This window comes from Oncorhynchus tshawytscha, linkage group LG18, assembly GCF_018296145.1.
Source record: "Oncorhynchus tshawytscha isolate Ot180627B linkage group LG18, Otsh_v2.0, whole genome shotgun sequence".
Lineage (NCBI taxonomy): Eukaryota > Metazoa > Chordata > Actinopteri > Salmoniformes > Salmonidae > Oncorhynchus > Oncorhynchus tshawytscha.
In genome coordinates, this window is record NC_056446.1 from 25,951,598 (window position 1) to 26,095,776 (window position 144,179).

General features: G+C 43.1%; 4 protein-coding genes across 6 annotated transcripts; 2 read left to right on the top strand and 2 right to left on the bottom strand.

Annotated features, from left to right (window-relative positions):
- Window positions 1-5,830: 5,830 nt before the first annotated feature.
- Window positions 5,831-43,771, bottom strand: LOC112217799 (lactation elevated protein 1 homolog B). Its single transcript, XM_024378333.2, has 13 exons — window positions 42,894-43,771; window positions 42,193-42,521; window positions 39,295-39,352; window positions 38,579-38,680; window positions 38,184-38,311; window positions 35,188-35,287; window positions 29,950-30,008; window positions 24,262-24,344; window positions 21,227-21,297; window positions 20,854-20,954; window positions 8,999-9,139; window positions 8,466-8,573; window positions 5,831-7,325 (listed from the first exon to the last, which is right to left on the bottom strand). The coding sequence occupies exons 1-13, from the start codon at window positions 42,994-42,996 to the stop codon at window positions 7,173-7,175; spliced, it is 1,536 nt and encodes a 511-aa protein (XP_024234101.1). The 5' UTR covers window positions 42,997-43,771; the 3' UTR covers window positions 5,831-7,172.
- A 366-nt stretch (window positions 43,772-44,137) lies between these two features.
- Window positions 44,138-66,815, top strand: snx3 (sorting nexin 3). Its single transcript, XM_024378334.2, has 4 exons — window positions 44,138-44,364; window positions 63,607-63,702; window positions 63,850-63,974; window positions 65,783-66,815. Exons 1-4 carry the CDS (start codon window positions 44,203-44,205, stop codon window positions 65,886-65,888), a joined length of 489 nt encoding a protein of 162 aa, XP_024234102.1. The 5' UTR covers window positions 44,138-44,202; the 3' UTR covers window positions 65,889-66,815.
- Window positions 66,816-69,027: 2,212 nt separating this feature from the next.
- Window positions 69,028-80,958, bottom strand: LOC112217798 (nuclear receptor subfamily 2, group E, member 1). The gene is made up of 9 exons (XM_024378332.2): window positions 80,288-80,958; window positions 77,385-77,530; window positions 75,291-75,378; window positions 74,788-75,023; window positions 74,251-74,397; window positions 73,923-74,019; window positions 73,600-73,749; window positions 73,083-73,191; window positions 69,028-70,003 (listed from the first exon to the last, which is right to left on the bottom strand). Exons 1-9 carry the CDS (start codon window positions 80,343-80,345, stop codon window positions 69,841-69,843), a joined length of 1,194 nt encoding a protein of 397 aa, XP_024234100.1. The 5' UTR covers window positions 80,346-80,958; the 3' UTR covers window positions 69,028-69,840.
- A 23,482-nt stretch (window positions 80,959-104,440) lies between these two features.
- On the top strand, window positions 104,441-110,379 carry LOC112217797 (osteopetrosis-associated transmembrane protein 1). Of its 3 annotated transcripts, none has more exons than XM_024378329.2 (6): window positions 104,441-104,921; window positions 105,395-105,509; window positions 105,764-105,861; window positions 106,011-106,121; window positions 107,386-107,551; window positions 107,999-110,379. In XM_024378329.2, the coding sequence occupies exons 1-6, from the start codon at window positions 104,538-104,540 to the stop codon at window positions 108,052-108,054; spliced, it is 930 nt and encodes a 309-aa protein (XP_024234097.1). In that variant the 5' UTR covers window positions 104,441-104,537; the 3' UTR covers window positions 108,055-110,379. The 3 variants fall into 3 exon arrangements, with proteins under 3 accessions (XP_024234097.1, XP_024234096.1, XP_024234099.1); XM_024378328.2 differs by having other exon boundaries at window positions 104,442-104,921; window positions 106,008-106,121; XM_024378331.2 differs by having other exon boundaries at window positions 104,447-104,552; window positions 106,008-106,121.
- Window positions 110,380-144,179: the final 33,800 nt, after the last annotated feature.

Here is a 144,179-nt window from a genome sequence, read left to right on the forward strand (position 1 = left end):
AGTGCTCCTGTCACTTTAATCTATCCCCACCTGCTGTGAACTCTGATGTCACTCACCACATCACAGGAACCAGCTCAACAAAGACTTCCATTCAGTGTCCCTAAAAGAGCGAACACATCAACAGGATAGTTGTCTGCACAGTAGGGAGCCGTTCGTTCGCTTGCTCTCGGTGCAGTGTGTTATAGGGGTCACAGGTCTACTGCAGAGGCCTACCATGGAGAATGATAGAGATAACGTCATTGTATCGTCGCATTATTTTGGGCTCCCGAGTGGTACAGCGGTCTAAGGCACTGCATTTCAGTGCTTGAGGCGTCACTACAGACACTGGTTCAAATTCAGGCTGTATCACAACCAGTCGTGATTGGGAGTCCCATAGGGCGGCGCACAATTGGGCCAGTGTCGTCCGGGTTTGGCCGGTGTAGGCCGTCATTGTAAGAATTTGTTCTTAACTGACTTGCCTAGTTAAATAAAGGTAAAAATAAAATGGCATCTGTGTGTGTAATCTCCATTCTGGAGTAGTCAAATTCATTTTACTACTTCTATGAGTTGGCAAACAAACTGAAAGGGTGCATACTGCCACCTAGTGTTTTCTCACGGGTATAATTCATTGGCTGATCCTTCCTGGTGACCTGGATGGAATCATGTGATCCTTCCTTAACCCATAGGATGTCCCACCCAGTTGACTATTTTAAAATGGTGGGAACCCTCAATGGCAATGTCCATGCCAAAACAGGTTTTATCCATCTAGAACCCTCTAACTCTATGGGTCCTACGTACTTCAATCAGATATATTAGTGACTCTCTCTCCTCCACCCCCACCCAGAACACACTGTTCCTAACACTTCATTACCCCTCAAAGGCCGATGATGACCTGAAATATCGTTTGTGTCATTACCTTCCTTGCGTCACTAATTCTATTATTGAACCAATAGGCTCCCATTAGAGGGGCCGGGCCACAAACCCATCTAGTTGTAACTACCAATAATCTGACCCTCAAAGCTTCCAAACTGTCCCCTTCCTCACATATTGATCACTTCACTCTCCAACCCCCCGAACCCCTCTCTCAAACCCTACCTCCACCCCTATTTGCCATCCACCTCTTTATCATGTCCCCTACCACAACCAGTCAGTGGCTAGTGTAATGTTGTGTACTGGCCAGGATCCCTGCTCACAGGACCAGAGGACTGTAGCCACCCCTCTGTGCCAGCGTGAATCATCCAATTAAGATGTACACAAAGGAGGGTGGCCATCTCTGTTTGTGTCTGATGTTTTCCCAAACAGCGTAATGCTCTGATTGGATTAGAGCCCTCGGAATAGACCGTGATTGATTTTCCCTTAATGGAGAGTTATGGTGGAATCATAGACTTCGATAGACATCACGTCATTGTGTCTGCCCCATTATGTTGTCTGTGACAGCATGGACAGCGCCATTGACGCCATCTCCATTTTGAAGTAACCAAATGCTCTTCTTCTACTTCTTCTGAGTCGTAAACAAACTGAAAGGGTGCACACTGCCACCTAGAGTGTGTTGTTTGAACAGGTATAAATACAAGGTTGGCGATTTACTGCCACCTGCAGTTATGAAATGTTTCCTCACAAGTATAATTAATTGGCTGATCCCTCCTGGTGACCAGGATGGAATTTTGTGATCCTTCCCTAACCCATAGGAAATCCCACACAGGTGACTACTTCAAAATGGTGAATGTGTTCAATGGCACTGTGTCCATGCTAAAACAGGCTTTTAGACACTAGAGCTCTATATCTATCTCTATGGGTGGAATAGACTGGAACTTACAGCTAACAAACTGACACACACACGTCCAGTGGCATTTTGATACTTACCAGAGAGCTGATAAGAGATAGTATATCTAATCTATGTGATGTGTCCTGTTACTTCAGCTCAGCAAAGACTTCCATTCAGTGTCCCTAAAAGAGCGAACACATCAACAGGATAGTTGTCTGCACAGTAGGGAGCCGTTCATTCGCTTGCTCTCGGTGCAGTGTGTTATAGGGGTCACAGGTCTACTGCAGAGGCCTACCATGGAGAATGATAGAGTAACGTCATTGTATCGGTAGCATTATTTTGGGCTCCCGAATGTCGCAGCAGTCTAAGGCACTGCATCTCAGTGCTAGAGGTGTCACTACAGACCCTGGTTTGATTCCAGGCTGTATTACAACTGGCCATGATTGGGAGTCCCATAGGGCTGTGCAGAATTGGCCCAGTGTCGTCTGGGTTAGGGTTTGGCTGGGTTAATCCGTCATTGTAAATAAGAATTTGTTCTTAACTGACTTGCCTAGTTAAATAAAAAAAAATAAAAGTGGATGACGTCATTAGAAGCAATAATAACAAACCTCTTGGTCATCACTTACCCTCTGTTGCCATCTTGTGGTAAAACGTTAAACATCAGCTCAGTGTTTCAGTGGGTTTTTTGCTTCAGCTCTGTGTTCAAGCCATACCGGCAGTAACCTGTTTGACCATTTGAATAGACTGTGGCATCTAACACAATCAATATATATCCAACACACAATGGTGAATAAAATATTGCATCTGAGCTCAGTGTTGTAGTCAGTGGTGCCACTTAGACCAGCAGCATATCCCACTGCTGGCTTGCTTCTGAAGCTAAGCAGGGTTGGTCCTGGTCAATCCCTAGATGGGAGACCAGATGCTGCTGGAAGTGGTGTTGGAAGGCCAGTAGGAGGCACCCTTTCCTCTAGTCAAAAAAAATATCCCAATGCCCCAGGGCAGTGATTGGGGAGATTGCCCTGTGTGGGGTGCTGTCTTTTGGATGGGACATTAAATGGGTGTCCTGACTCTCTGTGGTCACTAAAAGATCTCATGGCACTTATTGTAAGAGTAGGGGTGTTAACCCTGGTGTTCTGGCTAAATTCCCAATCTGTCCCTTATGCCATCACAGTTACCTAATCATCCCCAGTTTACAATTGACTCATTATCCCCCTCCTCTCCCCTGTAACTTTTCCCCAGGTTGTTAATGTAAATAAAAACGTGTTCTCAGTCAACTTACTTTGTAAAATAAGGGTTAAATTAAAAATCACACCCCACTCAGTTTTAGGATCTTAGTGAAACATTAATTATCGTGTTCAGCCAAGGCCAGAGTGACAACCAACAGGATGGCAGACCACCAGGGCCAGGACTGAGCAGCCCAGCAGCTAGGGATTGCCTAAATAGTTATCTCCCCTGATGGGAGCATGTTTTCAATACAGACTCCTTTTGTCGTACTGTATTCCATATAACACACACGGACCTTATGAAAGTTGCAGAGTATACCCTTAACCTTGTAATAAATCAAATCTAGTGATACATAACTTGACATTGTGGGAGGATAACCAACCTTCCAATTAATGGCTATGCATTTCTTAGCTGCTATAAATGCTTGGTCAGTGTTTTCAGTCTCCAGTATCAACATTTCCAAGCAGACAAAAACAGGGAGAAGGGAGAATCTGTAGACATGCTGAGATAAAATAACATACTCTTATCCAGAATTCAGCCAGCCTTCACAAGACCATACCGTATGCTATTATGTTCCCTTTTGTGTTTTACACATCCATCAGAATAATTACATTTCTGTGTGCATGATATTCAGTTTCACCGGCATATAGTACATTCTATGGATGGTCTTAAATGGCAGTAATTTATGTCTGAGATATGAGTATGACTGGGCATTCAACCTATAGGCATTCAGTGTGACAGGTTAGTACAGTGGTGAACCTATTGGACCTAAGCCTTCAGTGGTGAACCCATTGGACCCTAGGCCTTCAGTGGTGAACCTATTGGACCTAGGCCTTCAGTGGTGAACCTATTGGACCTAGGCCTTCAGTGGTGAACCTATTGGACCTAGGCCTTCAGTGGTGAACCTATTGGACCTAGGCCTTCAGTGGTGAACCTATTGGACCTAGGCCTTCAGTGGTGAACCTATTGGACCTAGGCCTTCAGTGTGTGACAGTTTAGTACAGTGGTGAACCTATAGACCTTCAGTGTGTGACAGGTTAGTATAGTGGTGAACCTATAGGTCTTCAGTGTGTGACAGGTTAGTACAGTGGTGAACCTATAGGCCTTCAGTGTGTGACAGGTTAGTACCGTGGTGAACCTATTGGACCCAGGCCTTCAGTGGTGAACCTATTGGACCTAGGCCTTCAGTGGTGAACCTATTGGACCTAGGCCCTCAGTGTGTGACAGGTTAGTACAGTGGTGAACCTATTGGACCCAGGCCTTCAGTGGTGAACCTATTGGACCTAGGCCTTCAGTGGTGAACCTATTGGACCTAGGCCCTCAGTATGTGAACCTGTTGGACCTAGGTCCTCAGTGGTGAAGCTATTGGACCTAGGCCCTCAGTGGTGAACCTATTGGACCTAGGCCCTCAGTGTGTGACAGGTTAGTACAGTGGTGAACCTATTGGACCCAGGCCTTCAGTGGTGAACCTATTGGACCTAGGCCTTCAGTGGTGAACCTATTGGACCTAGGCCCTCAGTGTGTGAACCTATTGGACCTAGGTCCTCAGTGGTGAAGCTATTGGACCTAGGCCCTCAGTGGTGAACCTATTGGACCTAGGTCTTCAGTGGTGAACGTATTGGACCTAGGCCCTCAGTGTGTGACAGGTTAGTACAGTGGTGAACCTATTGGACCTAGGCCTTCAGTGGTGAACGTATTGGACCTAGGCCTTCAGTGTGTGACAGGTTAGTACAGTGGTGAAGCTATTGGACCTAGGCCTTCAGTGGCAAACCTAATAGGCCTTCAGTGTATGATGGGTTGGTGATTCTGAAAGGACAGCAACCATAATACCAGCGCACTCATGTAGGACAGTGCACTTTTTGTAAAACACAAAGGGCCAGTGGTATAGTGGAGGCTATACACAGGTATACGCCATATACCCACTTTGTTGTCTGTGGGCAATATTCAGTGGGAATTGCCTATATCCGCTTCTTAATCCCTTCCCTTTAGTCCGAAGTGTTGGTTAGTAGGCTATTTGTGATGCGCATTTGTCATCATGTGCTGTTTGCATCAGGGGCATAGACATCCTCTTCGACAACACCTGCTGCAAACTAGACAACAACAAAAGCTAGCTAGTTAGACCATGGGAAAACTACTGCTCGCTATTGCACAGTAACCTTTTGGCCTTCAAGAAGGCAGAAGTTTCCATATGTTTTTGTAAATACAGTTCCACTCATTAAGTTAAAATGCAATTGGTTGATTCCACTGTCACTCCAACCCTTTCCAACAAAAATTGAAGAGATTAAATTAGAACATCATTGAAAATAATAATATAATTATTATTGTTATACTATTATAATCATTATTTTATAAATCCTTAGCCCTTCTCTGAAGGCATATAAAGCCCATTGTTCCCCACTGTTTTGGGTTAGTAACAAATTTGTAGAGTGGCTTTATTTTCTCCTTTAGCATGCATTTTTTCACTATTCTGAATGTCTAAAGAATTAATTTCTTGTTCTGAAATATGAACCCAGAAATACTGGACATTTTGGTGGTGATTTGACAAAATTACAATCATGGTCTTGAATTGGACTTTCCTGGTCTCTGGCTTTTTGCCTCATACCTCTTGTCCCCCTCCCGGTCTTGCCCCCCTCCCGGTCTTGCCCCCTCCCGGCCTTGTCCCCCTCCAGGCCTTGTCCCTCTCCCGGTCTTGCACCCCTCCCGGCCTTGTCCCCCTCCCGGTCTTGTCCCCCTCCCGGTCTTGAATCGGGCTTTAGGTGGTCTCGAACACAACACTGTTAGAGCTACTAGTGTGCAGCTTTTGCTTTCTGAAATCATCCAACACATCTAACATTTCCTAAGACAAATAGTTAAGTAATAATGTATGTTTTTCTTTGCAGTTTCATCCTTGAAAAGGCTCAAGACACCTTTCTCTTCACCTTTAGATTCTACTGCATGGTTTATTACACAGTAGGCACAAATACATTACATTTAGCATTTTTACAGGGCAGATGGCTGACTACATACCTCATGTATACTCACTGCTATTTCTTCCTTGATCTATGTATTTTGTAATTACATGTACAGCACTTCATTTTATATTTTTTAGTGGCACAGTTCAAACCCAACCATAGGGGGGCGGTAGTTATCCACCAAGAAGGACATTTGTTCAGTTCATATTTCCATCCCTTCAGCGCATACTGATGATGTGTCGTCCCTTATTGCTTAATTAGCTAATTAAGCAATAATGCCAGAGGGGGTGTGGTATATGGCCAATATACCACGGCTAAGGACTGTTCTTACGTACGATGCAACACGGAGTGCCTGAACACCGGCCTCAGCTGTGGTATATTGGCAATATAGCACAAACCCCCGAGGTGCCTCATTGCTATTATAAACTGGTTACCAATGTAATTAGAGCAGTAAAAAGACATGTTTTGTCATACCCATGGTATATGATCTGATATACCATGCCTGTCAGCTAAATCAGCATTCAGTGCTCGAACCACCCAGTTTATAAGTAGCTATGCCTCCCTCTGTTCTCCATGTATGTTTTAGGAAGACTAATATGGGACATGAATGAGTTTCTCTTGTTCCCGTCAGTTCCCTTTAAAGTACGTGAGGGAGATAGGTCAGTAAATTTGGAGTGTTTATTGGTTAGTTCCATAGACTTTGCATCGTTGTATGTCCCATTATGGCATCTGTGACAGCATGGGGAGTGCCATTGAGGGCATCTCCATTTTTAAGTAGTCAATCTTCTTCTATTACTTTTATGAGTTGGCAAAAAAAACTGAAAGGGTGCACACTGCCACCTAGAGTGTGTTGTTTGAACAGGTATAAATCCAAGGTTGGCGATTTACTGCCACCTGCAGTTATGAAATGTTTCCTCACAAGTATAATTAATTGGCTGATCCCTCCTGGTGACCTGGATGGAATCATGTGATCCTTCCCTAACCCATAAGAAGTCCCACCCAGTTGACTACTTGCTAAAACGGGCTTTTGGGCACAAAAGTCCTCTATCTCTCTGACTGACTGTCTGTTGCGAGGTGTTTTAGCTTGTCACGTTATACTCCAGTCTAAAGGGATATAATTGATTGAGCCCTACTGTACCAATTGTTTGTGTTTTATGAGGTGTTTTTCCTGGTTATATTATACTTCAGTCTAAAAGAGAAGTTGCTGTTGGTTACCCATCCACTTCATTTGTTGTGAGGTCTTTGGGGGTACTTTACTGTGATCCTCTCTGTGTGTATGTAGTGTTACTGCGGTCCCCTTGAGTCCAGTACATCTCTGTCTGCATCTCGGTCAGTCTGGAGATGGTCCTCTGGAACGCAAAGATCTCCTCCTCCGCTGTGAACAGAGACAGATGGTCCCCCACATCCTACAAATAGGACCGCAGACAGTGGGTTTAACTCAACCTCAACCATGACCAAAAACAATGGGGTCGACACAAACATGACCAAAAAGATAATTTAACACGAACACAGTTGTTAATAAACCACAAACACAAATGTTTATATCAAGCAGGGGTTGGAACCGGTTCAGGAGAAATCCGTAAAAAAAAATGTTTTACGAAGAACAGAATCAGAATAAGGAATGAAAGTGATCTATACTCAATCGAAACATTCTTTTAAAAGCATGGAAACAGGTTAATAACATTATTTTACGTCCCGGGAATTTTTTTCCAGTCCCACAAAAAAAGCAACAAAATGCCTATGCAAAGCTCTCACTATCACTCAAAAATGTATATTCCAGCCTGACTGCTGAAATTCTTTGCCAGTGTGTGTGTGTAGGGTACCTCCCCCACTGAAGCATAGGCTATTGTAGCCTAGTGATGTTACAAGCATGATTCAGAGATTAGGGAGAGAGATTTCTAATTAGAGAATAATGGATTAACTTTTTCAATGCTAGTTAAGGATACTATAGTACGTTTCACATTGGATTTATTCCTTCATAGGAGCCGCTCCTCCTAGGTATAATTCTGTGGACCTAATTCAGATAATGCATGTCATAACAAGATGCCCAGCGCTTCAAGCCTCCTCCTCCACCCTTTCTCATGCTCTCCTCACCTGCAAAATGTCATTAGCATCTCACGCCCTACTCTTGTCTGTCCACTGCATGGAAACAACTAGGCCTATATCTTGCCCGTTCCATAGTAAATTGCTCTATCCCCACTGATTGATGAAGTCATTTAATATTAAGCTACAAAACAAAAATAAAAATTAAGATTTCAGAGCTTTAAAAAGGAACAGGTGGGCCTCCGTACAGGGTGTTGCAGCGATGGGACAAATGGATATCACGAAATTGGGGAGAAAAAAAAGTGGAAAAATAAAAAAGGAACAATATAAACCATTACTTTTTTGGGGTTCGAACCGGTTCCGAACATTATTTTGCTGGTTGGAAAATGATGGTTCTGTTCAAAAAGGAATAATTGGAAAATAATTTTTGGTTCCAACCCGACATTAAGAATGTGTTTTTGGTTATGTTCTGGTCTTGTTGTGGTTGGACCGCGTGGTCTCACCCCGCTCAGGCCCAGGTCGTCCAGTAGCATGCGGTCGCGGTTGTCCTCCCCTCCAGAGTGGACAAACAGCCTGTCCAGAGGGGCATCAGCTAACAGCACCACCCTCACCTGTGACAGATGGACAATGGAATGGTAACAACTCTGTAACAACTAAAGTGAAACAGTGACACCTGCTGTAAGATAGAGTGTGAATTGATGGTTACAGGTGATGCTATTGCACATAATAACGCCTACAACAAACTACAGTATAGATCCTGCAGCTACGGACCATGGCAGTATGTCAAATACTTGAGTTACAGGTACAGATTGGGAAGCACCTAGGCAGTAGTACCTAACACAGGTAACCACAGGTAAACACACCTAGTGGTTAAGAGCGTTGGGCCAGTAACCAAAAGGTCGCTGGTTTGAATCCCCGAGCAAGGCACTTAAACCTAAATGCTCCTGTAAGTCGCTCCTCATAAGAGTCTGCTAAATGACTAAAAATGTTAATGTAAAACATCAAGTTTTCCCCATGCAGTGTGACTGACACTGACCTTGTTGTCATAGAAATTGTCTATCAGTGTGATGAAGCGCCGTGCCTGATCCTTCAGAGTGAGGGTAAGCATGGGGACATGACGGATAAACACTGTGTCAAACGCCTGGGCCATCTCCAGGTAGTCACTAGCACCCACTGGCTGGAACATACAGAGACAGGGATAATAAGCAAAAACACACACACACGCACACACACGGAGGAGTTTAAACGCAATCACACAAGTACAGATGTAGGATCTTAATTTGACCTATATTGTCCAGGCAAAATAATCCTGCAGCAAAAGGACTTGAATGTTTAGTCCACAATGTTGCTTGATCGGTGGTTAGGCTATTAGCTGGCCAAAAGTAGGCTACTTGAAAAGTGGAATACTGTTAATTTAACAGTGGGCTTTCAGTGAATTTATGTCAATCACAACGCTCAACTGCCGAAGACGTGGATGTCGATTATGGCATCCCCCCGCACCTCTGATTCAGAGGGGTTGGGTTAAATGCGGAAGACACATTTCAGTTGTACAACTGACTAGGTATCCCCTTTCCTGCGGTGCAGGAAAATTCTCAGCAACAAAAGATTGATACAATTGAGATCCTATATCTGCATAGTATAATGTAGGGATTAATATGGCAAACCAGAATCCTGGGGCTGTCCCTGGAACATTTTCAGATTTTTTAAAATGACAAAACCCAGGTAATTACAACATTTTCCCCCAAAGTATCACTAATGCTATTCCACAAAATACACAACACTCGCAGCCAAAAGATAGCTAAACATTCAATAGCACATTATCCAAACAGGTTGTCACATGTAAGCCTTTAGCCTAGTGTATTTACTTCACAAAAAGTCACCATAAATTCAATGCACACGTATAATTGAAACCGACAGACTGCACATGCGAACTGAACGCTACAGTATAGCCTATAAAATAACCTCTTTGAGCAGTCATTGAGACTCTTCAGACAGTCCCGAATTTATTAGGCCTATGCACAATTCACTACATAGGCATCTCTGTCACAGAGATGAAATCTGTTAACAATTCAGAGATGCATGAGGAAAAATCTTCTCCTGTCCTAGAGCCTAGGCTATTTTCCTATCCAGTCTGAATCCCACTCGCAACCCAAAATCCTGACTCCTGTCTCGCATTAAAATTCCTAAATTCATTCTGTAATCCATAGGCTGCAATGCATTATCAAAGCACTTCTCTCACCTATACATGTCAAAATGATGCTAGAACATTTCCCCCACTTCTCTGCACTGTCTCGTAGGCCTGTGGTAGAGAATAAGTGATCAATTGGTATGAGAGTAGATATGCATTTTATTTTATTTTTTAAACAGAGTTGGAGTTAACATGTACTATTTCCACTCGTCATCTCCCTGTTATTCATGAGCTGATCTGCTATCTTCTCTATAATCATCAACTTGATCCCGTTATTCATGAGCTGATCTGCTATCTTCTCTATAATCATCAACTTGATCCCGTTATTCATGAGCTGATCTGCTATCTTCTCTATAATCATCAACTTGATCCCGTTATTCATGAGCTGATCTGCTATCTTCTCTATAATCATCAACTTGATCCTGTTATTCATGAGCTGATCTGCTATTTTTAAATTTTTAATTTATTTTACCTTTATTTAACTAGGCAAGTCAGTTAAGAACAAATTCTTATTTTCAATGACGGCCTAGGAATAGTGGGTTAAACTGCCTGTTCAGGGGCAGAACGACAGATTTGTACCTCGTCAGCTCGGGGTCTTCCGGTTACTAGTCCAACGCTCTAACCACTAGGCTACCCTGCCGCCCATCTTCTCTACGATCATCAACTTGATTTTGCCAAACATATGAGATATTCTGTCATTAGCTAAGGGTGCTAGTTTAGCAACTTTGGTCATTTGACTTCCGTTACAAAGTTTGTATGATTCGACAACACTATACTACTGCACTCTGTGTCAAGATAGCCTACTGCTGAAATGCACTAAATTAATTGAGGAATTTACGCTCTGAATTTATAAATAGCCTGTTTCACAAAGTGACAAAGCCATTGGGGTTCAAAGATTTAGTAATGATAGTTACTCTATATCAGTTTCATTTGGTCTGAAATCTTTACATAGTGGCGCTGACAAGATGGAGCAGAACCCCACTTATTTGTGAGAATCCTGGCATAGTCCATTCTTAAAGTATTCAGACCCCTTCACTTTTTCCACATTGTTATATTACAATCTTATTTAAAAATAGATTAAATAAAAAATGTTGCTCATCAATCTACACACACACAATATCCCATAATGACAAAGCGAAAACAGGTTTTTAGATTTTTTTGCAAATTTATAAAAAATACAGTATTCAAACCCTTCTGACATTTAATTCTCTGTTTTAAGGACTCAGAAAATTGAGTTTTGGAGGCCTTCTGTATTTGTGATTGAAAGTTGGAAACCCCGAGCACCCAGAGCGGGTGTAACTGAGGCAGGTTTTGGACATGCGTGGCACAAGTAGCCGTCACTTCCACTTAAGCACCACACTCCCCGAGATGGTCCACATATGGCCTCCAAACTCTGTCATATAAGTCTGGTTTTTGTTAGACTTCATAGTATATAGAAACCTAGTGGGATGTAACTAGATAGTTCAGTCCTCCAGTTTGTTATTGAGTGTGAATATGAGGCGTTTCCAATTGATGGCTATACAATTTTTTGCAGGAATTAGACCTAGATTAGAACACTTTCTCTAATATTGATCACCAATATTAACATTTCCCAACAGACAAAATCATAGAGATGGATGGATATAAATTCCTCGCCACAATGAAATAATAGCACATACAGTACCAGTCAAAAGTTAGGACACACGGGTTTTCAGACCAGACAAGAGTTTCTTTATTTACACTATTTTCTACATTGAATAATAATAGTGAAGAAATCAAAACAATGATATAACACATATGGAATCATGTAGTAACCATTTTATTTGAGATCCTTCAAAGTAGCCACCCTTTGCCTTGATGACAGCTTTGCACACCCTTGGCATTCTCTCAACCAGCTTCACCTGGAATGCTTTAACAACATTCTTGAAGGAGTTCTCACATATGCTGAGCATTTGTTGGCTGCTTTTCCTTCACTCCGCAGTCCAACTCATCCCAAACCATCTCAATTGGGTTGATGTCAGGTGATTGTGGAGGCCAGGTCATCTGATGCAGCACTCCATCACTCTCCTTCTTGGTAAAATAGCCCTTACACAGCCTGGAGGTGGGTTGGGTCATTGTCCTGTTGAAAAACAAATGATAATCCCACTAAGAGCAAACCAGATGGGATGGCGTATCGCTGCAGAATGCTGTGGTAGCCATGCTGGTTAAGTGTGCCTTGAATTCTAAATAAATCACTGAGTGTCACCAGCAAAGCACCCCCACACCATTACACCACCTCCTACATGCTTCACGGTTGGAACTACACATGTAGACATCATCCATCCACCTGCTCTGCGTCCCACAAAGGCACAGCGGTTGGAACCAAAAATCTAAGAGACCAAAGGACAGATTTCCACCGGCCTAATGTCCATTGCTTGTGTTTTCTTGACCCAAGCCAGTCTCTTTTTATTATTGGTGTCCTTTAGTAGTGGTTTCTTTGCAGAAATATGACCATGAAGGCCTGATTCACATCTTCTTTGAACAGTTGCTGTTGAGATGTGTCTGTTACTTGAACTGTGAAGCATTTATTGGGGTTGCAATTTCTGAGGCTGGCAAATCTAATGAACTTATCCTCTGCAGCAGATGTAACTATGGGTCTCACTTTACTGTGGAGATCCTCATGAGAGTCAGTTTCATCATAGTGCTTGATGGTTTTTGCAACTGCACTTGAAGAAACGTTCAAGGTTCTTGAAGTTCTCCGCATTGACTGACCTTCATGTCTTACAGTAATGATGAACTGTCGTTTCTCTTTGCTTATTTGAGCTGTTCTTGCCAGAATATGGACTTGGACTTTTACCAAATAGGACTATCTGTGCACCACCGCTACCTTGTCACAACACAACTGATTGGCTCAAACGCATTAAGAAGGAAAGGAATTCCACAAATGTAATTTTAACAAGGCACAACTGAATCTGCAATAGGTAAGCAGCTTGGTTTGAAGAAATCAACTGTGGGAGCAATTATTAGGAAATGGAAGACATACAAGACCACTGATAATCTCCCTCGATCTGGGGCTCCACGCAAGATCTCACCCCGTGGGGTCAAAATGATCACAAGAACGGTGAGCAAAAATCCCAGAACCACACGGGGGGACCTAGTGAATGACCTGCAGAGAGCTGGGAACAAAGTAACAAAGCCTACCATCAGTAACACACTGCGCCGCCAGGGACTCAAATCCTGCAGTGCCAGACGTGTCCCCCGCTTATGCTAGTACATGTCCAGGCCCGTCTGAAGTTTGTTAGAGAGCATTTGGATGATCCAGAAGAAGATTGGGAGAATGTCATATGGTCAGATGACACCAAAATATAACTTTTTGGTAAAAACTCAACTCGTCGTGTTTGCAGGACAAAGAATGCTGAGTTGCATCCAAAGAACACCATACCTACTGTAAAGCATGGAGGTGGAAACATCATGCTTTGGGGCTGTTTTTCTGCAAAGGGACCAGGACGACTGATCCGTGTAAAGGAAAGAATGAATGGGGCCATGTATCGTGAGATTTTGAGTGAAAACCTCCTTCCATCAACAAGGGCATTGAAGATGAAACGTGGCTGGTCTTTCAGCATGACAATGATCCCAAACACACCACCCGGACAACGAAGGAGTGGCTTCGTAAAAAGCATTTCAAGGTCCTGGAGTGGCCTAGCCAGTCTCCAGATCTCAACCCCATAGAAAATCTTTGGAGGGAGTTGAAAGTCCGTGTTGCCCAGCAACAGCCCCAAAACATCACTGCTCTAGAGGAGATCTGCATGGAGGAATGGGCCAAAATACCAGCAACAGAGTGTGAAAACCTTGTGAAGACTTACAGAAAACGCTCGACCTCTGTTATTGGCAACAAAGGGTATATAACAAAGTATTGAGATAAACTTTTGTTGTTGACCAAATACTTATTTTCCACCATAATTTGCAAATAAATGCATTAAAAATTCTACAATGTGATTTTCTGGATTTTTTTTCTCATTTTGTCTGTCATAGTTGAAGTGTACCTATGATGAAAATTACAGGCCTCTCATCTTTTTAAGTGGGAGAACTTGCACAATTGGTGGCTGACTAAATACTTTTTTGCCCCACTGTATCAGGGTTACCAATTAAGGTGGTGCTCTTCAGAATATAATGTTTTACTTGTAGGAAGCTGAAAAAGTCCTGCTTTGGGAGTCGATATTTCTCGACCATCTGCTCAAATGACAATAAAATCTTATCAGCAAATAAGTAATTTAGTCTGCGTATGCCCTTATTAAGCCAAAAGTTAAAGCCAGCATCCAGCAATCCTGGACTAAAATCTGGGTTGTTAAGAATTGGGGTAGGAGCAGAGGTTAGTTTGGACCTTCCCAGGAAGCATTGAACTGACCTCCATACTTTGTGTTTTAAGTGTAATGGGATTATTGCAGTGATCTTCTACAGACTTGAAACTTCTGAAAAATAAAAGATCCTGTAAGGGGTATTTTGAAAGAGAAGTCTCAATGTCTAACCAAATAGAGGAGTCATCATTTGTGATCCAGTCAGAAATATAACATAGGTGGGCACACCACTGATAGAAGCTGATATTGGGCAGGTCCAAGCTGCCCATAGAACTTGGCAGCTGCAATATTGCCATCTTAAGTCTTGGCTTGCGTTTACTCCATATAAAGGAACTTAGCCATCCATTTACATCCTTTATTACCTTATTGGAGAGTAATACTGGGATCATTTGGATTGGGTAAAGTAGTGTAGGTAAAATGTTCATTTTCAAGAGGGATATTCTACCCAACCACGAAATCGGGAGAGTTCCAGCGCTCCAGATCCTGTCTTATTGTATCAAACAAGGGAACAATATTGGATTTGAACATTTGCTGGAATTTAGGAGTTACAAATATACCCAGATACATGAAACCTGAGGGAGACCATTTAAAAGGGAAGGGGGGAGAAGTATTAGGTACAGAGTCTAGGTTACCAAGTGGCACAGCCTCTGATTTAGTGAAGTTAATCTTGTAGCCTGAGAATTTGCTGAATAATTCAATAATATTAATAAGAGATGTAATTGAAGTCTCGGAACTAGAGATGAATATCAGGACATCATCAGCATACAAGCTTATTTTATGGTGAACATCACCAATGAGCAGCCCCTGTATAGCAGGCGTTACCCTGATGGCCTCGGCCAGTTGTTCCATAACGAGTGCAAATAGGAGAGGGGACAAAGTACAGCCCTGTCTGGTACCTCTGTGTATAGAGAAGCTATTTGTCCTTAGCCCATTAGTAAGGACAGCAGCCCGAGGATCATCATATAAAACTTTCACCCATTTTATAAAGTTGTCCCCTAGACGAAATGTATTTAGAGCAAAGAATAGGTAAGACTACTCCACACGATCAAATGCTTTCTCAGCATCTAGGGAGAGCACAAGACCATCCAAAGCACTTTGTTGGTAGGCTTGAATTACATTAAGAAGCCGCCTGACATTGTTGCATGACTTTACGGCCCTTAATGAAACCAGTTTGGTCTCCTTTCACAATTAGTGGCAGTGAGTCCTCTTATCTTGCGGCTAGAATTTTAGAAAGCAATTTTCTATCCACATTCAGAAGGGAAATTGGTCTGTACGAGGAACAAGACTCTGGACATTTTCCCTTTTTGAGAATAAGTGATATGTTGGCTTCTCTCAGCGTTTGAGGGAGCTGGTCATTTGAAAATGAGTGGTTAAACATATCACGCAATGGCTCAAGGATCAGGCCATGGAACTCTTTATAGAACTCACTACCAAACCCGTCTGGTCCTGGGGCCTTACCATTTTGCAGATTCTTAATTGCGAACATTATCTCTTCCTCGGTAATAGGGGCATTAAGGAGAGACCTCTGTTCTTCGGAGATAGTAGGAAGCTCAATCTTAGAAAATAAGTTCTCCATTAATTTGGGTGCATCCTTTGGCAGTTCTGAGGCATAAAGGTTTGAATAAAATGTCTTAAATGAGTCATTTATCAATTTATTTTCATATAAATGCTTGCCATCAGAATCAGTAATAGTAGCAATTGACTGAGAGTCAGCTCTCTTTTTAGCTAGGTATGCCAAGTACTTCCCTGGCTTATCGCCATGTTCATATAGCTTTTGCCTGACAAATCTCATTTTCTTTTCTGCGTCCTGTGTTAGGAGAGAGTCCAACGTTGATCTAAGGACTGATATTTCCTTTAATAGGGCAGGAGTGGGAGTTTTAATGTAGTCCTTCTCTTTAGTTCTTAATTCACCTTCTAACGTTTTTTGCTTTTCACGCTTTTTTCGTCTCTTATTGGCTGTGTATGACATAATCAGATCCCTGGCGTACGCTTTACAGGTCTCTTAGTGGCTGTGTATGACATAATCAGACCCCTGGCGTACGCTTTACAGGTCTCTTAGTGGCTGTGTATGACATAATCAGACCCCTGGCATACGCTTTACAGGTCTCTTAGTGGCTGTGGTATGATTGGCTGTGTAGGACATAATCAGATCCCTGGCATACGCTTTACAGGTCTCTTAGTGGCTGTGTATGACATAATCAGACCCCTGGCATACGCTTTACAGGTCTCTTAGTGGCTGTGTATGACATAATCAGACCCCTGGCGGCGTACGCTTTACAGGTCTGTTAGTGGCTGTGTATGACATAATCACACCCCTGGCGTACGCTTTACAGGTCTGTTAGTGGCTATTAACAGGTCTGTTAGTGGCTGTGTATGACATAATCAGACCCCTGGCGTACGCTTTACAGGTCTCTTAGTGGCTGTGTATGACATAATCAGACCCCTGGCGTACGCTTTACAGGTCTCTTAGTGGCTGTGTATGACATAATCAGACCCCTGGCGTACGCTTTACAGGTCTCTTAGTGGCTGTGTATGACATAATCAGACTCCTGGCGTACGCTTTACAGGTCTCTTAGTGGCTGTGTATGACATAATCAGACCCCTGGCGTACGCTTTACAGGTTTCCCAAAGGAGCGAGGGGTTGTCTGTTGATTGAGAGTTAATAGAGAAAAATGCTTTAAACTCTGTAATAAAATATGATGTGAATGTATGGTCTTTAAGAATGGTTGTATTCAACCTCCAATGTCTTAACCGATTGAATGCCCCGTTGAGTTTTATGTTCAGGATCACCTCAGCATGATCAGATATGACTATGCTTCCTATCCTAGCGGAAAAAACAGACTGCAAAGACGTCCTGGGCATAAAAAAGTAATCTATTCTAGTTTGACATCCATGAGATGCAGAGAAAAAAGTGAACTCTCTGTTGGAGGGATGACAAGTTCTCCAGACATCCGCATACCCCAGATTATCACAAATAACTTTAAGTGACTTAGCTTGAGGAGAGAGTGAAGCTATACCGCTGGGAAACTTATCAATAAGGGGGTTCAACAAGCAGTTAAAATCTCCTCCAACCACTGCAGTGTCCGAGTTTAATTCTGAAAAGTCTAGAAATGCCTTAGTGAGGAAATCAGGGGGGTGAGCAGGGGGAAGTAAATATTCATTATGGAAATGTTCTGCCCTTGTAAAGTACCATTAATTATAACAAAGCGACCAAATTGATCTTTCACACAATTCATGACCTTAAGCGGTAAGTTATTTTTCACAAGAATTGCTACACCTCTACTTCCGGATGTAAATGATGAGAAAAACACTTAACCAAACCCCCCTTATTGTAATTTCAGATGCTCCTTATCATCCAAATAAGTTTTTTGCAACAGGGCAATATCAATATTTTATTTTTCCAAAAAAGACAGTGCCTTCTTCCTTTTAATGGGGTTATGTACATACACGCAGTCTGTTACCTGCCATTGCGCCTTGACCATTCAATATCCAGACTGAATCCTACTGTAAAGATGGGGTGGTACCTTTTTCCATGTGTTGAACTCTCCTCTATCTCACAAGCATAAACAAACGATATGAACCCTGAACTCGAACTAAACTCAACCCAAAAATGAAACATGGAAAGATCCAAAAGGGGGTTTTCCCACTAGCTAACAAGCAGGGGATTTCAACTTTCCAATGTAGACTCTTAAGTCCGCATTGCCACTCAATAGCCTCATCCTTTATATATATGGAAATGAAAATCAATAGAAGAAGATTGAGGCTCTTCCACCTAAAACCAAGCCTGGGCACCAATATGGATTCACACATATCTCAGCCTGGGCTATAGTGGCAGTTACTTTAGCAAGAAAAATAATAAAGATACGAATATTACTGAACCGGAGTACGTGAGAACTCACACCACTGTTTCATGATCAGATTCAACTAACAATAAAAAAAGTTATCCAATGCTGCATAGGTGCAGCTTAAAGTTATTTACCCGAGAGAGTCAATAAACGCAGCAGCCTCTTCAGGTGTGTAGTTTTTTTAGGCGATCCGTTGACCATAATCTTCAATGTGGCCGGGTACAGCAGTGCGTAGTCCATCTTCATTCTCTTGAGTCGAGCCTTGGCCTCATCAAACGCTTTGCGTCTTCGTACAACCGCTGTGGAATAATCATTGAAGAATGAGACCTTTGGACCTTTATGTTGACTATCATCAGAGCCGATGGTTTCTAGCCGCATCCATGACGCGCTGCTTGTCGGTGAAGTTGTGGAACTTTATAACCACCAGCCGTGGGCGCTGGTTGGGACCTGGTATCGGTGCTTGAGAGTGATGGGCTCTGTCCAGCTTCACACGACCAGCCTTAGTGTCCATTTGTAGGTAGCCAGGGATCCATTCCTCAAAGAATTTTACTGAACGTGTCCCATCAGAATTTTCTGGGAGTCCCACAACCCGAATATTGCATCTGCGTCCTCGATTATCCAAGTCGTCAATGTGCTCCGCCATTTTGCGCACCTGTTGCTCAAGTGCTTTTATCTTAGTGTCCATAGATGTAGTTGAAGTTTCCACTGTAGCAATTCTTCCTTCCGCCTCATCAACACGTTTCACAACCCTCTGTATTTCAGCTGAATGGCCTGCTATTGCTTCTAAGACCGTTCTTATCTTAACATCGATCACTTTAGTAATGTTATCAGTCATCTTTTGAATCACCAGGTCCATTGTGCCTGGGTCCGCAATGGTGTTAGCTTCGCTAACGTTAGCTAGCTCCTCCTGCACATCTACAGGGATGGTGGTTTTGGTCGAGTTCTTAGTAGTTCTGTTGGGCATGTTGTCGGAGATTTTTGAGAAATAGCCATCAAGACTCATTGCAGGATAACTTATTTAGCCAATTCTACCACTTTTTCAAGCTAGGAGATTAATGTAAAAATATAAATTTACGAATGCCACGGGAGCTCGCTGAAACACAGTGTTCTCTCTACGGCGTCATTTTGTCCTCCCCCCAGGCCTCCATCATTCTTAAATGGAAGAAGTTTGGAACCACCAAGACTCTTCCTAGAGCTAGACACCCAGCCAAACTGAGCAATCAGGGGAGAAGGGCCTTGGTCAGGGAGATGATCAAGAACCCGATGGTTCCTCTGTGGAGATGGGAGAACCTTCCAGAAGGACAACCATCTCTGCAGCACTCCACCAATCAGGCCTTTATGGTAGAGTCGCCAGACGGAAGCCACTCCTCAGTAAAAGGCAACCTGACAACCAGTTTGGAGTTTGCCAAAAGGCACCTAAAGGTCTCTCAGACCATGAGAAACAAGATTATCTGGTCTGATGAAACCAAGATTGAACTATTTTGCCTGAATGCCAAGCGCCACGTGTGGAGGAAACCTGGCACCATCCCTACGGTGAAGCACAGTGGTGGCAGCATCATGCTGTGGGGATGTTTTTCAGCAGCAGGGAGCAGAGAGACTAGTCAGGATTGAGGGAAAGATGAACAGAGCAAAGTACAGAGAGATCCTTGATGAAAACCTGCTCCAGAGCGCTCAGGACCTCAGACTGGGGCAAGGTTCACCTTCCAACAAGACAACAAGATCACCTTCCAACAAGATCCTAAGCACACAGCCAAGACAACGCAGGTGTGGCTTCGTGGCGGCTTCGGGACAAGTTCTGAATGTCCTTGAGTGGCCCAGCCAGAGCCCGGACTTGAACCCGATCGAACATCTCTGGAAAGGCCTGAAAACAGCTGTGCAGCGACGCTCCACATCCAACCTGACAGAGCTTGAGAGGATTTGCAAAGAAGAATGGAAGAAACTCCCCAAATACAGGTTTGCTAAGCTTGTACCATACCCTGTAATTGCTGCCAAAGGTGCTTCAACAAAGTATTGCGGAAAGGGTCTGAATACTTTACATATTGCGTTTATATTTTTGTTCAGTTTAGAAATACTAAAAAGGCCAATGCTATTCCCTGCTGAACAAAAACTGTTAAAAATAGCCTGTAGTCTTTGACCTTGAACAGCGCACAGATGAATGAATATAGAATTGGAGGGGACAGGAGGGAGAAAGGACGAGAGCAGAAGGAATGAGAAAAAAAATATAAAAGAAGAAGAGGCAGAAACAAAGGGGAAGGACACAATGAAGGAGGTAGAAAAAAACAGCAGGAAAAGGTACAATGAGTGGATAAATGAAGAAAACAGGAACGATAGAGCGAAGGGGGGAGTGAGGGTAAAAAGAGAGCGAAAGAATAAGGAAGAATAGAGGGATCTGGTTGGAAGAGAAAAAGTAGCAGAGCATAGTCAACACAGAGAAGAGAGAGATACAATAACAAGCAGGAGAGAGACTGAGTTGGGAGAAAGAGAGAGGGAGATAAATACAAATAAAGAGAGAGTGATAGAGAAGATAGTTGTGGAAGTAACTCACTCTATCACACAGTTCTTTAAAGGTACAGTCAGCGATGTTTCCACAGGTCTTCTCCAGTCTCAACTCTCTGCCCTGCACCGTCAGGACCCTGGGACCCGTTACTATGGAAACGCACACACGATTAATTGACCCAACATAGAGCTGATCATACACAGAAAACAACTCAATACTGAAACTATGGCCACTACTTTAGCCTCAATATCACTGGCCCTACCAGTTTACTATAGTAATGTAAGTTCCAATAGTGTAAGTGAACATATTCTGTTTGCCTCCATTTTTCCCCATCTCTCTTGTTCTCCCATCCTTGCCTCTCAATCTCCCCAGTCCACTCTCTCACCTTTCTCTTACTACAAGAGGTACATTAACTTCCTACCATTATTTTGTCTCACAGCCAGCTCGTGAAACAGCGTATCCATGAAGGCCTCCGCATCAGGCTCTCTGGTGCTGCACACAAACACACACACACACACACACACAATGGGGAAGAGAGAAAGAGGGGGATAATAGAATATGAAATTAATAAGGCTGAAGAGGCCACATCAAACAGCGGGTTTGGGGAGGGGGAAGGAAGGGGGGTACTTAGCTTTTCACTCCATCTCCAAAAAACGAGATGTTAGACTGTAAACACAAACATTACCCTGTGAATGCGTGGCAGATTGAATCGGTCTGTCTGTGCATGTGTTTTAACTCTCGCTCAGGTAAAGAGGAGCGCAATGTGTTTTATTTGCATACACTGAAAGAGAAAAGCACTTGAAATCTCTGGCTACGCAATGAGCAACGACAACGTTATTCATACTCTGTGTGTGTGTGTGTGTGTGTGTGTGTGTGTGTGTGTGTGTGTGCGCAGGTAATTGGAAGAAAAGTACTCTGCCTTTTCAAACTCAATCATTTTGTATATCTCTACTCCTCCATCTGTCCCTTTATCTCTCACTGTAGATTAGGGATCTTACTGTCACTGTAGGTTAGGCATCTCACTGTAGGTTAGAGATCTCACTGTAGGTTAGGCATCTCACTATAGGTTAGGCATCTCACTATAGGTTAGGGACCTCACTGTAGGTTAGGGACCTCACTGTAGGTTAGGGACCTCACTGTAGGTTAGGGACCTCACTGTAGGTTAGGGACCTCACTGTAGGTTAGGGACCTCACTGTAGGTTAGGGACCTCACTGTAGGTTAGGGACCTCACTGTAGGTTATGTCCATCTCTTGCTCTCTCTCTGATACTAACCTGCAGTGACATTAACTTCTTATGGCTGGGGGCGGTATTGAGTAGCTTGGGTGAATAAGGTGCCCAGAGTAAACTGCCTGCTACTCAGGCCCAGAAGCTAAAATATGCATATTATTAGTAGATTTGGATAGAAAACACTCTGAAGTTTCTAAAACTGAATAATGTCTGTGAGTATAACAGAACTCATATGGCAGGCAAAAACCAACCAGGAAGTGGAAAATCTGAGGTTTGAAGTTTTTTTTTAACTCTTTGCCTATCCAAGATACAGTGTAAATTTGGTCCGATTGCACTTCCTAAGGCTTCCACTAGATGTCAACAGTCTTTAGAACCTTGTTTGAGGCTTCTACTGTGAAGGGGTAGTGAATGAGAGCTGTTTTAACAAGGTGTCTGGCAGAAGGCCATGAGCTGGTCACACGCGCGGCCGTGAGAGCGACCTGAGTTCCATTGCATTTCTAAAGACACAGGAATTGTTCAGTTGGAACAGTATTGAAGATTTTTGTTAAAAACATCCTAAAGATTGATTCTATACATCGTTTGCAACATGTTTCTACGAACTGTAGCGGAAATTTTTTACATTTCGTCTGGACCTAGTGCTCGCGCCTCATGAAATTGGATTTGTGAACTAAACGCTCAAACAAAAAGGAGGTATTTGGACATAAATTATGGACTTTATCGAACAAAACAAACATTTATTGTGGAACTGGGATTCTGATGAAGATCAAAGGTAAGTGAATATTTATAATACTATTTTTGACTTCTGTTGACTCTACAACATGGCGGGTATCTGTATGACTTGTTTTTGTGTCTGAGCGCTGTACTCAGATTATTGCATGGTGTGCCTTTTCCGTAAAGCTTTTTTGAAATCTGACACAGCGCTTGCATTATGGAGAAGTATATCTATAATTCCACAACACTTGTATCTTTTATCAATGTTTATTATGAGTATTTCTGTAAATTGATGTGGCTCTCTGCAAAATCACTGGATGTTTTGGAAGCAAAACATTACTGAACATAACACGCCAATGTAAACTGAGATTTTTGGATATAAATATGAATTTTATCGAACAAAACATACATGTATTGTGTAACATTAAGTCCTATGAGTGTCATCTGATGAAGATCATCAAAGGTTAGTGATTCATTTTTATCTCTATTTCTGCTTTTTGTGACTCCTCTCTTTGGCTGGAAAAATGGCTGTGTTTTTCTGTGACTAGGTGCTGACCTAACATAATCGCATGGTATGCATTCGTCGTAAAGCCTTTATGAAATCAGACACTGTGGTGGGATTAACAACAAGTTTATCTTTAAAATGGTGTATAATACTTGTATGTTTGAGGAATTTTAATTATGAGATTTCTGTTGTTTGAATTTGGCACCCTGCACTTTCACTGGCTGTTGTCATATCGATCCCGTTAACGGGATTTCAGCCGTAAGACGTTTTAAGGACACTGACCTACAGTGACAGTAACGCAAACTGGCAGAACAGTTAGTTTGTGTGTTTTGTTAGGTTCCCACATGAAAATAAATACTATAGTATACTATGGTATAAGTACTACAGTATTCACTTTAGTGTTTTTGCAGACTTCACTGTAGTATTCACTGTAGTGTTTTTGCAGACCAAAGTTAGCAAAAACTGTATTTACTGTAGTATACTGTAGTATTTACAGTCAACTATAGTATAAATACTGTAGTAACAAAAAATGGTAGTATATATACTATAGTAATTACTGTAGTGTTTTTGGAAACTGGTGAATACTGTAGTATTTACCGCAGTGTTTTTGTGGACTGCAGTGTTTTGGGATATTACTGTAGTATTTACTAAAGTGTTTTTGTTGTATTATTTTTGACATAGAAATGGGGCCTTTCTCCTTGAGGAAACCTACTGGAGAAATACTAAAAAACCTGCTCTTTTCTATAACCTTATGTGTGTGTGTTGTCCTCCATACTGCCCCACACAGAGAGATGGATGTGCAGAGTGAGGGGGGGGGGGCAGGGGACACAGGGGCAAAGACATGGAACAAACACAAAGATGAGCTAAACTCAAGACACTGACTCCTATTTAGGACTGTGGCTATAAATCCTATTTCACATTGTGAGAGAATACACACATGCATGTATACATGGGTACACACACGTACAGTACAGGCATTCATGCATGCAGACCCAAACACACACACACTTACAGGTAGTAGAGTTTCCTTGCTGAAGGCAGGTCCAGTCTTCTGTAGTCAACTCCAGAGTCTACGCCCATGGGCTGGCAGTATTCCTACACACACACATACAAAGAAAAACAATGTGCAATGTGGCCAAAACAACCTCAGCACCAAAACCAATGTGGGTTTGTGTGTAAGAGAGAATTAGTGAAAGGTGCATAATAGCATTTCCACAGGAGGGTGACAATGGACACAAGTATAGCAGTAAGTGTCCTGTAATATTTTAAGGCTTGACTAACTTCATGTTTTTGTCATGTTTTCATTGTTGTATTTATCTAGGTGATCTGCAGTCCTTTCTTAAGTCAAGTGGAACAGCAAAGTTCAAACTTCTGCTGCAGAGTTCAAACTTTCCCAGTAAGTATAAAACGGCAACGCGATACATGTCAGCGAGCGGGGCACACTATAATCATTATCTCCTCTATTCTCAGAAAAAAAGAAAAGAAGAGTGGAAAAAAAACGTATATCATCAAACGATCGCCGTGCCAGGCGAATCAGTATTCAGTGACAGCTCGGAGGAAATTATGAAATCAGTGAATTTGTGCCACCGGCCTCCTTGAGCAGTGGGATAATTAGCAATCACCACAAAGCAAGGAGACGGAAATACTCCATTCTTCTACCTCCGCTGTCAACTTCTTATCTCTGCGCCCGCTCACACGAACGGGGTTCCCACTCCGAGCCAATTGGTTGAATCAGGCTTAATAACAACCTGACAAACCCTCCATCCCCTCGCACAAAAGGGACATGTCATTTCATCAACCCAGCCGCGACCTCGCTAAGCAGCGCCGCGGCCGACAGGTAAATAGTCCCTCCGCAATAACACCTCGGCGACGCCATCAACCGCCACGTCGCATTACAAAACTAACGCTAATCTTGTCTTCTCCCGTCTTTTTTTCCCCTCTTCGATTTGTCTACCTATAGAAGCCTGATGGGTCACTCACAGCATCTCTTGAAGGAAAATAAGAGAGAGAGAGAGAGAGAGAGAGAAAGAGAGAGATAGCGAGATAGACAGAGACGTGAAGGCAACACAATCAGTGATGATGGCATCATTGGTTATTTCTAATCAGATGAGCAGGAGGCCTTGTGGGTTATTACATGATTACTATCTTGAGGGGTTTGGAAAGTTCTCACTCTTTCCTCGCAGATTTCACTCACCTATGACTCTACTCTTCTCTCCATCTCGCCACCAGTCAAAGAGCACCCTTGCTTGCTTTATCTTGTTTTCTCACACAGCCATGACAGTCTCTTTAGAAAAAGTCATCCTAAAACATGTAGCTCCAATCATGTCATTGTCCAAGCTGTCCACCACTCTCTCTTTGACAGCCGTTTAGCATAAAAACAGTGGCTCCCCCCCTCCCTTTTCTCTGTCCCTCACTCCTCAAAAAGTTGCTTTTGAGTTTTTCAAAGAGCGCGGTGCCATTGAGCGGCAACAAAAGCCAAGGATAGCTGACTACTGCGGCCTGATGAGGTCCACTCCCTCATTACCAACTGCAGAAAACATTTGATGCTTTTTTTTTTTTTTTTTGGGCCCAAAGAATTGACCAGGCCTCAAAGAACATGGGGTGGGAAGGCTGAAAAAGAGTTGGGGGAGGGCAGGGAGAGAGTGTGTCTGTGTGTGTGTGTGTGTGTGTGTGTGTGTGTGTGTGGACAGGAGTTGGAGGGGAAAGGTTGTCATCCATTCATCCGTGTGTGTCTTACAGCCTGTGTGAAGGGGGAGAAGAAAGGGGAGGGAGGGATAGAGGGGTTGGGAGAAAGAGAAAGCCTAAAACAGTGCCTTTATGCTGGCCCGTCCTGGACGACTCTTCTGACATCAAAGTGTTTTCACTAACTGGGGAGGGAAGCGGGTGTGTGGTGAATTTATTCACTCCAAGTGACGCTACAGGGGGGACATAACAATGTGACCACCCTAATTACACCTAATGAGCTATTCCCTTAAAGTGTGACTGCCTTGGGTCCTGGATGGTTTGTTCCACGGGGTCGTTCTCACAACCTCCCCCTGCCTCGGCTGCTCCTCTTGAGGAAACATCTTTTGAGCACAGGGCCCGCCTTTAGGTGATCCAGGACCCCACTGAACCCCCCAGCTCCACTCCTCCAGACCCACCCATCCCACCCCCAGCTGGAGCCTCCCTCCCATACCCCCCCACGACATGCAGCAGCATGGGTAGGAGGGTGTCCCATCTGCACCTGGCCACTAGCGCTCCAGAGAGAAGCAGACAATCACAATAGTACTCCTATAGGAGGGAGGCAGTCAGAGAGCGAGCGAGAGCAGGAGACTGGAATGAAGAAACACAGGGAATGGAAGGAGAGAAATACAAATAAATGTAGGTGCACATGTGAGAAAAAGGAAAAAGAGATAGAGAGTGAGTGATGGAGAGATGTGGAGTGTGTAAAACACCAGTCTCTCCTGCTCTCTTTCATGATCTAATTGAGACATTATTAGATTAAAGCTCCTGTCAAAGGAGCTCCGACGAGGCCTGTCACACCCACACGCACGCACTCACTCACAGAAAAACTTAGAACAAATATTCTAGGGGCAAGACAGAATGCCAGTCCTGAAAGGAAAAGGCATTAAAAATAAGAACACCATTACATTTCACCGATAGAATGTCCATGGAAGCAACAAATGCAAGGCTATTTATATTCCGTTGGAAAATACATGACTTGAACCCTCTGCTGTGAAAAAAGTAAAACCCAAGGCACAGGGAGCATTATTGTTATGTAACTAAATGCCAGGGGGACAATAGCAGCCATCAATTTTCATTTACTGGGAACTCTTCAAACCCCTCTACGTAGGTCCTCAACAGACAGAAAGGCCTTTACTAGAGAGGAACAACCATTTCAGTCAATTTTTTCCTTGCAGCAGAGCAATCTGCACTGGTCGACTTATTTATAAAAATATATATTTTCAAAAAAGAAAATGGCTGCCATACAAAGCAATTAGCCACCACAATGGAAGGATAGATGAGAAGAAAAAAACAACAATCAAGTTATCATATTTCTCCGGCATCAAAAGAGGTCAGGGAAAAATATTCAGTACACACAGAGTCCTGTCCTTGGGCCTGCAGAGAGGGAGAACAGAGGGAGAGAAGAAGGAGAAAGAGGGGTCGAGGGAAAGAGAAGGAAAGACCGAGAAAGAAAGAAGAGTGAAGAAGAGAAAGTTGGAGGAGGGACAGAGAAAGAATGCAGAAAGAAATGCTGAAGAGAATGAAAGGGGGGGATAGAGGGAGAGAGGACAGATCGAAGCGAGTGTGATCTCCCTCTCTCGCTTTCATCTCATATGTAACTACCCCTGTGAGCGCTGGGAGCAGTAGGAGGGGGTTAGGCAGGAGGGTAGCAGAAGACTCGGCAAGGTAGCTAGTGGGGGGCAGAGGCAGGATGGTTTGTGGGGCTTGGCAGGGTGGTTCAAGGGTCCCTGGGGTCTCCTCTAATCAGAAGTCAATAGAGATATAAGACATCCAATCTGGAGAGGAAGGAATTAACCCCAAACACTCCAGCTCAGGTGACAGGGAGGAGAGGTAAGAGGCCATTTACACACCCTCACTCATTCACTACTCCCCCATCCTCCCAGTTCACACCAGGGCTTCACCCCAAAACACACTGACTCTACATCCAAAGAGTCAGAGGGATGGAATCATTGGTCCCTTCCAGCTTTAATTCTAACTATTAAGGGTCACCCAGTGGGGGCGAGGAACCACCCCCATCACAACCCCACCACCCCTTGTTAACTTGGCAGGACGTCCACTGTTGGGAGGGGAGCATCCCCAAACTCTCACTCCACCCCAAACTCTCACTCCACCCCAATACCAGATGGCCTCACAAAGGGGAACATGGGAGTCTGAAAGACAGGGGACAGAGAGGAGGCCGAATTGGACCAGGGGCATTCACAGTTCCTTATGAGGCTGGGATTAGGACGAGGGCAAGAGGTGGAGAGGGGAGCGTTTTTTGGGTAGGGTGACTTTAAGGCCCTGGTGAAAGACCAAAATGGAGGGGGACACACAGTTAAGCTCCAGTGACCCTGAAGCTCTTCATTAAACCCTCCCCCAAACCAAACCTTAATCCCCTGAGAACCTGTGAATTCCACAACCAATGGATAGATAGAAGTTTGGGTGCAAGTGCTTTATGACTTTAAAAGCGCAACTGAAGCCAATAAACTATTTCTCTGATAGAAAAAAACAGCCTGTGGCATCAAAAATAGTCAGAAACATTTATTCTAGTGTCAAAATTGATTACTAAGTGAAAATAGGATAATTTTGGCCAAAGTCAGTCTTGTCCAAAACAGACTTTTGTAAGTGAGTTTGTCATGACTTATTTGATGGTTTAGGGTTTTGATTTTCCACAAAAGGCTCATTTGCCCACTAACAAGGGATACACATCTGTGGTGATTGCGCTCTCTCCAATTCTACCGCAGAAGACACAGACAGTGAGACAAACCTGCCCAGCACTGTAGCTGATCGGACTATGTTTACATAAGACAACATGTGGCAAAAAAATTATAACTTGAGAAAGACTGCACCAAATACCTTCGCAAAATATAAAATTGAGTGACTAAAACATCAGAATTAATTACAGATGTATTGAGTTCAGATTTATTGAGATACTGATTTTGTTCCTATGGTGTCTCATGGGTGACAAACATTAGTAGCTTCCACATCGAACCACACCCCTAAGACTGAAATCTCGTTTTTGTTTATGAGTAACATGCAGAATCGGTAGGTTAAGTCTCTTTAAAAAAAGGTTAGTGTTTGTGTTAACTACATACACCAGTGGTAAAAGGTATCATCTAGCCAAGGAGAAAGGTCCTTCTTGGATTAGCAGACGCTCTCTTTTGGGAAATGCCTGGGATGTCTGTTTTGCATGTTCTGGTACGTCTTCTGATGATTACTCAGCAGTACCCCTGTTGTGTGTGTGTGTGTGTGTGTGTGTGTGTGTCCGTGTGTGTGCGTGGAAGAACTCTCATTGTGTGTGTGTGTGTGTGTGTGTGTGTTAGAGCACCCACGCAACCCTCTGTTTCAGAAGAGGGATCCATCTCCAAACGTTTATCTCTACTATTTAGTTGTGAAAAGTGGAAGAATGTTTTCCTCCTCTCCTGCAAAATGCATGTTAAATTATTCTGCAATTATTTATGATCATAGTCAGTATAAACACCTCGTAATCATCTCTGGTGCTGCCAGGATAATGGTTAATGGATAATGGTTCTACCTGCTTATAATAATGCTATTAAATTGCAAAGTAGTCTCAGAGCATTGCTAGTTTCTATCCATGGTGCTACCTCACAGCCCACCCCCCTCCTCACCCGCCTCCCCCCCTCCCTCGCCCCTTTCTCTCCTCACTTTGAAATGCAAGCAGGCTGGTTCATTCCCTCCGCTCGCTTGTCCATTTCCCATTCACACAGCGAGCGTTCACTCTCTTTCTATCCCCCTCGCTCTCTGTGTCCGTTTTGAGTCTTTCACCATCTCCAGGTATGATCAAAGTCAGTTTTGTGACATCGTGTGTGACACCGTGCTTCTCAGGTAGAAAACACACACACAAAAACACACAATAGCAAATTGGAAAGAGACAGACACAGTAACAGAGGTGTGCATGTGTGTGTGGTGTCAGGTGGATGAGAGAAATGAATGAATAAATTAAAAAGAGGAGAGAAGAGGTGATGACTGTCTTTACCTTCAACACGTTGATGAAAGGCAGGAAGGCGTCTCTCTGAAGTCCATTTTTGTACAGATCTGAAAGGAGAGGGAGGCGCCATGTTAGCGCTGCTGTTTAGCCTCCTAATAATGTAATTCTCCCACCACAGATTGGCACATAAAGTGGCTATTGATGAACTAAAGGATGGGTGGGGAGGCAGCACAAAGGGGATGGGGGCAGAGGGAGACAAATGGATTTCTCTACCTGCAGCAGCAGCTAGCAGCAGCAACATACAATTCATACATTCCCAAACAATGGTGGTGGGAGAAAGGACTTTCGCTTTTTCAGCTCGGACATTGTCCACAGAGTCCCGTGAATAGACTTTCCAATTAGCTCTGCTGGAACAAATTACATCTGAAGTAGCATCTCTGATAGACAGATAAAACACACACACACACACACAGCCTTAAACTACTTGGAAAGATGGAAATGAGTAGGTGTTGTTGATGTTTGGGTTTAAGTTTACAGGAGTAGCAGCTGACAATTAAGTTAGACCTGTTTAAACGTTGTTACGGTACACTAAATGACCAAAAGTATGTGGACACCTGCTCATTCACCATCTCACTCCAAAATCATGGGCATTGATATGGAGCTGGTCCCCCTTTGCTGCCATAACAGCCTCCACTCTTCTGGGAAGGCTTTCCACTAGATGTCGGAACATTGCTGCAGGGACTTGCTTCCATTCAGCCACAAGAGCATTAGTGAGGTCTGGAACTGATGTTGGGCGGTTAGGCCTGGCTCGCAGTCGGAGTTCCAATTCATCTCAAAGGTTTTCGATGGGGTTGAGGTCAGGGCTCTGTGCAGGCCAGTCAAGTTCTTCCACACCGATCTCAACAAACCATTTTGGTATGGACCTCACTTTGTGCACGGGGGCATCGTCATGCTGAAACAGGAATTGCCTTCCCCAAACTGTTGCCACAAACTTGGAAGCACAGAATCGTCTAGAATGTCATTGTATGCTGTAGCATTAAGATTTCCCTTCACTGGAACAAAAGGGCCTCGCCCGAACCATGAGAAACAGCCCCAGACCATTATTCCTCCTCCACCAAACTTTACGGTTGGCACTATGCATTCCGTCAGGTAGCGTTCTCCTGGTATCATCCAAATTCAGATTTGTCTGTTGGACTGCCAGATGGTGACGTGTGATTCATCACTCCAGAGAACGCGTTTCCACTGCTCCAGAGTCCAATGCGGCCAGCTTTACAGCTCTCCAGCCTTCAGACTTCTTGGGTATGACGCTAGATGCTTGGCATACCTGTATTTGGGGAGTTTTTCACATTCTTCTCTGCAGATCCTTTCAAACTCTGTCAGGTTGGATGGGGAGTGTCGCTGCACAGCAATTTTCAGGTCTGACCAGAGATGTTCGTTCGGGGGTGCAAGTCCAGAGCCACTCAAGGACATTGAGACTTGTCCCGAAGCCACTCCTGCGTTATCTTGGCTGTGTGCTTAGGGTTGTCATGTTGGAAGGTGAACCTTCGCCTCAATCTGAGGTCCTGAACGCTCTGCAGCAGGTTTTCATTAAGGATCTCTCTGTACTTTGCTACGTTCATCTTTCCCCCTCGATCCCAACTAGTCTCCCAGTCCCTGCCGCTGAAAAACATCCCCACAGCATGATGCTGCCACCACCATGCTTCACCGTAGGGATGGTGCCAGGTTTCCTCCAGACGTGACGCTTGGCATTCAGGCCAAAGAGTTACATTTTGGTTTCATCAGACCAGGGAATCTTGTTTATCGTGGTCTGAGAGTCCTTTAAGTGCCTTTTGGCAAACTCCAAGTGGGCTGTCATGTGCCTTTTACTGAGTGGCTTCCGTCCTGCCATTCTACCATAAAAGGCCTGATTGGTGGCGTGCTGCAGAGATGGGAGAACCTTCCAGAAGGACAACCATGTCCACAGAAGAACCATCTTGGTCACCTCCCTGACCAAGGCCCTTCTCCCCTGATTGCAGTTTGGCCAGGAGGCCTGCTCTAGGAAGAGTCTTGGTGGTTCCAAACTTTTTCCATTTAAGAATGATAGAGGCCACTGTGTTCTTGGAGACCTACAATGCTGCAGAAATGTTTTGGCACCCTTCCCAAAATCTGTGCCTCGAAAATCCTGTCTCTTGAGGTCTAAGGACAATTCCTTCTACCTCATGGCTTGGTTTTTGCTCTTTACATGCACTGTCAACTGTGGGACCTAATATAGACAGGTGTGTGCCTTTCCAAATCATGTCCAATCAAATGAATTTACCACAGTTGGACTCCAATCAAGTTGTAGAAACAGTTCAAGGATGATCAATGGAAACAGGATACACCGGAGCTCAATTTCGAGTCTCATAAAGGGTCTGAATACTTTATTTTTAATACATTTGCAAAAAATTCTAAAAAACGGTTTTCAACTTTGTCGTTATAAGGGTACTGTGTGTAGATTTATGAGGAATTGTTTTTATATAATCGATTTCAGAATAAGGCTGTAAAGTAACAAAATGTGGAAAAAGGGAAGGGGTCTGAATACTTTCCGAATGCACTGTATACTACGCATAACAATGTGTGTTGTGAGAAGGCTCCTATCAATGTAGTAATGGTTGGAAATAAGCATGTTTACAGCAACTTTAATAGAAAAAGTAAGGAGGAAGCAAATATAACACATTGAAAAAGTCAATTTTTTACTGTGGGTGGAGATGGTAAGCCTAATCATACAGCCCACATCCATCCTTTCAGGTTGTGTGTGAGATGCAACATTAGATCTAATTGAAATGTAAGGTGGCCTGACCTACAATGGGCCTGAGAGGCAAGCAGCTCGATACACCACAATCTCTAGTGTGTAAACCTTGAAATTAAGCATTCAGCCTGTCTTCTCTACTAAACATCCATTAACACAAGTGCATCTAAAGGACGACAAGGCGACAACTGCTCTGCTCTAGCTACACAACAACAGACAAAAACAAGAGTGTGCTGGGGAGCGTGACACATCGTCTCTAAGTAAGTTCCCCTTCAATCACATATCCCACTTTAGCTGCTTTTGATAGCCTAGCGCCATCTATATGCCACATATCCCACTTTAGCTGCTTTTGATAGCCTAGTGCCATCTATATGCCACATATCCCACTTTAGCTGCTTTTGATAGCCTAGTGTCATCTATATGCCACATATCCCACTTTAGCTGCCTTTGATAGCCTAGCGCCATCTATTCCAACACATATCCCACTTTAGCTGCCTTTGATAGCCTAGTGCCATCTATTCAACACATATCCCACTTTAGCTGCCTTTGATAGCCTAGCGCCATCTATTCAACACATATCCCACTTTAGCTGCCTTTGATAGCCTAGTGCCATCTATATGCCACATATCCCACTTTAGCTGCCTTTGATAGCCTAGCGCCATCTATTCAACACATAACCCACTTTAGCTGCCTTTGATAGCCTAGCGCCATCTATATGCCACATATCCCACTTTAGCTGCCTTTGATAGCCTAGTGCCATCTATTCAACACATAACCCACTTTAGCTGCCTTTGATAGCCTAGCGCCATCTATATGCCACATATCCCACTTTAGCTGCCTTTGATAGCCTAGCGCCATCTATTCAACACATATCCCACTTTAGGTGCCTTTGATAGCCTAGTGCCATCTATTCAACACATAACCCACTTTAGCTGCCTTTGATAGCCTAGCGCCATCTATATGCCACATATCCCACTTTAGCTGCCTTTGATAGCCTAGTGCCATCTATTCAACACATAACCCACTTTAGCTGCCTTTGATAGCCTAGCGCCATCCATATGCCACATATCCCACTTTAGCTGCTTTTGATAGCCTAGCTAGCACAATCCCATGTGGAGATCAATAAAGGAGGAATCCTCCTTTACTTTCATGTCAGGTTGTGTCTGAGGGCTTAGTGTTCCATTTGCCTTCTAATTAAAAAACAAACAAGCATCTCCATCAAGTTTGCGTGGTCTGCCGCTTTGTTCTTAATGGCTGGTAAATGTCAGACAAGCTTGTCTTTGTATATGAAAGAGAGAGCGATCTCGGTTGCCATCAACTGGAAACCCATTGAGCGACGAGACATTGATGACGTTAACCCTGAGAAGAGAGCCAACGTCATGTCTTTATCTCTCGCTCTCCTTCCATTCTTACTCCCTCTCTCCCTCTCCCTCACCACCTTGCTCACTTAGCATTAAATGTAACATCACAGCCTTGACAAAAACGACAGCGGTGGAATCAACAAAGAGAGAATGAGAGAAAAAGAGAGGGAGGGAGGGAGCGAGAGAGAGAGAGGGAGAGATTAAAGAGTTTAAATGGCTTGATTCATGGAACGTGTATCAAATAATGTTCTCCTTCTTTCATGATTAAAAATAACGCTTTGAACAGTCTTTGATCCAGACAGGCAACACACACCACTGGACTTCAGGTGATTCAGATAATACAGTGGTATGGAGAAAAAGACAAGGAGGGAGATGTTCAACATCAGTTCAACAAACAGTTCACCCCAGAGCCATATATTTAAATGTATGTCTGCGATTTACCCCTCGCTCTTTCCTTCAGCATCATCATCAGGGCTGTGTTCAGTAGGGAGAAATGTTTTGGAACGGTGTGAAACAGGAAGGAACTTCTCCCATAAGAACACAGCATTTAGGGCGGCAAGTAGCCTTGTGGTTAGAGCGTTGGGCCAGTAACCAGAAGGTTGCTGGATCGAATCCTCGAGCTGACGAGGTAAAAATCTGTCGTTCTGTTGTTCTGCCCCCGCCCTGTTCCCCGGGTGCTAAAGACGTGGATGTGGATTAAGGCAGCCCCCCGCACCTCTCTGATTCAGATGGGTTGGGTTAAATGCGGAAGACATATTCATTTGGACAACTGACTAGGTATCCCCCTTTCCCATTTTTTTTGCCCAAATTGTGAGTATAATTGAAAAACAATGGAGTGAGCTATATGGAAGAGAAAGGTGAGCTTGACACGATGTGAAGTGAACAGGCTGGACTGGATGTGAATTGGAGAGGTACTGTAGAGTTAAAGAAGCATGTTCAACAGCACAATAGGAGAAAGGAGAGAGCTGCATTGTTATACAAGCTGACAATGGTGTAGGACTGTGACTGTGCTTTTGTGCAACAAAATCAGATAATAGTGCAACGATACCACAGTTATGTATGAATGACGCATGAGTCGCGTGAATCAGAAAGGTATCCGAACTGTAGTAGCTCTCCTTAAGAGACTCAGTACAGAGAGCGAATTTACTTTGACCTCACCGTCAGGGGGCCTGTTGGAGGTGGCCACCACCACTACCCCAGTCCTGAACAACGTCTGAAACAGCTGCTTCAGAATCATCGCATCAGCGATGTCAGTCACCTGGAGGGAGGGGGGCGAGAGAGAGAGAATTTAAAAGGCAGCCAGACTACAATGTGCCTTCTCTTGTGGCAGACAAACATATGGTTGTGAGTGCATATATGTCAACACATGGGAGCTGAGAATGACCACGCAATCTCCTGAGCTGATTAAAGTCATTTAGGTGTACGTCATTTCTATTCTTTCACATAGGTCATGGTCACACCCGCCATCCCATTGCAAATGGTCACGAAGCAGCTTTCTGTCATGGACAAGTAGCCAAGCCAACGCGGCGAGGCTGAGCCAATCAACTAAACAGACAAAGCGAGAGAAAGAAAAGAATAACAAAAAAATGAAAGCAATATGAATTCAAACAGGGGCCACAATGGCAAACAAAGCGACTCCCAGATGGCCGCACAAAAGGTGTGAAGTGTGTGTGATTGTGTGTGCGTGTGAGATGGAGGACATTTTGTGAAGAGGGCCCTGGCGGCATTACTGTCCCTGAGCTGCTGCTGGCCTCTACAATCATTATCTATTAGCACTATGGAACCGCTGGCTTTTCCACCAACAGACAACTACACGGCACTATGTTGAATCAATCCACACATGTGAAGAGGACATTGGCAAACATAATGAGCAACTGATTGACTGACCATCTTGCCAAATAGTAAAACTGTACTGTACTTCTGTCCCCCGCCCCCAATATCTCTATCACTAATCTATCTCCTTGGTCAAATCCACTCTAATGTATTTCATTAGGAATCAAGCAGACTGTAGTCCATGTAGGGTTGTCCAACTTGTGGATAAGAGGAACGGTGTTCCTGTCATCTAATGGTCCCTCCCCCTCCTTAACGTCCCTCTCTTTTCCTTGCCTTACAGACACTTATGACTGCCATCCCCACAGCATATGATGCCTTTCTTAGCCTGGAGTGTCTTCTACTTTCACATGCTAACCCCTATGCCCTCTGCCAATACTACATTAGCATCGGAGCTAAAGCCTTGATTTTGCAACAAGGCAGCAAGAGGCACTCTCCTTCAGCAAATTAAGGTGTGTGTGTGTGTGTGTGTGTGTGTGTGTCACATCCACATAAAGCCAAGCCAAGGTGCCTGGGCCCTATATACTCACTGAATAGGCCCCATTTCCTCCAGCCGTTATTTTTCATTTTAATTTCAAAAGAATCATTTAATTATGACCTTTATCCAACCCGTATTTGTTTATTCATGGGCCCTAAACACACCACACACTCCAAGGGCCGATATTGATTGCTGAATACGAAGAGAGGGGGGAGAGATAGATACGAAAGGTTTCCCAGGGAAGGGGGGCTAATATACTGCACTTGTGTAACACAAAAACAACGGTGCGACCGCCGCCACCACCACTGTCGATATTCAAATGAGCATCCAATTACTCTAGCGGGGAGTCAGTTTACCGCGGCGTCGCACTTGGATGCCAAATTAGGCCTCTTTTGATCTTACACCCCTTTACGTACACAACAACACAACCTGAGTAATTTCACAGATAGGCCCCACTGACTGGGGTTCTGAGACAATGAAAGCCTGAAGCGCTTTCTTCCCACTCTGTCTCTGTCCTCAGTCTCTCTTCCTCAGTCTCTCCATCCCTCTCTCCGTCTCAGGCGTCCTTCTCAATGCCCAGTATTCATTAGAGAGACTTGGAGGGGGACAAAGGGGGGCTACAAATTACTGATAATGGCACAGTGCTAATGAAGAGAAAGGAGAAATGTCATTAGCATTTAAGAGGATAAGATCCATCTGACCCGCTGCTGCCGCCAGTCGCTTTCCAGCGCCACTCACTTAAGGAAGCAGGCGAGTGCGACTGATACCCACATAGCCTAATTTGCATGGCTGAGTGGAGGAGGATGCTGATTGGTATGGACCCTCAACTCCCCCCACCCACACTCTGTTCCCCACTCCTTCCTTCCCTCCCTCCCCTTCGTCCTCTTGTTTATGCATCACATACAACACACGTGTGTTGTCCATATTCGCCGGTAGCAACAGTCGAGAAGCAAAGAAAGCAAAGCAGCAAGGCAACCATAAACAAAACAAATCAATGAGGATGCGAGAGGAGAGTGTGCAGCAGTTTAAAATGTGAAAATAGAGAATGAAAGGAGAGGCTGTTGTTCCACACCGATGCACCCTGGGAGTTCCACACCGATGCACCCCCCCACATAAGGATGAATGATAATACGTATGCGTCTTATTGTCGCTCACTGAGAAGCAAGGCTATATGCCTTTCAATGCAGATATCAACTAGCCAGCATGACAAAACAGCTAAAAAGCAGAGTACTGGTCTTATTTGTCCCAGTGGATACATCACTACTGTTAGGATTGTCGGAAAGGCAACTGTTATTTTAAATGCTGCTGGACTGCTTATAAGAGGTACCTATGATCCAGAGCAAATGTGTGGGGATGCAGCTTCCTTCATGTAAAACATCTGTTTCAGTGCCTCTAGTAGGGTCTCAGAGTGCTGCTACACTCACACCAACCACTAGGTGGCTTCAGCCCTGTTTAAGTGACTGTGAGGAGACTTAGCACCTTGCCCTCAGATGGCTCTAAGCAAGAGTAGGACATGGGGAAATACTTTAGTCATTAGCCTGCCTATGATCTAGCCTACTGTTCATCAGTATAAATGAGATGTTCATGTTTTGAAGGATCTGCTAATTCTGTCCATGTCATCATCCCCATTAGCTGGCACATAAAACTCCACTGACTAAATCAGCGTTCTGTCTTATTAGTTTGTGCAGTCGAGAGTTAATGGGAATTACAGTGCTTGTTGTTTTGTGCCTTTTGTTATGCTGTTTTTTAACTATAGTTTATTCTGTGTTCAAAAACACCTGCTTGAGTCACCTCATGTCCTCCTTGTTCCACACACACACACGCATGCACGCGCACACACACTCACCTGAAACTCGTCAAAACACAAGACACAGGTTTCATTGCTGATCTCCATGGCAACCGGCGAGATGGGGTCATAGGTGAACATTTTCCCCAGCCTCCGTTGAGGAGTGCTTTGTTTCCTCCGGTGGATCCCTTAAACAAGGTTACACAACTGTCAGACACAAACATCTTAAAGCACACCTGCATCTGAAATTCAAACCCCCTAACAATGCATAGTAGTAGTAACAACAGTAATTTCACTTATATGCATAATGGTACACAATTATGGCATCAGGATCAACAGAGAGTGAGGTAAATATACGATACAGAATGTATGGAGGTGTCGGACTTGCTCAAAGTCAAGCAAACAAACCTCTGACAGCTGTATATTAAGAGACATACTAGGAGGAGAGTACTAACTTTTGTGGATGTCCAACATGAAGCTGTTAAAATGGACCCTTTTCTTACGTCCGTTATCCACATGAGAGTAAAACATATCCATAAGCATGGTCTTCCCTGTGCCTGGAGTTTCCCCCAAAAAGACAGACAAGAACGAAACATATATTCATCATAAAATATAGCTAACAATATCCTCCCAGAAAAGCATGAAACATGACAATACCATGCCTATTCAGTAGTAACAGGGTAAGCCACAAACTGAATCTAAGTAAGTGTTAGAACTATCATATGTGTTATAACCTATAGATAATGTTTTAACTGGCAGATAATGCATTATATTTAGCAGATAATGGGTTATACTTTGTAGATAATGTTTTAACTAGCAGATTATGTGTTATAACTTGTGGGTAATGTGTTGAAAGTGAGCGCCACCCGGTATGAGGTGGACCTATAGAGTTGCTTGTAAAAGGTGGATGGAACAACTGCCCCCGGTTAGAGGGAGACAGCTTAGTAGGAGACGGGTTTATTGCCAGCTGCAACACACACTAGCATTACAGGAGAAAAGGAGTGATTGTGATAAATGTGATAGAAGTGTGAAGATGCATTGTATTTTAGGAAGTGACACACACTAAAGGAGTCGAGAGGTGGTAGTCCTTGGATGGAGAAGTCCAGAGGTGAAAGATAATGTGTTACAACCTGCAAATAATGTGTTACAACCTGCAGATAATGTGTCTTACCAACATCACCATGGATATAGAACCCTCTGGGTGGTGGTAGGGGAAGCAGGCGCTCCTCCTGTGGATTAAACATAAACATAAATAAACAGTCATGACTGTCACCAAAATGTAACAATGCTTGTTTTTCACAACATCTTTCACAGATGCTTGTCGTCATTGACAATAAGCATGTCAATCCAGCTATTATGAGAATTGGAATGAGAAGGGTCATATTGAGAAAGGGGATCACTGAGTAGCTAGCTATATTAATAAATTATAATTGAATCAAATTACACTAGAAAGTATAGGCCTATGGAACATAGACTATTCATTTCCATATCATTGTTTAAATCCCAAATTAGAGTCAGGGCATCAAGCCTTGGAGTACTACAGTATGATTCCAGTTCTCTAGACAACTAGCCTACTGCAGTGGAGCAAGACAAAGGACATCTAATCAACAAGACAGGGTTCCCACGAAGAAAGCATAATCAGCAGAACAATGGGGGGGATTTGTCAGACAAAATAGGGAGGACTGTAGAGGTTCATCCGAGGTCTAGTGCAGTGTTTCCCAACTCCAGTCCTTCAGTACCCCAAACAGTACCCATTTTTGTTGTAGTTCCGTACAAGCACACCTGATTCAACTTGTCAAATAATCAACAGGCCACAATTGAATCAGGGGAGTTTGTCCAGGGCTAAAACAAAAATATGTTATGTTGGGAGGACTGGAGATAGGAAACACTGGTCTAGTGGATGTCTACAAACCCACCAGGTTGGACTGGCTGATTGAGATACTGTGTTGAAGTGGTGTGGTGGTGGCAGTGTTAAGTCATTCCTGAATTGTCCTGATTTTATCCTACAATCACATAATCATAGGCCCACTGTTTGCAACTTCTTGACCAAGTTGTTGTGGAAAAAGATAAGTTGTTGTCCTCCGTAAACTACCTCACAGATAATGTTTTTTTGGAGCGGATTTAATTTAGCCTACAATTCAGCAGCAACATTAGTCAGTGTCCACTGCCCTTCATGAAGCACCAGACTCTCATATCTCACGACAATGGCTGATTCATTGGCGGAAAAAAAAACATTCCTCCCCTTCTTCCCACCCTCCCGTCTCCCTGTCCTGTCTTCTCCGCCTCTCTCCTTCCCTGTCCTGTCCTCCATTGAGGTGAAATACTGGAAGACAGTGTGTGACTTCTCACTGACTTTCCAAGCTGCTCTCTGGAAACGCGGGCAGTAATTGTCGGTGGTGGCCGGCAGCCATGTTTTAATGTTACGGCAGAGTGGAGAAGGACAAGGAATGCCTCTCCTCAGTCAGTCGGCCCTCCACACAGCTCAGTCGCCAATTTTCACTCTCACGCTCATCGTGCACCGGCTCTCGAGTGTAGAATAGCTCAAGGGCAAAAAGTTCACGTGTCAACAGGTTAGTGTCAGAGGTTGAGATCTTTGTTATAGACCCCATTTTTTATATCCTGTAACCATAACAATCAGTCCACTTCTAAGAAAGGTGAAATGTCAATGAGGACTGTTATGATGGTTGGGTATCTTAACAACTGGTCAAACTGACCAAGGCCTAGTAGACAGGATGACCAATCTGACTTGAATTGGGGTGGATCCTTCATAAACACTGTACCATTGTAAGCCACAACAAAAACATGCCACATTGGGTCAATATTAAGTCAAATGTAGTCTGCTCATAGTCAGTCAGAGTACAATGGTGAATGAATGCCAACAGAGAGAGCAGACAGCAGCAACATGACCTGATTCAAAACAGTGTAATTGCATAAGAACTCTATTCATGTGGTGTGTGTGTGTGTATGTGTGTGGCAGACTGACAAACAAGGATGAAGAGGAGAGGGGGTACACATCAGTATTTTCAGTCCGGAATGTACTAGACAATGGGGATGCCCTCATTACTGCACCGGGATGATGAGAGAGGAGAACCAGGGCCACCACAGCAGGAGGTCTCTCTTTCCTGCGATCCAAAACATCTCATCCTACCCCGCTCTGTCAGTGTGCCTGCCAGACCCCTACACCCCCACCCCATAGCATAGACATCTCCACCATTTCCTGACCTAAAAAAAACAACAGCCCCCCCATACAGACCTAAAACCGCCACACCCACAAATACACGCACACCCCTTACCCTCCCACTGACCAGGGCTCCAAAAACATTAGGGGTAGAGAAAGTCAGTGTGGCAGGCAGATCCTCTGTAATGTCCCATGGTGCCCTGCTCCAAAATGTTTGATGTCAATGGAGCTTCATGCATGGCTAACAGTCCAGATACCATTTAATTTATAAAGCTCATCTAGCAGAATTAAGCTATTTAATGATTGGGCAATGGCAATCTAACTGTGTATGACTAGGCCTAATAATGGTGTTGTGTCACATGTAGACCTTATGGATCAGCTAGACTACTATTGAACTGAGGAACAATGTGGCTTTCCACAAACGCTCTACAACTGGTAAAGGGAATTTTGCTTCGGAGCATTGCTTGGTTTGCAAAACTCTGTACATACTGGTAGTTGTTTTATTGTACTGCAATCTATCCCTTCTCACTGAATCGGGTCTTGATAGTGTTTCATCAACATTCTCTCGAAAGCACACAGGGCCATAATGTTAGGTGAGGGCAAGCCAAATGTCAGGGACATTATAATCAAGTGACTAATAGCTTCTGTTTGCTAACTGGGACACAGTAGGGGGAAAACACTGGAGAATACTGATCCAGTTCAACCTTAAAAGTATAGGAAGGAGAAAGCTTCTATGAAAGTTGTAATAACCATGATGCAATATTCATATCCAATACAGGAATAAATAATATCAACTAACCATGCAATACAAAAAGGACAACCATTCAGCATGAAATGATGTATTGCATCAATTTGTTGCATTAGCTAGTGCATCAGTCATGTGATCTATACCTCTTCTGTGGGAGCATCATCCCCTTCAGTTTTGCTCAGTTTGTAATCGTTTACTTTCTGTTGCTTTGCGTTGCTGTCTTTTGCCTCCTTCACCTTAGGCTTGGGTGGGGTCAGGTAGATGCTGTTGGAATACCCTCGCAGGGTTTTCTGCAGTTGCCCCAGCTGATGTAGAGCATCTATTTGTTGAGTGTCCTCCACTAGCGAGCCACAGCGGATGAGACTGTCATAGTGCTGCTCAATAGTTCTGGTGGACGCCGAGGTGTCTGACCTGACTTGGTTCAAGGGGGTCAAAGGTGATGTGGATGGATTACATGTGCTTGTTGTGTAGCCTGGCAAAGACGAGGATGAAGACAACGATACAGTGTACCATCAACACATACAGTCGACATACAACAGCAGATTATTATCAACACACAACTATAATACTGTATGTTCATGTTAGGAATTAATAGTTGATCATCATGCCAATAAGTCTCATCACATTGATTTTTGTAAATGGGAGTGTATCAAAGACTAAGAGGCTAGCTAGTTAGCCCTTTATGTACTGTAATGCACACCAAATCAACGTGCTAACAGGCTACAGCTAGCAATTTACGTTAGCTAATGTTATGCAAGTTATCTAACTGTAAGCTTGGACAACAGTATCAATCCTCTGAATGATCCCCAAATGAAACATTTGGACAACATGTAGAATCTCTCACCTTTTGCAATGCTGCTCGTGGAAAACCAAATGTTGTTTTGAGTGTGTTTTATTAAATATCTACCTAAACATCTTGTCGCCAAAGACGATGTGTAGGCCGCCATCTTGATTCAATGGAGAGAAACTTTATTTATATTCATCTATAATCACCAGAACAGTTATGACACAAGTCATTTTCTTTGTAATAAACTACGTTATGGGCGCGTTATAAAGCCAATCAAGATGTTTAACATTTTATATGTCTTGTAAAGTATATTTTTGTATACGTAGCTATTTTGTTGAATTTGTGAGGAAGGAAATGCAACACTTTACACGGCTAATTTAACTCTGACTTGATAATATTTCTGATAGTATAGTACAATTATCAGCCAATTAAATGTGAATGCGCTGAGACATCAGGACTACGTTCAGTACGCTTTTACGTTCTGGAGCTTTCAATTGAGCGGAAAGAACCAGTTGAAAAACGGAGAGCGGTTGGGTTGTGGGTTGAGGAACGCTCTCAGCGTGGCCATTTCCCTTTAAATTCCCTTTACAAGCCACACCTCGCGCACCCACCAAACGTTTCTTCAATAACGTTTTGTGGCAACATGTCGTTCAGTATAATCTGTTCCGCATCGTAGCAAAAATTCAAGAGAACTGAACGCTCTATTGTAAATGTATGGCGCTTTCACGACAACTGGGAACTAAGAAAAATCGAGGTCAAATCATAATGTGATCAGGTCGGAGCTCTAGAAAGATGCCCGAGTTCTCAACATGGAATTCCGAGTTGGATGACCATTCAAAACAATTTTATCCCCGGAAATAGTTTTTTTTCCCGAGCTCCCAGTTCGCTTGAGTACGCAGAAGTTTGAAATCGGAGATTTCCGAATTCCCCGTTTTTTTACGCGCCAAAAACACACGGAAGCTGCTAAGTGTCAGCTGCTCGTCAGCTGATCGGAAGTGGAGCGAGCAACCCCAAACGAAAGGGTTAGTGCTATCCGGAATCCTTGGGACGTTCCTACACTAAAGCCCTACTACGTAGGGACGTGCTAGACCCTGGTATTAATGTCTATGTGTAGACACTTGCCGTGACCCCACTCTCGGAGGGTGTCTCAGGAAGAGTTAGGATATATGCAAAACATTTTTTTAAATATATACTATTCATACATGCGTATTAATACACACTTGTACATGTTTGAAATAGGAAAAATATAACCACCCACCCATGTATTAATATTAATATTATTATTATAGGGGACGTCCCAAGGATCCAGAATAACAAGGACCCAAACGGCAGGGCGATTGCGGCTAACCAAGCTAGTGGGGGAGAAATGGCTGATACCATAGCTGATACAAGGAGGCTATTCTCCAAGCCTCAGAACTTGAACGACGCGTATGGACCCCCAAGTAACTTTCTAGAGATTGATGTGAGCAACCCTGAAACGATCGGTGTCGGGAGGACCAGGTTTACCACGTATGAAATAAGACTGAAGGTGAGCATACAAGATAGCTAATAAAATAAATAGGCAAACCATTAGCTTGCTCTTTAGGGCAGTGGACCTGGTCAATTTGATAAAGGGGATTGAGTTTAGTTAGGGTTACACTAAGAAAGAGACCAGTCAGATGTAGACAATATTCGAACGGTCAAATCGGTTAACTAGCTTTTAGCCACGGAGTAGGTAGGTAGTTGTTAGTAGCTATAACAGTTAGTTAGACGGTGGATTTAGTTTTTTTTTTAAACTAACATACTTGGCATTTAACCAATTCAGCTGTGTATTAAACTATTTCTGGCGAGGTTATCAAAGCATTATTGATACAATATTATTTAAATATGGCCTCCAGTTTTGGTCGATAGCCTAGCCAGGTAGCTAGCTAACTGTTAGCTTCTCTGACTTCAGGAATGTGAAGTCAATGGAAAGTTACAAATATGTTGTTGACAGTGGGTCTTGTTTTGCAAGAGCCTCATGGCCAAAGGCCATGGAGCCATATAACTAACTAGCTAGTTTGTATTGTCTTTAACGAATTAATTGTTTTACAAACCGTTAACAGATCCTTGTTGTGTTCCAGCCACACCCCTGTCATAGAGTGTAAATGGTAGATAGTTAATGAGTTTGGGACTATCAGGTTCAATCTGCATTTTTTGTCTAAATTGAGTAATTGGCATAGCTTTGTTCTGTTCAATGTTCTTTACCTATATAATAGTACTCAAAATACCCCAATTCATGTTAAGTTCAAAATAATGTAATATAGAAATTGCTGACACCATTCAAACCAATAAGGGTCCTGAACTTTAAAGCCAATTGTCCTATAATCATCTTTTAGAAGATAGAACATTATAGTCCCAAGCTCTCGATTTGTCACACACCAACAGAAGCAGAGAGCTCAACAAGGGTGTATTTTAACACAATAAAATGGTCTTTCATGCTAAGTCTGTACCCAAAAGCAGAGCTTGGAGACCAGCTCCCTCACTCAAGAAATGTTGCCTCTGTATGCCTCTACTCAGATATTAAGCAATACAGATGAGTCCAGTGTTTTTCTCTCCCCCTCTCTTATTAGTCATAGCAATACTTTTCCAGTAAAGGGACTCTCTGTGTAAAATGCAGTTCTATGACATTTTGGTGTACTGAAACTACTGGCCAGCTTCTCTGGAATGAAGACAGGATGTTGAGCCAGGCTCAGCATCAGCGAGCCCCACAGTCTACTTACCCATGCATTTCCTTTCTGCTCTGCTGGGGTGGAGAGGTGGGGGCTGGGGGGTTAAACAGTACAGATGCATGTCCTCACAAAGCTAGACCTCCTTGCTTCCCTCTGGTGGGGAGAGGATTGGACGGGAGGAATCGAGGAAGTACTTTTGAGACTCACCTCTGGTCTCATCCATATTTATAAACTACTATGGAGAGTGAAAGTCAGTCATCAACAACTGTTTAACCCTCAAATCAGTCGCTATTGATTGCTTATAAGGAAAAAGTTACTCAACGTGTCATCATGACAATAAAGATTGACAGACTTAATGCATGGGGTATAACACAATTTTAAAACCTGTCTGGAGCTTGTTCAAATGTTATATAAAAGTTTAAAGGTACCAACTCAATACCAGTTACCAACACAACACTTTTTAAGGCTGCTGAAAGGCTCTAGTTTTCATCCTCTACTTTTGTGCTATTTGTTTCACACCACTATTTCCAACACAGAGTGCATAATACAAAACAAATTACCAGAATTATTGCATTTGAAGCAGTACATCAAGAGCTAAGCATGTTATCACCGTACCACTGTCAACCCTGTGATTGTCTGGGCTGTCTCTCGTTGTTTTCTGTAGCGTGGTGGTTTAGCGCAGCATGGCCCTATAGTATTTATAGCTTCCCCCTACCTAGAGAAGCCCGTCTGCGGGCATTAGAGCTGAATATAAGGCTACTGTACTTGATTAGCGTGTAATAATTAGCATATGCGTGTAATCAGCATTTATTGTGCGCCTCATGGCCCTCTGTGACCCTGCTTTGCATAAGAGCCAGGGATAAGAGGAGCATCCCTCACTTCTCAACAAACGTGGTGTCAACTTTGCTTCGCTTCTCTCCTCTTTCCTTTCTTCTCCCTTTCTTTGGAAGTGTTTTACTCCTGTTTCTAAAGGCATTTAGACTATACCAAAAGGTCTGCCTGGTACCTTGGCCAGCTTGGAATGCTTTGCAGTGTTGCTTGTGTTTCGGGTTCTCTCACCGCTTAGCTATAATATTTTGCCCCCCTGTATTTATGCAATGAAATGTTAGTAGATCAACCCCCCCAGTCCCTCTCATCATCCCAAATCGCCCCCACCCCATCCTATGGCAGTGAGAGCCCGCACGGCCGTACTGAGAGTCTTCTTAATCCCCTCATTGATAGGGGAGAAGAATGAATCAGGCTGGTTTGTGGAGAGGGGAAGGCTTCATCCCCGTCCTCGTATGGGCTCCCCCACCTACTCCCACCCCCCTGGGGAGGCCACAAAAGCACCCCCTCGCTCTCCATCCACCATAGCCCTGCATCTCCAACGTCCCTCGCCCAGCCTAGTCCAGAGAATAGTCACCTTAGTCCACGAGGACTCTATCAAATTTACTCATATGACACCTTACCTTTAACAGGTGAAATGTGTGCTTTGCTTTTGTCACCTCTTCACTGCTATGCCTCCTATAGGCTACCTTCTATACTTTGGGTGTGTTCGTAAATTCAATCTGGAGTGCCAGAGTGTGCTCTGGGCATTTGTAAATTCAGAGCGTTGTCAGATTGTCCGTTCGTAAATTCAGAACGTTTCGCTCTCTGAGAGGTTCAGAATGCACATTGGACGCTCTGACCAACGAGTAGGGTTGAGCCGAGCGTTCTGACCTCACAACGGCAGTCAAGCACCCAAACTAACTGGCTAACGTTGGCAAGCTTGCTAGCTACTTCCAGACACAAATGAGAGAACACTTCATTTTACTCGCCCCTGCAGAGCTAGTTAGGCAGTTTCATGTTATCCAGAGTGTTGGTGACTGTAACTGTGCTGCTGGCAGCAAATTAATTACGTTTTTTTACAGACGGACACCTGTCATATTGAACAGGTGTTGAGCGTTCGTAAATTCATCAGTTATTCTGCGCTCTGGCACACTCAGACGAGAGTGCTCTGAAATCAGAGTAGATGGCCTGAGTGTATTTTGGAACGCACCCTTTGAGTTCCTGTTTCTTTGGTTCCTACTACTCCTTCTGTCCCCACTTCAGTATCTATGGTAACTGTTGCACAACTCTTTCAGACAAGTAGTATTATACCTTAATCATGCAATTTTTTGGTAGTATGTTAATTTCTGTGATATTACGGTGTTCGCTGATATGGTCCGATTAAACATTTTCATGGTCAGTGCAGAGGTCATTTTATGGTCACTCGTGTGACATTTCATGGTGAAAGGTGACATTAGAGTCCCTGTGAGAGAAAGTGTGACCAGTCAATTGTTTAGGCCTAATTGATTGAATATCAGAAACTGCGTTGTAGATGGTGAGTTTCTCTGCTAAAACCAGCATCATGTCCTCAAGTTAACCTAGAATTCACGTGTGCAGACTTGTAAACCTGAAAATGTGGTCTTGTGTAAAATAATAGAATGTTGTCTTTGGTCTTTCCGTTTGTCATTTGTTATATTTAAACTGTGTCTTCTGCTAATAATATACTGTTCAAATAAGCCCCCTGATAATAGAAGGCTATTGCTAACATATTGGCTAGCCTAATTGGTAGTTCACTTTCATGGGCTTTAGTTCAGGGTATTTTTTTACGTGTCTTGAATGTTGAGGAGATGCTCTCTTCACAGTCCTAATGTCTCTCAATGATTCAGTTTGATGTGAGGGTGAGAGGACTTTTCTCTCGCACTCTCAACAGAGTGGTGTATGTTTTTGAACTCTGCAAACCGGGGGAAAGCTTCACCACCAACATTAGACCTTGCCTTTGGTAGCCTCCATCTCCCCCTTCAGAAAGCACACAGAAGAGCGTGGACTTTGGGATCTCACTTTGTTTATGGACAGACAGGAGCGTATAAAAAGGCTTCTTACTACAGCTCTCTCTCTCTCTTCCATTCCTCCACCTCTCCACTCCCATAGCCTCCCCCACTTTCTTTCTCTTTTCCATTTGGGGGGGAAAAACATTTGGTCATTAATAAAATAGGGAGGGGTGGGGGTGGAGGGGCCTTGTCAGGCACAGTCAAGTATAATCCAAACTCTACACCATCCTCTCTGACAACTATTTTAATGGAAATGGGGAACATATTGTATCAAGGCTACCATATCCTACTTGAAATGACAGTATCAAAAGTGGGAGTTGATACTATGGCAACAAAGCAGCTTTCTGCCAGCTAGGCGAGTTGGAGAGAGTCGAGGGAAGGCTGTAGGGGCGAGAGAGGGAAAGTGCACAGGGGAAACGACAGAGAGGGGGAGACCCACGGCCCCAACGCCATTGTTCTCTCCTCTTTCCCTTTTAGAATATGATGCGATGAGATGGTATTGTGCTGCCATTTTTCATACTTTTTATTTTTGAAAGGGAGAGCTAGGGGAGGGTAAGAAGGGGGCAGGGGGGGTTAGGGATGCGGCACTCTCGAACTTGACTTAATCCATCCTGCTAAAAGCTAATGCATAGGCGGCCTTGAACCATTTTCACAGGAGAGGGGTGACCTTTCTCTTGAGGGGTTTGGGCTCTTTTCTCCCCCAAGTCTTTAATGAGCTATGGTATTGTCTCTTCCTACACATGATGTTTCACATGCATTTCTAATGCAGCGGTGGGTTACTCAAGGGTTTCTATTCCTGCGATGTGAAAGCTTTTAGTAGGCCACTGGCTCAGTGAAGTGTAGTTGGAAGTTGGGTATTTTTGTGTTGTTTATGAAATGGACCCTGTGCACTCACTTGCTTAGGCTTACGTTTCTCTCGCTCTGCCTTGCTTTGTCTGTTGCGCTTTGTCTGTCGCGCTTTCCCTCTCTCGCTATCTCGCTCTCTGTCTGTATGAAGCATAACCTAATCACCATAGTCTAGGCTGTTCATGGAAAGACTACTTATACGATGTTATAGCAGTAACTCAAACTTGAATCACTTTGTTACATTATCCTTTCTGTTGTAATTCATTCTTATCTTGTCTAACTGCTCAGGTCCAGCTAGGTATTGTATTTCAAAATGCATTGTCATTGTGATTATTCAAAATGAGCATGGTACAGGTAACTGCCAAAATAAAGGAAACACCAACTTAATATGGCGTTGGGCCACCACGAGTCAGAACAGCTTCAATGCACCTTGGCATAGATTCTACAAGTGTCTAATTCTATTGGAGGGATGCAACACCGTTCTTCCATGTGAAATTCCATCATTTGGCGTTTTGTTGTTGGTGGTTCCGCTCCAGAATCTCCCACAAGTGTTCAATTGGGTTGATTTCTGGTGACTGAGACGGCCATGTGGTTTATGTTGACTTCCCATATTCTGTTTTCTCAGTTTTCAGGGGCTTCGTTAGAGTTCAGAAATCTGCATTTTCAAAACGCAGACAATCAAAAAATCTGCATTTTATACCATTTCACCTGTGTTTTACATTGAAAGTCAAGTTTTTTCTGCTTCAGAGTCGTCAGGTAGCTATAGTTTTCCTTCACAGAAAATACATTAGTGCAACACATTCGGCAGAAAATAGCTTTAATTTTTTATCAGATGACAATACAAATGCAACGCTATTTGGCTAGCATACACACAAATACATTTGTTTACAATAAAAAAGCAAGGTATTTCTGGCAAACTATGCATGGTCATCATATTTCTAATGTTTATCATATAAATGTAGTCAGGTACATTTCCTAATGTTTTGCTTGAAGTTAATCTTGCATTTAACTGGAGAAAAGTAGGCTACACTGAGAAAAATACCGGAGAAATGTAGCTCCACATCAGTTAGAGCGCCATGCCTGCTGATAAAATGCCTATTCGTGAATTCTCATTCGAGTGGAGAAGTGCAGCTGAAGCACAAAATTTGTCTGATGCCGAGCAGAAATTTGAAATAAGAAGCATTTTAGATCTGAGCTTACAAAACGCAGGAACATATTTGTTATGCATTTTTCTTTTCTCTGAAAAACAGAATTCTGCGTTAATACAACTCCTGGTTTTGTTTTTCCAGGTTTTCGCTCTGAGAAACATTTTTATTATTTATTTATTTTAAATAGAAAAATAACCAAATTGGGTGTTCTCAGTCCGCAACTGTGTTTAAACTAGAGGTCGACCGATTTTGATTTTTCAACGCCGATACCGATTATTGGAGGACCCAAAAAAAAAGCCGATACCAATTAACCTCTTGAAGCTAGGGGGCACTATTTTTGTTTGGAAAATTATGTTCCCAAAGTAAACGACCTATTTCTCAGGACCAGATGCTAGAATATGCATAGAATTGACAGATTAGGATAGAAAACACTCAAGTTTCCAAAACTGTCAAAATATTGTCTGTGAGTATAACACAACTGATATTGTAGGCGAAACCCTGAGGAAAATCCAATCAGGAAGTGTCTCTTATTTTGAAACCCTTCTGTTCCTATGCATGCCTATCCTCCATTTTTAAAGAGATATCAACCAGATTACTTTTTCTATGGCTTCCCTAAGGTGTCAACAGTCTTTAGACGACATAGTTTCAGGCTTTTATTTTGAAAAATGAGCGTGAAAGATCACATTGCGTAAGTGGATAGGTGGGGGCTCTCAGAGTGAGTTTTTGCGCTACAGAGCAAAGCGGCCATTGTTCCTCCCGCTGTTATTGAAAAACCTACACACTCGGTTGATATATTATCGAATATATATTTTAAAATCTACCTGAGGAATGATTATAAAAAAAAAACGTTTGACATGTTTCTGTGGACATTATGGAGACTATTTGGAATTTCCGTCTGCGTTGTCGTGACCGCTCTTTCCTGTGGATTTCTGAACATAACGCGACAAACAAACGGCGGTATTTTGGCTATAAAATAATATTTATGGAACAAAAGGAACATTTGTTGTGTAACTGGGAGTCTCGTGAGTGAAAACACCCGAAGATCATCAAAGGTAAACGGTTAATTTGATTGCTTTTCTGATTTTCGTGACCAAGCTTCCTGATGCGGAGTGTACATAATGCTATGTTAGGCTATCGATAAACTTACACAAACGCTTGGATTTCTTTCGCTGTAAAGCATAATTTCAAAATCTGAGATGACAGGTGGATTAACAAAAGGCTAAGCTGTGTTTTGCAATATTGCACTTGTGATTTCATGAATATGAATATTTTTTAGTAATGTTATTTTACTGTTGCGCTATGCTATTCAACGGTTGCTGACGAAAATGATCCCGCGACAGGGATGGGTAGCGTCAAGAATTCGATTTGGTTTTTAAATGGTTTTATTTGTAATAATGACAATTACAACAATACTGAATGAACAACTTAATATAAAACATCAATAAAATCAATTTAGCCTCAAATAATGAAACATGTTCAATTTGGTTTAAATAATGCAAAAACAAAGTGTTGGAGAAGAAAGTAATGTGTGCCATGTAAAAATGCTAACGTGCCATCAGAGTCCCTGGGTTCGCGCACAGGCCTAGCGTCGTCCGGGTTAGGGAGGGCTTGGTCGGTAGGGATGTTCTTGTCTCATCGCGCACCAGCGACTCCTGTGGCGGGCCGGGCGCAGTGCACGGTGTTTCCTCTGACACACTGCGGTTGGCTCCCCGGGTTGGATGCGCGCTGTGTTAAGAAGCAGTGCGGCTTGGTTGGGTTGTGTATCGGAGGACGCATGACCTTCAACCTTCGTCTCTCCCGAGCCGTACGGGAGTTGCAGCGATGAGACAAGATAGTAGCTACTACAACAATTGGATACCACGAAATTGGGGAGAAAAAGGGGTGAAATTCAACAACAAAAAAAAAGAATCTAAATATTCTTGTTACATTGGTATGTCATAATTACGTAAACTTCTGGCAAATTAGTTCGCAATGAGCCAGGCAGCCCAAACTGTTGCATATACCCTGACTCTGCGTGCAAGAGAAATGACACAATTTCACCTGGTTAATATTGCCTGCAAAACTGGTAGTTATAACTAGTGATTATGATTGATTGTTTTTTACAAGATAAGTTTAATGCTAGCTAGCAATTTACCTTGGCTTCTACTGCATTCGCGTAACAGGCAGGCTACTCGTGGAGTGCGATGGTTAGAGCGTTGGACTAGTTAACTGTGCGGTTGCAAGATTGAAACCCCTGAGCTGACAAGGTGAAAATCTGTCGTTCTGCCCCTGAACAAGGCAGTTAACCCACAGTTCCTAGGCAGTCATTGAAAATAAGAATTTGTTCTTAACTGACTTGCCTAGTTAAATAAAGGTATAAAAAATACAAATAAACCTTTTTTTTTAAATCGGAGTGGTCAGTATTTTTGGGCGCCGATTTATACCGGCCATTCCCGATTTAATCGGTCGACCTCTAGTTTAAACCACATCAGGAGACCACGTTTTGAGGTAAAAATCTAAGACATTTAGAATGTTGGTTGTAGTTACCTTTTAAAGAGCCAGTGAGTATGCTTATTGGCAAGTGTGTTTCTAAAAATTTGATTTCGGTCTTGTTTCCTCAACGATTCCGCATTTGGTGAATGATGTTTGTCCTCAACACTAGATGCAGAAGCCCATTTCAATTCCTCAAAATATGTAATGAATTTTGCCCGAGAATGTGTTAGTTGCATAATTTTACATCAAAGGTCTTTGGTGCAGTATTTCACAAGTTTAAAAAAAATGTGCGATGTGTTGTCATATGTTAACAAAGTCGGAGCTGCTGGACAGGTGTCTCACTGGCTATGCTATTGGATTGAGAGCAATCACCCAAGATGGGCTCCTGAGTGGCGCTGTGGTCTAAGGCACTACGTCTCAGTTCCAGAGGCTTCACTACAGACACCCTGGTTCGAATCCAGGCTGTATTGCAGCCTGCCGTCATAGGGCGGCACACAATTGGCCCAGGGTCATCTGGGTTTGGCCGGTGTAGGCCGTCATTGTAAATAAGAATTTGTTCTGAACTGACTTGCCTAGTTAAAGGTTAAATACATTTTTAAAATGTTCACCTCATGTTAGTGGGTAAATGGACATTGTCAAATCAAAACCAAACCTTATTTATGGATGTTCCAAGCTCCATCGTAGACGAGACTGACTTATTACCAAAAGTATACACATTGTAATACATTTTGACTCATCAGTTATTCATGACTCACATCGTTGCCACATAAGCAGTTTTGAACGGGATATGTTGCTTTTTAATTCAAGTGAGCACGCAACACCAGCCAAAGACATTATTTGGTTAGTGGTGTTTCTGTAATGCTCATGTGATTTCAGAGTTTGCAAAACAATTGGCCACTGGATTGTTGCAAATAAACATGATATCCTTCTGCCAGGTAGGCATAGGCTACTTTGTAGTTAGCATTTTAATTGACAAGATTTTTGGAAAGCCTTTCCATCAGCCAGCAGATGGTTATCATTAGCATTATCGCTAACGGCGACACAAAGTGAAGATGAGACCAGACAAATGAGAGCACCACACACAGACGGGCGTTCCTGTGCCGTTTCAGAAAGTTGCAGGAAAATACAAATCGCAGATGCATTTTGTTCATCTTTTGTTATTAACTTGTGCACATTAATTGTAAACCTTTTTTAAATTGAACCTTTATTTAACTAGGCAAGTCAGTTAACTGCCTTGTTCAGGGGCAGAACTTCAGATTTTTACCTTGTCAGCTCGGGGATTTGATCTTGCAACCTTCCGGTTACTAGTCCAACACTCTAACCACTAGGCTAGCTTCCGCCTCAAAATGAATTTTAGAATAAGTTCAATACATTTACTTGATTTCCTTCTAAGTTCAATACATTTTTGAATATTGTTGTATTCCTTTTTAATGTCTGCATTCTGTCTGTTTTCTGCAACACAGATTTTCTTGTACCCTATAGAAGGCTTATGACCCCCCTATTACTCACCCCTATCCCACCACTGATCTATGATAGTGAGAGAAACAAAGTGTGCTTTTTGAATAACTAAAGAAATAAAGGTAGGCTTCGATTGAACTAAAGACATTATGGGTTTGGGGTGGTCCAGGGTGTCTCAATCAATACCTTATTCCGTAACCGGAGTCATACACACACCACGCCCTCAGCCCCCACCCGAACCACACCCCCCAGTCCCAACCTACAGCCAGGTGTGAAGAGGACAGAAACCTGATCTTTGACTTGTAGAGCTCCCACGCACTGCCTCTTTACATGGGGAGTGGTGTTCTTCGTGTTTGTATGTGTGAAATTAGAAGTGTTTGTTTGAGACCGAAAAGTGTGGGCGAGCTGACTACTCACCTTTCACCTGACTTGTCCTCTCTTCCTTTCACCGTTAACGCCAATCTCTTAATCATAGGTTGCGATGGGGTGGTGATTGAAAGCGCAGGTGACTTTCATTTTCTCTCTCTTTTGTCCTGAGCATTGAGGTCCAGGCAGGGGTGTGGACCAGCGAGCCCAAGATTGAACATTTGGAAAGTGTAGTTTGAGTGAACCAGAATTGTCCAAAAGTTAAGTGTCTGTGTTGTGCAGCTTGTTTGAGAGTTTTCTAACTCTATCACCTGTTTCTCCACACACAGAGTTCTGCTCGTGTGTGTTTTGTGTGGGAGCATCGGGAGCGTCGGGACTGGGCCTGATGGGATTAGCGTCTCGGCGGTGGCAGATTACCTGTAACCATGATCTGTTGTCGTGGGGATTAACTTCCCAGTGTTCCGTGAAGCGTTCCGTGCTGTGAGGTACCAGAACACTGGGGGACAGCCCACTGAGAGGGAAGGCCGTGGCTACAGCTGAGGGGCTCTTAAAGCTAGGCTAATCCCCTTCTGTGACCTGAGAGGAAGGAGGGGGTGGCTGACAACCTCACCTGGAGACAGAAGGGAAGGAAATAAGAGGAGAGAGAATGGCTGGGTAGACAAATGAGAGAGGACATACAACTACAGAAAGAAAAAGGGGGTAAGGAGAGGTGAAGGATGGGAAAGAAAGGTGTAACTAGAGAGAAACATTCCTTCAGTTCTCCGTGTAGTGTTCTATACCTTTTTCCCTCACCCTGTTCTTTGTCCTCCATTATCAACTGTCAGAAGAACCCCAACGTGAGGCAAAATCTCATTTTTCAGCCGCTTTTAATACTTGTTCTGAAATTACCATATGACTTCATTGTAGTTTTTTGTGGTAATAAAAAAAAAATAGCAATTGTTATTTGATAACTTGAATTTATTATTTTCAGATCCTTCCAAAATAAATTATCTTCTACCTCATTAATGTAGAGTAGAAAAATCCATAATTTTAAAGAGGTAGGGCAAAAAGAGAGGCGCAAGGCAGAGAAGAGAGGACAGAAGACAAGACAAGAGGAGAGTACGGTTTGTGTTTTTCCCAGTGAAAAGACTCAAGAGGGGTCTCAAGGGCAAAACAGTGACTTATTATAGGAGAGGGAAATATGAAGAGGGGGGGAGTAAGAGCGAGGGAGACCATGAGAACGAAAAGGCCACTTCTGCTCTTCTTTCTTAATTAGTCCCCCATAGTCAATATAGCCCCCCTCCCCTCATCCCACCCATTTATTCATCTATTTACTCAGCGTGCCAGCTACCTATCACACTCCTTCGTTCTCCTACTCATCGATCAGTCTGCCACTGCTCACACACATCGCCCTGCATTCATCCATCCAACAGCTCAATGGTTTCTGCTCTTGTGGCTCTCCATGAATTCTGACCTTCTGCGATTGCTGTCTGTCTATGGGGAAATGTTCTTTTTCTCTCCAGGTTGTGTATTGTGGCTGGGATGGCCGCAGGATGCTGCTGTCATGACAGGTGAAGAGCTTTGGCATTGTGTTCTAATGTGCTGCTGTACGCTTCAGTGGTGTATGTCAATGCCGAAACGTTTCATGAAATGTAATCTCCAGTGCTCATTAACTAGCACTACGCGCACTCTCTCTGTCTTTCTCTCAGCTCGTCCAAAGTGCATCAGACCTTGGTGAGCCCTGTAAGAGCAAACTTTTATTCTTCAGTCCTCCATACAGGATTTCAATTTCCAATTGAATTTTCTATTTGTATGGCTCTTTTAACAAAGTCATTTGCCACAGAGTACCTAACACAAGGCTAGGCCCAAACGGCACAATGGCAAGCCTGTGTCATTCACGCTGCATCTACTCTTCATAGCCAGTGTGTGGTGCGTGTCTCTGGGACAAAATGGCTGCTGTGTAGCACTTGGTTTACTACACATTAGTGGTGGAAGGGTTGATGGTACCATAGTGTGTTGTGAGACCTATTGAAAATTAGATTTTGTAAACCCCAGTCTAGTATCAATATCATCACCGGGTTTTCCCCAAAGATGGTAAGAAGGTGCTGTGTCAGACGCCTTGACTTTTTCCACATTTTGTTATGTTACAGCCTTATTCTAAAATGGATTAAATAAATAAATAATCCTCAGCAATCTACACACACTACTCCATAATGACAAAGCAAAAACAGGTTTTTAGAATTTGTTGCAAATTTCTAAATAATGAAAAACATACATTATTTACATAGGTATTCAGAACCTTTGCTATGAGACTCGAAATTGAGCTTGGGTGCATCCTGTTTCCATTGAGCATCCTTGAGATGTTTCTACAACTTGATTGGAGTATACCTGTGGTAAATTCAGTTGATTGAACATGATTTGGAAAGGCACACAGCTGTCTATATGAGGTCCCACAGTTAACAGTGCATGTCAGAGCAAAAACCAAGCCATGAGGTCGAAGGAATTGTCCGTAGCGCACCCGAGACAGGATTGTGTCGAGACACAGATCTGGGAAAGAGTACCAAAATATCTGCAGCATTGAAGGTCCCCAAGAACACATTGGTCTCCATCATTCTTCAATGGAAGAAATTGGGAACCACCAAGACTCTTCCTAGAGCTGGCCACCCAGCCAAACTGAGCAGTATTGTGTGTAGGTTTAGAATAAGGCTGTAATGTAACAAAATGTGGAAAAGGGGAAGGGGTCTGTATACTCTGAATGCACTCTATGTATATACAGTTGAATTTGGAGGTTTACATACACTTAGGTTGGAGTCATTAAAAGTTGTTTTTCAACCACTCCACAATTTTTTTGTTAAACTATAATTTTGGCAAGTCTACTTTGTGAATGACACAAGTAATTTTTCCAACAATTGTTTACAGACAGATTATTTCACTTAAAATTCACTATCACAATTCCAGTGGGTCAGAAGTTTACATACAGTAAGTTGACTGTGCCTTTAAACAGCTTGGAAAATTCCAGAAAATTGTCATGGCTTTAGAAGCTTCTGATAGGCTAATTGACATAATTTGAGTCAATTGGTGGTGTACCTGTGGCTGTATTTCAAAGCCTACCTTCAAACTCAGTACTTCTTTGCTTGACACCATGAGAAAATCAAAAGAAATCAGCCAAGGCCTCAGAAAAAATTGTAGACCTCCACAAGTCTGGGAATTGCTCCCAATGATGAACCAAACGCCTGAAGGTACCACGTTCATCTGTACAATTAATAGCACACAAGTATAAGCACCATGGGACCACGCAGCCGTCATACCGCTCAGGATGGAGACGTGTTCTGTCTCCTAGAGATAAATGTACTTTGGTGCAAAAAGTGCAAATCAATCCCAGAACAACAGCAAAGGACCTTGTGAAGATGCTGGAGGAAACGGGTACAAAAGTGACTATATCCACAGTAAAACAAGTCCTATATCGACAACCTGAATGGCCGCTTAGCAAGGAAGAAGCCACTGCTCAAAAACCACCATAAAAAAGCCAGACTACGGTTTGCAACTGCACATGGGGAAAAATATTACTTTTTGGAGAAATGTCCTCTGGTCTGATGAAACAAAAATAGAACTGTTTGGCCGTCGTTATGTTTGGAGGAAAAATGGGGAGGCTTGCAAGCTGAAGAACACCATCCCAACTGTGAAGCACGGGGGTGGCAGCATCATGTTGTGGGGTGCTTTGCTGCAGAAGGGACTGGTGAACTTCACAAAATAGATGGCATCATAAGGTAGGGAAAATATCTGGATATATTGAGGCAACATCTCAAGACATCAGTCAGGAAGTTAAAGCTTGGTCGCAAATGGGTCTTCCAAGTGGACAATGACCCCAAGCGTACTTCCAAAGTTGTGGCAAAATAGCTTAAGGACAACAGTCAAGGTATTAGCGTGACCATCACAAAGCCCTGACCTCAATCCCATAAAAAATTTGTGAGCAGAACTGAAAAGGTGTGCGAGAGCAAGGAGGCCTACAAGTTTGGACACAAGTCATTCAAGGGTTTTTCTTTATTTTTACTATTGTCTACATTGTAGAATAATAGTGAAGACATCAAAACTATGAAATAACACCGTATGGAATCATGTCGTAACCAAAAAGTGTTTAACAAATGCATTTATTTATATTCTTCAACGTAGCCACCCTTTGCCTTAACAGTTTTGCACACCCTTGACGTTCTCCCAACCAGCTTTACCTGGAATGCTTTTCCGACGGTCTTGAAGGAGTTCCCACATATGCTGAGCATTTGTTGGCTGCTTTTCCTTCACTCTGCGGTCCAACTCATCCCAAACCATCGCAATTGGGTTGAGGTCGGGTGATTGTGCCCCTCGATTGTGCCCCTTGTGCCCCTTGGCTCCACGCAAGATCTCACCCCGTGGGGTCAAAATGATCACAAGAACGGTGAGCAAAAATCCCAGAACCACATGGGGGGACCTAGTGAATGACCTGCAGAGAGCTGGGACTAAAGTAACAAAGCCTACCATCAGTAACACACTGCGCCGCCAGGGACTCAAATCCTGCAGTGCCAGACGTGTCCCCCGCTTAAGCTAGTACATGTCCAGGCCCGTCTGAAGTTTGCTAGAGAGCATTTGGATGATCCAGAAGAAGATTGGGAGAATGTCAGATGAAACCAAAATATAACTTTTTGGTAAAAACTCAACTTGTCGTGTTTGGAGGACAAAGAATGCTGAGTTGCATCCAAAGAACACCATACCTACTGTGAAGCATGGGGGTGGAAACATCATGCTTTGGGGCTGTTTTTCTGCAAAGGGACCAGGATGACTGATCCTTGTAAAGGAAAGAATGAATGGGGCCATGTATCGTGAGATTTTGAGTGAAAACCTCCTTCCATCAGCAAGGGCATTGAAGATGAAACGTGACTGGGTCTTACAGCATGACAATGATCCCAAACACACCCCCCTGGCAACGAAGGAGTGGCTTCATAAGAAGCATTTCAAGGTCCTGGAGTGGCCTAGCCAGTCTCCAGATCTCAACCCCATAGAAAATCTTTGGAGGGAGTTGAAAGTCCGTGTTGCCCAGCAACAGCCCCAAAACATCACTGCTCTAGAGGAGCTCTGCATGGTAGAATGGGCCAAAATACCAGCAACAGTGTATGAAAACCTTGTGAAGACTTACAGGAAACGGTTGACCTCTGTCATTGCAAACAAAGGGTATATAACAAAGTATTGAGAAACTTTTCTTATTGACCAAATACTTATTTTCCACCATAATTTGCAAATAAATTCATTAAAAATCAATGTGATTTTCTGGATTTTTTTTTCTTTCTTATTTTGTCTGTCGTAGTTGAAAATTACAGGCCTCTCTCGTATTTTTAAGTGGGAGAACTTTCACAATTGGTGGCTGACTAAATACTTTTTTGCCCCACTGTATATTCGTTAATATATCAACCGAGTGTGTAGCTTTTTCAATAACAGCGGGAGAAACAATGGCCGTTTAACTCAGTTGCGCAAAAACTCACTCTGAGAGCCCCCACCTATCCACTTATGCAATGTGATCCTTCACACTCATTTTTCAAAATAAAAGCCTGAAACTATGTCTAAAGGCTGTTGACACCTTAGGGAATCCATAGAAAAGGGAATCTGGTTGATATCCCTTTAAATGGAGGATAGGCTTGCATAGGAATAGAGAGGTTTCAAAATAAGAGGCACTTCCTGATTGGATTTTCCTCAGGCTTTCGCCTGCAATATCAGTTCTGTTATCACAGACAATATTTTGACAGTTTTTGGAAACTTTAGAGTTTTCTATCCTAATCTGACAATTATATGCATATTCTAGTTTCTGGGGCTGAGAAATAGGCCGTTTCAAATGGGCACGTTTTTTTTGTTGCCAAAAACGAAAATACTGCACCCTACACACAAGGTTAAAGTAACGATGGGCTGTCATTTCTCTTTGCTTTCCATAATAGGGACTTAGCCCTATTTGGTAAAAGACCATCTTCTGTATACCACCCCTACCTTGTGACAACACAACTGATTGGCTCAAACGCATTAAGAAGGAAATACATTCCACAAGGCACACCTATTAATTGAAATGCATTCCAGGTGACTACCTCATGAAGCTGGTTGAGAGAATGCCAAGTGTGCCAAGCTGTCAAGGCAAAGGGTGGCTACTTTGAAGAATGTCAAATATAAAATATATTTTGTTTTAACACTTTTTTGGTTACTACATGATTCCATGTGTTATTTAATTAGTTTTGATGTCTTCACTCTTCTACAGTGTATGGAGAATTGTAAAAATAAAAATCTTGAATGAGTAGGTGTGTCAACTTTTGACTGTTTTTTTTAAAGCAGACATTGACTATCCCTTTGAGCAAGGTGAAGTTTTAATGATACAGGTGTCCTTCCTATCTCAGTTGCCGGAGAGGAAGGAAACCACTCAGGGATTTCACCATGAGGCCAATGGTGACTTTTCTCCTATCAAAGTCATTAAACTCTGAGAATGGATCAACATTGTAGTTGCGCCACAATACTTACCTAATTGACAGAGTTCAAATGAAGCCTGTACAGAATAAACATGTTAAAAAACATGCATCATGTTATCAATAAGGCACTAAAGTAAAACTGCACAAAATGTGTAAAATAATGAATTTTGTCCTGAATCCACAGCGTTATGTTTAGGGCAAATCCGACACATCACTGAGTACCACTCTTCATATTATTAAGCATGGTGGTGGCTGCATCATGTTATGGGTATGCTTATCATCGGCAAGGACTAGGGAGTTTTTGTAGGATAAACATAAATTTAATAGAGCTATTCAAGGCAAAATCCTAGAGAACCCTGGTTCAGTCTGCTTTCCAACAGACGATGGGAGAGACATTCACCTTTCAGCAGTACAATAACCTAAAACAAGGCTATATATACACTGCTCAAAAAAATAAAGGGAACACTAAAATAACACATCCTAGATCTGAATGAATGAAATATTCTTATTGAATACTTTTTTTCTTTACATAGTTGAATGTGCTGACAACAAAATCACACAAATGATAAATGGAAATCAAATTTATCAACCCATGGAGGTCTGGATTTGGAGTCACACTCAAAATTAAAGTGGAAAACCACACTACAAGCTGATCCAACTTTGATGTAATGTCCTTAAAACAAGTCAAAAGGAGGCTCAGGAGTGTGTGTGTGGCCTCCACGTGCCTGTATGACCTCCCTACAACGCCTGGGCATGCTCCTGATGAGGTGGCGGATGGTCTCCTGAGGGATCTCCTCCCAGACCTGGACTAAAGCATCCGCCAACTCCTGGACAGTCTGTGGTGCAACGTGACGTTGGTGGATGGGGCGAGGCATGATGTGCTCAATTGGATTCAGGTCTGGGGAAGGGGCGGGCCAGTCCATAGCATCAATGCCTTCCTCTTGCAGGAACTGCTGACACACTCCAGCATTGTCTTGCATTAGGAGGAACCCAGGGCCAACCGCACCAGCATATGGTCTCACAAGGGGTCTGACGATCTCATCTCGGTCCCTAATGGCAGTCAGGCTACCTCTGGCGAGCACATGGAGGGCTGTGCGGCCCCCCCAAAGAAATGCCACCCCACACCATGACTGACCCACCGCCAAACCGGTCATGCTGGAGGATGTTGCAGGCAGCAGAACGTTCTCCACGGCGTCTCCAGACTGTCACGTCTGTCACACGTGCTCAGTGTAAACCTGCTTTCATCTGTGAAGAGCACAGGGCGCCAGTGGCGAATTTGCTAATCTTGGTGTTCTCTGGCAGATGCCAAACATCCTGCACGGTGTTGGGCTGTAAGCACAACCCCCACCTGTGGACGTCGGGCCCTCATACCACCCTCATGGAGTCTGTTTCTGACCGTTTGAGCAGACACATGCACATTTGTGGCCTGCTGGAGGTCATTTTGCAGGGCTCTGGCAGTGCTCCTCCTCCTCCTCCTTGCACAAAGGCAGAGGTAGCGGTCCTGCTGCTGGGTTGTTGTAATCATTGCCAAAGGTGATTCTAACATGTATTGACTCAGAGGTGTGAAGACTTATATAACTTAGATTTCTGTGCTTCATTTTCTATCGATTTTGCAAAAATGTATACAAATGTTTTCACTTTTTAATTATGGTGTGTGGAGTTGTTGTTTTTTTATCTATATTGAATTCAGTCTAAGGGGTATGAATACTTTCTGAAGGCACAGTAAGATAAAAAAAATCTTAGGATTGCAGGAAATGACAGTTACGGGTGTTAAATAAATGCAAAAATCTCCATGCCTCCCCAGCACTACCATATTAAAAATCCTATAAGAAACCTGCATCATTTAGCACGGACTCATACTCATACTGTTGTATATTGTTTTGCAACAGAATCGGTGTAATGAATACTCCCCTGGAGTGGTCCCTAGCGTTATTTAAACGCTAACTCTCTGACCTTAGTCTGTTTACCCTACAGTGCTCTGGTTCCCCTTAACCCTGCGCGCAAACAGACTCCATCACATTGTGGTACAGTAATTCTTATGCAATCACATTTTTACGTTTTAGTCATTTAGCAGACACTCTTATCCAGAGCGACTTACAGGAGCAATTAGGGGTTAAGTGACTTGCTCAAGGGCACATTGACAGATTATTATTTTCTTCTTCTTCACCTAATCATCTCAGGCATTCGAACCAACAACATTTTGGTTGCTGGTCCAATGTTCTTAACTGCTAGGCTACCTGCCGCCCCCAATCAGAATCACCCAAATCTTCAGTTTATCTTCTGTTTCTGAGACCGCATGGCAAAGCAACAAACAAGTTTTAAAAATCCAATGCATGAGACACACAGCACGTACTGCAGCCTTGTCCGGCAGTTGAGTTGCATTGGTGCGGATTGCCTCCCATTTAAAATGAAAGGACTTCTGCCGGAACGCATACAGTTTAACGCAGTTGGTTTGCACGGGGATAATGTATTTCATTTTTTTAAATCCCCGTTTTCTCCTTTAGACCAACCTGCCCATCTTCAAGCTGAAGGAGTCTCGTGTGCGGAGAAGGTACAGCGACTTTGAGTGGCTCAGAGGGGAGCTGGAGAGAGATAGCAAGGTGAGCCATCTATGGGGGGGTTTAAAACAGTCTCGGTACACTTTAAACAGGAAAAGGGAAATCCAAACAGAGAAACACATCAGTAAAACCGCTAAAAGTTTTTCACTTGGTTTATGCCACTAATGTATGTATGTGTGTTGCTCTCAGGTGGTGGTCCCCCCTCTCCCCGGGAAGGCTCTGTTCAGACAGCTTCCGTTCCGAGGGGACGATGGGATATTTGACGATTCCTTCATCGAGGAGCGGAGAGCTGGGCTGGAGCAGTTCCTCAACAAGTGAGTTTACACAGTCATCCCTAGATCCTCTGCTTCCTTGAATCAGGGTATTGTTTTGTGATATTACTACTTTTTGATTGATGTCAGGCGTGTGAGAGCGTGCATGTAGGCATGTGTGTTTGTTAAACATATCAATGTAGACACTTTCAGCTCAATCTTAACCTTAGGAGTCTATGAAACACTTAACATAAATCAGTTGATCAATTAGATTCCCTCTCTCGGTGTTGTTAACAGACTGAACACACACAGCCATATATGTCGTCTCCCCCCTCCTTAATTCTCCTTCATAATTACCTGGTAAACGAACAAGAAGTGTGTCCCTTAGTACTTCCTACCTTCCTACATTTGTTTTATTTTAGATGTGTAATTTATGATAATTGTGTCTCAAATTACAGCAAGTGGTTTCCTGAGGCATGGTGTGTGCACCCCTGCTTATTTTTTACCCCAAGGTGTTCTCACCCCCATGTAGAGAACAATAAAAGTTAGAGTGGGATTGTAATTATTTGCTTTGATTGCAGACTTGGCTATTATCTTTGTTTCATGTGCAAATGTGGCGAATGCTACCTGTTAGAATATTAAGTATGTAAAACCATACATTGGTTTTTCAAGGGAGCTGAGAATATGTTGGTAATTAAGATTTTTTTTATTTGTATTTTTCTTTCAATTAAATGTTACTGTTGATCATAGCATTGTTTAGACTTAATAGCTGCACAGTGGAATGGAGCTGGTTCGCTCTGCTGTTTTATAATCTGTGATTGAGTGCATTGTGAGAGGAAAACCCTTTTCCTGGAGGTAAACACCATTATCATTTGTAAACAACCCAGCAGAGGAGGAGAGAGCAGCACAGTGAAGTTTGGAGGGAAGTTAGTCGGCCATGTTGTTCAAAAACGAAAGGTGAGATTTGTCATCAGACTTGGGATGGAGGAGTGGGGACAGGGTCGGGTGTGATTTTAGAGGCCAGGTGAGATACAGTTTAATTGAACCCGCCAATCAAATTTATTTTTTTAGTCGGGGAGTGTTGGGAGGGGTGGGGCTCATTTAATGGCAAATGGAAGCCTCCTCAAATCCTCTGTCATTTTTCTGTTTGACCAGTACGTGAACCCTTGGTCATGCTTGGCCTTCAGAAATATTTCTCATTTTAGACTGTAGCTGAAAGTACGTAGGATGATGAGTACGTCAGTCATGGAAAATGGGTCTATCTTTCAATTTTTTCTTTCTTTCCCCTTATTTTCTTTTCTCTCCCTTTTACTTTGCTTCTATCCCTTACCCTCTACCTGACCTCAATGGTAATTCTTGCTCTTAATCAAATTCTCTGGCTCCAGATGTAACATGGAGACTTCATCAATTGCCAATTTAAAATAACAGTTAGTAAAGGTGCTCCCTATTCCCTCTCAATGACCATCAGACATAGGTCAGTGGTCTTCCAAAATGAACCTGACCTGACCGTTTCGACATTGAAAGAAATTGAAAACAAACCTGCTGAAAATGTGGGCACATTTTGTTACCCTCCTGAAAACTTTTCAGTTTTATAAATCAGGTGAAAAGGAGACTGGAGTAGTACTTGACTGTCCAATTATGGTCAATGTCTCTCGCGGTGCGCTCTCATGGAAGCCTTATTTATGTTCCTTATGAGAACGAAGAGGAATAAGTAACAAGTCATTATGGTCAAGGATTGTATTGACAATTTTTCCAGAAATAAAATGTATGAACAGAATGTGTTCTTTGTTAGCATGTACTTTGTAACCATGTCAGACAGACTGTAACAACAGGTATTCATAACCTCTGTCTCTCCCTGTCTTGTGTTTCAGAGTGGCTGGTCACCCTTTGGCTCAGAACGAGCGCTGCCTGCACATGTTTCTACAGGACGAGTCTGTGGACAAGACCTATACCCCCTCCAAAATACGACAAGCCTAAGAGCAGGACCACCACTCGGCCCGGCCCACAACCCAAAGCTCTCTCTACTGCTAACGGTCCTACTCTGCTCTGACCAAAAACACTTCTATGATCTTCACTCTTTCATTTGTAATCACTTTCTTTCTGTGTTTTTATTTCTGTTTGATTAGTGATCTCATGTAATGCTCGTTTTCAACTCTCGATTGGATGAAACTAAGAAATGGTCCCGACGTAATTGTGGTTGAAAATCATTTCTATATATATATATATTCTTTTTTTGTCTCAAAATACCGCTAACTTTGGTATTTTACATTTATCTGTATTTATCAGTTAGGTATGTCTTGAATATTTTAATTTTAAAGAAATATAAAAAATACCTTTCCATGTATGCAAACCTCATGTTTAAACCCCATACATTAAGCACTGTTTCCACTCAATGTCCAATTGGAATGATTGTCCTCACCGCCATAAGTTCGACTTCACACACTTTGTGGATGGTCCCCTGACTCTGAAACAGTCCCTGAAAAAAACAATCCCTGAAAAAACGAGCTCAGACTGGGGGAAATATAATGACGTCAGTGATTTCTGGTCGGAGCTCTAGGATAGTGCCAGAGATTCCGACCGGTATTTCTGTGTTGGATGACTATTAAAAAAAATAAATGTATAAAATAAAAAAATCCCATTTGGCGCTTGCATTCCCAGTTGTCATGAATGCACTTAAATCGGAGCTTTCCGAGTTGTCTTGTACGCACCGTCAGTGTGTACTACCAGCCAGCACTTCCCCTGTTAGTTAGCCTGTAAATGATTTTCTAATGAGAAATGCACCACAGAGGGGAACCCCACAGAGTTTTTCTACCGACTGACCGTGCATGTGCGTTTATGACGTTTGTATACTGCTGTGCCATGTTGTTTATTTTGAAAGTTTTTCAATAAAACAGGTCAAACGCACTCATAAGCATGAGGTGGTGGTTTTCCTGAATAAAGATTTCAGTGAATTCACACACATTTTGGTCCATGCTGCTTCTGATATACAGTTGCCCTGCCATGGCAACCTGCTGTACACCGAACTCCCTATGAACCCTGTTTTTCTCCACTTTAATTGGATTGAACGACATTGATCGCTACTAATGATGTTTTCAATGGTACTTTTAAAAAAATCATTATGAAAGCCAATATAACGATAAAGCCCTTGATTCATTGGACAGCACTTGAAACCCCTGAGCCAATGTGTTATTATTACAGCTTCTCCCAAGGTCTCATCTGGGGCATTGTATTTGCCATGACTCAATATGCACTCTACTGCAGTCTAACTTTAAAACTCATGGCATTTGTTCCCATTGGGGTTTCAGGGAATTGTACCCTTTTTTCTGGTTCGCAATCAGTGTGACATAGGGATAACTCAATGAATATTTGGGACACCTATAATTCAATATCATTTATTCTTCTAATATATTTCAGGACAACTCTCACAAAATTATTACTCCCACTTTGTACAACAGAGAAAAAATATTTACAGCCAACAGCAAAATTCAAAAATCCAAGTGCTGAATATTTTTTTCCCAGTGTTAGTGTCTAACTTCACAAAGTAATCATTTTTAATTCTTCCCCACACACTGACACACCAACACAAACAGGTGACATTTCACTCAGCCTTGAACATAGAACCCTGCTCATTACAATTACTTGTTTTATTTCTAAATTTGAGAGCTTAAAACAGCTTTTATCAAGTCCTCAGGGCCAGTTATATACACACAGTACCAGTCAAGTTTCAATACCTTATAAAAAGGGTTTTTCTTTATATTCACTATTTTCTACATTGTAGAATAATAGTGAAGACATGGAATCATGTCGTAAACTTTTTTATTTTTTAAATCAAAATATATTTTCTATCCTTCAAAGTAGCCACCCTTTACCTTGATGACAGCTTTGCACACTCTTGGCATTCTCTCAACCAGCTTCATGAGGAATGCTTTTCCAACGGTCTTGATGGAGTTCCCACATATGCTGAGTGCTTGTTGGCTGCTTTTCCTTCACTCTGCGGTCCAACTCATCCCAAACCATCTCAATTGGGTTGAGTATTTGTGGAGGCCAGGTCATCTGATGCAGCACTCCATCACTCTCCTTTTTGGTAAAATAGCCCTTATACAGCCTGGAGGTGTGTTGGGTCATTGTCCTGATGAAAAACTAATTATAGTCCCACTAAGTGCAAACCAGTTTGGGTGGTGTTTTGCTGCAGAATGCTGTGGTAGCCATGCTGGTTAAGTGTGCCTTGCAATCTAAATAAATCACTGACAGTGACACCAGCATGCTTCACGGTGGGAACCACACATGCGGAGAACATGGTTGGAACCAAAAATCTCAAATTTGGACAGAATTCCACCAGTCTAAGGTTCATTGCTTGTGTTTCTTGGCTCAAGCAAGTATCTTCTTCTTATTGGTGTCCATTAGTAGTTGTTTCTTTGCAGCAATTCGACCATGAAGGCCTGATTCACGGTCTCTGAACAGTTGATGTTTTGATGTGTCTGTTACTTGAACTCTGTGAAGCATTTATTTGGGCTGCAATTTATGAGGCTGGTAACTCAAATTAACTTATCCTCTGCACCAGAGGTAACTCTGAGTCTTCCTTTCCTGTGGCAGTCCTCATGAGAGCCAGTTTCATCATGGTGCTTGATGTTTTTTGTGACTTTCAAATTTCTTGACATTTTCCAAATTTACCGACCATGTCTTAAAGTAATGATGGACTGTCGTTTCTCTTTGCTTATTTGAGCTGTTCTTGCCATAATATGGACTTGGTCTTTTACCAAATAGGGCTATCTTCTTTTTACCATCCCTACCTTGTCACAACACAACTGATTGGCTCAAACTCATTAAGGAGACCAATTCCACAAATTAACTTTTAACAAGGCACACCTGTTAATTGAAATGCATTCCAGGTGACTACCTCATGAAGCTGGTTGAGCGAATGCCAAGAGTGTGCAAAGTTGTCAAGGCAAAGGGTGGCTACTTTGAAGAATCTCAAATATAAAATATATTTTGATTGTAACACTTTTTTGGTTACTACATGATTCCATGGGTGTTATTCCATAGTTTTGATGTCTTCACTATTAATCTACAATGTAGAAAATAGTAAAAATAAAGAAAAAACTTTGAATGAGTAGGTGTGTCAACTTTTGACTGGTACTGTATATAGTTTTCCCCTATCAGGGAGGATTAAATGCATAGAAATATAATTAATAGAATAGACTAATCATTTACTGTTAATGATGTTTATATACATTTAATCCTATCCGATAGGCGAAATCCAGATAGATTAAAAAAAATGAAAAAGGGCCCTGATCGGCTCTTTCCTCTCAATCCTCTGAGTGTATGGGATCATCACACGAGCTTGTAGAGAACAGTCGGTGTTGTCCCATCTTGAGGAGGTGGTGCCTCCTCTTCGGCAGTTGTGATGCTCCACGGCCTTTGGTTTCAGCACTGGGTCAAGTGCAACCCATATCACATTTGACCGTGGCTCGAGTTGCGAGTAATCTTTTTTGGTTTCTTCCATTCACTCAGATTGAACGATGCAATAAAAGATTGAAAGGGCATTTGTTGTGAAGCTCATTGGTCTTAGAGACACTCAAAAACATCTCCACGTTTTTATAGGTTCATCAATTATGGACAGCTCATTCCACTGTTAAAGTCTTTACAATTGAAGATTATCCTTATTTTGTAAAAACCAGAAATTGCAGTATTTTGTGAAATTGTAACCTACTTAAATTGGCTAGGCAATTCTATTAGGGAAATTACATCCTCAAAACTTAAGCCTAACTCAAAGATGATTGTTCTACTTGGTAAAATCAAGTTTTTTTTACTGTCTTCAATATGCATGTAATTTACAAATTACTCTGTTCTTAAAGTTCAACTTGCCATGCGCCCATTAGAACATTTGTGTCTGAGCATTTGCAGACACTCAAAAGCAGGGGAAATAAACTCATATATCGCTTGATTTGTACATATCAGACAGGAGCCTTGTGATGGGCACATTCCCGATGGTCTTCTTGAAAAATACTTCCTCTATGGTGGACGGGCTGACTGACCGCAGAGCTGGTAGAAGCAGAAGCAGCTTCCCAAAGCGGCAGGGCTGAGTTGGATATCTACAATAACAAAAACAAGAAAGATGCAATTATTTCCTTGTCTTTAAATTTCATTTGTGACTGTTTTCTAATTGCACAGTGACTCCCTGAACATTTTGCTTGTATGTAACTGTTTATATGAATTGGCCAAGTACCCAGCAAACGGAACATCTTAAGGACATTAGGCAACGTTCCCATAAGGTCCCTTTTAGGGTTTCGGCAAGATGTTTTCGCACTGATGTTCTTTGAACATTATAGGAACATCAAAACTTTACGTTAACCTCGGGACCATAAGATGACGTTCAGTACAGGTCCTGGTTTGGTCGCGTTATAACGTTATAATGAAGTATTTTGATGACCAGGAAGCGTTAGAAATAGGTTCCTATTTGGTTTTGACAGAACATCATCCTCTGGACATTCAATAACTACAAGGGAATGTTTCAGACAGGTCCTGGATTATTACAGACAAAACGTTACAATAAGGTCGCAGCATGATCGTTAAGGTACATTACAAAAAGGTTCCCAGGTTGCTCCAATGGGACATTATATCCAGGACATTCAATAAACTCAAGGGGACATCCAGTACAGATCCTGGTCTGCTACCAACAGAAGGTTACAATAAATTATTTTAATGATCATTAGAGAACGTCCCCGTTTGGCTCTGACAGGAGGTCCTCATGACATTCAATGACCACACAGGGATGATTCATACAGGTGTTAGTTTGCTTAGGCAAGACATTGTGTCATGGTCCCCAATAAGGGTCTTTCTAGTTCCTACCCCGTTAGTTGTGGGGATCGAGATGTAATCAAGTATGTTTTTAGGATGCTCTCATAGAGCTGGGCGATATGGACAAAAAGTTATATAACAATTACTTTCCATTAGTGCCAGATTTCTAGACTAAATTTCATTCAACTGAGATTGTATGATTCAAGAAATAAGTTAGCTAGTTCATCTAACATTTCCAAAGAATGCCACCTGTCAAATTGGGATTCAGAATGATCCGATTTCTTTAGGGCTCTATAGTGATTAACATATTTTTGTTCATATTGACCTAGGCTAGCCTATATGCTACAAAATGCACCACCTGAGGAAGTGGGAACTGAAAACACATTAACTAGCTAACTCTAAATATTATATTTTTGCTCAACAGATATCTCTTTTTTGCATATTGGCCTAAGCTATAGGCCTATGCTACACAACCTGAGGAAGTGGGAACTCAAAACATATTAGCTAGATTGCTAACTGTAAATGTGATTTTGTTGCAAGTTAGCGTTGATTGTTGATTAATCTATCAGTAAATGTAATGTCCTACAAAAACGTTCCGTCTATAGGCCTAGGCTACTTGATGTGTTCATTGTGAATGGGGGCGCTATACGCTCCGCGGGTGCATCATCCCTAAACCTTATTAGCCTACATACTCAGTTGTAAAGTGGTGCCATTTGCTCAAGATTGAGAGTTGATCAAATAAATATTATACTGACACAAAGCTGAATTTATGCCTTCTGGGAATTACACATTTCAAACGTTATGAGCGGAGTTGGAAAGATAGATGTCAGAAGAATTGCAGTGCAAATGTTATTTTCATTTGTCTGTCTGTATATTTCAAGACCTGACATGAAGGTGCAGTGAGATACCCGATGGGTTGGACAATACTCTTCTCATCAAGTATCTTTTAAAAAGTAAATCAATCCTTCGTTGTTCAGGTAATGGAAAGTTCAAATGCTTTATTATCTAAAGATTTTAAGAGCATGGGTGATGGAGAGAAACAAAATAATGCAGTTTGAGGCCATGTGGCAGAAAGTGATAAGGGCATGGAGATAGGGGTGGGGCTAGTGGGTCTGGGCAGGTGTGATGTAGTGATGCTTGTCACAATTAGCACTGAGCGATTAGTGCTTTTTGAGGTCGGTTCGGGTTTAAAAAAGTAACGATTTTGGTTTCGATAATTTTTTCAACATTAAATGCACTATGCATTATGTGGGTTGAATGCTGTATCAACACAGAATAAAACAATGAATAAAAGTCCCATGACGGTAGTGACTGTTCATTACTGCTTATCATCAGTTATTCACATTACTTTACTCAAATAAAATATTTAAGTTGTTGTGTATATTACATTTGTTATAGTTGATGACTTTATTCTTTCAATCCAACTCATCTGGTCTCTATAGAGCTACTGTCTATGCTGTCACTATTTTAGTAGTTCTTCGAATTAAATAAAGCATACTTTTATGACTACTGAATACCAACTATCAATCACTTAGATCATGTATTTTCAGGTGGAGATAACTAGTAAAGAAACTGTTCTCTATGTATCCCCTCTTACGCACATTCTGTGTCTTACTTGTAGCAGGCGTAAAAGAAACACAGAAGGGACAAGTTAAACTGCTCAATGGATTATGGTCATTGTAGTTAATTAGAACGTTTTCTGTGCTAAACTATGTAGAGCATTGGCGTGTTGGAAACTACAACTCCCTACTACATCGCATAGTTCGGGCATTTGTAGAGCAATGTACGCATTGAGCTCAAAGAAATGGACGAAATGGTATTCAAATAATTGAACCGATGTCTGTCAATTAGTTGTTTAAAAAACACAAAATAACTTGCATTTAACAAAAATGACTGACATTGGGGTGGTAGGTAGCCTAGTGATTAGAGCGTTTGACTAGGAACCGAAAGGTTGCAAGTTCGAATCCCTGAGCTGACAAGGTAAAAATCTGTCGTTCTGCAACTGAATAAGGAAGTTCCTTGGCCGTCATCGAAAATAAGAATGTATTCTTAACTGACTTGCCTACTTAAAAAAATAAACATTTTGGTTAATGCACCTCTCTTAATGCACTAGACAAAACCTCCACAGGACCATGGCATTAGGCGACCATTTCGTAACGTTCTGGGGATGTTCTAACAACTAATTTTTGTTTGCAGGGTAGCCTATCTTGCTGTGCATAATAGCCTACTGTACAGAAATATGCCCATATTGGCTGGCCACTTGTGTGCCAAGTATTTTCGTATAGTGAACAAATAGCTTAAATAAACAAGTGTCTGCATATCTGTTAAGAAATAAATAATTTCTAAACTGTTAGTTTTTATCAAATGTCTCACCTGGTGTGTATGTAACTGTTTAGGGTGAGCTGTGCCTCATCCTGTAGTGCAGCGATGGCACTGGCGTTGCGAAAACTCCTCAACTCTGACCCGCCATGCGTTGGCACAGCTTGAAGGGAAAAGGCACAGACAATATGGTTACTGACTGCCATTATATTCACATGTACCTGACAAATGCATGGTCAAAGTACTTCAGACATCTGCATTGAAATGTTTTTAAAAAGCATATCTATTTTGTTTTTGGCATTAACATCCTTGGCTATTATTTATTTTTTTCTAAACTATTGGTGACCTTGCAGGGACAATTCCATTTCAATTCAGAAAGTAAACCAAATTCCAATTCCACATTTTTCTTATTAAAAAGCATGGAATATAGTTGGAATTGGGAATTGGAATTTCAATTAATTGCTGAATTGACTGCAATTCAAATTAAATTAACCCCAACCCTGCCTTCTTGTGATTTTAGTGAGGATAATTTATTTTAATATAATTGTTTATGACGCCCTCTTCAACTCACCAGCTTTGAACGTGACGATGCACTTCAAACAGGCGAACTCGGTTGCGTCCAGACGCAGCTGTCTGAAGCGAGTAACGACCTCCTGCAGGGCTTGTATTTCTGAGATTATGTTATTCAACCGCTGGGACTCTGTGTTGTCTGTGTTCATACCTTTAAATAAATGGAATGGAGAATCTGTCTCTATTTTCGCTTTCCTTCCAACGCCACATTTAAATCCCATGGAATCGAAACGAAAATAATCTAAACGTAACATGATAGTAAGTAGCCTAAATGTAATCTGTTAAATAGAGTTAACCTGTTGATTGGTCATATGGGTTACATACCGGAAACAGCGAGCAGGGTGTTGGAGTCCACCGGAATGGCCCACTGCGCTATGCCCAGAACAAACAGTTCCCTCCAGGCGTCCTCCAACAGGATCAACTGTAAAACAGATTACAAACCTCAGTCAGCGCTGCACAATGAGCATGCCTAATATACTTCCAAGAAAATATTGATAGAGAATTAAGGTTTGAACACATTAGTTATATTATTTGATTACTGTACTTAGGCCTATGCAATTGCAACTTTTATTTTTGGAAAGGGATAGCCTAATAATGTAATGTATTGGCTAATATCTATCCTATAATATCCATACTGAATATAGTGGCTTACCTGGTCAGGTAAGGGGAGCGTGGAGAAGGCGGGAACGCTCTTGGCCCACTTGATGCTCATGAAGAGCAGGCGCGCAGCTGACTCACACACGGACTCCGTAGCGACCTCGTAGAGGTACATGGGCGTGCCGCTGACCTCGTGAGGGTACTGCAATGCAAGAGGTCAATATAAACAAATAGGGCCTCGGGGTGCCATTTGAATAAAATAATGTGCTATAGGACTAATAAATAGCGTGATCAAATGCATCGGTGCCACATTTGTGACTAATATGTGTGTATCTCATAAAACAAAGCACCAGCACTAGATTAAACTGTGGGTCTAATTATAAACTCATGTTGCCTGCGTTGGATGGAGGTGAAAATATGAATTACATATTGTGTGACTCGAAGCTGCTGAATCGGGACCGGAATGTCAACTTCTAAACCTCTTAAAAGTTGAGAAAGAAGCACGTTGTGTTTTTCCAAAGTTCTTGTTTGTACTCATTGGCCACATAGCGCAGCTCCGTGAGTGAAGGGTGAGCCGAGGACAGGGGCTTACCTTCGGGGTGGGCTGGGCCAGTCCAACGATGGCCTGCCTCTCCGGCGTGCTGGCTACGGTGCTCATTTCCAAGTTATGTGGCTCCAATTGCGTGACCGTAGTGAAAAACGGCGGCCCCGGTAGGCTCGAGCCCGGGAAGTGGGTCGATGAACCGTTCACCTCTTTGTGCCCCCGGAAATATAGGGCGACCTGCTTGCGTATGGTGGAAGTCCTGGGACCCCTCTCGTGTTGAACGGCTGTCAAATTGGAGAGCAGGGACAATACTCTTTAGTAAACTAGACCTACTCGTCTGTGAATGCCTTATTTATCAATGTTCTTATTTTGTTCAAAGCTCGGTGAGGTAAAAGGCTTTGCCTCTTATGAGAATGTTATGAATACGTCCTCTGTTTACCCCGCTCTCAGCTGATTACGTTAAATACACTTTTCCATCCGATTTGATCGCCTCAAACCGAAATGTCACTGCCGGCGTGTAGCCAAAATAATAATTAAATTAAGCCTATTACCGTCTTTATTCATGTTCACGTCAAGACACTTTTTCAAACGGCACGCTCGGCATTGGTTTCTGTGCGTTTTGTCCACGGGGCATCCTCCCTATAATGGAAACGAGAGAGTGAGAGAGAGAGTGTGTGAGAGAGAGAGAGAGTGTGTGTGTGAGAGAGAGAGAGAGAGAGAGAGAGAGAGAGAGAGAGAGAGAGAGAAGTTAAATGTAATTGCTCTGGGCCTCGTTTCCCTGTTGGGATGTAAAATTAACCATTACGATGATCGTCGCCTACCAGTTGTATCGTTGTTTACGAGGCAACTTTTTAAGCAAGTAGAGAGAACTTTCGCTAATTGCGTCGTTCAACCATGTGTCGAAACTGATAAGATCTAAAGAAAAGCAACGCTGCTCTCGGATCAGCCTTCTCTACTCAAATCTTACTTAAACATTAGAATTATTCCACAATACCGACGACGGATCGGCTCCTAGACTAGAGAGATATTACCATCTATGTCTGCAAATATTGAAGCGGCTTATTATGCTTACCCAATAATAATGCATCTTGTCACACATCATGAAACAAAAATTACAGACAGTAGCCTAGTCGCAAAAAAAACCGGAGTATGATTTAAATATTATTTAAATATATAGGCCCATGTTGCCTATTTATCTTTTAATGCCGTGATCTCTGATTTCATTTGAAGCATCGTTTTATCTTTCACTTGTTTGCAAAAATTGCAAGTACTTTGGCAACTTTGCATTTATGGTCAACTTTGTTCTGAACTTATCGGCGGTCACAGTCAGACAGACTTGATTCTATGTTTAGCGGAGATCCTCTGTAGATAAAGTGATGCGGAAGGGCAAAAAACATCTAATGCTGCTCTATGAGTGGTCTGGATCACTCGTAGATTTGGGAATGTTTTTAAGAGCAACGTTACTAACGAAGACTCTGGAAAACAGATCGGCTGTTGAAGATACATAGTGAGATTTTTTTAAACTTTATTTAACTAGGCAAGTCAGTTAAGAACAAATTCTTATTTTTAATAATGGGCCTCGGAACAGTGGGTTAACTGCCTTGTTCAGGGGCAGAACTACAGATTTTTACCTTGTCAGGTCGGGGATTCGACTTTGCAACTTTACCCCCCTCCCCCAACGATGTTCTTAACACTATGAAAGCTTTGGCACAGTGAGTGAATGACACGCTGTGTTTGAGGGAGAAGCGAATGGCTGTTAAAGGCCCAGTGCAGTCTAAAACGTGATTTACATGTGTTTTATATATATTTCCACGGCATGCGGTTGGATAATACTGTGAAATTGTGAAAACTATGATAATGCCCTTTTACTATAAGAGCTTGAAAATCGTATTGTTTTGGTGGGATGGAGTTTTGGCCTGCCTGGTGATATCACCAGCCTGTAAATTAGTTAATAGACTAAGAGAGTTCCAAATAGCTAGTTTCCCCTCCCCACTCAGACCACTCCCAGACAGTCCTAGCAAATTCTTGCTTGATGATTTGCTATTTCCTCACAAGCTGTTTTTGCTTCTTTTTGACAATTTTAATTGAACAAAATCGCAGTAAGGTACTTAATTGTTACCCAGAAATTATTTGATTTTGAGATAAAAACGGCTGCATTGGACCTTTAAACAGTTATTTTCCTGGGACGCCATTCTACAGGTGAAGGATGTGTTATTATCACAGCTATTGACTCGATCCCCCGCGGCTCAGCAGCAGTCTCATCTCCGAGGATAAGTAGGGCTATTCCGCCCACTGTTGGCTAAATCCTCGGGTTAGTGTCATTACATTAGATTGGATTACACCTGATACATTAAAGCAGGACTGTGCTTAGCGCCAGTCAATGGCCTTGGGTGGCGATGCAATTAGGCCCTGTCGTGCCCTGGGTGGCTGGCCGCTCACAGAGACAGGTCTTAGGAGAGATTTAACCCTGGAGACTCAAGACTGGCCGATAATTTTGATTTGATTTGATTTAAAGACGCAACATGACCGTGCGTAAAATGCCCAATGTGTGCGTCATGTTTGGATACATTTAGGATAAAGTCCCCACCTGCACTTGAAATAGGTTTAACATTAAATTGGAAAAACACTGTAGTTAGGCCTATTACCTGAGAACCTGATTTACAGACGTATGTCCTGTTTCTGCGGATGCTCCTCTTGAAGAAGCCAGAGCAGCCGTCACACGCGTACACGCCATAGTGTTTCCCAGAGCTCCGGTCCCCACACACTTTACACGGGATATCCAAGATACGACCTGGAAAGAATAAATACAAATTAATTCATTTATATTTGTTTATTTTGAAAGCTAATGTACGTTGTTCCTTAAGATCAAGATTCAGAAAGGTGTTTTGCACTTGGAAAGAGCACCCATCTGAATAAATCTGCATCCAAACTCATGCCCTGTACCCCTCCTCCTCATCACCCCTCCCTCCCTTTTAACGAAGGAGGACAAAACAAAACACACAGTAACGTGACAACAGACAGTGTACAGTGTCTTCATATACCGCCCGGCCATGGGAATGCACCCGCAAGTTTCTTGTGAGTTCGGTTGTGGGAAGCGTCATATCTGAGGTCTCTAAAGACAATTCCAGGGGGCACACAATGGAGACATTAGGGAAAGTGTTAACTTAATGATTTTCCCCATTGAACCTCGTCTGACTGCCCCGATCTCTACAAGCTGCCAACTCCCCCTCATAATGGGACTCGACAGCTGCTTTATCCCGCAGGTCTGTAGGCCTGCGGATTAGGGAGTGACACGGCACAGAGAATAATGCGCACCAACTCGTTTCACCAACTCAAATGAAGTGTATGTAAATCGACCCCGGAGTAAATGAAAAAACGTGATTTTTGTAAAGATTTTTTATTCAAATCTATTTAAAAGAAGTATATTTGTATGTATATGAGGGAGTCTTTTTTATATAGGGAATAGAAGGCTATGTAATTACACTGACGTTTTGCCACCTGCTCATTGATTCACCATGCAGTGACCCGTCAAAAAGGGTAGCATGGGAATTCGGATACGACCCCATAACGACAGAGCATCAAAAACAATCGACTTCGGGAGGAGTTGGGACTTCAACACACCAATTATGCAAAGAGTACCAAAGAAGTCGTTGGCAATTACATTTCTATATGACGTGGTTTTATAAAGGATTGAAAATCCAGGATGCATTTCAAAGATCTTGAGAAAATATTTGGTGCCATGGCCAGGCTTACAACAAAAACGAATAAATTGGCCTAAGTTAATCAAAACTATTCGTTTAAAATAAATAACTGTATAAACCGTCGAACCAATCAATAAACGTTGGGCGATAGCCTAACTGCGCCTCTGAAAAGTTTATATGCCAAGAAGTAGGCGTATAGGCATCACATAAGGAATGAATCCAGTATCGCAATGTCCTCGTTAGACAATTATAATTACGGACTAATAACGGGCACATTTCCCATAAAGCTGGTGGAGGAAAATTTTATGAAATAAAAATTACGTTTGATTTTGGTGTGTGGGGGAACACGTCAGTAACTTCTCTCAATAGGGGTTCCAGTCGTCGCCATTGTGTGCCGTAATTGCTTAAAGATATATGGCATATTCCATTACCGTAATTACCATCAACCCCAAAACCTGCTGAAAGAAGTTAGACTGAGTTTTACTAACTGAGAGAAATGTTTTCGTGACCACCCACAATGTGTGCAATGAACTTGGAGGAAAGAATGCAATATTAGGCTACAACAATTGTGAATTATTCTAATTTAAAAGCTGTATGAAAGTGAATACTTGTAGATTGCTTTCTGAGATTTGCCAAGGCCTACGAGACTAGGCCAAAATAGCAACCAACAAGGCATTGGTGAAACAAATAATAACCTATGTGCGTTATAGGCATATTTCGTTTGGACGTAATGCAGTTTAGCAACACTTAAAACACAATAACAAACAAAAAAATACATGCATTAAGCTACAGAATATAGAATATAGGCTAATTGTTGTTGTCTCATTATTCCAGTTATTTGCACACACATGTAAACATTCCTTATAATTTCCCGAAATCCAGAACTTTAATGTTTTCTTTAATTTATGATGTACAAAGTCCTGCAAATTGTTCAACCATAGAACATAATTAATTTTAACAAAATGCAAGGGCAATTATTTGTGTATGCCATTTAAAAATCAGTATGGTAAAACATATTTGTCATGTCAAACAAACACACACACACACACACACACACACACACACACACACACACACACACACACACACACACACACACACACACACACACACACACACACACACACACACACACACACACACACACACACACACACACACACACACATTTTGACAAATAGACACAATCAACACAATTGTTTATCAAGAAATGAGCATTTGGGCTATCATGCCAATACTAGCCCATTGGCCCGTCGGCCTACCTCCATATAGTTGGTGTCTCTTTCACGTACATTGTTTTTCATCGTTTTGATAGTTTGGGTGTTTCGCACAACATTTCAGGAACATTTAGTCCTACATGTTTTACCTTTACTAATCTTTTTAGAAATTAACATCGCAAAACAAGCAGAAATATGCCGTGTTGTTTTTATGAGAGAATAATGCCATACTTATCAACAACAAATAACTGGAATTAAACTGGAAACGAAGAAGCATAGGCCTACAGCGCTCAATTTAGTTTTATTAATGGATAGGCTAGGCCCTGTACCATTCCTATGAAATACATTGTAACATTAAAATAACATTTTTTTAAAGTAGGTCTAAGAACATGCACAATTATTGTACAAAACCGACTTCATAGTTTAAGTTAGAAAATGGGTTACCAGATGTATCCTACCTCAACTCCAAGGTAAACGCAAATTGTCGATGACTTCATTTCGAAATGTTTCAACGCCTTTCACATAATATCCTATTACTTTTCGATTCATACATGTTTTCATTGTAACAATGATAAATACCTTACTAACCAATTATAGTTTAAGAAGAAAGATAAACTTTAGTATGCTTACTTGATTTAACATTCAGAATATCCAAACACCCACTTGTTGAACCGGCGGGTTTGCTCATCGTGGACACTGTCGTTTATTTTCTATTTTCAGAATCAAAATCCTCTGTCTGTGCAAAAGCATCAGCTGAACGATATCAAAACATAAAATCTACAGTTTTCGCTGAAACCAATAGATTTATGTAAAGTCCTGACTCCTGAGTCGGCCAACTGTATATTTTCCAAGGATTATAAAATTCCAGCTATCAAGATGGATTTTGGAGTATCTGCAAGTATTGGACGTTGAGTTTCACAAAGTCCTGGCTGTGTGGACAGCAGCGCGAAAGCCGGATAGAGAGCCGTCTACACCATGTGAGAGGCAACGACTCCTCGGGTGCGCAGAGCGCAACAAGGCGCACAAAGTTGGGTAGAAAACTGCCGTAGCGGCGCACCAAAACAGACGGACTGTCTACCAAGCGAGTCCAGAAGCCACGGAACACAAATAGTCTAAACCAACAAAAAAACAATGCTCTTCTTAACTGATAAACAACGACTGGTAAAATAATGCTTGTTCAAACCCGAAGCAGAGGTGACTTTCTGCTGTGAGTCGTTAGATGAAAGCTTAGTAATATTTATGAGAAGTGTCAGAGAAGGCGGAGGGTGGAGAACTCCACTTCCTTCACCCACTTAGCTTGTCCCTGCTTTCTACTCCCAACTCTTGTGTGCCAGGATGACGTCACCCGACTCAGGCGGCTCGCTCTGAGGCAAGTGAAAGTAAGAGTTCCGAAGGCTCGCGCAGAGGTTGTAACTGGGAGTGGAAAGAAAACACCGCGCTGTAGATTTATGTGAATTAATAAGAGGTGTTGTGCATGGCTATTGAACGATTCTCTCTACATCTCTCTACATTCTATCTGATTTCTGCGTCTCTGGTGTTTTAATAGACATGTATCAATAGGTGCAACTTTCCCTTTATAGGCTACTTAACATATTTATAAATTGTTTGATAGGTTTGGTTAAATTGAGCTGCTTTTGTCAACTCCACATAGCCTTATCCAAGTGTTCTTTGGGTAGAGTTTGAGCACAATTGAATGTGCACCTGTTGAGTTTATGAATGTGCAAGTGTGTTGTTACTAGTATTGCCTAAAACGAATGTCGATCGATTATCATTGAAAGAGAGTCAACGGTAGACGGTTTGGGCATCCCCCTCATCTACCAGGGCTGTGTGACAGACAGAGACAGCGGTTCCCATCGCCCTTTAGTAGTTGGGAACGAAGCAGGGGTTCTGGGTCGGGGATGCACACGCTAATGTAGACTAGAACAGTGTGGTGGTCTCCTCCCTTGGCCCCCCTGTGCCCGCTCGCCGGGGCGGAAAGATGCAGCCTCTCCTCTCGCCTCGCCTCTCCTGTCTGAGGAGCAGGGTGTGCCGGGGCGAAGGGACGATCGCACCCGTAGACCGCATCATTGACAGTGACACCCTGACCTTGACAGCTTGCTGCGCTTTCGCCCAGTAACTCCAGAAATTCATAATTCTGTTTTTTAATTATGAACATTCCCACGGTACCCTAGAGGACACATGGACGTTGAAAGTGTCGATTTAAACGGACAAGGGCGGGTTACAATGTCGTAGTTAATTGCAATGAGTCGTTGTCAAGTCTTTCATCCGTCAAAACCTGCCTTCAGCATGGCTCGCTTGGTTTAGTCCGTCTTGAACATGCTCGAGCTGGTCCAAGTATCAACTTCTCTAAGTTTATTATATATAAATATAATGAATATGTTAAAGAGCAAACTACGCAGGTGGATATCATCAGGCCTATCAAAACTAAAACTTTGACTATTTAGTAAACGTGTCTTAAAATGGAAATAATTGCTTCACAATATTGATATTCCACATTTAGTATAATGAGCTTTATTGCACACACTTCTTTCTATGTTTGCTACTTTTGGTGGGGCTTGATTTTGAAATGCATATGTGAGGGTGTGAGTGTGAGTGGGGGGCTGGGGGGGGCAGTTGAATGTGCGAGATAATCTCCTTAACTCTTTCTAATCCTCGTCAATCACTGATAGCCTTTACACAAATATAACCAACATCATGGTTGCCTGGGTTGCTTGCTTTCACTTTTTGTATTAGTGACTCCCTTCTTCTCCAGCAGTCAATGAAAAATCGTTAACAAAGGACCAGTGGATTGTGTATCTGTTTTTTGGCTTGACAGCATCAGTATGCAACTACTTAAATAGTCTTTAAATATTCGAGAGGCATAGGCCTAAGTGTCACACCACTTATTTATTGGAATAACCCTATAGGCTATAGAAAGCCGATATTACCACCGTGACATTTTCCACCGTTATTAGCAATGAAAACCATATGAAGGCTATCAACTAGGCTGCATTCTTTTATATCAAATCAATCGAAAGGTAGCACTAACAAGATGTGCGTAAACCCATGGAGAGAAGTCAGTAAGCGCCATAGAGAACAAATATGTGGGTCTGAGCAAGTGTGATGTCATTAATGTTTGTAGAAATGAATGCACATAAATGTTAAGTTGTCTACTGTCTTTGTCTATGTATGTTTTTGTATTGTAAGAAAAATCAAATACAATCTTACAAAAAAAAGACAGCGAACATAATAGATCCAAGTCCACCAAAGACCTAGTGCTGCAACCTGGTCTCAGAGCATTTCGTATTATTCTGTATGTAAATCCAAGACACTACATATAGTATGACATATTACGTTTCATACGCTAGACAGGGCATAGACTGTTTAGTGGCAAAAAAGAAGGGTTAAATATAGGTTAAAAAACAAATATTTCTTATAGCTCTCAGATAGAGGAGAGACACTTCAGAATAAACTTCCTTTTGATATTGTTTTGAGACCATCTGTTGTTCCATGCAGTGAATCTGTTATTCAATGCATTTGTATGGGCTAATAGCAGTATGGCCTCAAATATTTTTTTACTCTTGAACTTATTTAAGCAATTCCACTTTGACATTATGGGTAACCGCATGTCGGCCAGCGACAAAAAAAATCGCAATTGAAACCATTTTAAATTCAGATTGTAACACAACAAAATGTAATTCTGCCTGTAACACTAGTCAAGGGGCGTGAATATTTTATGAAGGCACTGTATCTCAACCAATCTAAATAGGCATACACTGTAACAGAAAAATGAAATTTATAAGGTAATTTTAGGTATTATCAACAGTAAAAAACTTTGAAACTCTTTACTGCAGTACACTGTAAATTATGGTGCATTGTGGGAAAATGTCTGTATCTCAAAAGGTAAAATTCAATGGGGGGTTGTCGCTGAGGGGTTATCTGAGCCTCCACCCCACAAAATACAATACCATACCGTATCTTTGGAGCACCAAAAACCTTTTGACCACTAGTGGGTGCATGGCGTTGTTGTTTCTGGCTCATTGACATATTTTAAAGCATGCCTTGTAAGAGGCTATATTTGTTGCTATACCAATTTAACTAGTATATGGTTATAAGGTCCCATCAATTCATAAAGTATAGGGGACAGATTAGAGAGGCAGCAAATCTTCAACCTTAAATGGTTGCACATTTTTCCCTGTCCTTATGGTTTGTTTTGCCCTGTAGTTTCTGCCAGTTTTGAAGCCTTTGTTTAGGCCTCTAGAAGCGCAAGTGATATAAAAAAAATCAAATATTCTTTATTAATATGCTGTAAACACTTTATCTAGCTGCAAACCTGCTTGCACCAATTCCTTGTAATTACAGTAAAATACTGTTAAATTCAAACCCCTCCACTCAATTAATCCAGTAATTAATTAATTCAGATTACGGTAGCATAGATTTTTTACAGTATAATACAGTACATTTTACAGAATTGTACTATGTGTCATTACACACTACTTGCTTTGATACCGTATTTATATTACAGTAGGTGTGTACTGTAATATTACTTACAGAACTGTTCTTGCCACGCGCTGCCTGTAAATTACTGTCAAATTCATGGTAACCCCTTTACAGTGTTTAAATGATTAAATCAATTATGAACAGGAAACATTAGTCTGTGAAAAAGGTATGGGCCTTTGAAACAGTTGAAGCTCTTATTTGCTAGTTTTAAAATATGCATGTCTCAAATTGTACAATCAACATTACAAATCAGAGTCAATAACAGATTGCTAGCATAGGCTACAGTAGTGACAGGTTACATTTCAGCACCGTGGACAGCTCTGGGGAAGGGTCGACTAAAGTGGAGAAACAGATACCTGGCGTGTAGGACGGACTGGGGAGTGGGGATGAGGGCTAGGGGTGGGGGGGAATCACCCAAACCTTGCACTGTGTTCAGAATTTCAGTTTAGTGATGTGTGGGGGACTCTGTGTTCAGAATTTCAGTTTAGTGATGTGTGGGGGACTCTGTGTTCAGAATTTCAGTTTAGTGATGTGTGGGGGACTCTGTGTTCAGAATTTCAGTTTAGTGATGTGTGGGGGACTCTGTGTTCAGAATTTCAGTTTAGTGATGTGTGGGGGACTCTGTGTTCAGAATTTCAGTTTAGTGATGTGTGGGGGACTCTGTGTTCATGGTTTTGAAGGATCCTTTCCGGAAAACACACTTGGAATGATAAATAAAGTAAAATAATTAACAGCAACCTCAAAACATCATCATAAATGTACAATCCTGTGGTCCCACATTTTGGCCCCACACATGTTTGTGGCCCACACTGACATGCCTCAATCGATGGTTCCATCATACTGACTACCTGTAGCTGTCATTACACTTGAGTGGATTGGTCTGGACATACAACGGTCTCTATTTCTATTCCCCTATCACTACCATCCCAGTGTCCCAGTTCCCTTACTACCTCCCAGACAGCCAGTCGAATGGAACACCCCCTTGACTTGTTGAATGATGGGTGGCCAGATTACCATCCCTGGCACACCACAACCCACCCACCTCCCTCCACCAAACCCTGCCTTGCAGGGGGTCTACACAGGGCATCCCTCTCTCAGTCTGGGTCTTTGGGATTGGTACAAACAGGGAAATAACACACAGTCAGCTCCCTGGTCCAACACACATGTACACAGCACACACCTACAGGCACATATCCTCTACCCCAGACACACCTACACCCCCTCTACCTATACAATACACCAGGCTACAGTTATTGAAATGTACCTAAAAGTAACCCCCCAAAAGCTCATCATGCCAGAACCCAAACCCGCCACAAGTCGATGCCGTCTGGTGCGGTCGGTGCGGTAGGATGCTCTGACAAATCTATTTGGGGCAAATTGTCAGTGAGAAACTTCCGCTCGAACTGCCTCGGACAAAACTGGCTGTTGGGGAGAGCAAATCCCGCTGCATGAGGGTGGGGACAATGGGGTTGAATGTGTTGATGTGCGGCCGGTGGCTAGGGAGGGACAATGGGCGGATTAGTCCGTCCCCTGGCTGACTGATTTGAGATGGCTCCTCTCGGGCCCTCACCGTGGGGAGTCCCATTGTCCACCTTCTGATTCCCACTTCTCACAAACTCCAAACAAAAGTCAATCTCTTTCTCAAGGGGGGAAAAATATCTACCTGGGCCATGTTGTTCTCTCTGCTCCGCTCGGGAAAGTGACCAAAAACTTTAGTTGCCAGGGATGAATAACTCCACTAACTAACTAACTTCCTATACTTTTCTCATTCGCCCCTTCTTGTTCTCTCTCTTCTTCCTTCTGGGTGTCTATCTGAGGTCCATGGTGGGTAGTGGGAAGGTGCTATACCTCCTGCCTGATCTGAAGGACGCTCGGCTGGGGTTTTCAGACTGGAGTGGAGCTGTAAGGCACCTGTTGGAGGCTTAGGCCTGCAGCCTGCAGCTTTGCGGCCCGCGGCCCATTAATATTAAAATATACAGAGATGCCATCACGGGCCGCTCTGAAATCGGTCTGATGTCGCCCCTGGTATCCCTCTGGACCGACCTCTGCTTTCAGTCACTGGTGAAGAGCTTCTTTTTTTCTTTCTTTTTTCCTGTTTTCTCTTTTTCTTTTTTTCTCTCAAAAGGCTCGTTAACAAATTATGACAGCTGAGTAGAGAGGCTTAGGCCGTTCACGCTGCAAAGATAAACAGGTTAGAGCCCAGGAGGCAGGAGAGCAGGCTGCAATGTAGAAGAGCAGGGAACACTGTTGGGCTGGCTGCTAATAGCTGCTGCATGACTTCATTGATCCATCTATGCATCCTTTCACGCATCTACTGTATACACAATAAAATGTTTACTGTAAACACAGTCACAGAGACTGCCAAAACTATACAATGAGGCATTTGTTTATGATTATGATAAGTAGAATTTACAATAAACGGAGGCTTATACAGTACATTTTCTATTCCATATTATTTATGTAATGTTCAGGGTTCAAAACCCTTTATACAACCAGAATGAAAGAGTGTATTCTAAAGAAGTACAAGAACTATATTGAGTAGATTCACAGTATCTCAACATTTATGTCAGACAAAATAGCATTAAAGATAAGTGCAAAATAAATGACACACACACACACACACACACACACACACACACACACACACACACACACACACACACACTCTCCGTTCTATCATGTCTGTGAACACCAACACTAGTCAAGCCATCTGTGGTTACAGTAAAGACTGTCAAATAGCTAAACAATGGTTCCCATTGGGTTTGACCACAACTATTGTCACGGTCATCTCTGGGTTCAACTGCAGTCATCATGGCAGAATGAGAGTAATTATACTCAAACCGTACATTTCTAGTGGCTGCGGTCCTCAGTCAATCAGTTCAAACGGCAGTGGACGCGGTCATGTCACGTTCGATCTTCAGCAGAGCTCACCAGGCCTGCGTGCCAAATGGAACCCTATTACATACCGTTGAAGTCGGAAGTTTACCAACACCTTAGCCAAATACATTTAAACTCAGTTTTTCACAATTCCTGACATTTAATCCTAGTAAAAAATCCCTGTCATAGGTCAGTTAGGATCACCACTTTATTTTAAGAATGTGAAATGTCAGAATAATAGTAGAGAGAATGATTTATTTCAGCTTTTATGTCTTTCATCACATTCCCGTGGGTCATGTGATGTATTAGTATTTGGTAGCATTGCTTTTAAATTGTTTAACTTGGGTCAAATGTTTCGGGTAGCCTTCCACAAGCGTCCCACAATAAGCTAGGTGAATTTTGGCCCATTCCTCCTGACAGAGCTGGTGTAACTGAGTCATGTTTGTAGGCCTCCTTGCTCGCACATGCTTTTTTAGTTCTGCCCACAAATTTTCTATGGGATTGAGGACAGGGCTTTGTGATGGTCACTCCAATACCTTGACTTTGTTGTCCTTAAGCCATTTTGCCACAACTTTGGAAGTATGCTTGGGGTCATTGTCCATTTGGAAGACCCATTTGTGACCAAGCTTTAACTTCCTGACTGATGTCTTCAGATGTTGCTTCAATATATCCACATAATTTCCCTACCTCATGACACCATCTATTTTGTGAAGTGCACCAGTCCCACCTGCAGCAAAGCACCCCCACAACATGATGCTGCCACCCCCGTGCTTTACGGTTGGGATGGTGTTCTTCGGCTTGCAAGCGCCCCCCTTTTTCCTCCAAACATAACAATGGTCCTTATGGCCAAACAGTTCTATTTTTGTTTCATCAGACCAGAGGACATTTCTCCAAGAAGTACGATCTTTGTCGCCATGTGCAGTTGTAAACCATAGTCTGTCTTTTTTATGGCAGTTTTGGAGCAGTGGCTTCTTCCTTCCTGAGCGGACTTTCAGGTTATGTCGATATATGACTTGTTTTACTGTGGATATAGATACTTTTGTACCTGTTTCCTCCAGCATCTTCACAAGGTCCTTTGCTGTTGTTCTGGGATTGATTTGCACTTTTTCGCACCAAAGTACGTTAATCTCTAGGAGACAGAACGCACTCCTTCCTGAACGGTATGATGGCTGCGTGGTCCCATGCTGTTTATACTTGCGTACTATTGTTTGTACAGATGAACGTGGTACCTTCAGGAGTTTGGAAATTGCTCCTAAGGATGAACCAGACTTGTGGAGGTCTACAATTTCTTTCTGAGGTCTTGGCTGATTTCTTTGGATTTTCCCATGATGTCAAGCAAACAGGCCCTGAGTTTGAAGCTAGGCCTTGAAATACATCCACATGTACACCTCCAATTGACTCAAATGATGTTACGGTTTTCTAGTGGTGATGAAGGAGAGTCGGACCAAACTGCAGCGTGTCGATTGCGATCCATATTTATTAAACAAAACGTAAACACGACTAAACACTAAACACTACAAAACAATAAACGTAATGAAAACCGAAAACAGCCTATCTAGTGCAAACTAACAGCGAGTACAAGTAAGACACTAAGGACAATCACCCACGACAAACTCAAAGAATATGGCTGCCTAAATATGGTTCCCAATCAGAGACAACGATAAGCACCTGCCTCTGATTGAGAACCACTCCAGACAGCCATAGACTTTGCTAGACAACCCACTAAGCTACAATCCCAATACCACCACCAAAACCCCAAGACAAACACACCACAATTACAAAAACCCCATGCCACACCCTGGCCTGACCAAATACATAAAGATAAACACAAAATACTTTGACCAGGGCGTGACAAATTATGTCAATTAGCCTATCAGAAGCTACTAAAGCCATGACATCATTTTCTGGAATTTTCCGAGCTGTTTAAAGACACAGTCAGCTTAGTGTATGTAAACTTCTGACCCACTGGAATTGTGATACAGTAAATAATAAGTGAAATAATCTGTAAACAATTGTTGGAAAAATGACTTGTGTCATGCACAAAGTAGATGGCCTAACAAGAAATTTGTGGAGTGGTCACAGACAAACTGAATTGGTCCACCCACACAGACAGCATCGTGAAGAAGGCGCAGCAGCGCCTCTTCAACCTCAGGAGGCTGAAGAATTTCGACCTGTCACCAAAAGCACTCACAAACTTCTACAGATGCACAATCAAGAGCATCCTGTCGGGCTGTATCACCGCCTGGTACGGCAACTGCTCCGCCCACAACCGTAAGGCTCTCCAGAGGGTAGTGAGGTCTGCACAACGCATCACCGGTGGCAAACTACCTGCCCCCCAGGACACCTACACCACCCGATGCTACAGGAAGGCCATAAAGATCATCAAGGACAACAACCACCCAAGCCACTGCCTGTTCACCCCGCTATCATCCAGAAGGCGAGGTCAGTACAGGTGCATCAAAGCTGGGACCGAGAGACTGAAAAACAGCTTCTATCTCAAGGCCATCAGACTGTTAAACAGCCACCACTAACATTGAGTGGCTGCTGCCAACACACTGACTCAACTCCAGCCACTTTAATAATGGGAATTGATGGGAATTGATGTAAAATATATCACTAGCCACTTTAAACAATGCTACTTAATATAATGTTTACATACCCTACATTATTTATCTCATATGTATACGTATATACTGTACTCTATATCATCTACTGCATCTTTATGTAATACATGTATCACTAGCCACTTTAAACTATGCCACTTTGTTTACATACTCATCTCATATGTATATACTGTACTCGATATCATCTACTGCATCTTGCCTATGCCGCTCTGTACCATCACTCATTCATATATCTTTATGTACATATTCTTTATCTCTTTACACTTGTGTGTATAAGGTAGTAGTTTTGGAATTGTTAGCTAGATTACTCGTTGGTTATTACTGCATTGTCGGAACTAGAAGCACAAGCATTTCGCTACACTCGCATTAACATCTGCTAACAATGTCTATGTGACAAATACAATTGGATTTGATTTGATTTGAAAAACGAGTTATGAGGACTCGTATATAGTGCACTACCCATAGGGTTCTGGACAAAAGTAGTGCATTATAGAGTGAATTGGGTGCCATTCGGACACTGCCTAGGTTAAATGGTCATACCTTGGCGTTACGGTCCTGCCTGTCATTAACTCCATGTAACCCTATGACATTGGAGCTGTCATCAAGACCCTCACAGTCACTTAGTGTGTCTTAATACAGAGCAGACTGCTGTTTCTACTCTTGGTGTTTCTACTCTTGGTGTCCCTACTCCTGGTGTTCCTACTCGTGGTGTTCCTACTCCTGGTGTTTCTACTCTTGGTGTTCCTACTCCTGGTGTTCCTACTCCTGGTGTTCCTACTCCTGGTGTTTCTACTCTTGGTGTTTCTACTCCTGGTGTTCCTACTCCTGGTGTTTCTACTCTTAGTGTTTCTACTCCTGGTGTTTCTACTCTTGGTGGTTCTAGTCTTGGTGTTTCTACTCCTGGTGTTTCTACTCCTGGTGTTTCTACTCCTGGTGTTTCTACTCCTGGTGTTCCTACTCCTGGTGTTTCTACTCCTGGTGTTTCTACTCCTGGTGTTTCTACTCTTGGTGTCTTTGACTTGCTTGTGGAGTGTTCTAGAAATACCAGTGTGCTGGAGTATATTATTTTTAATATATATATATTTTTCAGCCATGCACCTCGAACTATGCTATAGGTGTGTGAACTATACATTTTTCAATATTACAGCATCAAACAGCCCTTACCTTGACTGGATTCTCACTGATGGATGCTGTGATTGCTGGTCAAAATCCAAGCAAATTGAAAATGTTATAAAGATATTTAATTTCAAAAGCACAAAAAGTAGTCCCTCTTTTAAGTTACCTACAAACTAATCAGTGGTACAGTAACTTTTTTTTTTTTTTTAAAGATTGGAATTTTACAATGCAGTGTCATTTTGAAAATCCAAAACAATTATGCCGGCAAAGAGGTCGTTTTTTTTCTTCCGTTTTTCTTTCTAAAGTTCCCTTCTTATTGTTCAAGTCAGTGCAGTCTCTTTCCCATCCTTAAATCCCCCCACCAAAGTTTCAGATACGAACAATCAAACAATACACAGATGCTGTCCTTCAGTCCTTACCCCCCTGCCTCAACCCAGAACTATCATTCATAACCTTTCTGTGGTGGCCTGAGAGAGAGGTGCGGTAAAGAGAGAGAGAGGAGAGATGGGTGGAGGGAGGTGAGGGGGAGTGGAGGAGAGCAACACGGCAGCTTATTTAGAAGACTTCCTTTATTGGAACATGTGCAGGCAGTTCACTCACAAAGGACTTAAATAGGATATTTTCTGTTCCCTATAGTCGCTTTCCCCCTTTTAAGTGCCGAGAGGGAAAAAAGTAAGTTTACAACTCCCTCCTCAATGGGGGCTCTTCACTCTCAGGTTGCTGGGACCTGAGTGACCTACGAAAGTTAATTAGGAGGTTAACAAAGAGAGAGCCGGAGCAGAATGCCTCGCCTCTCCTCCAGCCAAAGATGTCATCCATTAATTAGGAAAATCTTTAAGGTGGCCTTATTGAATTTACAGAAAGCCCCGCAGTTGGCGGGCAACAGTTTTTTGATCAAGCCCTTCCTCAAACAATGCCTTTTCTGGGGGTTAAAAAAGAACGAGAAGAAGAAAAAGGGAGGAGATTGGTGGGGTTGGAGGAGAGAGAGAAGAAGGGGAAAAAATGAGAAGAAAAAGAAGAAACGTATGGGTTTCCAGTGCGGTACAGTTTAATGGGGGGAGCCTCTGATTGTGACAGCTCAGATTCACATGGGTATGGGGGGCATACTTTAAAGATGATGTCATGCAAAGGCAACCTGGGGACTTGAGGGGAGGAGGCGGCGGCAAGGGTGTGTGAGGGGCGGAGGGAAGCATACCACGCTCAAGCCACAGGGGCCACTCAAAGTTAACATTGCTGCTTGCATCTGGTCTAAGTCCTTTTCTTTTGCAGAGATGGGAGAGGCTTTCCTACGCACACACCCTCCACCACCAATACCTTTTGACAAACCAGAGCATCACCTGTTTTACGGATAACTCCTTGATAACTAATTAACTGCAGAATTCAGGGGAGTCAAATACTCATGTAAGTTAACAAATTAGTGCGTAAATTCACACACAGGAGGTATGCTTGCTTTCAATACATTGTTCTGTCTTTCTCCACAGTCTTATTCAGTCAAATGATAAACCCTTATGCTTAGTTAAGTCCAAATTAACATTTATCCTGCAGCAATAAAACATGTTTGAATTAACATGCAGTTTAAGTATCTTTTGATTTTGCACAGGAATCATTTTAGTTGACTGCATGAACATCAGAACAGTTTTCTTATGTGGCTAGTTCACATCCTCCACACTATCTAGTTCACATCCTCCACACTATCTAGTTCACATCCTCCACACTATCTAGTTCACATCCTCCACACTATCTAGTTCACATCCTCCACACTATCTAGTTCACATCCTCCACAGTAGCTAGTTCACATCCTCCACACTATCTAGTTCACATCCTCCACACTAGCTAGTTCACATCCTCCACACTATCTAGTTCACGTCCTCCACACTATCTAGTTCACATCCTCCACACTAGCTAGTTCACATCCTCTACACTATCTAGTTCACATCCTCTACACTATCTAGTTCACATCCTCTACACTATCTAGCTCACATCCTCTACACTATCTAGTTCACATCCTCCACACTAGCTAGTTCACATCCTCCACACTTTCTAGTTGACATCCTCTACACTATGTAGTTCACATCTTCCAAACTAGCTAGTTCACATCCTCCACACTATCTAGTTCACATCCTCCACACTATCTAGTTCACATCCTCCACACTATCTAGTTCACATCCTCTACACTATCTAGTTCACATCCTCCACACTATCTAGTTCACATCCACCACACTAGCTAATTCACATCCTCTACACTATCTAGTTCACATCTTCCAAACTAGCTAGTTCACATCCTCCACACTAGCTAGTTCACATCCGCCAAACTACCTAGTTCATATCTTTCACACTATCTAGTTCACATTCTCCACACTAGCTAGTTCACATCCTCCACACTAGCTAGTTCACATCCTCCACACTAGCTAGTTTACATCACCCACACTAGCTACAGTTGAAGTCGGAAGTTTACATACACTTAGGTTGGAGTCATTTTCAACCACTCCACACATTTCTTGTGAACAAACTATAGTTTTTGCAAGTCTACTTTGTCCAAGACACAAGTAATTTTCCCAACAATTGTTTACAGACAGATTATTTCACTTATAATACCACTGTATCACAATTCCAGTGGGTCAGAAGTTTACATACACTAAGTTGACTGTGCCTTTAAACAGCTTGGAAAATTCCAGAAAATTATGTCATGGCTTTAGTAGCTTCTGATAGGCTAATTGACATCATTTGAGTCAATTGGGGGTATACCTGTGGATGTATTTCAAGGCCTACCTTCAAACTCAGGGCCTGTTTGCTTGACATCATGGGGAAATCAAAAGAAATCAGCCAAGACCTCAGAAAAAAATTGTAGACCTCCACAAGTCTGGTTCATCCTTGTCTGGGAATTGCTCCCAATGATGAACCAAACACCTGAAGGTACCACATTCATCTGTACAAACAATAGTATGCAAGTATAAACACATCAGAAAACCTCAGAAAAAACATATATATTTTTTTTTAGACCTCCACAAGTCTGGTTCATCCTTGGGAGGAATCTCCAAACGCCTGAAGGTACCACGTTCATCTGTCCAAACAATAGTACGCAAGCATAAACACCATGGGACCACGCAGCCGTCATACCACTCTTGTCTCCAAGAGAAGAACGTACTTTGGTGCGAAAAGTGCAAATCAATCCCAGAACAACAGCAAAGGACCTTGTGAAGATGCTGGAGGAAACAGGTACAAAAGTATCTATATCCACAGTAAAATGAGTCCTATATCGACATACTCTGAAAGTCCACTCAGCAAGGAAGAAGCCACTGCTCCAAAACCAAATCAAATCAAATCCAATTTTATTTGTCACATACACATGGTTAGCAGATGTTAATGTGAGTGTAGTGAAATGCTTGTGCTTCTAGTTCCAACAATGCAGTAATAACCAACAAGTAATCTAACCTAACATTTTCACAACAACTACCTTATACACACAAGTGTAAAGGGATGAAGAACATGTACATAAAGATATATGAATGAGTGATGGTACAAAACAGCATAGGCAAGATGCAGTAGATGGTATCGAGTACAGTATATACATATGAGATGAGTAATGTAGGGTATAAAAAGCCAAAAAGCTAGACCATGGTTTGCAACTGCACATGACAAAGATCGTACTTTTTGGAAAAATGTCCCCTGGTCGGATGAAACAAAAATAGAACTGTTAGGTCATAATGACCATCGTTATGTTTGAATGAAAAAGGCAGAGGCTTGCAAGCCGAAGAACACCACCCCAACCGTAAAGCACGGGATGGCAGCATCATGTTGTTTGGAGTGCTTTGCTGCAGGAGGGACTGGTGCACTTCACAAAATAGATGGCATCATGAGGTAGGAAAATTATGTGGATATATTGAAGCAACATCTGAAGACATCAGTCAAGAAGTTAAAGCTTGGCCGCAAATGGGTCTTCCAAACAGACAATGACCCCAAGCATACTTCCAAAGTTGTGGCAAAATGGCTTAAGGACAACAAAGTCAAGGTATTGGAGTGGCCATCACAAAGCCCTGACCTCAATCCCATAGACAATTTGTGGGCAGAACTGAAAAAGTGTGTGCGAGCAAGGAGGTCTACAAACATGACTCACTTACACCAGCTCTGTCAGGAGGAATGGGTCAAAATTCACCCAGCTTATTGTGGGAAGCTTGTGGAAGGCTACCCGAAACGTTTGACCCAAGTTAAACAATTTAAAGGCAATGCTACCAAATACTAATTGAGTAGTAACTGTAGTAACATCCTCCACACTATCTAGTTCACATCATCTACACTATCTAGTTCACATCCTCCACACTATCTAGTTCACATCCTCCACACTATCTAGTTCACATCGTCTACATCCTCCACACTATCTAGTTTACATCCTCCACACTAGATAGTGCACATCCTCCACATCCTCCACACTAGCTAGTTCACATCCTCTACACTATCTAGTTCACATCCTCCACACTAGCTAGTTCACATCCTCTACACTAGCTAGTTCACATCCTCTAAACTAGCTAGTTCACATCCTCTACACTAGCTAGTTCACATCCTCTACATCCCCACACTATCTAGTTCCCATCCTCCACACTAGCTAGTTCACATCCTCTACACTAGCTAGTTCACATCCTCTAAACTAGCTAGTTCACATCCTCTACACTAGCTAGTTCACATCCTCTACATCCCCACACTATCTAGTTCCCATCCTCCACACTATCTAGTTCACATCCTCCACACTAGCTAGTTCACATCCTCTACACTAGCTAGTTCACATCCTCTAAACTAGCTAGTTCACATCCTCTACACTAGCTAGTTCACATCCTCTACATCCCCACACTATCTAGTTCCCATCCTCCACACTATCTAGTTCACATCCTCTAAACTAGCTAGTTCACATCCTCTACATCCCCACACTATCTAGTTCACATCCTCTACACTATCTAGTTCCCATCCTCCACACTAGCTAGTTCACATCCTCTACACTAGCTAGTTCACATCCTCTACGCTATCAGTGTAACGGTTGTCGTCTTCCTCTTCTGAGGAGGAGTAGGAAATATCGGACCAATATGCAGCGTGGTAAGTGTTGGTCATATGTATTACACTGAACACAGGAAACAAACGAACACGCGAATAAAGAAAAACTGAAACATTCCCGAATGGTGAACAACACTGAAACGGAAAATAACCACCCACAAACAAGAGTGGGAAAACAGGCTACCTAAGTATGGTTCTCAATCAGTGACAACGATTGACAGCTGCCTCTGATTGGGAACCATACCAGGCCAAACACATAGAAATATAAACACAAGAACAAAACATAGAATGCCCACCCCAACTCACGCCCTGACCAACCTCAAATAGAAACATACAAAAGGAACTAAGGTCAGGACGTGACAATCAGGTTCACATCCTTCACATCCTCCACACTAGTTAGTTCACATTCTCTACGCTAGCTAGTTCACATCCTCCACACTAGCTAGTTCACATCGTCTACACTAGCTAGTTCACATCCTCTACTCTATCAGGTTCACATCCTCCACACTAGCTAGTTCACATTCTCTACACTAGCTAGTTCACATCCTCCACACTAGCTAGTTCACATCCTCTACACTAGCTAGTTCACATCCTCTACTCTATCAGGTTCACATCCTCCACACTAGCTAGTTCACATCCTCTACACTATCTAGTTCCCATCCTCCACACTAGCTAGTTCACATCCTTTACACTATCAAAACATTTGTGATTTTGTATTATTCAGAGCAACCTGAATGTGGAACATTTTCACACAATTTGACCATTTAACAGTTCAGATTGCAGGTTACCTATTCCATACCACATGATATTTGAACCAGTTGGGTTACATTGCCTGCTTTGCATCTTGTCAGGAGCAACACGTGAAATCATACACACATTCAGGACAGACAGGCTTAGTTTGAGCCATGCAATGAAGATGGTGATGAGGATGATGATATGTGTATGGTTTTATCAGGTCATGAACCTGAGCTGAACACCAAGTCAGCAAAGTCAACAACTCCTCTCTATCACTGAAATCCACAGACATCCCGTTTAACCATGATGAGGATAGTTCCTCCTCACTCTCACACACCCCTCTCCCGCCGTCTCGCAGGGGTCGGAGTGACGTGAACCCCTCACCCCACCCCCACCATGGACTAATCGGAGGGGAGGGTCTAGGCCTATGTGTTTTGTTGCTTGTCAAAAACAATCACTCCTCGGGCCATTACATTTACAGCACGTCGTACTTTAATTGGTGTAACCGAGTGAGCGCTGAGAGGCGGGGGAGGCGGCCCACAAAGAACAGCGCGCAGTGAATGAGAAGAGACTCGCACAAAACTCCTCTTCACAGTGAAAAAAGTTCAGAGTTAGTCACTAACAAGGTGGTATAGAGGGGCTCTCTTTTTAAGTGATACCAAGTTACACTGTTCCGGCCAAAAGCTAGAAAACCATTAACCGCAGTGTTTGGCCCTAAATGTTTTCGTTGAACAGGCCGTGCGTAAACAACTGGTGAGAAAATGAATTACGGGCAAAAAAACAGATGGGGGAATTCCCTATTTAAATGTATCTCAATGGTTTTAGGGGCTAGTTAAGGCGTTATTTTTCTCTTTATAATATTACGAAATGACCACCTGTAAAATTACAGACTGGGGCCAATAGGGCTATACTTCATGGCATAACAACTTTATTACTGGTGCGCCTCCATACCCAGAAACCTCTCGCTCTCTCTCCCTCTCTCTCTCTCTCCCTTTCTCCCTCTCTCCCTCGCCCGCTCGCCCTTCCTTCTGTTTGGGCACTGGAGGTTGTCAGCCGGGGTTTATGTTCAGTTCACTGAAGCTGAAAGAAGTCAGCTTCGTGTCTTGTTATGAAACAAGACGTCTCTGCCTCCCAGTTCGCGGGAGCGATGAGAAGTGGTCGCGGCGAGCTGGGGGAGCAGAGCGCTCTCCGCGCCAGGCCCATCCCTAGAGGCGACCAGCAGTGAGGAAGTCAAAGCAGCTTTTGTGTCGCTTCTGCTGGCTGCATGTTTGTTAATTATCCCGTCTATGTGCTCAGACAACTTGGGCTCCCCGAGAGAGCCAACCAACCCAGTCGACGGAAGAGCGCACAACACACCGTCAACAAAGATTAACTTCTCTCAGAGCCATGCACCGAGATGTCTGAATGGGAAGACACTGCAAAACAAAGAGCTATCTTGTGTGAACTGCTACCAATAGACTAAAATATTCAAACCACATTTTCCTGTTTATGTTGCCTATTTACACACAGGCAGTTAGCGGACTAAACTCCACTCCATGGTGAAGGAAGTTTCCATCACCATGGAGTGGATTTTTTGCTGCTAACATACAGTGTGACATTTAGGCCTACCCAAAGGCAGTTTGGGGTATAGGCATATAGGCCTACACCTGTTGATCATTAGTGACCAAATCGATCCAGATGCTTTGCAATTATTATGAGGAGGATAATATTCATATCAGCAGCAGCCTCTGTAGAGGTATAAGGGCTTCCTACTGGCTGTACTTCACTCCTTATCAAATTGATATTGGCCAGCAGTTTGGGGGCTAAAAGGAAACTAGGCTTATTCTGCACCCACTCAGATAACCATACCCAAAACTCTTAATCGGTTTGGCACAGTCTATTCTAACTTTGGAAATAGTCAGTGAATGGCAATTAATCTGTTGGCAGTTCAGTCCCTGCGGTCTTGGGAAGCAGTTTGGGAGCATCCGTCTTTTTCTCCAGAAAGTGAAAGTGCACGTCAGTCCTCTGAACGCCTTCATTGAGCCCCAACTTGATGGTTCTCTCTCCCGCTCAGATCACTTCTTTAGAGCGCAGAATAGCGCCGAATAGCCTCGCCTTGATCAGCATCAATTGTCATCGCGGGTTTCGGGACACTTTGGCCGCCAGTGGGCGAAGTCAGGGCTAATCCCTGGAAAGGGAATCACGGGGAAAGAGAAAAGCAACAATAACCAAGTCAAGCGTAAAAAATGAAAGCGAAATCTCTATTATCAACTCCCTGCATTTCCCAGCGATCTAGTGAAAATCAGGCTAGTTTGTGAGTCGAGTCAGACGCCCAGGGAAGAATATGGGGTCGCGCTGGGTTGGTAGACTCACACGATGAAGAGGGCAATATTTCGGTGAAAGGGGGCCTCGCATTTGCAAAATCCCTCTCACATCCCGACATAACCATTAAATGCAGACTGACTTTATGTTGTATAGAGAGCGACAAACAAGAAAAGAGGCACAGTTCTCCAATGAAAGAATGGGGTTTTGGAGGATTAGGGACGGCCCGAAGGATGAAGAATAACTTCTGCATAACTTTACAGCTATTTTCTCCCCTTGCTTGCAAGAGCCAAGTTTACTGCTAAACCGGTTTAAGTTTAACCCCTTATTGCATCCACTCTCCCAGATTTCCTTGCAACAAATTAATGTTGGTTTATGCAAAAATCTTACATTTTTTACGCAATCATTTTTCATAAACTACTTCATCAGATCTAGCCTAAGTGTTTTCAAAATATCTGTCTTATATCATATTGGCCTAGCTTTCTATTTATAACTCGACATGAATAAGTAGTTATTATGACTAATATCACATGCCTATAAGTAGGCCTAAACTGTAACGGAAAACTGTATACGATCATTTGAGGTATTATCAACAGTAAAAAAAAAAATCTCAAATGTGTTACTGCAGCACACTGTAAATGATGGTGCGTTGGGGGAAAATTACTGTATTTCAAATGGTACCTTTCACCCCACAGAATACAATACCATACTGTGCCACAAACCTTTTGACCACTAGTGGGTGCATGTTATTGTTGTTTCTGGGTCATTAACATATTTTGAGGCGTGCCTTGTAAGAGGCTATATTTGTTGCGCCAGTGAGGAAGAATGCTGTATCAATTTAACTCCTATGTGGTTATAGTGTCCCATCAATTTATGGGGGGGCAGATTGGAGTGGCAACAAGCCTTAAACCTTAAATGGTTGAGCATTTTTCCATGTCCTTTGGATCTGTTTTGCCCTTTGGTTGCTGCCAGTTTGGAAGCCTTTGTGAAGGCCTCTAGAAGTGCAGGTGATATAGAAACATGTATTTTCATGAATATACTGTATTAAGTTGCTTGCACCAATCCCTTGTAATTATAGTACAATACAAACCCCTCCCCCAAAATAATTGCATTAACTCATTCTGATTATGGTAGTATTTACTTTATTATTATTTTTTTTTGCAGTATAATACAGTAAATTTGATGGTTTTGTACTGTGTGTCAATACACAGTACTTGCTTTGATACCGTATTTATATTACAGTACATGTATTGTAAAATGAAATACAGAATTTCACTAGCCACCGACCTGTCTGTAAAATACTGTCAAATTCATACCAACCCCATACCGTGTAGGATATTTGATAGGCCTATTGTTATCGGTTACAAAAGGTGTTGGGGAAGCTACTCTGAAAATATTGTTTACCAAACTACCAATAACGATACAGTTAAGATAGTTAAGATACAATAAAGCTACCCGTAAGAAACATGTCATTTACATAACTAAAGTTATTTTGAAAAAGAAGCACACTACATGCAAACTACTTCGTGAAAAATGATCATACCTAAATCTAAAATGTTATAGACCACACATTGCAAGAACATATCACTCTGGTGTCAGATGTTAATTAACATAATGTGTAATTTAACCTATTAAACACAACAAATATGTTTTAAGTAAAAATTAGGCCGGTCTGGTGCCTATCTGAAAAAGATAGCAAATATTATCTACTTTACCCATTATTTGATGTGCGCCATTATATGCAAAAACGTAATTAACTACTAAAAACACTACCAAGATTTGAATTAAGTTCATCTACCCCCTAGCTACACCAAAATGTTATTACATTCTAGTTGAACAGGGCTACATGTAATTCACTACTCCCCATCACCAGCCAACAATTATAATCCCAAAAATTCCTTGAAAGATTTGAAAAAAATGGAGTTTAGAAAATTTTCCTGAAGTTGCTTAGTTCAACATACTGCAATAGACCGATTTAGAAGGGCAAACATAGCGCTAAAGGCTATGTAGCATAATACATTTAAAAAAGATACATCACATTTATGCATGCAGTCCTCTTAGCTTCTGTGTATTTTCTGTCATTTATATTAAGGATATTAAGGTTAATCAATTAATTGGCCTACGCTATATACATTTTTATCCGTTTAAGAATAAGATGATACCGTCGTGGTCTTATAGGCTTACTAATGTTTTCTTATCGAACGTGGAATCACAAGGCGGTTCTCCTCCTGCCTCATCACCTTACTGATGAGCCCTTGAGGCGATGGGAGACACTGCGAGCCTAATTAGGGATTTTTGTGCTCGTGGAGCCGGATTCGGTATCTATCACATGCTAATGAACCCCTTCAGTGGGTTCCATCCTTTCAATTCGCTACGGAATTAACGGACAGTCATGCAATATAGCCTAACAAGTTCTTAGATTGGCTTTAATAACACATAAGGCAATAGTAATCTCCTAGACTTTATACAGTGTTTTTTTACTAAACACAAGTCATCATGTATTACAATAAAGGTAAATTCGGGGACTGTGTATTTTAGTTGTTTTATCAATGTTTATTCGCTTCTGAATCTCAGTCTCTTTAGCCCAGCGAGTGAGTTTATTATTAAAAAAATATATATTTCACCTTTATTTAACCAGGTAGGCTAGTTGAGAACAAGTTCTCATTTACAACTGCAACCTGGCCAAGATAAAGCAAAGAGGTGCGACACAAACAACAACACAGAGTTACATATGGAATAAACAAACATACAGTCAATAATAAAATAGAAAAGGTCTATATACAGTGTGTGCAAATGAGGTAGGATAAGGAAGGTAAGGAAATAAATAGGCCATAGTGGCGAAATAATTACAATATAGTAATTAAACATTGGAGTGATAGATTAATTTGGTTTCCCTGATCAGGTTCTTCATGCGGTTAGTGCCTCCGGGCCGTCAGTCCAAAATACGTCCAAAATGGGACCCTATTCCCTATTTAGTGCAAAACTTTTGATCAGGACCCATAGGGATTTGGTCAAAAGTAGTGCACTATATAGGGAATAAGGTTCCATGTGGGCCATACACTTTTGAGGCGCAGAGACCTGTCTAGTATAGGGAAGGAACAGGAGGGGGCCGTTTAGTGCACAATAAGCACAACATTGAAAAATATAGAATTATGAGAAATATGGAATTGTTGACACGGCTATGATCCTAAAGACCACAAATACAGTCCTTAGTATAAATTATAATCCTTAGCATGGGAGGGGAGGGGGTCGTTTAGTGCACAATAAACACAATTGTGAGAAATGTGTAATTGTTGAAAAGGCTATGACCCTAAAACAGATATAGCTTAATGATGATAGCAGTTATCGTTATGCTTAGCTTAAGTATATAACTTTCCATCACAAAAACATATCAATAACATTCTTCAGTTAGGCATTTCCTAACGTTTATGACCAATAACAACAGAACAGAACTGTGATCATTGACTCATTTCCATTCATTAATATAGATTGTGTGGTCAAGTTCACAAACAATATGAGACAGAAGGTGTGTCTGTAGCCTAACCAGCTTTATAATACCTACCAACACTAAATAATGAATTTCCTTCAGCAGTGAAATGCAGGCACACAAACAGACACACGCATGCGCGCAGACACGCACAGACCAGTGGCATAGCATAGTTTCGCAGACCCCTGCAAGGTCCAAGCAATTTTTGTCTGTGTGTAAAGTGCTGAGTGATTTTTAAACATTAAATGCACTGTGCATTATGTGGGTTGAATGCTGTAACAACAGAATAAACCAATGAATAAAAGTCCCAAGGTGGTAGTGACTGTCCATTACTACTTATCACTTATTAACCATCCGTTATTCACATTACTTTACTTTATCATCACTTGAGTCATCTCATCTCTCCAGAGCAGCTGCCATGGATGGATTGGCCTACTGGCAATTCTGGCTAATGCCAGAAGAGCCGGAACATCTTTAATTAGGATGGGCTGTTGGAAATGTACAAAAAAAGTTATAATTATATATACAGTATATAGCAATGAACCTGACAGATCTGCTGTGGTGCAGTCAAGGTAAGAAGGAAACAGAAGGACACACACGCGCACTTACACAGATCATGTAGTCTACTACTACCAGTTAGGCCCAATATTTTGGCTGTATATTGCATGAAAATATTTCATACCTACTATAGTAGGCTAATTAGGGAGGGGGATTCGGGGAGATTTAGACATTAGGCTACTCAACTCTTAGGCTAATGGTATTCCGATTTTAGTTGAGGTCCTTTCCTGAATATGACAATGAAAAAAAATAAATGCTCAGAAAAAGTCTGGAAAGCGTTGGCTACTTTTGATGCACAATGGTTTTATAGTGAATGGCAAATACATGTATATTATTAATATCGTTACAGTGTAGCATCCAGGCGTTGCAGAGCCATTGCAAATATTGTCCAGGATTTTTGGGGGTGAGATTACTATCTACTAGCCTACTACACATGATAAACCATTCAAGTCACTTTCCTTTCAAAATCACTAAAGGGATGAACATCTGAACAATTAAATGAACACTGTTTATGATGAGCAGAAGGTGCTCCGGAGGCCAGAATCCACATAAAAACGACATATTATCGCCAGACTTCTGAGCAGACATTAGAATAGGCCTTAATGCCACGCATTCTCTCCCCCTTATTTCCATTAGGCTCTGATGACTGCGAAATTGCTGCGGACTGCAAGTTATCAAGAGCCACTAATTTCGCATTAAAGACCATTGACTGCAGTGGCTTGATTCGAGGGTTTTTTGACAATTATCACAATCAGAATTTGAGCCCAGATAATTTACCTTGACTCCGTGATTATTTGCGTCGTGCCATGCGCACATTTGAAAATTGCATAGTGTCAAAACGCGCGGCGGCGGTAGGCCTAAATAATGAGGAGGCGGCGATACGGGATCAGGAGGTGCACATATCTCCATATTGCCGCTCTCCTCTTCAACACGCAGGGTCACACTCATCTTCACACACTCCGTCATTAACTGGCTTCCTCTCTCTCTCTCTCTCTCTCTCTCTCTCTCTCACTCTCTCTCACACACACACACACACACACACTTTTTATGCATATACTATACATATATTAGTTATTTATTTTGTCTAAATGAACATAATAATATTTCACTAATTTGAGGCATTAAATAAGTATTCAAAGACCCAATTGTCCAAACTATCCAATATGAGGAAAAGCAGGTGACTTGCTGGATGCCGGTGCATTTTGTGTGTAAGTGTGTGTTGTGTTGGTGTTTGTGTTTTGAGAGGAGCAGAATCATTCTCCAATCCCGTAAGGGGCCACTAAAGGTGATCATGTCTTCTCTGATCTCCAAATAGCCACCTTGACATTGACCTTATTTAGTACAGCAGATAAACTAATCTGAGAGCCAGAGAGAGGGTTACAAAGTTCGCTACAGTATAACACATGCATGTGTTCACTGCAAAATGATACAATTACAGTTCTACAATCAGTTAGTATTGCTTAATCGAGTATGTTGTAAAAAATAACTTGTTTCGGAATAATATTCTGAATCAGCACAGTAAAGCGCTTCCCCCCACCCAGTTCTCTCGAGATCCTCATTATCACATGACCACAGTAGTAAGCAGACAGGAACAGGAAGTGATGGGCTGTTATTGTGTGTGAGCTTTGGAAGGTGCTTCTTAAAACTTCCCTATTTCACAAACATGTTTATTGTTCAGGTGGGTGCGTTATTGATAGCGTTGACATATTACACCAATGCTCAAACATCTGTTGTCCCTGTAAACACCACCATCCCTGGTTCAGAGCAGAGCGCAAGCGGCTTGAGGCAACTCGCCGTGGCAGTGGTGCCTCAGTCGTCCGTGTTTCACCCCAGTCTCCGTTCACAGTTCTCTCTCAACCTGTTGTCGGCGTTTCCAGAAGATCTGGAAGTCAGCAATTACTGCGTCGAGCTGCTGGCTATCTTTGGGCAGCGATATTCAACGTATGTTAATTGTTTGGTGTCCGCCGCGCGCCCTGTCAAAGTGTGCCAAAACTGTTATGGCACCTACGGCAACCTTATGGAAATCTACAAAAACATATCAGACCAGGTAGCGTGAAAACATTTGTGTTTTTCCGTCGTTTTCTCTCTGAGTTTGTCATTCAGTTTTTATTTAGATTATGCATCGCCATGTTTTTGCCCTGTGCTGTGGGCTAATTGGTGTGCCGTGGTCACATGCGTCATGTCTTGTGACTGTTGCTAGTAGCCTATGCCAGTGGATAGTAGGGGAAATTGAAAATCACAAGACTAGTTATTCAGGAAACAATTAATAGAAAACTAATTATGAATAAACATGCTCAGTGACTAGGAGGACACAAGCCATGCCTTACTGTTGCCATAATTGAGATCAAATAATCTCTACGTGTGCTTTGGCCTAATGGCACTGTTGCCACCTATTTCAGTTTCTTAGCACTTCAAACTGTTTCCACTAAATCCTCAGTGTAAGATATATTCTAACCAGTAGGCCTAAACACGTGGGATCTTGAACACCCTTGGTGAGACTGCTTGTGTGTCTGTTTCCAGATGGGCCCGGGGAATGTGAGCTGCAGAGACAGCCTACTGCGTTCTGATAGGCTGATGTTGGTGTTCCTGCTCTACAGTAACCTGGAGGACATCTGGACCGCTTCAGAATGTAATCGTAGGTGGACTGCTTAGTATTATCAACACATTTTGTTATATGCTGATACTCCATGTACTCCTGTATATATCATTAGCTTTGCTATTTGCTGTGGCTCAATACGTTTTTTTTACTTCCTTTCCTTGCCTCTTTTCCTTTGTGATCGATGCTATGAAAATAATTGCTATGTGAAAGCCAGGAGGCAGAATATACAAGTTTGATCTTTAACCCTTCCATGGTTCATGATTTCTGAATGATGACTCCCTGTCTCTAAGGTTGTGTAAGCCTGAGACACCACAGCCTGACCAATGACACCCTTTACTTCATGGAAACTCTGAACCAGTCCCTCAGCTGCTTCGAGAAGTACCAGAAGGTGGGTCCCTATTGTAGGTCAAAGAGATTTTAAAATCTAGTCGGGACTAAAATCCATCTAAAGCCACTAGGGAGGGAGAGGGGAGTATAAAGTTGAGTTCTGATATGCAGTTTCTAACTGAACTGTTTCCACTTTGTGTGATTTAGCAGGGTAACCACTCAGAGCTATGTACGGAATGTAAGGCCACATACAGAGGACTGAATGAGCTGTACAGCCGCATGGAGAAGAATCACACCCTCTGCATCGACATTGAGGACTCAGTATGTATTTCACAGCCACAGGTTGTCGTTACATCTTGCGCTTTGTCATTCATGTTAGCCTTGGAAGCCCAGGCTTCCCATGTGCCTGGTAAAATTCTCCTCAGAAAGATGATGAAAAGGGGTGGGGTATGATAGTCTAGATGGAAACTAGTGACATGTTGCCAATCAACTTTTGCATGGGTGGAGTGCCAAACAGAGGTTGGCACTAAAAAAAATATGTCTGACTTGCAACAAGGCAGTATGCATAAGATGCAAAACTTTTGACGCATATGGTACTCAAACATTGTTTGACACGGTAGGAAAAGGGACAGGGACGAAACAAGGAAAAACAAGGAAATGCCTCTCCTGTGTTGATGGTTAGGGGATCTTGTTTTCAGATTAATATGACCCTGTGTCACACAAAGCCTTTAATGCTATTTGTGGTAATATTGTATTAAATGCCATTTTTCAGAGTCAAAATGGAAAAAAGCTATTTTAAAGGCATGCGTGATTACATTTTACATATGGGTGGTCCTGGGAAGTGAACCCACTATCCTGGCTTTGCAAGTGCCATGCTCTACAAACTGAGCTACAGAGGACCACTGTTAGAAATCTGTTTTCGCACTAGTGCAGAATACATTTGAGGATGTAAAGTTTAGCAATGCTCCCCACCTCAGTGAGAGCACTACTAATAGAAATGTGGAAGATGTGAAACAGCACCCCCTAGGGGACTCTTTATGCTGCGTTTACACAGGCAGCCTAATTCAGATTTTTTTTCTGCCACTAGTTAGTCTTTTGACTAATCAGATCTTTTGCCAATAATTGAGCGAAAGATCAGAATTGGGCTGCCTGTGTAAACGCAGCCATTGAGAAAGAAATGGAGAGATGTCACCAGGGTTGCATCCCAATTCTCTCTTTCTCCCGAAGTGTGCACTTGTTCACTTCCCTACATGGACTTGAAAGGAAAGGAAATGACTGGTATGGAAACTCCCATCCATGCCAACATCAATCCAATGCTTTTAAACTTGTGGGGAGTAGTGAACGGGTGCACAAGGCGAGATTATTGGGACGTACCCCAGTTCTGGTAGTACCCGTGAGTTTCAAAGGAGGTGAAGTAGAAACTAGAAGGGCACTAGGGACAGAAGGCCAGACATGGAGCAAAGGGAGTCAGATGGATAGAAAAGAGAGAGACTCAAATAGACGAGAGAGACTGTGTCCCCTTTTGTATTTATTTAAGCTCCTGTGTTGTTGTGTTGATTGTGGGGGGGATCTTGTCTTGTTTCAGATGAATATGACCCGCATACTGTGGAGCAAGGATTTCAATTGTTCTTTCCCCCGGGCGGAGACTGTTCCTGTCATCGCCGTGTCCAGCTTCATGCTCTTTCTGCCCATCATCTTCTACTTGAGCAGCTTCCTTCACTCGGAACAAAAGAAACGCAAGCTCATACACCGTGAGTAACCAGCTTAATTCACCCATTGTTGTACGGAGAGATTCTTTGACGGGTTGGTTGGAGGGGGGTGTGTGGGGGTGGGAGGATGTATGCTGGGGAGGGGTGGTCACAGATTTTTCAAGTGAAGTATATGTGGAAGCCAGGGTGTCTCTTGAATGCATGCTCCTGGTTTATAGAGATTGTATCATAGGGGAGGTAGGAGTGTCCCAAATAATGTGGACTTGTAAAGGAGGGGTGAGGTAGTTTTTCTTAAGGGTTGGGAGTGGGGGAGGAGAGAGGTTTAATGGTGTCCTTGCAAATAGTGGGTTTAAGCCTACTAATGATCTAGGCCAGGGAGTCGAAGAGCGATACATTACGCTGTTTATTTGACGCGTGGAATAATGGTGAAGCAACGGTTTTAGACTAAATGTTGCGTGGTGGCTAACAGTTACTCTTTTTCCTCTCCAGCCAAACGAGCCAAGTCCAACCCAAGCTTCATTAACATCCAGGACAAGTTCAGCTGAGGAGAGTGAGAGATGGAAGAGAATGAGGAGAAGATAGATCAGATAATGACTTTATTATCCCCGTGGGGAAATTTTGGTTGTCGCTCTGTGCATACATAAACATATAATCAACAATAGACAAAGTACATACAGTATACAGACAATACAGGTAGAAAAGTACAGTTCATGAGTGATCAGTGATCATCCATACACTATAGACAACAGAACACACTGTCAACTACAATGTTAGATATAGGCCACACAGGAGGTTGGTGGCACCTTAAATGGGGAGGATGGGCTCGTGGTAATGGCTGGAACGGAATAGGTGGAATGGTATCAGTCATTCCATTGACTCCGTTCCAGTCATTATTATGAGCCCTCCTCCCCTCAGCAGCCTCCACTGATAGGCCAGCCCGATGCTCCTACTTGTTGTTTCAACATTCAGGAACCTTACTACTGCTTGGACAAAGGATAATTTGGCTCTATTCCTTTGGTTTTCTGTAACGTCTCCTCGAGCAGAGTAGCTAAAATTCCTGATAAAGAGGATGTCTAGAGTCCATCAGTACCTTGTGGGGTTTTGAGGGCTCTTATATCATAAATGACCTCCAGACCTGTCTGCTTGAACTCTAGCACCTTACTAGCAGAGCTTACCATTTCTCTGCGAGACATCATTTTTAAAAATGAAACCTTTATTTAACTAGGCAAGTCAGTTAAGAACAAATTCCTATTTGCAATGACTGCCTACCCCAGACAACGTTGGGCTAATTGTGCGCTGCCCTATGGGACACCTAATCACAACCGGATGTGATACAGACTGGATTCGAACCAGGGACTGTAGTGATGCCTCTTGCACTGAGATGCAGCGCCTTAGACCGCTGCGCCACTCAGGAGCGGAAATGACAATTTCCGTACCAGACAAAGAGGAAGAATCTTTGTTGTCCAAAACCGCACCTGGATGCAAATGTAACATGTAATTTCATCTATGGCTGTGGTTTCAGCCAGGGGTGTATTCATTACGTCTTGCAACAGAAACCGTTTAAGAACCAAACGGGAGCAAATTTAATGGAACTAGGAGGGACCTAACTGAATTTGTCCAATATAAACTCTTTGTTTTCATTGCAAAACGTTTTCCATTTGACATAAACGGTTTCTTTTGCAACACGTTTTGCAACAATTCACGTAATGAGCGCACCCTGTAGGAGAGGATACCAATCATTTTTTTAAAATATATATTTTTTTGTTTTATTTTTGCTGAAATGATATTTGAACCCCCTAGCCCCACCTCACCCATTGCTTCTACAATGAAAGACAGTCTGGAGATGAACCATAATGACTACTGATTTATCAGTAATGGGTAGTTGAAGTATATTTTTGTGTGCATTATTATTTTGTTTGGTGACTAGATGTACTCTGCTGTGAAAGACAGAAGACAAACAGGCAGAAAGCACTTGATGTCTATTAGTTGTGACGTAGGCCTGCCGTGTAGAAGTGGATGACAGCTGAGATGGAGAGACGTTTTTTAAATAAATGTTGTTTTTTTAAACAGCAAGGTGAAAGCACTCCATGATATCACAGAAGGCAGAGTGAGCCAGCTCTTTCAATCCTATTTGTTTTTTGGTTGCACAGAGCTGTTAATGTCTTTGTCCTTTCCCACTGGTTATCACATGCTGGACTTGTTTTTTGTGTTATATATGTGTTTTTGTTATATTTGATAATGTGAGTAGTTTGTGGCAATAGATGTAATTATGTATATATTTGCCTTATAGAATTGGCTTCCCTTTTGTTTAAAGATACATTTCACAAACTAGGCCTAGTTCAGCTGCAGTAGGGTTTTTACTGACCAATAACACTGCCAACTACTTTTGCTAGTTTTTTTAAGATGTGTTAATAGTAACTGTTACTTTGTTACAGGTGTAAAATCCCTCTCTTGTAGCACTTTTAGGCCTACTTTTCAGAATCACTGTCAGTTACAATTAATTCGTCACGCAAAACCCTAGATATGCTACTTTCTATTTGACTTGTTACATTTTCCACTAGATTCATATAAATCTAATTAGCATAATACAAATAATCCCATCAATCTCATTTAAATAAATAAAACATTTACAAGCCAGCGCATCGGCGGATGTCGGACTTCCGTACCGAAAAATGTATGCAAGTGTATGGGGCATTTCCACGTTAAAGGTATATGGGGTCATCCTGAGCTTTCTTGTCTCAGATATAGAAGACACTTCAAAACATACTTCCTTTTGATTATTTATTTTTTACTATATGTTTTGGAATGCATTAATATGTTGTTTAATGTGTTTCTATGGACTAATGGCAGTAAAGCCTAATTCAATCTTTCATCAAATATTTTTATTTCTTATACTTAAATTGGTCCTAAAATTCAAAATCGAATAGCTTAATGATCTTTGGTATGACCATATTGGCAATTCCATATGTTAGCTTAGAAACTCAGCCCCTTAGACTCAAACCCATTATTATAACACCATGTCTTAAATTATGTTCGGTTTTGTAACCAAACGTTTTCCTCACCGAATAGCCTAAATTTGTGATATGTAGACGAGTCACTGTTTTTCAACTATGGGCATTCCTGGCACGGTGCTCTGTTAATTTTTGATCTGCTGTTTCACTATGCCTATTTCTTGTTCTGGATAAAAAGCTATTTCTCACAAGACAGGCCCCTTGTTTTTAGGGTTGCGTGGCCTTTTCGTTGGATTGCAACGAGATCGCTTTACCTCCGTCATTAGCAGCTGATCTAGATGTGGGATAAAGATAGGCCTATTTGGCCGAATAATCTCAGCAACACATCCGTTTAAACTCCCTTGGCTTTTTGGTCTTATGGAGTGCAGCCACCACTGCCTATCACACTGGTTGTAATAGCATTACTGTTCAGCCCCTGAATATGCTGAATCATATGATCGCGTTGCGCCTGCAGAACAGCTGAAACGTGGCCTTTCACTCGCGCTCTCGGAACAGCACCACGCGTTGAGCGGCTCTTGCGGAGCTCGAGAATGTCAGCTTTGATTCCGTTAAGTCCCGTGGCTTTTCTTAGGCACACCGGGTTCTTCATTAAGCGGGGCTGAAAGTCATGGAACTCCTGAGTCGTTATGGAGAAAGCAAGTGAACCGGAGGTCACCACGTGATGGAGAAAACGATGGAAAAGCTGAAATAACAATAACCTAAAACACAAGGCCAAATCTATACTGGAGTTGCTTACCGAGAAGACTGTGGATGTTCCTGAGAGGCCGAGTTATAATTTTGACTTAAATCTGTTTAAAATCTAGGACAAGACTTGAAAATGGTTGTCTAGCAATTGATCACAAAACAATTCGACAGAGCATGAAGAATTTTGAAAAGAATAATGGGCAATTTTAAAATCGGGTGTGCAATGCTCTTAGAGACTCAGAAAGACTCCCAGCTGTAATCGCTGCTAAATGTGATTCTAACAAGTTTTGACTCATGAGTGTGAATACTTATGTAAAGTAGACATTTCTGTATTTAATTTAATACATTTGCGAAAATTGCTAAAAACATGTTTTCACTTTTTCATTGGGTGTAGATGGGTGAAAAAAATATATACATGCAACATGTAAAGTGTTGGTCCCATGTTTCATGAGCTGAAATAAAAGGTCCCAGAAATGTTCCATAAATTATGCACAAAAAGCTTATTCATTTCAAATTTCGTGAAGAAATTTGTTCACATCCCTGTTAGTGAGCATTTCTCCTTTGTCAATATAATCCATCCACCTGACTGACAGGTGTGGTATATCACTAAGCTGATTAAACAGCACGATTTTTACACAGGTGCACCATATGCTGAGGACAATAAAAGGCCACTCTAAAATGTGCAGTTTTGTCACATAATGCCACAGATATCTCAAGTTTTGAGGGAGCGTGAAATTGGCATGCGGACTTCAGGAATGTCCACCAGAGCTGTTGCCAGCCAATGTAATGCTAATTTCATTTCCATAAGCTGCTTCCAACGCCATTTTAGAGAATTTGGCAGTACGTATGGTATGGCAATAGCACTGCCCTCGATCGCATGGCGCCACAGAGGGATGTGCGGACAGCCCAGTACGTCACCGGGCCGAGCTCTCTGCAATCCAGGACCTCTATATCAGGCGGTGAGAAAAGAAGGCCTGGAAAATCGTTAAAGACTCCAACCACACAAGCCATAGACTATTTTCTCTTTTGCTGGCTCTTGAACAGCTTCTATCCTCAAGCAATACGACTGATAAATAGCTAACCAAGTAGCTACACAGACTGAGTTAACCTTGTATATTTATTGACCCTTTATTTATGCACACTCACAGGGTCCAACACACTGTCACTCCAAGACACACAAACACTCACTCCATCATTTTCTCACTCACACATAATATGCAAATACATTTATACTGACTTTACACACCTGCACACCCACTCACATTCAAGCTGCCACTACTCTGTTTATGTTATATCCTGTTGCCTAGTCCCGGATTCCCTATTACATACCCTATATATAACAAATAATATGTTGATTGGTGTAGTGCTGCAGAGATGGTTGTCCTTCTGGAAGGTTCTCCCATTTCCACAGAGGAGCTTGTTCAAATGAGTGGATTCGGCTATTTCAGCCACTCCCATTGCTGACAGGTGTATAAAATTGAGCACACAGCCATGCAATCTCCATAGACAAGCATTGGTAGTAGAATGGCCTTACTGAAGAGCTCAGTGACTTTCAACGTGGCACCGTCGTAGGACCTTTCCAACAAGTCAGTTCGTCAAACTTATGCCCTGCTAGAGCTGCCCTGGTCAACTGTCAGTGCCGTTATTGTGAAGTGGAAACATCTAGGAGCAACAAGTGAAATGGTGGGCCGCATAAGCTCTCACAATGGGACCGCCGAGTGCAGAAACGTGTAGTGCGTAAAAATCACCTGTCCTTGGTTGCAACACTGAGTACCAAGTTTAAAACTGACTCTGAAGCAGCGGAAACGCGTTCTCTGAAGTGTTTACAAGTCACCGTCTGGCAGTCTGAGGGACAAATGTGGGTTTGGCGGATGCCAGGAGAACGCTACCTGCCCCAATGCATAGTGCCAACGGTAAAGTTTGGTGGAGAATGAATAATGGTCTGGGGCTGTTTTTCATGGCTTAGGCTAGGACCCTTAGTTCCAGTGAAGGGAAATCTTAAAGCTACAGCATACAATGACATTCTAGACAAATCTGTGCTTCCAACTTTGTGGCAACAGTTTGAGGAAGGCTTTTTCCTGTTTCAGCATGGCAATGCCACCATGCACAAAACGAGGTCCATACAGAAAAGGTTTGTCAAGATCGGTGTGGAAGAATTTGACTAGCCTGTACAGAGCCCTGACCTCAACCACATCAAACACCTTTGGGATGAATTGGAACGCCCAACATCAGTGCCCGACCTCACTAATGCTCTTTTGGCTGAGTCTCTGCAGCAATGTTCCAACACCTAGTGGAAAGCCTTCCCAGAAGAGTGGAGGCTATTATAGCAGCAAAGGGGAGGGAGTGGGACTAACTACATATAAATGCCCATGATTTTGGAATGAGATGTTCGACGAGCAGGTGTCAACATACTTTTGGTCATGCAGTGTATCATCGTCCATCACTCCAGTACTCCTGCCCATTGTAAATATGGTATTGGAACCAACTTTTTTGAAAAATATTTCCTGTATATAGTATGCTTACTTATTTGCTTTATTGTGTATTTCATATTTATTATTCCTATTTCTCATGTTTTTTTTTTCGAGTAATACATTGTTATTGATTATTGCATTGTTGGGTTTCGAGTTTGCAAGAAAGTCATTTCACTGTACTTGTGTATGTGAACTTAAAACTGTTGTGGGGAAAAATGTATTCTGATTGGCTGGGCCTCCAGTGGCTGGGCCTATGCCCTCCCAGGCCCCACCCATGGCTGCACCCCTGCCCAGTCTTATGAAATCCATGGATTAGGGCCGAATGTATTTATTTTGATTGACAGATTTCCTTATATGAACTGTAAATCAGTAAAATCGTTGACATTTTTGCATGTTGCGTTTATATTTTTGTTCAGTATATTTAATCCATTTAGGATGTAACACAACAAAATGTGGAATAAGCCATGGGGTGTGAATACTTTCAGAAGGCATTATATAGTGCCTTCGGAAAGTATTCCGACCCCTTGATTTTTTCCTCATTTTCTTACGTTACAGCCTTATTCTAAAATGGATTAAATAGTTTTTTTCCCCCTCATTGTCAGATGTGTACGTACTGGTAGCGAAGTCAGGTGCAGGAAAGCAGAGATTTGTGAACAGGCACACACTTTATTTAGGCAAAACGCGCAAAACAGTCACAAGAATTATGTTTAACAATAAACATCTTTGTGAAAAATATCACAGAAAAAACAAGCCAGTCTGGCACGTCAACAATACACACTTAACACAAACAATCTTACACAAAGACATGACGGGGAACATAGAAATAAATACATGTAGATTGATTGGGGAATGAAAACCAGGTGTGCAGGGAACAAGACAAGCCAGACCCTGTCCCCTCGAACACCGGGGCCTCACTGCGGTGACGGTCCGTGCTGGTCTTTTGGCGCAGCGCGGCCTGCAGGAGGTGACCGTGGGCGGCTTCCCAGGTCTCCTCCGCGCATCTGAACCAATCGTCCACCGCAGGAGTCTCGGTCTGACTCTGATGCCACGGTGCCAGAACCGGCTGGTACCCCAATACACACTGAAAGGGGGAGTAGTTAGTGGAGGAGTGGAGGAGCGAGTTCTGCGCCATCTCTGCCCAGGGCACGAACGCCGCCCACTCCCCCGGCCGGTCCCGGCAATAGGACCGCAGAAACCTGTCCACATCCTGGTTCACTCCCTCCACCTGCCCATTACTCTTGGGGTGGAAACCTGAGGTGAGGCTGATCGAGAGCCCTAAACATTCCATGAACGCCCCCCAGACTCTCGAAGTGAACTGGGGACCACGATCAGACACTATATCCTCAGGTACCCCGTAGTGCCGGAAGACGTGTGTAAACAGGGCCTCCTCAGTTTGTAGGGCCGTAGGGAGACCGGGCAGAGGGAGGAGACGACAGGACTTAGAGAAACGATCCACAACGACCAGGATCATGGTGTTTCCCTGTGAGGGAGGAAGATCCGTTAGAAAATCCACCTACAGGTGTGACCAAGGCCATTGTGGAATGGGTAAGGGATGTAGCTTACCTCTGGGCAGGTGTCTAGGAGCCTTACACTGAGCGCACACCGAGCAGGAGGAAACATAAACCCTCAAGTCCCGAGCCAAGGTGGGCAACCAGTACTTCCCAGTCAGACAGAGCACCGTCCGACCAATCCCCGGATGACCAGAGGAGGGTGATGTGTGGGCCTAATAGATCAACTGGTCATGGACAGCAGACGGAACGTACTGACACCCGACGGGACACTGGAGGGAAACGGGCTCTGTACGCAACACCTGCTCAATGTCTGCATCCAGCTCCCACACGACCGGCGCTACCAGGCAGGTGGCTGGGACAATGGGAGTCTGATCCATGGGCCGCTCCTCTGTGTCATACAGCAGGGACAGTCGGTCTGCCTTCACATTCTGGGAACCTGGTCTGTAGGACAGGGTAAACACAAAACGGGTAAAGAACATGGCCCACCTTGCCTGACAAGGACTCGGTGGTCAGTCCAGACGAGGAAAGGGTGTTTAGCCCCCTCAAGCCAATATCTCTACGCCTTCAAAGCCTTAACCACAGCCAACAGCTCCCGGTCCCCCACATCATAGTTCCGCTCCGCCGGGCTGAGCTTCTTCGAGAAGAAAGCACAGGGGCGGAGCTTCGGTGGCGTGCCCGAGTGCTGAGAGAGCACGGCTCCGATCCCAGCCAGTCCACCTCCACTATGAATGCCAAAGAGGGATCTGGATGAGCCAGCACAGGAGCCGAGGTAAACAGAGCTCTTAGGTGCCCAAAAGCCCTGTCCGCCTCAACCAACCACTACAGACATAGAGGACCCCCCTTCAGCAGTGAGGTAATGGGAGCAGCCACCTGGCCAAAACCCCGGATAAATCTCTGGTAGTAATTGGCAAACCCTATAAATCGCTGCACCTCCTTTACCGTGGTGGGAGTCGGCCAATTACGCACGGCTGCATTGCGGTCACTCTCCATCTCCACCCCTGATGTGGAAATGCGATACCCTAGGAAGGAGACGGCCTGCTGAAAGAACAGGCATTTCTCAGCCTTGACGTACAGGTCATGCTCCAAGAGTCGTCCAAGTACCTTGTGCACCAAGGACACATGCTCGGCGCATGTAGCGGAGTATATCAGAATGTCATCGATATACACCACTACACCCTGCCCATGCAGGTCCCTGAAAATCTTGTCTACGAAGAATTGGAAGACTGATGGAGCATTCATCAACCCGTACGGCATGACGAGGTATTCATAATGCCCTGAGGTGGTACTAAACGCCATCTTCCACTCGTCTCCCTCCTGGGTACGCACCAGATCCAGTTTAGTGAAGAAGCGCACTCAGTGCATTGACTCAATCGCCGTGGCGATGAGAGGTAGCGGTTAACTGTTCCTCACCGTGATCTGATTTAGACCTCTATAGTCAATGCAAGTGCGCAGACCTCCATCCTTCTTCACGAAAAGAAACTCGAGGAGACGGGTGAAGTGGAGGACCGAATGTACCTCTGACGCAGGGATTCGGAAATATATATCTCCATAGTCACCGTCTCCACTTGCGACAGGGGATACACGTGACTCCTGGGAAGGGCAGCGTCTACCAGGAGATTTATTGCACAATCCCCCCGTCAATGGGGTGGTAATCGTCGCCATATTTTTACAGAAGGCGAGAGCCAAATCGGCATATTCTGGGGGAATGCGCACGGTGGAGACCTGGTCTGGACTGTCCACCATGGTAGCACCAACGGAAACCCCTACACACCTCCCTGAGCACTCTCACGACCACCCTGTGAGAGCCCTCTGTTGCCAGGAAATGGTGGGGTTATGACGAGCCAAACAGGGAAGGCCTAGTACCACGGGAAACGCAGGAGAGTCAATGAGAAAGAGACTGATTCTCTCCTTGTGACCCCCCTGCGTCTCCATGGCCAGGGAGATGGTCGTAGCCCGAACCGTAATGGTCGACTATCCAGAGCGTGAACCGGGAAAGGTCTATCCACAGGAATAATGGGGATCCTTAAACTAAGAGCTGACGTTCTGTCAATAAAATTCACAGCTGCGCCTGAATCGACGACGAGCGCCTTATACTGGGAATGAGGGGAGAACTCAGGGAAACAAACAGGTACAAACAGGTGGACAACAGAGGACTCTAGATGAGAGTGGTGCAGACTCACCTGGGGTGACGCCAGAGTGCCCTGTCTGCTGCCTCGACTCCCAGAGGGACCAACCCGGGGCCGACCGGCAGTGTGCCCTCTGCGGCCACAGATGGTGCACGTGAAGGTCCCTCCTCCAGCATCCCCCTAGACAGATCCACCAGTTGGTCAAAGGTGATGGTGGCATCCCTGCAGGTCAACTCCCATCGGACGTCCTCACGCAGGCTGCATCGATAGTGGTCGATGAGGGCTCTGTCGTTCCATCCTGCTCCGGCAGCCAAGGTCCTGAACTCCAGCGCAAACTCCTGTGCACTCCTCGTCCCCTGCCTCAAATGGAAGAGTCGTTCCCCTCTACCTTCAGGGGGATGGTCGAAGACGGCTCGGAAGCGGCGAATAACGTTTGGAGACCTAAGCTATAGGCTTCTGTAGCCATCCGCAAATGAGATTATAGCACCAAACCTAGAGTTGATTTCTGGTTTTCTAGAGTGTTTTCCACATGGCGTTTGCCCACTCCAAAGCTCCCAGAGAGGCATGAGATGAGGACGGATACTCTCTCCCTTCCTGAGGAAGCTGGGTGAACGGTGGCCAGGTATAGGTCCAGTTGTAAAAGTAACCCATGGCACTGTGCGGCCGTCCCATCCTACTCCCTGGGAAGGGAGAGACGCATCAAACTGGAGCTGGATCGGACGGGACAGGTAGAGGTAACCCCGGTTGCGCTGGTCGAGGCGCTGGAAAGACTTCCTATCTCTCCCAGCGGTCCATGGTCTGGACAACGTGATCCATCATGGCACCGAGATGATGTGGCATTGCCGCGTGTTCCTGGACGCGCTCCTCGACTCCTCTGATCGGGGTACCTGCTTCTGCTGACTCCATGGTTGGTGTAAGATTCTGTCAGATGTGTGAGTACTGGTAGCGAAGTCAGGTGCAGGAGAGCAGAGATTTGTGAACAGGCGCACACTTTATTTAGGCAAGTGCAAAACGTGCAAAACAGTCACAAGAATTATGTTTAAAAATAAACATCTTGAAAAATAACAAGGAAAAAACATGCCAGTCTGGCGCGTCAACAATAAACACGTAACACAAACAATCTTACACAAAGACATGATGGGGAACAGAGGAATACATACATGTAGATTGATTGGGGAATGAAAACCAGATGTGCAGGGAACAAGACAAAAAAATGCATACATGAAAAATGGAGCGGCGATGGCTAGAAAGCCAGTGACGTCGACCGCCGAAAGCCGCCCGAACAAGGAGAGGAGCTGACTTCGGCGGAAGTCGTGGCACTCATCAATCTGAACACAAAACCCCATATTGACAATTCAAAAACAGGTTAAGAATTTTTGCTAATTTATCAAATACCAAAATATAACATTTGTATAAGTATTATGACCCTTTACATTGTTGAAGCACCTTTGGCAGCGATTACAGCCTCATGTCTTCTTGGGTATGACACTACATGTTTGGCACACCTGTATTTGGGGAGTTTCTCCCATTCTTCCCTGCAGATCCTCTCAAACTCTGTCAGGTTGGATGGGGAGTGTCGCTGCACAGCTATTTTCAGGTCTCTCCAGATATGTTGGATCAGGTTCAAGTCTGGGCTCTGGCTCGGCCACTCAAGGACTTTCAGAGACTTGTCCAGAAGCCACTCCTGCATTGTCTTTGCTGTGTGCTTAGGGTTGTTGTCTTGTGGGAAGGTGAACCTTCGACCCAGTCTGAGGTCCTGAGAGCTCTGGAGCAGGTTTTCATCAAGGATCTCTCTGTACTTTGCTCCGTTTATCTTTCCCTCGATCCTGAAAGCTGTCGTAAAGGCAAAGGGTGACTACTTTGAAGAATCGGAAAAATATAATATATTTTGATTTGTTTAACACTTTTTTGGTTACTACATGATTCCATATGTGTTATTTCATAGTTTTGATGTCTTCACTATTATTCTACAATGTAGAAAATAATAAAAATAAAGAAAATTCCTTGATTGAGTAAGTGTGTCCAAACTTTTGACTGGTCGTGTATATATATTTTTTAATGCAGCGTAGGCCTACATCGCTAACTTGTTTGTGTCTATGGCTACAAGATGATCATGTTCTATTTCATGAAAGTAGGCCTACAACTTTTAAAGTTTTAATTGTTGAAAAAAATGAACTTTCCATTCAGAACATTGATGACAAGCCTTCTGACATAAAGGCTTATACTAGTGCAGCACCGAGGCCAGCATGGCAGCACAACATTGATGCAATGCCACATTGGGCATGGCATGTTATATTCGTACAGGGCAGAATTCCCTTAGGGCCAATTTATAATCCCTTTCCAATGAGCTTTGATTGGAATTGACTGTGAAAAGAATTCTGCAGTAAGCGACAAGTTTATCTGAGATAAATTAATACAATTCTGTAAACCAATTCCATTTACCCCTATAGCTTTTATTAACACCCTGACCTCTTTCTGACCAATTAGGTAGGTTGAACACAATAGTTTATTTGGCATTGACCTTCCACTGCAGGTGATTTTTGGATGACAGTGACTCTGTTTCTTATGTTAACTTTTTGCACAAGATAAATTAAGACTGTAATTTAAACAGATCTTAGATCCACTTTTAGGGACATAAAGACATGGAGAGTGCCATTAAAGTTAGATGTTCTGTGTGTCTGTACCCTACGGAAGAATGATCCCTGTTGAGGCTCACATTTCACTCATCAGAACTCTCGGCTTTCGTAATGTGTGAATTGTTGGTTGACCCTGATCCACTCTGGAAGCTGAGGAACAACACAGGAACCAGAGGTAGAGGCTAGGGAACAACAGAGAACGGGTTCTGCATCTAGGTAGAGACTACCGGACTGGGTCCGTTGGTCAAGTAGGCCTAATCTTAACCAAACAGTGGGGTATTAGTATTAACCAAACAGTGGGGTATTAGTATGTAATCTATGTAGGTAGCTATCTGTTTGATTTCTGGGAACTCCTTTTGCTTCTGTATACACCGTATTACACTATTATTAAAATGGCTAAATAGCCAGACTACTAAATAGTAAATTATTAATGGTACCCAAACTATCTGCACTAACTCTATCTCAACAAGCTCAAACAGTCTCATGTCAGAATTAGAAGTTCATCCATGTTTCTCAAACATAACATTTCTAAGTAGTTCCAAATGTAAAAGTGCTTAAGATTAAGTTTAGGCATTAACTCTGAATGGTTAAGATAAGGGTTAAGGTTTGGGATAGGCTGAAAACAAAAATTGCAAAAACAACTTTCTATCACTGGATTCAAACATGCAACAGAGGCAGATAGTTACACCCATCTGCCATCTCCATCCACAAAGCCCTATCAAAACCCAAACCTACTTGAAGGTAACAACGCTCACTGTTGCCCCTAGTGGCTGGTTTCCATGTCATCTTCTGTCATCCTTAGACATGGATGGACGTTGAATACTAACTTGTTTCAAGGGTGACCTGGCTGCTTTATCTTGCACTGACCCTACACACATTTACTATCCGCCCGAGTGTGGCAGCGGTCTAAGGCACAGCATCTCAGTGCTAGAGGTGTCACTACAGACCCTGGTTTGATTCCAGGCTGTATCACAACCGGCAGTGATTGGGAGTCCCATAGGGCAGCGCACAATTGGCCCAGCGTCGTCCGGGTTAGGGTTTGGCCGGGGTAGGCCATCATTGTAAATAAGAATTTGTTCTGAACTGACTTACCTAGTTTAAACAAAGGTTATATAAACAAATAAATATATATATGGACATTCACTAGACTATACAGTGCATTTGGAAACTATTCAGACCCATACCATTTTTTCCAAATCTTGTTAAGTTACAGCCTTATTCTAAAATGTTGTTTTAAAAAAGCTGCACAAACCATTTTAAGGCGAGTTTCCCCATTAATTGAAAAAGTGAACTGTACCCATGAAGTTCCTTAAGTGCTTCATTCAGTATGGATGTCAATGTAAACAATATTTGTGGAGGTGAATATTGCTTTCCTCTGACCTGGTTTCAAAAGGAAAACATCCACCAGCTAACTAGCTAGGTAGCTAACAATGGAAGGTGCACAATCCATGTCTCCAAAGCTAGCTGGCTAGCTAGCTACCTATTCTTTAAGTTAGCTGTACACGCTAGAAAGTAATAGAAACAAGTTGAGAAAGAAGTAAATAAAATAAATGTTTTAGCTTCTGAATCAATTTGTTTATCCTGTCTTGAACGTAGAAGTTCTATTTTATTTCTCCCAAAATAAATGCGATCTCTTTAATTAGATGTTCATTCAGTGAATCAGGTCATCTCCATGGTAACCAGAGACTCTTTCTCCCTTACTGCCTTAAATTACGCTCTTGCCAAAGGAAATGTTTGAGTGGCTCTATGCAACGCCCTTAAACAAGTGCCTTAGGTAAGGGAAATAATTTCTTAAGGTAAACCCTTAAGGGAAACATTTAAGATGTATGCAACTGGGCCCTGTTCTTAAATGTACTTTTCTTATTACCTATCCTGATGCCTAGTCACTTTACCCTGCCTTCATGTACATATCTACCTCAAATACCTAATACCTCTGCACATTGATCTGGTGCTGGTACTCCCTGTATATGGCTCCATTCTTGTGTATTTTATTTTATTCCTCATGTTACTATTTTTAAACTCTACATTGTTGGGAAGGGGTCATAAGAAAGCATTTCACGGTAAAGTCTACAAATCTTGGTGGGGCAAAAAAATTGTGGGATGCATGCCAGCAAAGCCACTACACAACACAACACTAAAAAATACATTAATTGCACTTTAACGGTGGCAAATGGTTCCCACAAACTGTTAGGTCCTACATAAAGCTGTCCTAACAGCAGGGTTCTAACAGCATTCCCAACACCTTAGCACTACTACACCTGGCTATCAGCGAAACCTTGTCTGGTAAACAAATGTGGTTTCTACTGACAATTGAGATATACTGTACAAACTGTGGCATAAGGGTATGAGAAGAGGATAAGAGGCAATCCGTAATTTCGATTAAAACATTAATGAGCGAGCTAGGACGGACGTAGTCAATATAACTATTTGTTCAGCACTTTTGAAATTCAGATCATGGCCGGTTCTTACAGTGTTCTCCCTGTACACCAAGATAGAACCATAGGATAAATAAAGGGGGCATCTAAGCAGACAATGAAAGCTCTTACAATATTCAATTATTCTATTTCTCAAAAACAGGTTATAGGCAACATGTGCACCACCAAGTTAGAACAGTAGGTAAAATTAAGAGGTGAAAATAGACAAAATGATTAGGGTGAGGCACATGGGCTATTTACAGTTTACTACACAACATACACTTAGTATTACTTTCTTAGCTACAGTATACATATCTCCCTGGCATATTACATGATTTATGCAGCAGAATACAAGACATTTTTGGACTCACCTTGTTGTGCTGTAACCACTTGAAAAGGAAGGTGGCGCGGCGGTCCTTCGTGGGCAAATTTTGTTGTCAAACTTTGTCATCTAAGTCTGGCATTCTCTGGATTTTTGATGCCTTCAAGACAACTGGGAACTCTGGAAAAAAAAGTTGAATCATGATGACGTCCGTGATCTTCAGGTCGTAGCTCTAGAAAGAGGCCAGAGTTTTACAATTCCTAGTTAGATGAAAGTTCAAAATGTATTTTCCCAGTCGTAGCTCATTTTTCCCGAGTTCCCAGTTGTCTTGAACTCACTAAAATCAGATTTTGCAGTTCTGAGTTAACAGTTGTTTTGAGCACGGCAGAAGTCATGCTTCATTCACATCATGGCCAATGTTGAATGTTTATAATTTTAAACTAGAAAAAGAGACCCTTAAACCCAGACTTGGACCACACACCCACTCCACTGAATAGCAGTCTAGTAACTGCTTTGCAACACTTGCAGTTAGTCACTGATTCCTTCCAAACCACTCATTGTTGAATTTGAAATTTCCAACTTGTTGTGTAATGTTTACGTCCAATGGCTGATGAGCACCGATATGTTTTATCTATAATTTCTCTTCATTATTTCTGTTCATATGACAAGGGTTAAAAATATTTTGCCAGTAGATTGTCGACTTGATTCATGATGATGACTGCTAGCTAAGATTTTGAAAGTATGATGTTGACATGATCAGTCCAATCAAAGGTCTGTAGATATAATGTGATTTGTTGTCATTTTAACTGTGGCCAATGACCTTGAGCCTTCTTGGATGGGCACTTCTAATGTAACTCTATGGTAGGACCAAAGGGGCTTGAATTTTCGAGCTCTATGCTTAGACTTGGCAGTGATGTAGGGTCCCCATGAGTGACAGAACACTGAGTCAATCACGGCTCAATGCTTAGAATTTTCTGCTGGCTTGTCCCACCCCCACAGAAAGCACTGAGCTAGGCTGAAACACCTGCATTTTGGAGCTGCCTTACTCAAAAAAAAAAAAACCTAAAAAAGTGACGATGTTTGTATGCGGTTTTACTAACTCAATGATTTATATATTTTTTACATTGTTTGCAAACTGATATGTGACTCGGGAAAGCCCCCCCAAAATGTGTATTTATTTATTTTTTGTTAAAAATGTGGGGCTCAGCCCCACATGCCCTGAATGACTGGTCGCCACTGCAGTTGTATTCGGCGCATACAACAAATAAGATTGGATTTAATTTGAATAACTAGCAAATGTATATTTTGGAAAGGTGATGTTGCTCTCTTTCTCCCATTTTTTTGCACAAAGTGATTAATTCAACATATAGTTTTCTAACAAGAATCCTATGCCCCCAGGTATCTTAAGCACAAGGTGACTGAGGCTTGCAAAAAAACTCAAGAGAAACCTTGAGAGACAATACTGCTAATTTCATTCATGAAAGTAGAGGGGAGAATTTATTTCTGCTCCTTGTCTTTATTGTAACTTGGCCTTCACATTTTATGATTATTTTCCAATCCAATTGATGCTAAATAATTTTTTAAATTGCTGTCCTCTTCACAACAATGTCAAGCCCTATTCAGCAGCCAATTCCTCCCAAATCCTTGCCCCTTCACCCCCTCTCTCTCTCTCTCTCTCTCTCTCTCTCTCTCTCTCTCTCTCTCTCTCTCTCTCTCTCTCTCTCTCTCATGACACATTATGAAGTAGGGCAATTCCACTGTAACGGAATTGTGCTTAGACTCCGATTTTTTACTTTAAATTGTATGCCAAATAAAAACCATCGATTTCAAACCTTAACAAAGCATTCAAAGCATTCTCAAGGACCACTTTTAACAATTTACACTGAACATTTTGCAAAAACAGATGCAAACTGGAAGAACTGTGCAGATGCAAACTGGAAGAACTGTGCAGATGCAAACTGGAAGAACTGTGCAGATGCAAACTGGAAGAACTGTGCAGATGCAAACTGGAAGAACTGTGCAGATGCAAACTGGAAGAACTGTGCAGATGCAAACTGGAAGAACTGTGCAGATGCAAAGTTTGGTAACAGATTTTCGGTAAAATCTCCCTCAGTTTGTTGTGACCACATTTTGGTCAAACTGAGAATCTGCTCCAAATTGATATTTTAAGATGTCTGCAGAAACAAATATATATTTTGGTTATTTAACTACAGTAAGTGAAGTGGATCTACACCCGGTAACAGAATAGCGGTAACGGAAAGCACTATAGAATAGAGTGGAGTTGAGTTCCCTACAGTACAGCACAGAACAGTAGAGTAGAGTAGAGTTACATACAGTAAAATACATTAGTGTACTCAACTCTAGTGAGGTCTACTGTGTTCTGTACTGAAGTCTATTCTACTATACTGTACATTACGAGACTGTACTGTACTGAACTATACTACATTTTATTTTTAAACTTTACTGTACTGTACTGCACTATATTGTACTCAATATTTGTTACTTTGCTTTACTGTACTCTACTGTGCTTTACTGTACTGTGCTTTCCAAACTTGTGAAACATAGTCTATGATTGGTTCAGATTTGGTCCGCTCTGGACTTGACCAAGTCTGAACCGATGATGGACTATGTTTCACAAGTTTGGAAAGCACAGTACAGTGAAGCACAGTAGAGTACAGTAAAGCAAAGTAACTATGTTTGGGCCAAATCAAGGACCAGACCAAAAATCAACATCTGTGGATATTGAAATCAAGGCCAGGGCGGACTGACCAAATTTAAACTACTTTGCAACATCCATGGACATCAGTTGTCGTCGGTGCTCAGTGGGTAAGGATGCTGGTTATAGTAAATGGAAAGAGAGGGGGCTCATGTAAGTGTCAGAACAGACAGACACAGAGAGAGAGAGAGAGAGAGATTATGACCATATTAGAGAGACATATTTCCCTCAGATTACACAGATCCACAAAGAATTCGAAAACAAATCCAATTTTGATAAACTCCCATATCTACTGGGTGAAATTCCACAGTGTGCCATCACAGCAGCAAGATTTGTGACCTGTTGCCACGAGAAAAGGGCAACCAGTGAAGAACAAACACCATTGTAAATACAACCCATATTTATGCTTATTTATTTTATCTTGTGTCCTTTAACCATTTGTACATTGTTAAAACACTTTTTATATTATATATATATATATATATATATATATATATATATATATATATATATATATATATGACATTTGTAATGTCTTTATTGTTTTGAAACTTCTGTATGTGTAATGTTTACTGTTAATTGTTATTGTTTATTTCACTTTATATATTATCTACCTCACTTGCTTTGGCAATGTTAACAAATAAAGCCAATAAAGCCCTTGAATTGAGATTGTCCAAACTTTTTTCACACATGCCAGTGGAAGGGAGTAGTGTAGCAGTTGACCCAACGGTGGTGGTTTGTGACTACTATGAGATTTCCCATTGTAGCCAATTCAATATTCAGACCCCTTGACTTTTTCCACATTTTGTTATGTTACAGCCTTATTCTAAAATTGATTAAATTGTTTCCCCCCCCTTATCAATCGACACACAGTACCACATAATGACAAAGCAAAAACAGGTTTTTAGAAATTTGCCGCTGAAAAATATCCCCAAAGCATGATGCTGCCACCACCATACTTCGCTGTGGGGATGGTGCCAGGTTTCCTCCAGACGTGATGGCTTGGCATTAAGGCCAAAGTGTTCAATCTTGGTTTCATCTTGTTTCTCATGGTCAGAGTCTTTACATGCCTTTTGGAAAACTCAAAGCGGGCTGTCATGTGCCTTTTATTGAGGAGTGGCTTCCGTCTGGCCACTCTACCATAAAGGCCTGATTGGTGGAGTGCTGCAGAGATGGTTGTCCTTCTGGAAGGTTCTCCCATCTCCACAGAGGAACTCTGGAGCTCTGTCAGAGCGACCATTGGTTTCTTGGTCAACTCATTCTCCCCCGATTGCTCAGTTTGGCCAGGCAGCTCTAGAAAGAGTCTTGGTGGTTCCACACTTCTTCCATTGAAGAATGATGGAGGTCACTGTGTTCTTGGGGACCTTCAAATGGTGCAGAAATTTGATCTGTGCCTTGACACAATCCTGTCTCTGAGCTCTATGGACAATTCCTTCGACCTCATGGCTTGGTTTTTGTTCTGACATGCACTGTCAACTGTGGGACCTTATATAGATAGGTGTGTGCCTTTCCAAATCATGTCCAATCAATTGAATTTACCACAGGGGGACAATCAAGTTGTAGAAACATCTCAAGGATGATCAATGGAAACAGGATTCACCTGAGCTCAATTTCGAGTCTCATAGCAAAGGGTCTGAATATTTATGTAAATAAGATATTTGTTTGTTATGTTTAATACATTTGCAAAAAACAACAACAAAAAAAACGTTTTTTTTCTTCGCTCTGTCATTATGGGGTATTGTGTGTAGATTGAAGAGGAAAAAAATGTATTTCATCCATTTTTTTCCCATTTTAGAATAAGGCTGTAATGTAACAAAATGGGGTCTGAATCCTTTCTGAATGCACTGTAGTAAATGTTGATATCACCTGACACGGGACTTGCCTTCAAAGTTGTTGTGTTTTGATGTATTCCTATGACCTTTTAAGACTTTTTCTGGTAGATGTTTTCTAAGACCCCTTTTCCATCTATTTGGCCAGAATTCAAAGCCTTTGCTTATTCCTAATATTTAGTATAGAAAATGGTTGAAAAATGTATATATTTATATTTATATAATATAGACACTAGCTTTCATTTTACACCAGATTTGACATGCTCATATGAACTTAACATGTTGGTGCTCATGGGTCCTTTTACATGGAAATGCCCAGTAGCCAACATTTCCTTCTTTATGCCAATATTAAGAAACTGTTAGTTAGGATATAAGTTGTTATGCAACCACCCGCTGAGCTGTCAATTAGTTAACTGGCTAAAGGTCAGGCTAAGCTAAGCTACCTCTCAACTCCTGAGAGATGAATATGATGCTTTGTTTGTTGCAGGGGGTAAACATATGTCCGGGTGGGGCGGGTGTGTGTGTAGAATTAGGAGAACGAACACACACACACAGAGCGAGCAGAGAATGTGCAGCGGAGTGAATGGTGCTTATTATGCACCTGCGAGGGGTCAAAGTCTGTAGATCCACTGGCTGGCTTATGGTATTATGATAGATTATAGAACCACACTCCTATGGCAGCAGTCATTCAGTTTGTAATCGCATACAGCTAGGCAGCTAGATTCAAAATAAACCCCTCAACCCTCTTGCTGAAGGGCCATTGAAAACAAGGCCCTCTCTCCTCCTTTAACCTACCCCTGCCTCCCCACTCCAGTCCCCCTGCCTCCCCCTCCACTCCCCCTGCCTCCCCACTCCAGTCCCCCTGCCTCCCCACTCCAGTCCCCATGCCTCCCCCTGCCTCCATCCTACAAAGGTCTTATGACAGGTCAGCTGTTGGTGACAAAACAGATGTCGGATCATATGTCAGAAATCTTTGCTGGCTGACTTATGTTCTCTTGTGGCTCGGTAGTGAGGACAGGAGAGAGGGGGCCACTCGAATCGTAACGGAGCGAGAGCAGTGCCCCAGGGGGTGAGGAGGGAATCTGTCAGACCCTGTAAGTGCTGCTGAGGCTGGGGAGGTGGGGGGGGCACTCTTTAGGGCAAGAACATCTGACCTCTGTGGGTGGTGCTATGGACAGGACAGGAGGACAGGATGGGCCCAGGCACTCTGCCATCAGCTTGAACAGACATCTTCATGTAGGGATGGTGGGGTTGTGTTTCTGTACAGACAGCCGAAATGGGGTTAGGTTGTCTTGAAGCTAGAATCCTTAGTTGCTACATCCATTTTTGGACTTATAAATTAATGATATATACCCATTGATTCTTGAAGAATATAAATTAGAAATGCCTTACAAGCTTAGTTCAACAGTCAGACCCCATTAGTACACAATATATAAGCTTGTTTTACATTTTACATAAATGTTAACAAAACACTGTGCAGCCTTGAAACATGGTTTCAAGGAAATCACATGGAAATCACATGGAAATCACATGGGGAAAAAAATGGAAATCATGGATGGTTAGCCATAGCTCTGTCTATGAATGTGAGAGGGGTTACATCATCCCCATCCCTTAGCTTTTTAGCGAAACAGTGGAGGGGAAAACACATTGTTATTGTTTCAATTAAGGACTCTAGCTGCTAGAAAGATGAAGGGAATGGGGATGCCATGATACCAAGGAATCCCAGAGCTGTAGGTCTGCCTCTGTCATCGCTGTGCAGTGCAAGTAAGAGCCTCTGTTCTTAGCTAATCCCCCACTCCTAATGAAGCTGCACTGACCCATCATAATATGATGGTGGTATTATTCTACACTATATATACAAAAGTATGTGGACACCCCTTCAAATGAGTGAATTTGTCTATTTCAGCCACACCCGTTGTCTAAAATTGAGCACACAGCCATGCAAACTCCATAAACCAACATTGGCAGTAAAATGGCTGAAGAGCTCATTGACTTTCAATGTGGCACTGTCATAGGATGCCACATGTTGACACCCCCTCTCTCCAAACTGCCTCTGGAAGCAACGTCAGCACAAGAACTGTTCATCGAGAGCTTAATGAAATTGATTTCTATGGTTGAGCAGCCACACACAAGCCTAAGATCACTATGTGCAATGCCAAGCGTTGGCTGGAGTGGTGTAAAGCTCGCCGCCATTGGACTCTGGAGCAGTGGAAACGTTCTCTGGAGTGATGAATCACGCTTCACCATCTGGCAGTTTGAAGGACGAATGTGGGTTTGGCGGATGCCAGGAAAACTCTACCTGCCCGAATGCATAGCGCCAAGTGTAATGTTTGGTGGAAGAGGAACATTGGGTCTGTTTTTCATGGTTCGGGCAAGGCCCCTTAGTTCCAGTGAAGGGAAAACTTAACGCTACAGCATACAATGACATTATAGGCAATTCTGTGCTTCCAACTTTGTGGCAACGGTTTGGGGAAGGTCCTTTCCTGTTTCAGCATGACAATGCCCCCGTGCATAAAGCAAGGTCCATATAGAAAAGGTTTGTCGAGATCGGTGTGGAAGAACTTGACTGGCCTGCACAGAGCCCTGAACTCAACCCCATCAAACACGCCCAACATCATTGCCCGACCTCACTAATGCTCTTATGACTGAATGGAAGCTAGTTCCCGCAGCAATGTTCCAACCAGTGGAGACTGGTGGGAGGAGCTATAAGAGGAAGGGCTCATTCTAATGGCTGGAATGGAATGAATGCAACAGAGCAACAGAAATATTTGGTTTCCATATGTTTGATGTGTTTGATACCAATCCATTCATTCTATTCCAGCCATTACAATGAGCCAGTTCTCCTATAGCTCCCCCCACTGGTTGCAACATCTACTTGAAAGCCTTCCCAAAAGAGTAGAGGCTGTTAACACAGAAAATGGAGGACCAACTCCATATTAATGCCCATGACTTTGCAATGAGATGTTCGATGAGCAGGTGTCCATATACCTTTGGTCATGTAGTGTATCAGAAGGTATGCTGCTGCCCTCTCTTGGTTTCATTGATTCAGACAGAGAGATTAAGATGAGCACATTTCTAGATTAGAATCTTTGTGTTTTCCTTCGCCCACTAGGGGGCACTATAAGACTAACCCTGGCAAATCCACAACTTTTTTTTGCTCCCTCCTTCAACTGAAAAGGCTCTAAAAGGCACTCCCCGTTCCTAAAGCTACGAAGAGGTAGTTGGTTTATGAAATGTGGGTATAAGTGACCCTCAAATGCAAGCATACACAGACACACGCACGTCCAGACACACATACACACCTCCTCCGTCTCTCAGGTTCTATATCAAGCACAGGCAGAAATGGATCTGTGTCCTCTGCTTGATGTTAACAAACACTGCACATGAGTTAAGATTCAGATAACTAGGTCATGTTCAGGTATGATAACAGTCTGTAGGAGTCAGGCCCGGAGCTGAGTGATGATATTATGTGATATTATTAATCCTCACAGAAGCGTCAGAGCAGAGAAATTACATTAGAGAGAGACCGTGAAAATCAAGCCTCTTCCTTACTGTCTGTCGGTTGTTTGGAGCCAAACAAGGGGAAATGTGTTGGATCACACTGCGGTCGGGCCAATCAAACGCTCTGTGTAGGAGGAGGCAGGGTCAGATGACCGAGAAGATCAGACAGCTAAAACAGGTACATACTCACAAATCAGTCACTTTGTTAGCAAACTACTCCCCCTTTCCATCATACCTACTTTTTCCACGCCTCTCTTTCTCTCTCCATCATGTCATCTCCCCAGCTTACAGTCTGTTAACGACCACTCCAGTTCTGTCAGTCAAACCCTGACAGGTTGAACATGAGCCCCAAACATGCCGGGATATATCCTGACAGATAGAATGGGCCTGTGCACAAACAGACAGACAAGCAGACAGAGAGACAAACCACAACACTCCAGACATATGTGGACAACCAGGGAAATTATAATTAGCCAAACAGACAGTGTTTGTGTAGAGTAGAGATGATTCAAACAACAAACACACCCAGTCCTCCACAGATTTTCTGTTATACTATTACTTATTCATGTTGTAATGTGTACTGATGATACATATGTACATAATTGTTTTGACTTTTATTTGTAGTTATTTTACCTTTATTTTACCAGGTAAGTTGACTGAGAACACATTCTCATTTACGGCAACGACCTGGGGAATAGTTACAGGGGAGAGGAGGGGGGATGAATGAGCCAATTGGAAGATGGGGATGGTTAGGCGGCCATAATAATCAAATTGGAAATGCAGCCAGGACACCGGGGTAAACACCTCTAGTCTTACAATAAGTGCCATGGGATCTTCAGTAACTACAGAGAGTCAGGACAGCTCTTTAACATCCCATCCAAAAGACAGCATACTACACAGGGTGATGTCCCCAATCACGGTTAGGTTATTAGGATATACATATATATATATATTTTAGACCAGAGGATAGAGTGCCTCCTACTGGCTCTCCAACACCACTTCCAGCAGCATCTGGTCTTCCATCTAGGGACCGACCAGGACCAACCCTGCTTAGTTTCAGAGGCAAGCCAGCAGTGTGACCGACCAGGACCAACCCTGCTTAGCTTCAGAGACAAGCCAGCAGTGTGACCGACCAGGACCAACCCTGCTTAGCTTCAGAGACAAGCCAGCAGTGGGATGCAAGGTGCTATGCTGCTGGAGGACCACTTCAGATTAAATAACTCATCATTCCATGTTGCTTAGGTAAGGCTCATACAGACCTATTGGAGTGTAATCAGTGGATAGCTATTGAGATACACTGAGTGTACAAAACAAAAATTAAGTGGCACCCCAATGTGTTGAAAGTGTTCCAAAGGGATGCTGGCCCATGTTGACTCCAATGCTTCCTACTGTTGTGTCAAGTTGGCTGGATGTCCTTTGGGTGGTGGACCATTCTTGATACACACGGGAAACTGTTGAGTGGAAAAAAAACCCAGCAGCATTACAGTTCTTTACACATTCATACCAGTCCACCTGGTACCTATTATGATACCCCATTCAAAGGCACTTTTTTGTCTTGCCCATTTACCCTCTGAATGGTACACATACACAATCCATGTCACAATTGTTTCAAAGCTTAAAAATATATATTTTTAACCCGTGGCCTCCCCTTCATCTACACTGATTGAAGTGGATTTAACAAGTGACATCAATAAGGGACCATTGCTTTCACCTGGATTCACCTGGTCAGTCTGTGGATGGAAAGCACAGGTGTTTATAATGTTTTGTTCACTCAGTGTACAGATGGATGAAGGAATAGATGGATACAGATTCATGTTTAGATTGATGCCTGTGCTGTTGCCAGGCAGCAGAGGGATTCCTGTCCAAACATGACTGTGTTGTTCAGGCATTCCACAGACAAAATGGCTACTGTTTCTTCCCACTCTTTATTTAGCCCACTACACCATGGCAGCTACACACACACAGGCACACACACACACACCTGCCTAGTAGTACTTTGAAGTAATGTCAGGTCAAAAATATAGACCTACCACCAATCCACACAAACACAGACACTCAAGCATATGTGCAGGCAGCTACCATTTACAATCTGCAATCACTCTCTCTGTGAACACACACAGACACAGTGAAACAAACTCTTTGTCAAGCCTAATTGCCCTTCATTTTCAGAGGCATGTTGTAACAATGTATCTTTCCTTGCCATGGTTCTGTTTTACTCATGTTACTATGGAGCACCAGTGTACACACTGTCACACATGGTGTTTTAGGCTCCAGCAGATCCAATTAAGAGGCACTCAGCCGAAACATCTGCATCAATCTGTGTTTAGGACAGAGCTATGCTCAGAAACATCTGCATCAATCTGTGTTTAGGACAGAGCTATGCTCAGAAACATCTGCATCAATCTGTGTTTAGGACAGAGCTATGCTCAGAAACATCTGCATCAATCTGTGTTTAGGACAGAGCTATGCTCAGAAACATCTGCATCAATCTGTGTTTAGGACAGAGCTATGCTCAGAAACATCTGCATCAATCTGTGTTTAGGACAGAGCTATGCTCAGAAACATCTGCATCAATCTGTGTTTAGGACAGAGCTATGATCAGTGACGTCATGCACCCATGTTGGACTGGTCTATTGAACATCATTGTTGACTCTGGTGAGGGTCCGTTTTCTGTTGTTCTTTCCAACACAGGTTATTATGAAGTTAATATATGCATGTACATTCAATCCAGGTAAAACATGTAGGACTGAACTCACAACTGAATAGCACTGATTGCTATGTTTCCTCAGATCGCCACAAGGGGGCAATGTTTTAAGTTTTCAGCAAGGTAAATTAGTTTGGATTGTGTGCTATATGTTTTCATGTATAAGAAAAGTTGTCACTACGAGTGTGTGTGAGTTTGTGTGACCATTTAAGTCTGTGTGTGTATGCATATGAGTGTGCATGGGCGTGCGTATATCTGTGTGTTACTGCGATGTAGGGGTTCTGGATTATGGATGATCTTGCCCCGGGCCTTATTCAGAAAGGCCAACCAAGCGTGAGGTGGAGAGGAGAAAGGCTTCATTGTTATGGTCCAGAAGAGTGTCAGAGGTGCCTCAGAAAATAGATTCACTCACAGGGGGCTTAGGAGAAACACGGTCGGGGCAACCACCCCACAGACCATGACGACGGTAACGGCGGTCAAAGGGTTAAAGGGGTTTATTACATCAAAATGTCATAAGCATTCACACAGTGATGTTAAAGTGTAGTAGACACTCACACTATCATAAGGATTCATTTCCCACTAATACTATGGTATCTTAACTACACCCTGATATTACAGCGCTCTCGGAAAATCAGCCGTAGGCAAAATGGAGGCTAGAGCTCAAGAACAAACACTGAACCAAACTCTCTGAGTGCCAGATCAAACCAGGTGAAAACAAACCGGGTCAAACCTCCCAGAAGTACTTACGTGTGGACAGAGTAGACAGAGTGTGGTGGTCCACACTTCTCTCCACTATGTTCTGACTGACTCTCTCTCTTTCTTTCTCTCTCTCTCCCTCACACGACCCACCCTGACATCTGGTTTTACTCTCTGTGGAGACTTAAGGCCAGACAGCCAGCTAGCAACAGCAGTAGTAACAGCCACCATTAAACAAGCGTTTTCCCTAGTGTGATTTACTCCAGAGATAATGAGAACATAAAAATGGACAAAGCACTGCCACAAAAAATGGGAGAGTTATGGGCAATGACTCGTTTGGGCCCAAGCCCTCTCTGGGCGAGCTCACAAGGTAAAAATCTGTCATTCTGCCCCTGAGCAAGGCAGTTAACACACTGTTACCCAGGCGCCGAAGATGGGGATGTCGATTATGGCAGCCCTCGATACCTCTCTGATTCAGAGGGGTTGGATTAAACGCGGAATAAACATTTCAGTTGAATGCAGTCAGTTGTACAACTGAATAGGTTTCCCCCTTTCCCTTACAATTTCCTTGAGGAAGTTCAAGGCCGACAGTCGTACTGCAGGCATTGTTTGCAGAAAACAGGATCTGCCATTATAGTGTATAGAAAAATGGTTTCAAAGACAATGTTTCATGGTACAAATAGTTGCTTCTAATATACCAGATGTATGTTCTTGAACTGATTATTAAAACATTTAACACATAAGAAGTTATACGGAAAATTGAGTTGCTAATAGCAGCCTGCAGTACCCCGGTCGGCCTTCAACTTGAGTTACTCAACGAGAGGGGGCAGCACTGAGCTAGCCTGCAACATCACTTCCTGGAGTAGCTCAAATGGCTCATGTTATGTCATCCCGAGTTGAGTCTTCACAAAGGAATGAATGGTGTCACGTGATCATTGGCTTTGACCATTCATATATACAGTCATTGGCATAGACAAGAGGTTCGCCTAGCTGCCTCCCCCCTCAATTCTGCTGCCTGCTTTATGGGCTCTCCCAGCTGCTCAGGGCCTGTGATTTATGGGGCTTCATCTGGTGCTGTGGGTACACTGTTGACGCTCAGGATGTTGAGTTCAAGATGGCATCCTTGTGCTACGATTCTTGGGAGTGTAGTTGTGGTCGGGGGTTGGTGTTTGGGGAGGGGTGGGGGTTGGGGGGGATAGTGTGTGGGGTATGAGTCTGACCTCCAGACACACACCTGAAAATCACCTGAGGGACTATGAGGGTTCTACAGTAAAGTAATGGTGGTGTTCAGTGTCTGTATGTATTTGATTTCTCCCCAGTGAATGCAGTCTGTAAATGTGGAGTGTCTGTGGAATGACTGTGTTAAAAGTATCAGTTTGAAAAGTGCTTCCAGGGTTTGAATATCTTCTGCAGAGCAGTCCTTGGCCTCTTTGTAGCCATTGTGCAGACAGACACAATGGGGACACTGCAATCTCAGTGAAACTTTACTTTCATTCTCGTTTTAAAATAAAGTGTGACTCAGAAATCACAACTCAGTACTCTACTCTGGTAACTAATGGGTAACTAGCAGGTAACTAGCAGGTAACTCATGGGTAACTAATGGGTAACTAACATAACTAACATGTAACTTATAGGTAACTAATGGGTAACTTACAGGTAACTTACGGGTAACTAATAGGTTACTAACAGGTAACTAATGGGTAATTAATGAGTAACTCACATGTAACTAACTGGTAACTAACAGAACTAACAGGTAACTAATGGGTAACTCACAGGTAACTAACAGGCAACTAACGGGTAGCCAATAGGTAAATAATAGGTAACAAATGGGTAACAAACAGGTAACTAATGGGTAACTAACATTTTAATAATAGGTCACTAACAGGTAACTAACGAGTAACTAACAGGTAACTAACAGGTAATTGATAGTTAAAGAGAAACAACAACACAGCGTTCCACCCTGGATACTTCATTGTTAGATCCTTCTCCCTGTGATGCTGCTGTTTCTCGTAAATGGGCGGGATCCCTATTCAAACGCTGTGGGGGAGTACAAGTGTATGAATCGCAGAGGGAGAGTTGTCCATGGAGGGAGAGTTGGCCGGCTTTCATTTGATGCCAGGTTATTTCCTCCTCTGTTTCAGTGGAGCAGCAATGGTATTTAGGAATCAGCAGTACAAGGAAGAAGTAAAATTGAGAATGATCTGTTCTTCTGGTTAGGAGAGTGGACTGACTTTTGACCCAGTTGGAGAACACTGACATTTTGAAGTGATGTACTTGACCTAAAATTGCCAGCTAATCTCCAGGTCTAAACATGGAAAATGTGTGATTTGTTGTCATACTGTTAACAGTATGATACAAATAGTGTATGGCATTATGAGCATGTGGTATGAGCAGGGATGGAACTTCAGGATTTCAGGCACCGGTAAGCCAGGCTAGTAGGTCGCGATTTCTACTAGCCTGGGTAACATTTGGGTCCGAAATCTGTGCCATGCAATGTGTGAAAAGCTCAAATTTCACTGGCCCTTTGGGCTAGTTTGGCACATTTTCTACTAGAGCAGTCTAAAAAGTGTTAGCCTTGGACTAATGGGCTAGCTGAATTTCCAACCCGGGTATGAGTATCAAATAGTGTATACTACAATGCAGTCTTTTGAGTGGATTGTATCATGGTGACAGTCCGGTGAGTCTTGACCAATAGGAATGCCCTAATGTGTTCAACTTGCCAGTCAAGTGAAATGTTAGGTCTTGTTCATGGTAAATGATACATATGACATTGATCTCTTCTCCAGAGTGCTCCATTGTTGGGTACCCGTCTTGACCGTTGCACCTGACAGAGTCCGCTGCCAGCTCTACACTCCCCTTACAGTGCTTTAATTGTTTTATTTTCCTTTCCACATTCTTCAGCTTGTGGTTTCACCCCAACACACACACAAACACACAGACACACAGATACACAGATACACACACATGCACAGACATGGACGCATACACAAATATGGCAAGATAAGTCCATATCCCAGAACCCCTACATCGCAGTCACATATACGCATGCACGCACGCACACGCACGCACTAACATGCAAACACATACACGCTGATTGATGAACATTCATCAAACCTCTACTTTTCAAAATTTTGGCAGCGGTAACAAATACTGAGAGCATGTGGGAATGTGGCCTTCTCAGGAACCCTTGGCCCCAAAGTAGAACCACATTGTAACCAGACAGCAAGGCAAGCTATGAGGGGAGGGAGAGAAAGATTCACATAAAACAGAAAAACTTGACCCGGCTTGACCACAGTGTTACATACCAGTATTCAGGTATACTTTATAGTTGGCCTCATTAAGTGTAAGCCTACACTTAGGGGTTTCAAGTGCTACCCAAGGATGTACAGTGGCTTGCGAAAGTGTTCACCCCCCTTGGCATTTTTCCGATTTTGTTGCCTTACAACCTGGAATGAAAATGGATTATTTGGGGGTTTGTATCATTTGATTTACACAACATGCCTGCCACTTTGAAGATGCAAAATATTTTTTGTTATGAAACAAACAAGAAATAAGACAAAAAACAGAAAACTTGAGCGTACATAATTACAGCTGCAAATCTCTTGGGATATGCTAGCACCGGCCCGCTAGCTGCCTGAATTGCCATGTCTCCGGCCCTAGCCACTCACTGGACCCCTATGATCACTCGGCTACGCATGCCTCTCTCTAATGTCAATATGCCTTGTCCTTTGCTGTCTTGGTTAGTAATTATTGCCGTATTTCACTGTAGAGCCTCTAGCCCTGCTCAATACGCCTTAGTTAACCCTTTAGTTCCACCTCCCACACATGCGGTGACCTCACCTGGTTTAAATTATGTTTCTATGGACATTACCTCTCTCATCGTCACTCTTATCTCTCTCACCGTGCATAGGTTTACTTCTACTGTATTCACATCCTACCATACCTTTGTCTGTACATTATGCTTTGAATCTATTCTACCGTTGTCATGACTTCCACCAAAGGTGGCTCATCTCCCTGTTCGGGCGGTGCTCGGCAGTCGTCGTCGCCGGCCTACTAGCTGCCACAGGTCCATTTTTTCTTTTAGTTTGTGTCTGTCTGTATTGTTTACACCTGTGTCCTATCTGTTGATTTCGGGGGGTTAATTTACCTCTGCTGCCTGCTAGTCTTTGTGCGGGATTGTTTGCTGTGGTATCTTTGTTAGGGGTGCGTGTCTGAACCACAGGGTTTTCTTTTACACGGCAGTTTGTACCGTTTGGTATGTGTTTAGGAGTAGAGGTTTCTCCTCCGTGTGTAACGTTTATTTCCCTGTGGGTGGCGACCTCGTTTGGGCGTATTCTCCCCTATGTTGTTGCTGAATTGGGACGTCTTAAATAAACGATTGTGCCAATGGGACTTCCTTGTTCTCCTGCTCCTGATTCCTGCACCTCCCTCCTTTAAGAAGGCTCATAACAGAATCCCGCACCACTTATGGAACCAGCAGGAGTTGACACGCTCTCCACGTCCATGGAGGAGCGCGTGCAACACCACACCACCGTTCTCCACCGTCTCGGGACCGCCATGGATCAAGTGATGGCGACAATGGGAGAGGGGTGGCCTGGGAGAGGGGTGGCCTGCCTACCCCTCAACCAGCCACACTCCAACCAGCGACCACCACCTTCTCCGGTGTCATCCGGCCCCAGCGGTATTCGGCTCGCGCTCCCAAGGAAGTACGATGGGACAGCTGCCGGGTGCAAGGGTTTCCTGCTCCAGCTGGGAGGTGAGCGCGTGAACGCCCTCATCTCCTGCCTGTCAGGCAAAGCTCTGGAGTGGGCCAACGCGGTCTGGGATGGACCAGACTCGGCGAGGGACCACACTACCCAGAGTTCACCCGCTGCTTCTGGCCGTGTTCGACCATCCCCCTGGATGGGTGAGCGTCTGTTCCATCTACGGCAGGAGACGAGGAGAGCACAAGACTTCGCTCTGGAGTTCAGGACCTTGGCCGCCGGCGCAGGGTGGAACGACAGGGCCCTGATTGACCACTATAGGTGCAGCTTACGTGAGGACGTCCGCAGGGGTCTAGCATGCAGCTTACGTGAGGTGCAGCTTACGTGAGGACGTCCGCAGGGAGCTAGCATGCAGAGACGCTACCCTCACCCTGGACCAGCTAGTTGACATGTCCATCAGGTTGGACAACTTGCTGGCTACGCGCGGGTGTCCGGATCGGGTCCTGCTGCAGTGAGGGCGATCGGAGGAGGAGCCTCCTCCTGCACTGTATGTGGTCGGAGAGGGCACACTGCCGACCGGTGCTGGAGGAGCTCATCTGGGAGTCGAGACGGCAGGCCGAGGACTGTTCGGGCACCCCAGGTGAGTCAGCACCAGGCTCACCCAGAGCCCCCTGTTGGTCACATGTATGTGTTAATTTCTTTCCCTGAGTTTTTCCCCCATTCCCAGCATAAGGCGCTAGTAGATTCAGGCGCAGTGGGGAATTTTATGGACCGCGGTTTCGCGCATAGGTTAGGGATTCCCCTGGTTCAGATGGACAAACCATTCCATGTGCACTCCCTAGATAGTCGACCATTAGGGTCAGGGGTGGTCAGCGAGGCCACGGCTCCACTGGACATGGTTACGCAGGGGGGTCATGAGGAGAAAATTAGTCTCTTCCTCATAGATTCTCCTGCGTTTCCAGTGGTGCTGGGGATTCCCTGGTTGGCCTTTCACAACCCCACTATTTCGTGGTAACAGAGGACTCTAAAGGGGTGGTCAGAGGAGTGCTCAGGTAGGTGTGTGGGAGTTTCCATCAGTGCAACGACGGTGGAGAGTCCAGACCAAATCTCCACCGTGCGCATTCCCCTCGAATATGCCAATTTGGCAATCGCCTTCTGTAAAAAGAGAGAGACCCAATTACCACCTCATCGACGAGGGGATTGTGCGATAAACCTCCAGGTAAACGCTGCACTTCCCAGGAGTCACATGTATCCCCTGCCACAGGAGGAGATGGTGGCTATGGAAACATATGTCTCTGAATCTCTGAGGCAGGGGTACATTCGGCCCTCCACGTCACCCGCCTCCTCGAGTTTCTTTTTTGTGAAGAAGAAGGAGGGAGGACTGCGTCTGTGCATTGACTATAGAGGTCTAAAGTCTATTACGGTTGGGTACAGTTACCCGCTACCTCTCATCGCTACGGCAACTGAGTCATTTCACGGAGCATGCTTCTTCACAAAACTGTATCTCAGGAGCGTGTATAACTTGGTGCGTATCTGGGAGGGAGATGAGTGGAAGACAGCGTTTAGTACTACATCCGGCCATTATGAGTACCTGGTCATGCCGTATGGGTTGAAGATTGCCAATCCTTTGTAGACGAGATTCTCAGGGACCTGCATGGTCAGGGTGTTGTGGCGTATATCGATGACATGTTGATATATTCCACCACACGCGCCGCGCATGTGTCTCTGGTGCGCAGAGTACTTGGGCAACTGTTGGAGCATGACCTATATGTCAAGGCTGAGAAATGCGTTTTCTCCCAACAGACCGTCTCCTTCCTGGGTTATCGCATTTCCACATCAGGGTTGGTGATGGAGTGTGACCGCATTGCAGCCGTGCGTAATTGGCCGACTCCCACCACCTCACCAGGCAAGGTGGGCCATGTTTTTCACCAGATTCAGATTTACAATATCGTACAGACCAGGTTCCCAGAACGCTAATGCAGATGCACTGTCCCGTCTGTATGATACAGAGGAGCGGTCCATCGATCCCACCCCCATTCTTCCGGCCTCTTATCTGGTGGCGCCGGTGGTGTGAGAGGTGGACGCGGACATCGAGTAGGCATCTTGGTCAGAGCCTACTCCACCTCAGTGTCCTGCTGGACAGAGGTACGTCCCGCTTGGTGTTCGTGATAGGTTGTTTCGGTGGGCGCACACGTTACCCTCCTCTGGTCATCCGGGTATCGATAGGACGGTGCGAAGCCTTAGGGGGAAGTACTGGTGGCCCACTTTAGCTAAGGACATGAGGGTTTATGTCTCCTCCTGTTCAGTGTGCGCTCAGTGCATGGCTCCTAGCCACCTACCCAGAGGGAAGTTACAACCCCTCCCCGTTCCACAGCGGCCTTGGTCACACCTGTCGGTAGACTTCCAAACCGATCTTCCTCCGTCCCAGGGTAACACCACGACCCTGGTCGTTGTGGATCATTTTTTAAAGTCCTGTCGTCTCCTCCCTTGCCCGGTCTCCCTACGGCCCTACAGACTGCGGAGGCCCTGTTTATTCACATCTTCCTGCACTATGGGGTGCCTGAGGATATAGTGTCTGATCCGGGTCCCCAGTTCACGTCCCGAGTTTGGAGGGCGTTCATGGAGCATCTGGGGGTCTCGGTCAGCCTGACCTCTGGTTTTCACCCCGAGAATAAGGGGCAGGTGGAGAGAGTAAACCAGGATGTGGGTAGGTTTCTGCGGTCGTATTGCCAGGACCGGCCAGGGGAGTGGGCGAGGTACGTACCATGGGCAGAGATGGCCCAGAACTCACTCTGCCACTCCTCAACTAACCTTTTGCCCTTCCAGTGCGTGTTGGGGTATCAGCCGGTCCTGGTACCGTGGCATCCGAGCCAGACCAAGGCTCCTGTGGTGGAGGACTGGGTGAAGCGCCCAAAGGAGACCTGGGAGGCCGTCCATGGGCACCTGAAACGGGCCAAAGGAAGGAAGAAAGCGAGCGCTGACCGCCACCGCAGTGTGGCGAACACCGGGGGACCGGGTCTGGCTCTCAACCTGGAACCTGCCCCTCCGCCTGCCCTGCCGGAGCTGGGTCCGCGGTTTGTGGTGCCATTTAAAGTCCTGAGGAGAATAAACGAGGTGTGTTATACGTTACAGCGCCCCCTTATTACCTTATTAACCCCTCGTTTCATGTGTCTTTCCTCAGGCCGGTGGTAGCTGGTCCACTTCAAGGAGCTGAGATGCAGGAGGTCCCTCCACCCCCCCTGGACATCGAGGGGGCCCCGGCGTACACAATGTGATCCATACTGGATTCCAGGCGTCAGGTGAGGGGCCTGCAGTACCTCGTGGATTAGGAGGGGTACATTTCAGAGGAGAGATGCTTGGTGACGGTGGAGGACGTCTTGGACCCATCTCTGCTGAGGGAGTTTCACCACCTCCATCTGGATCGGCCTGTGCCTCGTTCTCCGGGTCGTCCTCCAGGCCGGTGTCGGCGCGCTGCGGGAGCTGCTGTCTGTTGTACTGTCATGACTTCCCCCAAAGGCGGCTCCTCTCACTGTTCAGGCGGTGCTCGGCGGTTGTCGTACGACCGTGCCCAGAAACCTGCTCCTTTTACTCTCTGTTCCAAACGTACTAGACGATCTTATAGCCTTTAGCCGTACCCTTATCCTACTCCTCCTCCGTTCCTCTCGTGATGTCGAAGTTAATCCAGGTCCTGCAGTGCCTAGCTATACTCCCATTCCCCAGGCGCTCTCATTTGTTGACTTCTGTAACCGTAAAAGCCTTGGTTTCATGCATCCTAACATCAGAAGCCTCCTCCCTAAGTTCGTTTTATTCAATGCCTTAGCACACTTTGCCAACCCAGATGTCTTAGCTGTATCTGAATCCTGGCTTAGGAAGACCACCAAAAACCCTGAAATTTACATCCCTAACTATAACATTTTCCGACAAGATAGAACTGCCAAAGGGGGCGGAGTTGCAAACTACTGCAGAGATAGCCTGCAGAGTTCTGACTTATTATCCAGGTCTGTGCCCAAACAATTTGAGCTCCTACTTTTAAAAATGCATCTTTCCAGCAACAAGTCTCTCACCATTGTCGCTTGATATAGACCACCTTCTGCCTACAGTTGTGCCCTCGACACCATATGTGAATTGATTGCCCCCCATCTTTCTTAAGAGCTCATGCTGTTAGGTGGACTAACTGGGACATGCTTAACACCCTGGCCGTCCTGCAATCTAAGCTTGATAGCCTCAATCTCACTCAAATGATCAATAAACCTACCAGGTACAACCCCAAATCTGTAAACATGGGCACCCTCATAGATATCATCCTAACCAACCTGCCCTCCAAATACACCTCTGCTGTCTTCAACCAGGATCTCAGCGATCACTGCCTCATTGCCTGCGTCCATAATGGGTGTGCGGTCAAACGACCACCGCTTATCACTGTCAAACGCTCCCTAAAACACTTCAGCGAGCAGGCCTTTCTGATCAACCTGGCCTGGGTATCCTGGAAGGACATTGACCTCATTCCGTCAGTAGAGGATGCCTGGTTATTCTTTAAAAGTGCTTTCCTCACCATCTTAAATAATCATGCCCCATTAAAAAAAAATGGAACCAGGAACAGATATATCCCCCAGACCTGACTGCCTTTGACCAGCACAAAAACATCCTGTGGCGTACTACATTAGCTTTGAATAGCCACCCGTGACATGCAACTTTTCAGGGAAGTTAGGAACCAATACACACAGGCAGTTAGGAAAGCAAAGGCTAGCTTTTTCAAACAGAAATTTACATCCTGTAGGACAAACTCCAAAAAGTTCTGGGACACTGTAAAGTCCATGAAGATTAAGAGCACATCTTCCAGGCTGCTCACTGCACTGAGGATAGGAAACACTGTCACCACCGATAAATCCGCGATAATTGAGAATTTCAATAAGCATTTTTCTACGGCTGGACATGCTTTCCACCTTGCTACCCCTATCCCGGTCAACAGCCCTGCACCCCCCACAGCAGCTTGCCCAAGCCTCCCCATTTCTCCTTCACCCAAATCCAGATAGCTGCTATTCTGAAAGAGCTGCAAAATCTGGACCCCTACAAATCAGTTGGGCTAGACAATTTGGACCCTCTCTTTCTAAAGTTATCTGCCGAACCTGTTGCAACCCCTTTTACTAGCCTGTTCAACCTCTCTGTAGTATTGTCTGAGATCCCCAAAGATTGGAAAGCTCCCACAGTCATCCCCCTCTTTAAAGGGGGAGACACTCTAGACCCAAACTGCTACATAACTATATCTTCCCTACCCTGCCTTTCTAAGGTCTTCGAAAGCCAAGTTAACAAACAGATCATCATTTCGAATCCCACCGTACCTTCTCA

What these genes read in the sequence shown, in the direction of transcription:
- LOC112217797 (XM_024378328.2), top strand. Translation starts at nt 104,538, where the DNA reads ATGTTTATTGTTCAGGTGGGTGCGTTATTGATAGCGTTGACATATTAC. An exon ending in GCATCGACATTGAGGACTCA is followed by an intron (nt 106,122 to 107,385) that starts GTATGTATTTCA and finishes GTCTTGTTTCAG; the next exon opens with ATGAATATGACCCGCATACT. An exon ending in GAAACGCAAGCTCATACACC is followed by an intron (nt 107,552 to 107,998) that starts GTGAGTAACCAG and finishes TTTCCTCTCCAG; the next exon opens with CCAAACGAGCCAAGTCCAAC.
- snx3 (XM_024378334.2), top strand. Translation starts at nt 44,203, where the DNA reads ATGGCTGATACCATAGCTGATACAAGGAGGCTATTCTCCAAGCCTCAG. An exon ending in AGCTGGAGAGAGATAGCAAG is followed by an intron (nt 63,703 to 63,849) that starts GTGAGCCATCTA and finishes TGTTGCTCTCAG; the next exon opens with GTGGTGGTCCCCCCTCTCCC. An exon ending in CTGGAGCAGTTCCTCAACAA is followed by an intron (nt 63,975 to 65,782) that starts GTGAGTTTACAC and finishes CTTGTGTTTCAG; the next exon opens with AGTGGCTGGTCACCCTTTGG.
- LOC112217799 (XM_024378333.2), bottom strand. Translation starts at nt 42,996, where the DNA reads ATGGCGGCCTACACATCGTCTTTGGCGACAAGATGTTTAGGTAGATAT. An exon ending in CACGAGCAGCATTGCAAAAG is followed by an intron (nt 42,522 to 42,893) that starts GTGAGAGATTCT and finishes CGTCTTTGCCAG; the next exon opens with GCTACACAACAAGCACATGT. An exon ending in CATGTTGGACATCCACAAAA is followed by an intron (nt 38,312 to 38,578) that starts GTTAGTACTCTC and finishes ACCTTGTTTAAG; the next exon opens with GGATCCACCGGAGGAAACAA.
- LOC112217798 (XM_024378332.2), bottom strand. Translation starts at nt 80,345, where the DNA reads ATGAGCAAACCCGCCGGTTCAACAAGTGGGTGTTTGGATATTCTGAAT. An exon ending in CGTGAACATGAATAAAGACG is followed by an intron (nt 75,024 to 75,290) that starts GTAATAGGCTTA and finishes CCAATTTGACAG; the next exon opens with CCGTTCAACACGAGAGGGGT. An exon ending in CGCTCCCCTTACCTGACCAG is followed by an intron (nt 74,020 to 74,250) that starts GTAAGCCACTAT and finishes TCTGTTTTACAG; the next exon opens with TTGATCCTGTTGGAGGACGC.